Source organism: Nomascus leucogenys, chromosome 1a (assembly GCF_006542625.1).
Source record: "Nomascus leucogenys isolate Asia chromosome 1a, Asia_NLE_v1, whole genome shotgun sequence".
Lineage (NCBI taxonomy): Eukaryota > Metazoa > Chordata > Mammalia > Primates > Hylobatidae > Nomascus > Nomascus leucogenys.
Genome location: NC_044381.1, coordinates 86,409,920 through 86,518,596, shown reverse-complemented (window position 1 = coordinate 86,518,596; position 108,677 = coordinate 86,409,920). Strand labels below are relative to the sequence as shown.

The window sequence follows — 108,677 nt, the reverse complement described above, 5'->3', positions numbered from 1 at the left end:
GGCGAGCAGCGCCGACATCGAGACGGGGGCCACGTCCGCTTTGCGATGGGGTTGGAGGCACTCCTGCGGACACCTGCTCGCCTCGGGGTGGAGGAGAGGACCGAGCGAGGGCGTGGGGTCACACACTCCGGCCTGGAATTCCACCGCAGTCCCTATCGCTCCGTGAACTGCGGCGGTCGGGCTTTTCTCCCCAGTGAAGTGGCGATGCCTGATGCCCCGGGCAGGCGGGTGGCCAGGTGGGACTTCAGGAAGTGCCCAAAGTGCCCGCACGGGGAGGGGCTCCATCAAGGTTGGGTGCCCCGCAACCCTTTCCCCCTCAGGTGGGTTTCGCTGTGCTCCGCCGCCGCCTCGCCCGCATCGGATCGGATTTCTCTTCCTGGAACTTGACCGTGTCTGTGTCGGCATTTGGCACTCAACGCCAGTCTGGAGCTATCCGTGCAGTGTGTGTCCGTGATTTATCTGCGCGCCTGGCCCGCGCTCCCTGGGACCAGCTGTTCCATCCCCTTCCGCTCCTTTCGGAGTTGGCGTTTGGGGTGACCGGCTCATTTTCAGGCCAGGGAGACACCGGCCGGGCCCCAGGGGACCGCCTCCTCCCGGCAGGTGGAAATGCTAGGCTGGCACAGCTGCCTGCCCCGCGCCACCTGCCAGGCGTGGAGACCGCGCAGTGAGCGGCCGCCCGCCAGACCACGCCGCAGTCGCGCTTTTCCAGGAGGAGGAGCCAAGGCCGCCTCTGGAAGTCGGATTGCAACAGGAGTTTGCAAACGGCTAGCCCGAGAGCCAGATCCACATTGCTTTATGAATTTGCCCCAAGTTTTAAAATTGAGGTATACTTCATGGTAAAATGCACAGATCTAAGTTATTTCTTTGATGAAGGTATATAAGATGTAACCCCACCCAAAGCAACAGACAGAACATTTCCATCACCTGCAGAAAGTTTCTTCATGCCCCTTTATAGTCAGTCAGCCCCCCAACAACAACCACTTGTATCATTCTTATCACTTCTGCACAGTAGACTTAAGGTTTTGAATGTAATGCCTAAAGGTGCATCCCCACAGGCCCCATCATCCCCTATTGTCTGACCTGCCTGGCCCCTCTCTGCAGGCATTTGGATGTGTGACGCCCACTAGACGTCTCTCTCCAGTTGAGCTCCCTGGCACTAGACTAGATGGGCTCTGTTCTCATCAGCAGGGCCAGCCTCTCGCTAGGCTTCTAACCCACCCCACCCTCTCACTGCCCAGTAATCACTCACATCCACTGTTGCCAAAGCAGAAGCATTTTGGGGAGTGGCTGGAAAACCATGCCGCCCTGTCAGCCTGCCAGCTACTCCACAGCACCAACATTAGCTCTTGGTACCCACCGGCATCGCTGTGGGCAGCACACTCAGCAGACACACTGAAGGTATTCAGTGCTCCCTCTTGTGGGTGATGCATGAATTAGAACATACATTAATTTGGCTTCTAAGAGCAAGTATATTTTGGGAACGGTAAGAGGCAGATATGTTGAGTCTGGCCAATAAGCCCATAGCCATTTATTGCTATGATCTCACATTCTCCCAGAACATCTAAGGGAAAGCCAAGGTGCTGGCCCCTCATCTAGAACAGAATTAGCAATTCATTGGACTAGGTGCCAGAGGCTGGTCACCAGCGTTAGCTCCATCCTTACTCAGTGAGAAGACTTTGGGCAAGTTACTTTAAAACACTCTTGTCTTCATATATCAAAAGGGAGCTAACCAGGAACAGTGGCTCACACCTATAATCCCAGAGCTTTGGGAGGCTGAGGTGGGAGGATCAACTGAGCCCAGGAACTCGAGGTCACATTGAGCTCTGATTACACCACCACACTCCAGCCTGGATGACAGAATGAGATCTCCTATCTCTTTTTAAAAAAAGAACAGGGTGGCCAGGACATCTAACTCTCTGCATCATACTTTCTTGGAATTTTTTTTCCAGGTTCAATAGCATATGCTTTTCTGGCTTTGTTACTAAACTGAATTTGCGTCCGCACACCCGGCGGAGCAAAGCCAAACATGGCCATGGGGATTGCAGTCAGAGAAAGTGAGGTATTTATTGCAGGGTGCCAAGGAAGGAGAATCTGGCAGCTCATACTTCAGACCAGACCTCCCAGACGCCTTACAGGCAAGACTTTCTAAAGGCAGAGGTTACAAGCAAAGTCATAAACCATAAATTAATACATGGAGGCTATACGTTGGTTTGACTTAAAAAGGCGGACATCTCAAGGCAGGTGGGGCACAGGTCACAGGTGAATTCACAAAGATTTTCTGATTTGCATTTGGTAAAGGAGGCAAAACTTTGTCTAAAAATTTGGAGTTAGCAGAAAAGAATGTTAGCTCTGGCCCATGGTCATGAACGGGTAGTCAGAATTCAGTCCTCATTTCCTCCTATCGGAGGTCTATGTGCCAGCAGATCATTTGGTGGGGGTCTGGGTTTCTGGAAAGCAACTCAGGAAAATATGGTAAGATATCTTTAATTTCTAAAGGGAACCAAACTTTCTGAGACTCTAACTTCCTTGGTTATTGTTTTAGGCTACTTTTGCCTTCTTGCTTATGACGTTGCTCACCCACTTCTCAGGGCTAGGTAGGTGCCTGGAATTTCCCTTGAAGGAACTCAGACTTTTCTTTATTTCCATGCTGAGTGGGTGGGGAGGGTGCCTGGCAGGCTCCTAAGAGGAGTCCCTGCTCCTCTCAGTTTGTGAAGTACTGAGCAGGGCGAAGGCAGGGACAGATGAAAATACAATATAGGTTCTACTGCTGTTCCCACCCTCTGCCCCTAGCCCAGCAAACACCCAATTCAGATGGGGGCTGGAGGGCTGGAAGGCTGGAAGGAAACAAGAGGTCAGGAGTGGAAGCTTTGGTGAGACAGTAGTTGAAGTATCTGAAGATGGTTATCACATTCTGCCCTCAAGAGCATTCCAGACATAAGCAAGAAATCCAGGTCCTTCTAGCTTCCTCGAAGGCCCCAATCTCCCTCTTGATCCCCTTCTCCACTGGGCTCCCTCCTCTGATGGCTCCTGAATTTGTCAGGATTCCTCAGTTCTTGTGCAACCAGAGTGGGACACAAACTTTTACTCACATTCCTATACAAAAATTACAAAATTGGGCAATGGCTAACATCGTAACAAAAATCAGTGGCTGAGCCAGGACATGGGTTTTCTGATTCCTAAATTAGTCATACAGCACCTTGCTGTGGTTGGTCAGTACTGAGTTAGTAACCTGGACCCAGTTAATTTCCCACCTGTACACTCAGTTCCATGCCCTTTCTGATACTGCTAACTCCCAAGCAGCCCTCACCAAGCGTGAGGCAGAGGTGGAGCTTCACACACGCAGGGTCAGCAGCTGGTCCTGCCAGGGATCATGGCTGCAGCTGAGGTGGGAGGAGGGAGGGCTGGTGGGAGGGTGGGGTAGGGATACGTTCTGAGAAACATGCCCTTAGGCAATTTTGTCCTTGTTTGGACACCGTAGAGCAGTGGTCCCCAACTTTTTTGGCACCAGGAACCAGTTTCGTGGAAGACAATTTTTTCACGCACAGGAATTCAGGGGGGAGATGGTTTCAGGATGATTTACATGCAATACATTCATGGTGCACTTTATTTCTATTATTTCATTGTAATATATAATGAAATAATTATACAACTCACCATAATGTAGAATCAGTGGGAGCCCTGAGCTTGTTTTCCTGCAACTAAATGGTCCCATCTGGGGATGATGGGAGACAGTGACAGATCATCAGGCATTAGATTCTCATAAGGAGCACGCAACCTAGATCCCTGTGTGTGCAGTTCACAGTAGGGTTTATGCTCCTAAGAGAATCTAATGCTGCCACTGATCTGACTGGAGGCAGAACTCAGGTGGTAATTCTTCTTCCCTGCCACTCATCTCCTGCTGTGTGGCCCGGTTCCTAACAGGCCAAGGACCAGCACTGGTCTGTGGCCCGGGGTTGGGGACCCCTGCCATAGAGTGCGCTTACACAAACCTAGATGGCATAGCCTACCACACACCTAGGCTGTATGGTACAGCCTATTGCTCCTAGGCTACAAACCTGTGCAGCACGTTACTGTACTGAACACTGTAGCCAGTTGCAATGCAGTGGTAAGTATTTGTGTGTCTAACCATAGAAAAAGGTGGAGTAAATATACACTATTATAATCTTAGAGGACCATCATTATAAATGTGGTCCATCATTGACTGAGACATTGCTCTGTGGTGCATGGCTGCTTTACAAAGCACATTACACGGTGATTAACGTTACAGAAAAAGAAATAGAGCAGCATACGGAACATGGGGGCGGGGACAGATTACAGTTTTAACTCATGTGGTCCCGGTAAGCCCAATGGCAGGAGACATTGCATCCAGAGTTGAAGGAGTGGGAACAGCATTCCGGACACAAGGACAAAGACTCAAGGTTGCTTACTTCTTACATTATAAACAGTATACTGGAGGATGCAGCTGTAGCTTAGAAGAATTAAAAACAGACATACATTCATGCGTAGGCAGGTGGGTGTTTGATTCCCTGGGTTGCTGCTTGAAGGGCTGTGGTGTTGGGTGTCCCGCCTGTGTGTGATTCTCTCTCTGGTTGTGGGTGAGTGACCATTGCTGTGTGTGGTGATTGTTGTGACAGTGTGTGGTGTTTGGTTCTGACTCAGCGCGGGTGGTTGAATGTGTGGCTGGGACCATTTAGAAGTGGCTACACACTCGTGTGTGACTGTGTAAAAGTGTGTGAAACATTTTCTCACCATTTCCGTGAAGCAGCCGTTTTACCAGAAGGTTTGGAAGCCTAAGGGTTTATCTGGTAATTAATTTTAAACATTATATCTATGGTAAAATCAATGTGGATTATGAAGGAGAAGACAAAGTCGGCAAAAGTGAGATGTCAAGGAGCTTTCTGTGTATGGGTTGACATCTCTCAGCCAAATACTAGACTACCATGCGTGGCGGTTCATTCTCTTTTGCTGTTAGGCACCTTTGGCATGGGAAAGTGTGGGGAGCCCCGGACTTGACACATCTTGAGGCAGCGTGATTCTGAATGACTGGACTCCGAGGTCCTGGGTGCTGGCCAGTCCCTGCAATGCCCAGTCCTGAATGAGAAAACCGTCCCCATTCAAGGTAGTACAGTTTGTCCTTGAGCCAGGTCTAGACTCCAGAGCTACTCTCTCTTGGTTTGATCCAGTTTCTCTCAGACCTTGTGACCTCTATAGTGTAGTTAAGAGTGTGGACTCAGGAGCCAGAATGCCTGAGCTCCAGCTTCAGAGATGTGCCTTGGTTTCCACATTTGAAAGTGGGGATGAGCCAGGCATGGTGGCTCATGTCTGTAACCCCAGCTCTTTGGGAGGCCAAGATGGGAGGATCCTTTGAGCTCAGGAGTTTGAGATCAGCCTAGGCGACATAGGGAGATCCCATCTCTACAAAAATAAAAATTTAAAAATTAGTCGGGAGTGGTGGTGTGTGCCTGTGGTCCCAGCTATTCGGGAGGCTGAGGTGGGAAGATTGCTTGAGCCCGGAGTAGAGGCTGCAGTGAGCCATGATCGCACCACTGCACTCCCAGCCTGGGCAACAGAGCAAGACCCTGTCTCAAAAAAAAAAAAAAAAATGGCCAGGTGTGGTGGCTCACGCCTGTAATCCCAGCACTTTGGGAGGCCGAGGCAGGCAGATCACGAGGTCAGGAGATCGAGACCATCCTGGCTAAAATGGTGAAACCCTGTCTCTACTAAAAATACAAAAAATTAGCCAGGCATGGTGGTGGGCACCTGTAGTCCCAGCTACTCGGGAGGCTGAAGTAGGAGAATGGCATGAACCCGGGAGGCAGAGCTTGCAGTGAGCCGAGATCGCGGAGCTTGCAGTGAGCCAAGATCGCGCCACTGCACTCCAGCCTGGGCGACAGAGTGAGACTCTGTCTCAAAGAAAAAAAAAAAAAAGACAAGAAAGAAGAAAGAGAGAGAATTATAGCACACAGCTCATTGAGTTACTGGGGAGGACTAAATGTAAAATAATGCCATTACTGCTGCTTCTGATAAGGATGATCATGTGCAAGAAGTTAATGCTTTCTTTCTTCAAAGATGCTTTTTCCAGGAAGTAAACCACATTGCCTCTTTCTTTATACATTCTTCAGGAGAGGGCAGAGGCAGCATTTCCCTTGTAGACACAGTGATGTGGTGGAATTGCACACACTTTAAAGTCAGACAGACGTGGATTCAAATACCAACTCAGCCATTTACTAGTTTCTTTTTTGTTTTCTTTTTTGAGACAGAGACTTGCTCTGTCACCCAGGCTGGAGTGCAGTGGCACAATCTCAGCTCACCACAACTTCTGCCTCCCGGGTTCAAGCAATTCTCATGCCTCAGTCTCCTGAGTAGCTAGGACTGCAGGCGTGCACCACTACGCCTGGCTAATTTTTGTAGTTTTAGTAGAGATGGGGTTTCACCATGTTGCCCAGGTTGGTCTTGAACTCCTGACCTCTAGTGATCTGCCCGCCTTGGCCTCCCAAAGTGCTGAGATTACAGGCGTGAGCCACCGTGCCTGGCCATTTACTAGTTTCTTAACGCCTGTCTTAGTTTTCTTTGTTCATAAAAAAAAGAATGTTAATACTGGGCTTGCAGCTTGGTGTTGAGGATCAAATGAAAAACTGTAATTAAAGCAAACCTCAGACCTTAGTTACTGATTACTGATATTAAGAGACAACTTGGCAGGGTGCGGTGGCTCACACCTGTAATCCCAGCACTTTGGGAGGCCTAGGCGGGTGGATCACCTGAGGTCAGGAGTTCGAGATCAGCCTGGCCAACATGATGAAACCCCGTCTCTACTAAAAATACAAAAATTAGCCAGGTGTGGAGGTGGGTGCCTGTAATCCCAGCTACTAGCGGGGGTTGAGGCAGGAGGATGCTTGAACCTGAGAGGCAGAGGTTGCAGTGAGCCGAGATCATGCCACTGTGCTCCAGCCTGGGCAACAGAGCGAGACTCCGTCTCAAAAAAAAAAAAAAAAAAAAAAAAAAGAGACAACTTAAGGCTGGGAGTAGTGGTTCACACCAGTCATCTCAGCACTTTGGGAGGGTGAGGTGGGAGGATTGCTTGAGGCCAATAATTCTATGTTGCCTAGGCAACAGAGTGAGACCCCTGTCTACACAAAAAAATTAAAAAATTATCCAGGCATGCTGGCGTGCACCTGTGGTCCCAGCTACTCAGAAGTCTCAGGCAGGAGGATCACCGGAGCCCAAGAGTTCGAGGCTGCAGTGAGCAATGATCTTGCCACTTCACTCCTGCCTGGGCAATAGAGCGAGAGAGACCCTGTCTCCTAAAAAAAAAAGAGAAACAACTTGAGCAAGAATGGTTGAATTTTAAGCTTGTGAGCCTATAGTTCAAGGAGACAGTTGTAAATGTACCCAACCTGACATTATTCATAGTCAGGACAGTGTTGTGAGTTCAAGAACAGAGAGTAGCTGCCAAAAATAATGATCTTTTCTGTGTTCTCTGATCCTGGGAAGGTGAGTGCCTCTAGTTTCCCTCTAACATCCTCCTCTCTCTCTGTGTGTGTGTGTCTGTGTACACGTGTGAGTGTTTGCTTATGCAAGAAAGGAAGGAAGAGGACTGAGCTGGTGCAAAGCCAGCCTTCTCTCAGGGTATCTTTCTTCCATACCATCTCTACTTCCTCAGAATCCTTGATCTGCCAAAGAGAAATTTGGAAAATGATGAAATGGCCATTTCACTTCTATGTGTTTTGAATGCAAATATGCACATTTTGAATGTAAAATAAAATTTCTCTTCCGAAGTTGAAAAATTCCATTTAACAAATGACTTTAAAAAAAACCCCCTAATTCTACAGAAAAAAGTGGTGATTGTCGGGTGGGACACAATGGCTCATGCCTGTAATCCCAGCACTTTGGGAAGCCGAGGCAGGAGGATGGCTTGAGGTCAGGAGTTTGAGACCAACCTGGGCAGCATAGTGAGACTCCATTTCTACAAAAAGTTAAAAACTTAGCCAGGCATGGTGGCATGCAACTGTAGTCCTGGCTACTCAGGAGGATGAGGTGGGAGGATCGCTTGAGCTCAGGAGTTTGAGGCTGCAGTGAGCTATGGGCTTATGATTGCACCACTGCCCCTCCAGCATGGGTGACAAAGCAAGACCCAGAAAGAAAAGAAAGAAAAGAAAAGAAAAGAAAAGAAAAGAAAGAAAGAAAGAAAGAAAGAAAGAAAGAAAGAAAGAAAGAAAGAAAGAGAGAGAGAGAGAGAGAGAGAGAGAAAGAGAAAGAAAGAAGGAAAGAGAACGAAGGAAAGAAAGAAAGGAAGGAAGGAAAAGAAAAGAGAGAGAAAGAAAGAAAGAAGGAAATATATGGTGATTGTTGACAATTGTGAAAGCACTTATAATAAAAAGAATAAATCAAACATTATTCACAATCCCACAATCCAGAGATAATTACAGTTGAAATTTGAGGGTATAATTTTCTGAACTAGTGGTATTTATTTATCTCTGCCCTTCTTTTTCACTATCCTCATATTACAATTTTCGAAAGGAGTATCTGCCACATGCAGTCTGGTAAACTGCTTTTCATACCTGAAATTAACCATGAACATATTTGTAATTACATTTTTGATCACATAGTATTCCATTGTATTGCTTTTCCATAATTTAACCAATCTGTTATTGTTTAACTCAGGGCTCTGAACACTGGATAAAACCATGGTCCTATCCATGAACTATCTCCCTTGTCTTAACTAACTCCACAAGTCCTCCCAAAACGTGTGAATGCCTGACCTCTTCGTGAATAACTGTGCTTATTTCTTGGCCTATTGACATTCAAGAATGTGGCCTTTCTTTCTCTAAGGAGTGGGGTTGATCGAAACCAGCACAGAAGGCTGTGTATCAAGATGAGGTATTGGAGAACTACAGGAATTTGGCTCACTGGATAGACATCGTTCCACCATGGTTGAAGACGTAACTCCTGTTCAGAAATGATTTATTAGTGGTGAAATTCCAAGGAGCTTCTGAGGTGCCTCCTGTTCACAGATAGTTGAGATTTGAGGGCTGATAATAAGCAGCTCTACTGACCCTCACCTGAAACTCCATCTCCCCCCAATCCCCACCTTTTTTTGAGACAGGGTCTGGCTCTGTCACCCAGGCTGGAGTGCAGTGGCACAGTCTTAGCTCACTGCAAACTCTGCCTCATGGGCTGAAGCTATCTTCCCAACTCAGCCTCCTGAGTAGCTGGGACTATAGGCATGTGCCACCATGCCTGGCTTTATTTATTTATTTATTTATTCATTTATAGAGACAGGGTCTCACTATGTTGCTCAGGCAGGTCTCCACCTCCTAGCCTCAAGTGATCTTCTTGCCTCAGCCTCCCAAAATGCTGGGATTACAGGCATGAGCCACCACATGGGGCCTTATCTTCCCCTTTCACCAGATTGACTATCCCACCTACATTTCTGGCTATGCAGTGATTGCTCTTAATGACTAAGGGACAGGGTCTGAACCCTTAAACCAAGTCTCTTATTTCCTCCTGGAGGAGTTGTATTTCTCTAATTTATGAGTAATATGTTGGTATATAAGAAACAGCCCTGGATGATAGGAAGTGAAGTGACATTTTGGTGCTGGGGGATAGAACCATGTTAGGAGGAGGCTTTGCATGGGACATTCTGCTTTCCCTGAGGAGTGACTGCTTTGCTCTCAAAGAGGGTAATTAACAATGTCCAGGGGCCAGAAAGTTAGAGGAGAATGACAACCTAGAAAAGACCTTTTGAGTTGGAAACAGGAATCTTAAGTTTCAGTAGAGTGGGATGAACTCAGTTTAATGACGGCTTAAGTAGAAAGATTTCCTTCTCTGAGATATGAAAAAATTTTATTAATAAAAAATATGGGACGCGGCAGCATGGCTCATGCCTGTAATCCCAACACTTTTGGAGGCCAGAGCAGAACTTCTTGAGCCAAGGGGTTCGAGACTAGCCGAGGCAACATAGTGAGACCTCATCTCTGCATACGAAAAATAAAATTAAAAAATTAGCTGAGTGTGGTGGTGTGTGCCTGTAGTTCTAACTACAGGCTAAGGCTGAGGCAAGGGAGGGTTGCTTGAGCCCAGGAGTTCAAGGTTACAGTGAGCTGTGATCCTACCACTGCACCCCAGCCTGGGGGACCCTGTCTCTAAAAAAAAAAAAGAAAAAATTTACAAAGCGGCATAATCACAAATACGTGCCATTTAGTAACAAGAAAATAAGTTACTAATAACTGAAAGTCCTTGTCACTCAATTTATGTATTTTTACTAGACTATATTAACACAGGTAAATATTTCTAACTATAAACAAAATTTTGTTCCAGCTTTCAGTCACATAAGATTACATCATATATTTTCCTCCGCTGGCATAATCTCAATGAGATATATTATTGTATATTTAGCCTAATTCCAATTTTATGCTATTAAAAATACATTTCCCATAAACATTTCTAGGCAAATACATATTTTTGTAATTGCTTATAATAAATTCCAAAGGTGGAAGGCCTGGGATAAAAAGCATAAATATATTCAAACTCTTGATATGCTCTTTAGAACTGTAGTATCACTTTACACTGGCTTCCATTTTCTCCATTTTTTTAACATTTCACTACTTTGTCCAGCTACCATTTACTGCATGTATGGTATAAACCTAGCATTTAATCTGATTGTTTTTCTTAAAATTTCCCAACATATACCATTGTGTTTTTCTATGCTGTGGCTTTTTCTTTTTTCCTTAAGTCATCTTTGGCCATATTTTAGATTCCTAAATATTCTGCTTCTTACTGCTGGGCTCTTTCATTCCACTATCTCTGTGTCAGTGCTTACATTGAGACTTTGTCAGTTTAATTAGGCCCTCCACGTGTCTTTTTTTTTTTTTTTTTTTTTTGAGACAGAGTCTTGCTCTGTTGCCCAGGCTGGAGTGCAGTGGCACAATCTCGGCTCACTGCAAGCTCCGCCTCCCAGGTTCACGCCATTCTCCTGCCTCAGCCTCCCAAGTAGCTGGGACTACAGGTGCCTGCCACCACGCCCAGCTGATTTTTTGTATTTTTAGTAGAGACGGGGTTTCACCGTGTTAGCCAGGATGGTCTCGATCTCCTGACCTCGTGATCCACCCACCTCGGCCGCCCAAAGTGCTGGGATTACAGGCGTGAGCCACTGCACCCGGCCCTTCCTTTTCAACTATTCTTTCCTCACTCCATTCCAGCTGCACTTGTCTTTTTGCTTCTTCTTGAACAAGCCAAGTAAGCTCTAATGTTAGGACCTGCGCTCTGGCTATTCGCTGTGCCTGGGATATTCTCCTCCCAGGTATCTGCTTGGCTCAGGTACTCACTTCTTTCAAGTCTTGGTTCAGGTTTCACTTTTTTTTTTTTTTTTTTTTTTCAGACAGAGTCTTGTTCTGTCGCCCAGGCTAGAGTGCAGTGGTGCAATCTCAGCTCGCCGCAACCTCTGCCTCCCAGGATCAAGCAATTCTTATGCCTCAGCCACCCAAATAGCTGGGATTACAGGCATGCACCACCAAGCCTGGCTAATTTTTGTATTTTTAGCAGAGAGAGAGTTTTGCCATGTTGGCCAAGCTGGTCTTGAACTCCTGGCCTCAAGTGATCCACCCACCTCAGCCTCCCAAAGTACTGGGATTACAGGCATGAGCCACCACTCCTGGCCAGGTTTCACCTTTAAATGTCCAGCTCTGACCATCTGTGTCGTAAAGAATTAGGCGGCCTTTGTCTTTGGTTTCTGGGAAGTAACCGTTAATCCTTTGGAATTTCCTGAGTAACAGAAGTATTCATTATTCATGGTGGACCCCTGGGATCCCACTTGATCGTTTCTGCTAACACAGTGACTCATGGAAGACCCCTGGATAGTTTATGTTTGCAAGATGACTCAGGCTGGGAGCTGGCCACCTGGAAAAGCCAACCATGTGGTTAGAGTTGGGGCTTTGAGTCATGTGATACCAGTCCAACCTCCAGGAAGGAAAAGGGGGCTAGAGATGGAGTTCAACCACATAGCCAATGATTCAATCATGCCTAAATAACGAGGCCTCAATAAAAACTCTGGATACCAAAGCTCAGGAGAATGTCCCTGGTCAGAGTATTGTCATGCTTCAATGCTGGGAGGGCAATGTGTCCCTGAGAATGAGGGAAGCTTCACATTTGGAACTCTCTCAGACTTTGCCCCAGGCACCTCTTCTTCTGTTTCTGGTCTGTCCTTTTTGCTATAATAGAACTGCAATCAAAACATAGTTTTTTCTGGAGTTCTGTGAGTTGTCCTAGCAAATTACTGACCAGAGAGTGGCTGTGGGAAACCCCAAATTTGCAGCCAGCTAGTCAGAAGTAAGGATGGCCTGGGAATCCCTGAACTTGCTGCTGGTGTCTGGAGGGCAGTTTTGTGGAGGAATGTGCCCTTAACGTTGAGTTCCCATTTTTTAAGTGTACAATTCAATAGCTTTTGGTAGGTTCACAGAATTGTGCAGCTGTCATCCCCAACATGTTTTTTGAACTTTCAAATTTCTGATCTGGTTCAATCAAAAAGGAACCTCCAATCCAGGTTAATCACTGGATTTGATTATTTCATCTCTTTAGACTCTCTTTAGAACAGAATTTTTTTTTTTTTTTTTTAGTGACTTTTTTTTTGAGACAGAGTCTTGCTCTGTTGCCCAGGTTGGAGTGCAGTGGCATGATCACAATTCACTGCAGCCTCGACCTCCTGGGGTCAAGCAATCCTCCCACCTCAGCTTCCCAAGTAGCTGGGACCACAGGTGCATGTCACTACATCCAGCTGATTTTTTTTTTTTTTTTTTTGAGACAGAGTCTCGCTCTGTCACCCAGGATGGAGTGCAGTGGCGTGATCTCGGTTCACTGCAAACTCCGCCTCCCGGGTTCATGCCATTCTCCTGCCTTGGCCTCCCGAGTAGCTGGGACTACAGGCGCCCGCCACCATGCCCAGCTAATTTTTTGTATTTTTAGTAGAGACGGGGTTTCACCATGTTAGCCAGGATGGTCTCAATCTCCTGACCTCACGACCCGCCCACCTCGGCCTCCCAAAGTGCTGGGATTACAGGTCTGAGCCACCATGCCTGGCCCCAGCTAATTTTTTAAAAAAAAATTTTTTGTAGAGATGGGGGTCTCACTATGTTGCCCAGGCTGGTCTCAAACTCCTCGGGTCAAGCAATCCTCCCACCTCAGCCACTCAAAGCGGCTGAGATTACAGACGTGAACCATCACACCTGGTGACACTGACTTTTAAAGACTTTTTATTGAGCTATGACATAAGGTAAAAAGCACAAATCATGTGTACTGCTTTTTCACCTGCTATAATCCTGTAACCAGCACCCAGATTAAAAAACAGATCAGGCCAGGCACGGTGGCTCACGCCTGTAATCCCAGCACTTTGGGAGGCTGAGGAGGGCAGATCATGAGGTCAGGAGATCGAGACCATCCTGGCCAACATAGTGAAACCCTGTCTCTACTAAAAATACAAAAAATTAGCTGGGCGTGGTGGCGGGTGCCTGTAGTCCTAGCTACTCGGGAGGCTGAGACAAGAGAATGGCACGAACCTGGGAGGCGGAGCTTGCAGTGAGCCGAGATCACGCCACTGCACTCCAGCCTGGGCTACAGAGCGAGACTCTATCTCAAAAAAAAAGAAAACAAACAAACAAAAAAACAGATCATGTGAGCAGGAAAAAAATAAAATAAAAATGACACCAAACAGAAAAGGACTGGTGGCTCCTTTGGCTAAGCCCAGGTGTGTGTGTGTTTTGATCTCAGGGAAGCCTCCCGAGTAGCTGGGATTTACAGGTACCCCCTACCACACCCAGCTAATTTTTGTATTTTCAGTAGAGATGGGGTTTCACCATGTTGGCCAGGGTGGGCTCTAACTCCTGACCTCAGGTGATCCATCCACTTCGGCCTCCCAAAGTGCTGGGATTACAAGCGTGAGCCACCATGCCCACCCTGAGCACAATCTTTGTAACTAGCTATACATGTAACTATACATATAGAAAACCAGCACAAAGTAGGCCAGTAGTATTTACTGAAATCTAATGACTAACCATAAGTCCACAGAGGGAGAAAAACATTTATCAAATCCACAAGTCACGATTCTCATCAAATTAATTTCCAGGGTCAGTTGTTCATAGCATCTATCTACTCATATAACAACTCTGCCCTTTGAAATGAATCCACTGTGGTTTGGATCTGTTGCCTCTTTCTCTTTTCTGAGAGTAGAGAGAGCTACCTTCATAAATAATATTTGCTAACAATAGCAAGGCAAAAAAAATTATCAATGCATTTGTGTCTTTCAGGGCAGATTGGTCTATCAAGTCCTTAATTTCCCCTCTCTCCTTTCTCCCTCCCTTCCCTAAAGGATGTGCCTGTGGTAGGTACATCTTTCTACCATCCATCACAACTTCTCATTCTCTTTTCTGATGTTCAAATACAGGTCAATTCTGGTCATCAAACAAACTGCCAAAAGGATAAGTAATGAGCCACTCAGATTAAGTTATGCACTAATAAAAATTTAATATCAGAAAACAGCATTTTTTTAACCATTCACAATTAAAGTGGAAAGAGACAAAATTATAAGGCAGCCATCCATGGAATGATTTCATGTTTACAAGGGATCCAGAAAAAGGGACATTTAAAATCACTGTTCCAGCTACTGAACCAGGGGAACTGCAGTCTTATCCCATGAGACTTCTAACTTGCTGGAAGATGCCACAAGAAAAAAAGATCAAAGCCAGTCTCCTTGTGTTAAGCCACTGGGTTAGGCTGAGTACATCTAGAGAATTCCTAAATGGTTGTCTAGTTCTTTCCCACAAGTTACACATCTCCTTCAGGTCTCCTGAGGTGAATCTAGATGTCTCAGGTACAAAGAGGTTTTAATTTCACAGCATCTCCAACAGCGCGCTTTGGGTGATGTGGACCATTCTGTATTGAGCAGAAATTTTCTAATGGAAGGAAGGTTCCTCTGCAGAACAACTACAGAGGATTTTCACTTAACACTGCAGCAGTTCTGGATGAATCTGGTCATGATTCTCAGTCTCCCAAGGGGCTCAGGGGCCCACAAGGCAGGAACGTCCTTTGGGGGTTTGTGCTGCTGTCATACAGTTCCTGTGTTCAGTCCCTAGCTACCATGTATTTCAGGGGCTTAATACACTCCGATGCTGGTGTGTCCTCTTAGTTCTAATCCTTGAAAAAGAGAAAAACCAGGCAGTGACACTTAGAAGTAGGCTGGTAAAAAAAAAAATCACATTTTCTCCTTTCTGCAAAGAAAGGACAACTCAAAACAGCCACTCCCTTTCTTTTCTCTAATGATTCAAAATACCAGAACAGGGCTCACTTGGCTGTTTTGAATTGGGAAAGAAAGAGGTGAAAGGGGGGAGAAAGAGAAAACACATAACCTCTAGGTAGGTAGTACTGTTTCCAACTATCTACGTTCCAGTGCAGAATCTTTGCTAAAAAAAAAAAATTTGGCAACAGTGTGCACAGGAAAACGGAATCAAACCTGGAACATCACTGCTTTCATGAAATGAGAACTCACAAGCAATTAGCTGGAGAGTAAGTGAGGGGAATGGAGCAGTAGTATTCTTTAACTTAATTTGCCATTTAAGAGAGCACTTGGAATCTGAAGAAAGTCTATCCCTACCAAGGAAACAGAGTCAAATTGCAATTAAGATTAACTTTGGTTATATGGAAGGAAGAATCATGCTTTTCATCATCAATTGCATCTCTTTGGTAGCCAATAATTCCATCTGTAATCATGGCAGCAACTTAAGTATTGCCAATGTTTTCAAACGTGTTACAGCATTAAGGCATCCACATCTAAAGAGGCAGTTTTAAACAAGAGGAAAACGGAACTGAAATGTGCCAAGAAGTGAACACGGACACGGCCTCTCCTGGAACACTGCCCACCACGCCAGCAAGCTCTTCCTCCAGTCAAGAAGGCCTGTGCCACGCTGCTTGGTTCCCTGCTGCCTGAAGATGCATTTGAGCCCTATGAGATTAGTATGGCTGTTTCTGCCTGCTGACCAGGAGAGAAATGAGTAGTTCTCGAGGCAGCAGCTTTAAAATCTGGGAAAGCCCATACATAGCTTCTGAGAGCTAAGAGGGCCCTGAAAGGTTTGCTTGTTAATAGTGAGGTCCAGAGGGGAAGGCAAATTTGGAAGTCAGATGGTTCAATCCTTGCCAGAGTTCAAGGCTCCATCCAGCAAGATATACTAGCCAAACTTTTAAGCATGATGGCAAGGCACTGCTGAAAGAGGCTTTGGCCAGTAGAACAAATTACCATTGCACACAACAACATGATAGAAAGCACTACTGTCCAAACCAAACCAGACACTACAATCTGCTATTTATTTGACAAAGTCAGTTTCCAGAGAGAATCTAGGCAACCATATAGTTTGGAAGGACCAGATGAAACCTCAAGTCTCACACAAGTCAGCTGTTAACATCCAATCAAGGAAGTCATTTGGACTTTCCATACCATACCTTCTCTTGGTGGTAAAATTGTATGCAATTGTTGCCAGTGACTACTTAACAACTGTATCCTATTTGTGCTACTTTCCTCACTGTGGCCAGCAGAGGGCTCACAAGCTTTATTTCCACAGCTGCTGATCCAGTGACAAATTCATGAAGGAAATAAATCACAGGCATGCTGGCTTATGCGTCATAAAAAACGTTTTTACAAACTACTACGTCCACTGTCCTGAAGAAACTAGTCTTGGTTCCCCCTTAGTGTAATGTGTTTTGAAATGGTATAGAAAGTAAAAATAAATTAATAATACAATATTATACACTTATTTGACAAGACAGGGTTTACAAAAATTTTGGCAAATATGAAAAAAAAATTATCCTAGTTTGTTAAACACTTTTCCTATCTCAATTGTTTAAATTACCAGAATATTAGTGATTGTGTCAATTTACACATGAGGAGGTGGTATTTTAAGGGCTCAACAAAGCGGCATTTGACACAAAGGTAATTTCTTTGAAGGGGGATAAAGAATAAAGATATTATTATCTTCATTATCACAGTTCGAGAAGTGGTTGTCCTGATAAGAACTCATCTCACACAAATATTAACACCAGCAGTAAGCAGCAAATTGTGGGGAGGAGAGGCTAGAGGGAAAAGTTAGGAGAAAAGCAAAGAAAAGACGAAGAGACAAGAGACATGATTCCAATAAGCTTTAAATCAATAGGCAAACACTTCTCATTTATGATCCATCTTGCTACAGGTGGTTATGTGAGAAGACACAGTGTCCCCTACGCTGACCTAGTATTTAGGTCCCTAGAGGGATTGCTGATCTGCTAAGAGAAATACTTAGAAAAAAAAAAAAAAAAAGAAAAAAAACAACAAAAAACGGACAACCATACATTTTGGTAGTCTTTTACGAAAGGCTACTACAAAGATATCAATAACCATCCAAAAATCACTTAAAATTTAATATCCCTTAATTTCCAAAGATACTTGTGATCTGACTGTTTTTGAAGGATAGCCTAGAACTGAAGCTACTAGAACTTGGCTCCTCTCTAGGAATGTGGAGACAGGTATTCCGCAATGGAGAACTTGACAAGGAATGCTACAAAATACCAGTCACCTCTTTAGAAGCTCCTCCCACCTCTCCTGCTCCATTTGATGGAATGGCAGGCTGGATTCAGAGAGGCACGTGCCAAAGGAGCTGTTTAAGTCCCTCTAGACATCCCCTTTCAATGGATATCTCTTTTGAGTATAAAGTGAGCTTTCAATGTGTCTTGCTGTCATTTTCCTGACCCTAATCCCAAATTAACTAGAATCACCTTTAGCATCTAAGTGAGTGGGTGCTATGACCTTCCATCAAGGCATGTGGCATAGATGCTAAAGCACCAGTCTTACATGGTGGGAACCATGTTAAAAATCAATGGATAAAGTGGTAGAGCGTCTAAACTAAGAAGAAAGAGACATAGCTTAATTACAGAACACTGTATTTTCATAATCACTATTTCATTTTGAGTATGAAGTTCTCCTCTTTTCCTTAAAATGAAATTCCATCTTCCCTGAGAATAGGGTTAAGAGAAACATTAAAACTCAAAATGTCAAGGGCCTTTTAAAAGATAACACAATGGGATGTCTACAGCTAACTGCAATGTAAATGTGTTTCTACTCTAAAAGCTTTTCCATTACTCAGGTTTTAACCTCACCTCCCCTCTGGACTCTAGGAATACATGTGGAGATGCGCAAGGCGAGACAAGAGACTGAGGAAGTGAGTAGCTGTCACGCGCCGGCTGTTCTCACTGGATGGCAAACGGCCCTGGACGAAGGCTGGACCTTGAACATTTAATGCTGGTGTCCTACTGACAGGATGAGGGGAATGAGGCAACCCAGAACCAGGGCTGCCACCTCCAGGCGGCTGAGGCCTCTCCCTCCCGTGGCATCGGGCTTGTGGCTGTGCCCTATTCCGCCCACCTCAGGGAGGACATGTACTGTGGCAACATAAAGAAATGTCCCAGCAGAGAAAAGCATGGCCACTCCCGTGGCGTTCACCTCTGAAAGGGCTTCTTTACTGCTCTGTGAATTAGAAGAGAGAAAGAGGAAAAACTAAGTCAAGTAAAATTCAGGGTCAGGAAGAAGTCCCAATTAAAAAACACTCACTATTCTTAACTGGTGCTGTCTAGGACACTGGGGACATCTAGAGAACACAGTAATTTTAAGTTATTCATGGGAAGCTTCCAAATAAGGGTTTAAGAATATCAGTGATGTATGCAATCGATTTTTAAAAAAATTTATTGTAAATCAACAAATTATAATTATATATATTTATAGGGTATAAAGTGACATGATTCATGAATAAAATGTGGAATAATGAAATAAAACTAACATCTGTTATCTCAAATATTTACCATATTCTGTAGTGAGAACATCTGAAATTTACTCTTAGCAATTTTGAAATGTACCACACACTATTATTAACTATATTCACCACAGTTCCACCATTCTGTCCATCCATTCATCGACTGTATCTGTCTTTAGAGATGAGGTCTCGCTACGTCGCCCAGGCTGGAGTTGAGTGGCTATTCACAGGCACAATCATAACACACTACAGCCTGGAACTCCTGGGCTCAAGCAATCCTCCTGTCTCAGCTTCCCAAGTAGCTGGGACTACAGGTGTGCGCCACTGCTCCTGGCTCACAATTGCTTTTTAAAACGAACTTTAAGTGCTGGTTCAATAGGTTTGGCTTGTATTATTCTTGAGATAGAATCAACAACATATTATTGCAGATATTAAATTTCAGACATGAATTTATTTATCCTACTAATATTTAACAAGCATCCTCTATGCACCAGGCTCTGGGCCAGGTGCTTGAGACACAGTGGTAATCAAGATGCAGTAGTTGCCCTCATAGAGCTTAGAAATATCTCTTAAGCGGCCAGGCGTGGTGGCTCATGCCTATAATCCCAGCACTTTGGGAGGCCGGGGTGGGCAGAGCACGAGGTCAGGAGTTCGAGACCAGCCTGGCCAACATGGTGAAACCCTGTCTCTACTAAAAATACAAAAATTAGCCGGGCATGGTGGCGGGCACCTGTAATCCCAGCTACTCGGGAAGCTGGGGCAGGAGAATCGTCTGAACCCGGGAGGCAGAGGTTGCAGTGAGCCAAGATTGCACCATTGTACTCCAGCCTGGGTGACAGGCAAGATTCCATCTCAAAGGAGAAAAAAAAAATGTGTGTGTATATATGTGTATATATATATGTATCTCATAAGCTAATCTTTATAAAACTAATTTCAACCTTTTCTGTTAAAAAAGTGGACCTATGGACTAGGACAATTAATTAAAATTTTAAGAAAAGGACATGCCATAGATGCAGCAAGTAACTCCATGTCTCCAGAATTATCAGTACCTTCCTGTCAAAAGGTTAAAAAACTGACATTGATTACTGAAGTAATAGAGTAATCTGTTAAAGGGAACAGCATACTGCTCACTGAAAGAAGAGAAGGCTCTTCAGGTAAATGCAAAGGGTTTTTATAACACACTCTCAGCAACTAAGATCAACAAACCTTGCTTAACAGGAACTTAGCCATTCTCTATCACATTTTTCACATGTTCCTATTAATATGGGTTTTACTGCCAAATACTGAATTGACTGATGCTCAGAAGAATCAATGGCCTTTAGAGAGGGTGTTGGTGAAAGCAGTTCCCATCAACTAGCCCTGAGTCAGTTTGCTTCTAAGATTTTCCTCCAGTTGCCTGCCAGTTGACATTTGGGTAAAATGCGGAGGGTTGTTGCTAAGAGCTATAGACAGGATTATAAGGCATGGGAAGGTCCAGCTTGGAGACAGAAGAGCACATGTTACCTCAGGTCTGAAGCTATGTTCAGTACAAAGTATTCAATAGAAAGAACTGTACAGTTACTATCTGGGGACATGAGAGCTGGGAGAAGAGGAGGAACATGTGAAAAATGAGACCAAGAATGGCTAAGTTCCTGTTAAGCAAGGGTTTGTTGATCTTAGTTGCTAACAGTGTGTTATAAAAACCCTTTGCATTTACCTGAAAAGCCTTCTCTCCTTTCAGTGAGCAGTATGCTGTTCCCTTTAACAGATTACTCTATTACTTCAGTAATCAATGTCAGTTTTTTAAACTCTTGACAGCAATCTCTGCCCAGCTGCTGCTCTTCTCAAAGCAGCTATGTGGCTTGTTACTCACGCTTCATGTGTCTACCTCACATTAAATATGGACGGATTTGACTTATTAGATATCTGTCAAATGAAACTAGCATGGCTGGTTAAGTTATACTATTTTAAATATTGAAGGGCTATCATATTTATGCAAATATTCTTGGAACTGATTGATAGGGAAGAAGTTTTCAATTAAATGAATAAGAAAATGCTAATACGAAGAGGACAAATTGGAATTAAGATATTTACCCTGTACAGTTTTTACTCCTAATTTTATCTTTAGTTTGAGAGAGTAATGTATTGGAAAAATTCAATCTAAGAGACCGTATAAGTTCTAAGAGATCACAAGACACTGGTTTAGATAGCTGGGAATAGATTAGCTTACCTTACTCAGTCCTAAGTATGTCACCATGGACATAACTGGTGCTGCCAGTGCAAAGACCAGCAAGTGCTTTCTGATTCGATTCCGCTCTAAGCCAGCATGCATCAAGAAGGAAACCAGTCCAAAAGCAGCTGGTGCCTGGAAATAAAAAATCACCTCTTATTATCATTCTAGAAGTATGGACTGCTTCTACATCAAGAAGTACATGCCATTTGACTATGATTTCTCATACAAAGAAAAACTCACAAAAGGCCAGGCACAGTGGCTCACGCCTGTAATCCTAGCACTTTGGGAGGTCGAGGTGGGTGGATAACCTAAGGTCAGGAGTTCGAGACCAGCCTGGCCAACATGGCGAAACCCCGTCTCTACTAAAAATACAAAAATGTGTCGTGGTGGGCCCCTGTAATCCCAGCTACTTGGGAGGCTGAGACAGGAGAATCGCTTGAACCCAGGAGGCGGAGGTTGCAGTGAGCCGAGATCACACCATTGCACTCCAGCCTGGGTGACAAGAGCAAATTCCATCTCAAAAACAAACAAACAAAAAAACCCACAAGAAAAACAAAACAAAACAAAACCAGGCAGAGTACCAATGCTGAGCTATGCCTCTTAGGAATTAATGTTCTAAGCCAAGAAAAGATCCTATTTGTGTGTTTCTTGGATAGTAAAAAAGAGAAACAGTCAAGAAAAATACTTTTGAACAGAAATTATTACTATGAAATATAAAAATCTGACGAGAATTTGACAATTTGTGTATATGTCTACACAAAAAAATTGAAACCCCTCAAGGAAAAGCTTAAGAAAAGGGAACAAGAAGCTATGAACAGATTTATTCGATTTTCCAAAATGAATAGCAATTATGAAACGAAGAAAATGTTCCTATTCCAGAAAAAACATTAAGGACCATGAGAAATTTTAATTATGAATACACTCAATACCAAACCTTACACCAAAATGTTGCTTACCTTATGTAGCATGATTGCCACAAACACAATTAACTGGACACTAGTCTGTGAAGTAGACGCTGCTGCTCCCAAGGCAACACCATCAGCTATATTTGGAAACAAGGAAACATAAAATACTATAAACAACAACAACAACAGTGTAGTGGTTGAGTGTATGAGCTTTACAGCCAGGTCCAGCTGGATCTAGTAAGGTTACTTAACCTTTCTACATGCCAGCCTTATCTTTAAAATGTGTTCAATAAAGTATGTATTTCTTAGAGTTTTCGTGAGGATTAAATGAGATAATGTAAAGAACATAGCATCTGGCCCAGAGTATTCAATGTTAGTTATTTTGGTTGCTGTTGTTGTTATTGGAAAACTGACATTCAATTTTCCAACTAATCAAAAATCCATTGATTAGTTAATCAAATTGTAACAAGGGAAATACCAAGGAAGAATTTCAAAAGAAGCATCTCTTAATCTTATAGGCAAAGAAACAAAATAGTCCCAGCTACTCGGGAGGCTGACGCAGGAGGATTGCTTAAACCCGAGAGGTGGAGCTTGCAGTGAGCCGAGATTGCGCCACTGCACTCCAGCCTGGGCGACAGAGTGAGACTCCGTCTCAAAAAAAGAAAAAAAGAAATAAATAAAATAAAGATACTAGAACTCTATATAGATGATTACTACTTAATGAGTAAACACTGGTTGAATGAATGAAATTTGTTAGAAAAGCATATTATACTTAGAAAGGGCACGGTAACAGTGTACCACCTTTCACATGCCTTTCTTTGCCACTGATAGAATTCTATTACTAGGACTAGGTTTGGGTTATGATTCTACAGTGTACCCTGCCAGCAATGCTGAGACCTCTGCATTCCACTGCATACCACTTCTGCTTAAACTGGTGCTTTGCATATAAACTGGTAACAGAGCTGTTCAGGACAAAAGTGCCAAGGCTCTTTTCCAGATGACATTCTAGAGCCAAGAATGAAAAGAGCAAACTTCTTCTTAAGAGCTAGACAGTAAATATTTCAGGCTTTGCAGTTATTTGGTCTCTTGCAACTGTTCAATTCTGCCACTGTTGCACAAAAACAAAAGAGATGGATCATTGTCATTGTCTATCTCTTCCTCAGCCTCCTGCAACTTTATCTTCATTCTAACATCAGTCACATTTGCCTTTCTCCATTTTTTATTGCCATCGCCCTAACCTAAATTTTCATCACTCAAACAAACCTAAATCAGCAATAGGTTCCCTACTCTCATTTTTCCCTAATCAAATTCACTGTCACAAACAATACATAAATACATGGGCAAGGCTGTGTTCCAATAAAACTTCCTTAATTTGAATTATATAATTCTCATGTGCTACAGTATGTTCCTCTCTCTCTCTCTCTTTTTAACCATTAAAAAGTATAGAAACCATTCTTAGCTTGCAAACCCCTGACACTGAGCACACCAGGCTTGTGCTTGTGTTGGAGGACTTCATTAAGAAACCTTTTCCTCAAAGGCCAGTCCAAGAGCATTCATTGAGGACAGTCCCTGAAATATAAACACTAAGGTCTCCCCTGTGTGACAGAAAACAAAGAAGTTCCACTGCAATCCAACCTTACCTGCAGCATGGACGACCAGACCCAGCGTGGTGGTGATTTTGGAATTGCTAGACCTTGCTGCTTCTGGATCTAAAGTGAAAATGAGAAAGACAGCGTTAAGCTATGTGAGACAGAAACTGTTCAAACGTTGGTCTGGAGGTGAAAGAATTTCGCTAATGTTGGCCAGGCTGGTCTCAAACTCCTGACCTCCAATGATCCACCCGCCTCACCCTCCCAAAGTGTTGAGATTATAGGTGTGAGCCACCGCACCCAGCCACTATCTTTTTTCTTTCTGCTTCGAACCCTTAGAAGATTTCCCTGTCCTGAAGAGGTGGCTAAGAGAGAACTCTTCATTTGACTCGGCCTTACCTTAACAGAAAAATCACTGAAATGTGTAACCCCCAATGGCCCCAACTTCCTCCTATTCCTTAATCCTCTTCCTCTACTGTTCCAAGGAAAGTGCTCTATGGCCTCTGATCATTTCTTTCCAGACCAATCTAACTGTCATTGTCTATCTCTTCCTTAGCATCCTGCAACTTTATCTTCATTCTAACATCTGTCACATTTTTATTGCCATCACCCTAACCTAAATTTTCATCACTCAAACCTAAATTAGCATCAGGTTCCCTACTCTCGTTTTTCCCTAATATAATTCATCTTACACATCCGTGTCAAATTCATCTTTTGAAACCACCACCATTGGCCGGGCACAGTGGCTCACACCTGTAATTCCAGCACTTTGGGAGGCCGAGGCAGGTGGATCATCTGAGGTCAGGAGTTCGAGACCAGCCTGACCAACATGGTGAAACCCTGTTTCTACTAAAAAATACAAAAATTAGCTGAGTGTGGTGGCGGGCGCCTGTAATCTCAGCTACTTGGGAGCTGAGGCAGGAGAATTGCTTGAACCCAGGAGGCAGAGGTTGCAATGAGCCGAGATTGTGCCATTGCCCTCCAGCCTGGGCAACAACAGTGAAACTCCGTCTCAAAAACAAACAAACAAAAAAACCCACCACCCTTCTGATGTGTCAGTTACCATTTAAGAATCTGCTGCTTTTCAAATTCAGGGCAAACTGCTATATTAGGTAGGTTCTTAAGCCCTTCATCAACTAGTTCCAACTTATTTCTCAATGTCCAGCCTAGTTAAACCAGTTTGCTTAACAACATCAAACAAAACCTTCTTATTCTCCTTTCCCCAAGTCTCCTCACCTGTAATTCTTGGCACATACTGAACTTCTCAGCTTGTTAACCCAAAACTTGGACATCAATCAAAGTCTAACTACAGAACCACTTCCCTCAAGAAAGAATAAAAAATTGAAGACTAAGCATGGTGGCTCATGCCTGTAACCTCAGCAGTCTGTGAGGTCGAGGGGGAAGGATCACTTGAGGCCAGGAGTTTGAGACCAGCCTGGGCAACATCACAAGATCCTATCTCTACAAAATTTTTAAAATTTAGCCCAGTGTGGTGGTGCATGCCTGTAGTCCCAGATATCTAAGAGGTTAAGGTGGAAGGATCACTTGTGCCTAGGAGTTTAAGGCTGCAACAAGTTATGCTCATGCCACTGGACTCCAGCTCGGGTGACAGAGCAAGACCTTGTCTCAAGAAAAATTAAAAATAAAAAAAAAAATTTAAAAAATTGATTCCAGCTCAAAGCAACTCTCCCCTTGCCTAGACCTAGTGATCTATATGGCCAGTCTTCAAAGGTTCCTCTATACACCACCTCAGATATACACAGCCATTTTCACTTGAATGTTTTCTATCCCCAGATGGACTGTAAATGCTAAAGCATTAAATTTTCTACCTCTCTTTTCCTTTAACATGTCTGACAGAATGTAGCACAGCACTAGGCACCCAATAGTTACTTAATAAATCCTTGCTGAAGAGTAAAAAAAGCGTTTATGTGTATTAAATAAAGATGTTACTGCTATTGTAGGAAACATACAAGTAAATAAAGTTAAAAGATAGGGACATCAGAATGCCAGGTAAAATGACAGATGAACATCAGTCAAGTAAGTTACAGGGGATTTAATCTTCTTAGGAGTCCAGCATACAAAAGGAAGGGGTTTACAATGGAAAAAGTATACAAGTAAAGTAAGATATTACCTCTTATTAATAAATGATATTTTCCTATTAAAACACTGCAAAGAAGGGAAGCTAATGACCCTAATCACTCTGAGCCAGCAAATAGCTCAACGCTACCCTGAACTGGAAGGAACAGTCAAATTACACTATGTGCAAGCTGGCTCTAGCTTTTTTTTATACAAAGCCTTATCATCCAGTTATACTTAAACAATTAGAGCAAAATTAGAAAGTTTTGGAGCAAATCAATAGAAAGCTCCTCCACTCCACCCCACGAACAGAAACGGTGATTTCTGCATTTTCATCTCACTAGGATGCTAACAGTGGGTGCAGGACAGTCGGTGAGCGCACTGTGCGCGAGCCGAAGCAGGGCGAGCATTACTCAACGCAAGGTCAGGATTCCTTTCCTAGTCAAAGAAACGGGAAGCAGACGGCACCTGGAATATCGGGTCAGTCCCACCCTAACTGCGCTTTTCCAACGGGCCTGGAAAACGGCACACTAGGAGATTGTGTCCCGCACCTGGCTTGGAGGGTCCTATGCCCACGGAGTCTCGCTAATTGCTAGCACAGCAGTCTGAGATCAAGCTGCGAGGCGGCAGCGAGGCTGGGGGAGGGGCGCCCGCCATTGCCCAGGCTTGCTTAGGTAAACAAAGCAGCCAGGAAGCTCGAACTGGGTGGAGCCCACCACAGCTCAAGGAGGCCTGCCTGCCTCTGTAGGCTCCACCTCTGGGGGCAGGGCACAGACAAACAAAAACTCTGCAAGAACTTCCACAGACTTAAATGTCCCTGTCTGACTGACAGCTTTGAAGAGAGTAGTGGTTCTCCCAGCACGCAGCTGGAGATCTGAGAACAGTCAGACTGCCTCCTAAAGTGGGTCCCTCACCCCTGAGCAGCCTAACTGGGAGGCACCCCCCCAGTAGGGACAGACTGACACCTCATTCAACCCGGTACTTCTCTGAGACAAAACTTTCAGAGGAACTATCAGACAGCTGAATTTGTGGTCTCACGAAAATCCGCTGTTCTGCAGCCACCGCTGCTGACACCCAGCCAAACAGGGTCTGGAGTGGACCTCTAGTAAACTCCAACAGACCTGCAGCTGAGGGTCCTGTCTGGTAGAAGGAAAACTAACAAACAGAAAGGACATCCACACCAAAAACCCATCTGTACATCACCATCATCAAAGACAAAAAGTAGATAAAACCACAGAGATGGGGAAAAAACAGACCAAAAAAACTGGAAACTCTAAAAAACAGAGCACCTCTCCTCCTCCAAAGGAACGCAGTTCCTCACCAGCAACGGAACAAAGCTGGATGGAGGATGACTTTGATGAGTTGAGAGAAGAAGGCTTCAGACGATCAAACTACTCTGAGCTACGAGAGGAAATTCAAAACAACAGCAAAGAAGTTAAAAACTTTGAAAAAAAATTAGAAGAATGGATAACTAGAATAACCAATGGAGAGAAGGGCTTCAAGGAGCCGATGGAGCTGAAAGCCAAGTTTCGAGAACTACGCGAAGATTGCAGAAGCCTCAGTAGCAGATGCGATCAACTGGAAGAAAGGGTATCGCTGATGGAAGATGAAATGAATGAAATGAAAAGAGAAAGGAAGTTTAGAGAAAAAAGGATAAAAAGAAATGAACAAAGCCTCCAAGAAATTTGGGACTATGTGAAAAGACCAAACCTACGTCTGATTGGTGTACCTGAAAATGATGGGGAGAATGGAACCAAGTTGGAAAACACTCTGCAAGATATTATCCAGGAGAACTTCCCCAATCTAGCAAGGCAGGCCAGCATTCAGATTCAGGAAATACAGAGAACGCCACAAAGATACTCCTCGAGAAGGGCAACTCCAAGACACATTATTGTCAGATTCACCAAAGTTGAAATGAAAGAAAAAATGTTAAGGGCAGCCAGAGAGAAAGGTCGGGTTACCCACAAAGGGAAGCCCATCAGACTAACAGCTGATCTCTCAGCAGAAACTCTACAAGCCAGAAGAGAGTGGGGGCCGATATTCAACATTCTTAAAGAAAAGAATTTTCAACCCAGAATCTCCTATCCCGCCAAACTAAGCTTCATAAGTGAAGGAGAAATAAAACACTTTACAGACAAGCAAACGCTGAGTGATTTTGTCACCACCAGGCCTGCCCTAAAAGAGCTCCTGAAGGAAGCACTAAACATGGAAAGGAACAACCGGTACCAGCCACTGCAAAAACATGCCAAATTGTAAAGACCATCGAGACTAGGAAGAAACTATAGCAACTAACGAACAAAATAACCAACTAACATCATAATGACAGGATCAGATTCACACATAACAATATTAACGTTAAATGTAAATGGGCTAAATGCTCCAATCAAAAGACACAGACTGGCAAACTGGATAAGGAGTCAGGACCCATCAGTGTGCTGTATTCAGGAAACCCATCTCACGTGCAGAGACACACATAGACTCAAAATAAAGGGATGGAGGAAGATCTATCAAGCAACTGGAAAACAAAAAAAGGCAGGGGTTGCAATCCTAGTCTCTGATAAAATAGACTTTAAACCAACAAAGATCAAAAGAGACAAAGAAGGCCATTACATAATGGTAAAGGGATCAATTCATCAAGAAGAGCTAACTATCCTAAATATATATGCACCCAACACAGGAGCACCCAGATTCATAAAGCAAGTCCTGAGTGACCTACTAAGGGACTTAAACTCCCACACAATAATAATGGGAGATTTTAACACCCCACTGTCAGCATTAGACAGATCAACGAGACAGAAAGTTAACAAGGATATCCAGGAATTGAACTCAGCTCTACATAAAGTGGACCTAATAGACATCTACAGAACTCTCCACCCCAAGTCAACAAAATATACATTTTCTTCAGCACCACACCACACCTATTCCAAAATTGACCACATAGTTGGAAGTAAAGCTCTCCTCAGCAAATGTAAAAGAACAGAAATTATAACAAACTGTCTCTCAGACCACAGTGCAATCAAACTAGAACTCAGGATTAAGAAACTCACTCAAAACCGCTCTACTACATGGAAACTGAACAACCTGCTCCTGAATGACTATTGGGTACATAATGAAATGAAGGCAGAAATAAAGATGTTCTTTGAAACCAACGAGAACAAAGACACAACATACCAGAATCTCTGGGACACATTCAAAGCAGTGTGTAGAGGGAAATTTATAGCACTAAATGCCCACAAGAGAAAGCAGGAAAGATCCAAAATTGACTCCCTAACATCACAATTAAAAGAACTAGAAAAGCAAGAGCAAACACATTCAAAAGCTAGCAGAAGGCTAGAAATAACTAAAATCAGAGCAGAACTGAAGGAAATAGAGACACAAAAAACCCTTCAAAAAATTAATGAATCCAGGAGCTGGTTTTTTGAAAAGATCAACAAAATTGATGGACCGCTAGCAAGACTAATAAAGAAGAAAAGAGAGAAGAATCAAATAGATGCAATAAAAAACGAAAAAGGGGATATCACCACCGATCCCACAGAAATACAATCTACCATCAGAGAATACTACAAACACCTCTATGCAAATAAACTAGAAAATCTAGAAGAAATGGATAAATTCCTTGACAAATACACCCTCCCAAGACTAAACCAGGAAGAAGTTGAATCTCTGAATAGACCAATAACAGGTTCTGAAATTGTGGCAATAATCAATAGCTTACCAACCAAAAAGAGTCCAGGACCTGATGGATTCACAGCCGAATTCTACCAGAGGTACAAGGAGGAACTGGTACCATTCCTTCTGAAACTATTCCAATCGATAGAAAAAGAGGGAATCCTCCCTAACACATTTTATGAAGCCAGCATCGTCCTGATACCAAAACCTGGCAGAGACATAACCAAAAAAGAGAATTTCAGACCAATATCCTTGATGAACATTGATGCAAAAATCCTCAATAAAATACTGGCAAACCGAATCCAGCAGCACATCAAAAAGCTTATCCACCATGATCAAGTGGGCTTCATCCCTGGGATGCAAGGCTGGTTCAACATACGCAAATCAATAAATGTAATCCAACATATAAACAGAACCAAAGACAAAAACCACATGATTATCTCAATAGATGCAGAAAAGGCCTTTGACAAAATTCAACAACCCTTCATGCTAAAAACTCTCAATAAATTAGGTATTGATGGGACGTATCTCAAAATAATAAGAGCTATCTACGACAAACCCACAGCCAATATCATACTGAATGGGCAAAAACTGGAAGCATTCCCTCTGAAAACTGGCACAAGACAGGGATGCCCTCTCTCACCGCTCCTGTTCAACATAGTGCTGGAAGTTCTGGCCAGAGCAATCAGGCAGGAGAAGGAAATAAAAGGTATTCAATTAGGAAAAGAGGAAGTCAAATTGTCCCTGTTTGCAGATGACATGATTGTATATCTAGAAAACCCCATTGTCTCAGCCCAAAATCTCCTTAAGCTGATTAGCAACTTCAGTGAAGTCTCAGGATACAAAATTAATGTACAAAAATCACAAGCATTCTTGTACACCAATAACAGACAATCAGAGAGCCAAATCATGAGTGAACTCCCATTCACAATTGCTTCAAAGAGAATAAAATACCTAGGAATCCAACTTACAAGGGATGTGAAGGACCTCTTCAAGGAGAACTACAAACCACTGCTCAATGAAATAAAAGAGGATACAAACAAATGGAAGAACATTCCATGCTCATGGGTTGGAAGAATCAATATCGTGAAAATGGCCATACTGCCCAAGGTAATTTATAGATTCAATGCCATCCCCATCAAGCTACCAATGACTTTCTTCACAGAATTGGAAAAAACTACTTTAAAGTTCATATGGAACCAAAAAAGAGCCCGCATCGCCAAGTCAATCCTAAGCCAAAAGAACAAAGCTGGAGGCATCACGCTACCTGACTTTAAACTATACTACAAGGCTACAGTCACCAAAACAGCATGGTACTGGTACCACAACAGAGACATAGATCAATGGAACAGAACAGAGCCCCCAGAAATGATGCCGCATAGCTACAACTATCTGATCTTTGACAAACCTGACAAAAACAAGAAATGGGGAAAGGATTCCCTATTTAATAAATGGTGCTGGGAAAACTGGCTAGCCATATGTAGAAAGCTGCAACTGGATCCCTTCCTTACACCTTATACAAAAATTAATTCAAGATGGATTAAAGACTTATATGTTAGACCTAAAACCATTAAAATCCTACAAGAAAACCTAGGCAATACCATTCAGGACATAGGCGTGGGCAAGGACTTCATGTCTAAAACACCAAAAGCAATGGCAACAAAAGCCAAAATCGACAAATGGGATCTCATTAAAATAAAGAGCTTCTGCACAGCAAAAGAAACTATCATCAGAATGAACAGGCAACCTACAGAATGGGAGAAAATTTTTGCAACCTACTCATCTGACAAAGGGCTAATATCCAGAATCTATAATGAACTCAAACAAATTTACAAGAAAAAAACAAACAACCCCATCAAAAAGTGGGCAGAGGACATGAACAGACACTTCTCAAAAGAAGACATTTATGCAGCCAGAAAACACATGAAGAAATGCTCATCATCACTGGCCATCAGAGAAATGCAAATCAAAACCACAGTGAGATACCATCTCACACCAGTTAGAATGGCCATCATTAAAAAATCAGGAAACAACAGGTGCTGGAGAGGATGTGGAGAAATAGGAACACTTTTACACTGTTGGTGGGACTGTAAACTAGTTCAACCATTGTGGAAGTCAGTGTGGCGATTCCTCAGGGATCTCGAACTAGAAATACCATTTGACCCAGCCATCCCATTACTGGGTATATACCCAAAGGACTATAAATCATGCTGCTATAAAGACACATGCACACGTATGTTTATTGCGGCACTATTCACAATAGCAAAGAGTTGGAACCAACCCAAATGTCCAACAACGATAGACTGGATTAAGAAATGTGGCACATATACACCATGGAATACTATGCAGCCATAAAAATGATGAGTTCGTGTCTTTGTAGGACATGATGAAACTGGAAAACATCATTCTCAGTAAACTATCGCAAGGACAAAAAACCAAACACCGCATGTTCTCACTCATAGGGGAATTGAACAATGAAACTCATGACACAGGAAGGGAACATCACACTCCGGGGACTGTTGTGGGTGGGGGAGGGGGAGGACAGCATTAGGAGATACACCTAATGTTAAATGACGAGTTAATGGTGCAGAAATCAACATGGCACATGGATACATATGTAACAAACCTGCACATTGTGCACATGTACCCTAAAACCCTAAAGTATAATAAAAAAAAAATAAAAAAAAAATAAAAAAAAATTAGAAAGTTTTTATAAACCTATAAAGACTGCAGTTTAGCATAAATATAATAAATACACTTTTATTGATATTTTATAATACATAAAACTCTGTAGAAAATAGGTAAAATCAGGTCATCACACATGAAAGCCAGCAAAAACAATGACTTCAGAGATAAAACAGGAATAATAATAAAGGAACACAAGTTACATTTAATTCTCTGTATAGGATTACAGGGCACTACTGCGCCCACACATTTTATTTTTATTTTTTTACAGACAGAGTCTTGCTCTGTTGCCCAGGCTGGAGTGAAGTGGTGCGATCACAGCTCACTGCAGCCTCGAACTGAAGTGATTCTCCCTCCCATCTCAGCCACCTGAGTAGCTGTGACTACAGGCAAGTGCCACTATGCCTGGCTAATTTTTAAAGTACTTTTTTGTAGAGATGGGTCTTGCTGTGTTGTCCAGGCTAGTCTCAAACTCCTGACCTCAAGCCATCTTCCCACTTTGGCCTCCCAAAGTGCTGGGATTACAGGTATGCACCATTGTGCCTGGCCTGACAATCACCATATATATCTTTAGAATCAGGTTTTTTTAAAAAAATCATTTGTTAAATGGAAATTTCTTTCAACTTACTGAGGAGGAAAAATTTTATTTCACATATTTAACATGTTTACATTTACATACATGTTTCAAAACACATAGAAGTGAAGTGGCCATTTCATCATTTTCCAAATTTCTCTTTGGCAGATCAAGGATTCTGAGAAAGTAGAATGGTATGGAAGAAGGATACCCTGAGAGAAGGCTGGCTTTGCCCCAGCTCGGTCCTCTTTCTTCCTTTCTTCCTTTTTTTTTTTTTATGTTGAGATGGAATCTTGTATGGTTGCCCGGGCTGGAGTGCAGTGACGCGATCTCGGCTCACTGAAACCTCTGTCTCCCAGGTTCAAGTGATTCTCGTTGCCTCAGCCTACCAAGTAGCTGGGATTACAGGTGCCCGTCACCGCGCCTCGCTAATTTTTTTGTATTTTTAGTAAAGACGGGGTTTCACTATGTTGGCCAGGCTGGTCTCGAACCCCTGACCTCATGATCCACCCACCTCGGCCTCCCAAAGTGCTGGGATTACAGGTGTGAGCCACCGCGCGCAGGCCCCTTCCTTTCTTGCATAAAACACTCACACATGTGTACACACACACACACACACACACACACACACACAGAGCAGGATGTCAGAGGGAAACTAGAGCCACTTGCCCCTTCCCAGGATCAGAGAACACACAAAAGGTCATTACTTTCTGCAGCTACTCTCTGTTCTTGAACTCACAACACTGTCCTGACCATGAATAAAGTCAGGTAGGAGAAACTTACAACTCCCTGAACTATAGGTTCACAAGTGTGAAATTCGACCATCCTTGTTTCTTTTTCTCTCCCTTTTTTTAAGACACAGGGTCTTCCTCTGTCACTCAGGCTGAAGTACAGTAGCACAATCATAGCTTACTGCAGTCTCGAATTCCTGGGCTCATGCAATCCTCCCATCTCAGCCTCCCAAGTAACTGGGATTACAAGCACATGCCACCACGCCCAGCTAATTTTTAAGATTTTTGTAGAGACAGGGTCTCGCTTTGTTGCCCAGGCTGGTCTCAAACTCCTGGGCTGAAGCAATCTTCCCGTCTTGGCCTCCCAAATCGCTTGGGATTACAGGCATGAGTCACCATGCCCAGCCTACTTTAAACTGAAACTGACAAGAATCACAAGAAAAATGTCTTGGATCCCAGTGTGGCCAACTATGTAATACAGCCAGAGTCTGATACCACCCAACAGTGCTTCTCATTTGCTGTTTGGAATAAGGCACATGAATAAAACTATTTATTCTTACACCAACTTTCCAAGATAAGATTTTATTAAAAAAGATAACTCTATGGTAAAAAATTTAACACATAGTAAATACAAGGAGATTAAAAACTGTTCTAGACCAAAATTATTTTGTTTTGTTTTAAGCTTACTCCCATAATTTTTTTAAACTCTAATTTGGAAATAATTTTAAACCTTCAGTAAAGTTGCAAGAATAGTTAAAAAAAATTCATACATCCTTTTCTCAGATGGACCAATATATTGACTAACATTTTGCCCCATTTGCTTCATCATTTATACTCATGCTCTCTATACACACACACATTCTTTTTCTCTAACATTTAAAAGTAAGTTGCACACACACATCAATAACCCTTTATCCCCAGATACTTCAATGTGTATTTTCTAAGAGAAAAGATATTTTCTTACAGTACAGTAATCAACATTGACAGTTTTTCTAATTTTCTTGCATATTGTAATTTTGTCAACTGCTTAATAAAGTACTTACTTCAGGGCATGTTTCCTTTCCAGAAAGGATCCAGTCTAGAATCACACATTTCACTTAGTTGTAACTCTTTAGTCTCCTTTAATCTAGAACATTTCCTCTCGCTTTGACTTTTATGACATTGCCATTTTTGGATAATATATTCTCCTTCTTTCTTGTTTTTTTAGTAATAAAAAACTTTTGTGTGTATGTCCTTAGACTATGGGTGCTTGGATGAAATGTTATAAAGGTGATGATGCTTCTCTGGGTATCACATCTAGAGGTGCAGGATGTGCATCTGCTGCTCACTGGTGATGTTTATTTTGAATTATATCCTGGACATTGCCAACATTATCTCATGGATAGTCAGATTTTGTTATATTCCTCCAAAGAGTGATTTTTTTGTTTGTTTTGCTTTAAGCAGCTTGGTTGGATTAAAACTGCAAAATGTCTTTTGGGTTGCTGCTCAATTTTCAGTTTAATTTTTTTTTTGTGCTTTTTTTTTTTTTTTTTTTTTTTTGAGACGGAGTCTCACTTTGTCGCCCAGGCTGGAGTGCAGTGGCGTGACCTCAGCTCACTGCAAGCTCTGCCTCCCATGTTCACGCCATTCTCCTGCCTCAGCCTCCCCAGTAGCTGGGACTACAGGCGCCGGCCACCACGCCCGGCTAATTTTTTTGTATTTTTAGTAGAGACATGGTTTCACCGTGTTAGCCAGGATGGTCTCGATCTCCTGGCCTTGTGATCCACCTGCCTTGGCCTCCCGAAGTGCTGCGATTACCGGGCATCAGCCACTGTGCCCCACCCTTTTTTTTTTTTTGAGACAGGGCCTCCCTCTGTTGCCCAGGCTGGAATACAGTGGCACAATACTGGCTCACTGTAACCTCCCTGTCCTGGGCTCAAGCTACCCTCCCACCTCAGTCTCCTAAGTAGCTGGGACTACAAGCACAGGTCACCACAACCAGCTAATTTTTGTATTTTTTTGTAGAAAAAAGGTTTTGACATGTTGCCCAGGCTGGTCTCAAACTCCTGGGCTCAAGCCATCCACCCACCTTGGCCTCCCAAAGTCCTGGGATTACAGGCATGAGCCACTGCATCCAGCCCAGTTTAGTTCATAATTATCTTCAGTTGAGCTACTTGGAGTCTGCCAAGCATGGTTCAGGGTCAGCTGGAGACCGAGGCAGTTCATATACAGAATTTGGGGCTGAGTTTCTCTTCTTTCTAGGATTCTCCCTTATTTTCAGTGCTGTAACCACTGAAACTCCTGAACTCTGTCCTCTGGTTCTTCAGTCCAGAAAGACTGAGTTTTCTATCAGAGTTTTAGCTGTCCCACAGGGGACTGACTACTAAAAGCAGTAAAAATAGGAAATGCACCCTGTTCCAAGTGTTGACTCCCTTCCAGAATTTGCTTGCTTTGGGTCACTCTCCACTGGTTTTTTGAATTCTGTCCAGCATTTTTAGTTACCTGTAAGGAGGCTGATCTGAGAGCTTACTTGGTCATATCAAAAGCAGAATGCTTGTGACCTTAATTTTGACTATCTGATCAAGGTATCATCTGATTTCTTCATTTAGTTACTTCTTTCCCCTTGAAGCCAATAAGGAAATAAAAATTTGCCCCCTACATTTAACATTCATTGATGATGCATGCCTGAGTCAACCTTTACGGAGGGTTGCAAAAATGAGTATTTTTCCAACTCCAGCACTCTTTCTACATTTAACAATTGGAGCATTCTACTATAAGCAAGTGCTCGCGCTCTCTCTCTCTCTCTCTCTCTCTCTCTCTATATATATATATATATATATCTCTCTCTCTCTCTCTCTCTCACAGATGGGCCCATGGATTCCCATTTTTTTTTTTTTTTTTTTTGAGACAGAGTTTAGTTCTTGTCTCCCAGGCTGGAGTGCAATGGCACAATCTTGGCTCACTGCAACCTCTGCCTCCTGGGTTCAAGCAATTCTCCCGTCTCAGCTTCCCCGGTAGCTGGGATTACAGGCGTGTGCCACCATACCCAGCTAATTTTTGTATTGGATGGGGTTTCACCATGTTGGCCAGGCTGGTCTTGAACTCCTGACCTCAGGTGATCCACCCACCTTGGCCTCCCAAAGTGCTGAGATTACAGGTGTGAGCCACCGCGCCCAGCCGGATTCCCATTTTTTGAATGGTTTATGCTTTATTTCTGTTCTTAATTATGTCGGTGCTCAACTTATCCCAGATGTGGCCAGTGGGAACCCTTTTAAGAGGGTTCCTATATCCTATGACATGCTCCCATCTTCTTCCTTCTGTTTTTTTCAGTACTAGATGTTCCAAGCTCACTTGTACTTACCCTGCCCCTGTCCTGGAATCAGCCCTGAGTCTTCTCTGAAGGGCTGTGGCATGCTCATGCTAGTGGGATGTCTTTGTATCTAGGCCCTATCTCCAGACAGAGCTAGGACATATATATGTATATACAAATATATATACAAAAAGAAATACATTTAGAAATCCCGAGTCCAATACTTCCAATTCCAATACGTCCCTATAGGGGTTCTTTCTTGCCTTCCTCCACTCCATACTTGTGTGTTCCTTCTTCCACACTTAGAACCCTAACTCCACCAACATCAACATGACCCATTTACTCAATCCTGTAAAACATCTAAAGCAGCTTCAGAACGGTTTTGCCCATTCCATTACAAAACAACAACAACAACAACGAGTTCAGTATTTGTTTATGGTTTTCTCCCAACTCTACCCAAGACTAAACATATATAGTCAAATACTACATTCATAATTTACTTGAATTAGTTTTTGTTAAATCCCTTCAGTGTGATTGTATTATTCACTTGAAATACAATTCATCTGTTTCAGTTAGTGCTCCCACCCATATTGGTTTCATTCTATTTTCTGAATATGTAGAATATTAACATGTTTCCAAAAGTCAGAATTATACCAAAAAGGCATGCTCAGGGGACTATCATGTGCTCCCAAAACCCTTCTGCCCTCTCAACTCCTTCACCTCACCCCATGCAGTTAATAAATGTCTTTTGTTTTCTAGCCAGTTCTTCTTCTGTTTCTTTTTTGTAAAGGTTAAGTAGATACAGTTGACCACTGCACTGAACAATGTGGAGGTTGGAGTGTTGACCCCCTACACAGTCAAAAATCCACATATAACTTTTCACTCCCCAAAAACTTAACCACTAATAGCCTACTGTTGATCAGAAGTCTTAATGATAACAAAGTCGATTAACACGTATTTTATTTGTTATATGTATTAATACTGTATTTTTACAAAAAAGTAAGCTAGGTAAAAGAAACTGTTATTTAAAAATCATAAGAAAGGGAAAATATATTTACTATTAAGTGGAAGTGGATCATCATAAAGGTTTTCATCCTCATCATCTTCACACTGAGTAGGCTGAGGAGGACAAGGACGAAGAGGAGGGGTCGGTCTTGCTGTCTCAGGAGTGGCAGAGGTAGAAGAGGTGAAGGAGGTGGAAGGGGAGGCAGGAGAGGCAGCCACACTCAGTGTAACTTTTATTGAAAGAAAATCCAGGTATAAATGGACTCACACAGTTCAAACCCATATTGTTCAAGGGCGAACTGTATGTTTTTCTTATTACCCCTTCTTTCTTACGTAAAACATAGTATATGTTAGATGATCATTACATTTTTTGCTTTTTTTTTCCATTTAACAATACCTCCTGGAAATCTCTCCCTATCAGTTCACAGATACCTGAATCTTTATTATTTTATTTTTTCTTTTTTAGAGTGACAGGGTATCACGTTGTCACCCAGGCTGGAGTGCAGTTATGCGGATCATAGCTCACTGCAGCCTTGAACTCCAATTTCAAGTAATCATCCTACCTCAGCCTCTCGAAATGCTGGGATTAAAGGGGTGAGCCACTGCGCTCTGCCTGAATCTTTATTCTTTTCTACAGCTACGTGGTACTCCATTACATGTATATACCATAGTTCATTCAGCCAATCTCCATGACTGAACATTTAAGTATTTTCCAATGACAAATAATGCTGCACTGAATAATCTTGTGCACATGTATCTTCATATTGGAGCTGTATTTGAGTAAATCCCTAGAAGTGTGATTTTTGGTCAAAGGGTAAATATATATGTAGTTTTGTAAGATATTGCCAAATTCTTCTCCATGGGCATTGTACCATTGTGCATTGCCACCCCAATAGATGAGTGCCTATTCTATCACAGCTTTGCCAATCAGGTATATTGTTAAGCTTCTGAATTTTTGCCTGACAGGTAAGAAATGGTATCTCAGCATAGCTTTGACTTGTATTCAAGTGAAATTGAACATCTTTTCATATGTTTAAGGGCCATTTTAATATCTTATTGTGATTATCTGTTCATGTCTTTTGCCTGCTTTTCTGCAGATTTTTCTGTCGACCAAAGATTCTTAGCCTGGGGTCTATAGAGGTGAGTACAGGTAGAATTCAGGGGATGTCTGTGACTTTAACTTGAAAAAAATACGTTTTTATTTTTACTAACCTCTGAAATTTAGCATTTCCTTTATTTTTTTTGAGATGGGATCTTGTTCTCTTGCTCAGGCTGAACTGGAGTGCAGTGGTGTGATCGTGGCTCAATGTAGCCTCAACCTCCTGGGCTCAAGTGATCTTACCACCTAAGCCTCCTGAGTAGCTGTGACTACAGGCATGCCCCATCATGCCTGGGTAATTTATTTTTTTTTGTAGAGATGGGGTCTCACCATGTCTCCCAGGCTGATCTTGAACTCCTGGTCTCAAGTGATCCTTCCCCCTCAGCCTCTCAAAGTGCTGGGATTAGAGGCATAAGCCACTATGCCTGGCCACATTTCCTTTATTTTTATTATCATTATTATTTTTGAGACAGAGTCTCACTTTGTCACCCAGGCTGGAGTACAGTGGCATGATCTCAGCTCACTGCAGCCTCAACCTCCTGGGCTCAAGCGTTCCTCCCACCTCAGTCCCCCTAGTAACAGGGACTACAGGTGCGCACCACCATGCTCAGCTAATTATTGTATTTTTTGTAGAGACGGGGTTTTGCCATGGTGCCCAGGCTGGTCTTAAACTCCTGAACTCAAAAGGATCCGCCCGTCTTGGCCTCCCAAAGTGCTAGGATTACAGGTGAGTCACTGCGACTGCCCCCTCATTTCCTTTAATTATGAATGCAGACAATAAACCACAAGTAATATCAGCACTATCTTTACCGCCAGTAGAAATCAGACTAATCAGGTGATTTTACGGTTGTAGATTATCTTTAAATTATCATTTTCACTCATCAGTACTTTAAATTAAGGACTTAGAGAACTGCTGCCATACTGCATGATTACAGCTTTCCTGCCTGCAGATGCTCATGTGATGGAGCAGGGCAACTATCAAGTAGCTCTGCATCTAACAGTCACTTAGCCACCAAACAGTGATAGTCACAAGGCTCTCCCATTGGGGACCAAGATATTTATGCTGCTTTCCAATATTTCCTATCTGCAAAATTCCCTGCTGACATAACTGAAAAAAATATGTCTACACATCAATCCCTGGAGAAGTTTTATAACTCTCAAATTTATTTCTATCACCATGGGATCAAAGTTCATCACGTATCAGAATCCTTTTTTATTAATATAAATCGTATGAAAAATGTTAACCTAGCCAAAGATAAATTCATTGATCTTAAAACAAAACAGTTACTATGACTGGAGTTAAATTTGAAAAGTCTTGGAGAATTCTAGTTGTCCTAGAGAGAAGCTTATGATTCCTTAAAAAGCAAGCTACAAATGTGTTTAGGTACATTTGTAAGGAAATACCTTTGTAAATCAAGATTTTCTACACCAATAACCATCAAAACAAAAACCCAAAATCAAATAGATGTTTAACTTGACATACATGTTGCCTTGTTACAGACTACCTCATAATTTAATGTTCTTAAGCCAAGCATATTATTATGTAATAGCTAGCATACTAATGTCCTAGAAAATAAAATTCAACTCTAACTTGTTTAGGATTTAAATGTATTATCTCAATATTTAATGCACTGATAGAGACATACATTACTATATCACAAATTTGTTCTGATGTTTTAGTAACTGTATTTCAACACAGATGGTTTTCTCTTTGATCCTATGTACCATGTTTTATACATTTAAAAACAATATTCCAATAAAAGGTCCACAGTCTTTAGACTGCCTAAGGGCTCCATAGCAAAAAACTAAGTTAAGAACTTCTGCCCTAGACTCTCAACCAAATGCGACAGCTTTAAGACAAGCAAAGTAATAAATCAATATAACACTTCTTTGCACCACATGCCACAACTCACCAGCTCTCCCCACTTAGTTTAATGTTCACTAGAACCCAAGGAAGACAACAGTTTTAGCACTAAATATGGCCACTGATACAGACTGAAATATTTGATCGTTTGTAACTTTCTCAACTGCAAATGTATTGCACTGCCCAGAAAGCCTTGGAGCCACTCACCGTCAGCAGAATGCACATGGGAGTTACCAATCTGGTCCACCAGCAACATGAAAACGAAGCCCAGTACGAGGGAAACACCAATATAGGCATGCAGCTGTGTGTGGTCGTGGCTGTGCTCATGTTCATGGACAACTGATTTTTCTGCTGCTTTGTCTGATGCAATCACATTATGTGTTTCACTCGCTTGGTGGTGTTTTCCTAGAGCAGAATAAACCATAAAGAGAAAATATGTTTTTCCCCTAAAAACATTTTCATGTAGGAGTTTCCATTCTTTGTATTTCAAGCTCTACTTACTTTACTGTAAAGACATCCACTTTTTATATTGTAATCCAGCCAATCATTAATTCCTTCAACTTAAAGTTCATGATGAAAAAATTCCCAAATGTCTTCTGCCTTTGGCATGCAGGCCTTCTGACTGCCTATTATTCTCAAAACCTGGGAAGTGGAAGCAAATCACCATGCAAGAAAGCAATCATATTCCCAAAGGGACACCATCCCCAAATATTCCTCTGTCGGAGAAATTCATGCCAATCTCACCAGAAAATACACTGTTTTATTCTGATGAAAATAGGCAAGTGAAGAGCAGTAACAATGAAAATAATTGCAATCAAATTCATCTAGTTTATACCTAGGTTGAGATAAAAATGTCAAATAAGGAACAAATTGAGTAGAAAATTTTTAGCTTTATAAAATATCAGCAGACAATTGCCAGCAAGAAACCAAAAGGGCAGAGCAGTTTAAGAGGCACATCCTCCAGTCTAAATTCAGTTCTAGAAATATGGAGGTTAGGAGACTCTGAACTGCAGTAAATGATACCTGGCCAGTTGATAATCCCAGTTTACAGTAACATATTTGTCATTTAAAACATAAATGCTTCAAGGCCAAAATGCTTATCTTTGCTATATTTCATGAAAAGAGAATAACATACTAGACATTTATAATTTATAATCAGATTAAGCAGTTTAAGCCTTCTTTAAAAAATTGAGACAAGGTCTCATCTTTCACCCAGGCTGGAGTACAGCAGTGGTGCAATTATGGCTCACTGCACCCTTGACCTCCCGGGCTCAAGCAATCCTCCTACCCCAGCCTCCCAAATAACTGGGAAACTACAGGCAAGTACCACCATAACCAGCTAACTTGAAAATTTTTTTTATAGAAATGGGGCCTCCCTATGTTGCCTAGGCTGATCTTGAAATCTGGGCCTCAGGTGATCCTCCCACCTCGACCTACCAAAGTGGTGGATTACAAGTATGAGCCACCGTGTCCAGCCTAGAGATCCTGTCTCTTAAAAACAATCAAAACAGGCCAGGTGCAATGGCTCATGCCTGTAATCGTAGCACTTTGGGAGGCCAAGGCGGGCGGATCACGAGGCCAGGAGATCAAGGCCAACATGGTAAATCCCCGTCTCTACTAAAAACACAAAAATTAGCTGGGTATGGTGGCGCGTGCCTGTAATCCCAGCTACTCAGGAGGCTGAGGCAGGAGAATCGCTTGAACCAGGGAGTCGGAGGTTGCAGTGAGCCGAGATTGCGCCACTGCCTTCCAGCCTGGCAACAGAGCAAGACTCTGTCTCAAAAACACAAAACAAAACAAAACAAAACAAAACAGTTTCACAAAATAATATCCAACCTTACAATAGTTACAATGCACTCTTCTGTTTCTTTCTCTGTCTCTCTCTCTTTCTTTCTTTTTGAGACAGGGTATGGCCCTTTCACCCAGACTAGACTACAGTGGTACAATCTCAGCTCACAGTAACCTACATTTCCTGGACTGAAGTCATCCTCCTACCTCAGTCTCCCGAGAAGCTGGACTACAGATGTGAGCTACCAAGTCCTGCTAATTTTTATACTGTTTTTGTGGAGATGGAGTTTTGCCATGTTGCCCAGGCTGGTCTCAAACTCCTGAGCTCAAGTGATCCGCCCACCTTGACCTCCCAAAGTGCTGGGATTACAGGCTTGAGCCACTGTGCCTGACACTATTCTTATCTTCTTGAGACAGAGTCTCGCTCTGTACCCAGGTTGGAGTGCAGTGGCATGATATCGGCTCACTGCAACCCTGTGCCTCCAGGGTTCAAGTGGTTCTCATGCTTCAGCCTCCCGAGTAGCTGGGTTTACAGGTGCGCTACGTGGTGAGTTCTTGCAAGATCTGTTGGTTTTTAAGGGGCCCTTCCCCTCTTCACTCAGCACTTCTCCTTCCCGCGGCCTTGTGAAGAAGGTGCCTTGCTTCCCCTTCGCTTTCTGCCACGACTGTAAGTATCCTGAGGCCTCCCCAGCCATGCTGAACTGAGTCAATTAAACCTCTTTAATTGATCTTTATAAATTACCCAGGCTTCAGGGCCTTTTGTGGTTGCATATGAATTTTAGGATCGTTCTATTAAGGTTTATTTGGCTTACAGTTCTGCAAGCTGTCCAAGAAGCATGAATCTGAGGATCTCAGGAAGCTTCCAATCATTGCAGAAGGGGAAGAGAAGTCAGCATTTCACAAGACGAGAGAAGGGAGGGGTGCCATGCTTTTTTAAACAACCAGTTCTCTTGTTAAATTATAGAGGGAGAACTCACTCATTAGCAAGGGGATAGCACCAATATGTGCACGAGGGATCCACCCTCCTGACCCAAACACCTCCCACCAGGCCTCGCCTCCAACACTGGGATCAAGTTTCAACACTAGATGTGGAAAGGACAAATATCCAACCTAGCAAATGCCACTGGAATTATGATAGGGATTGTATTAAATCTGTAGATCACTTTGGGTAGTATGGATATTTTAACAATATTAATTCTTCCAATCCATGAACACAGAATACCTTACTTATATCTTCTCCAATTTCTTTAATCAATGTTTTATAGTTTTCAGCATATGGATCTTTTACCTCCTTGGTTAAATTTATGCTGAAGTATTTTATTTTATTTTCTGATGCTATTATTTTTTTAAAAATTATACTTGTAAGTTCTAGGGTACATGTGCACAATGTGCAGATTTGTTACATATGTATACATGTGCCATGTTGGTGTGCTGCTCCCCTTAACTCGTCATATCTCCTAATGCTTTCCCTTCCCCTCTGATGCTATTATAAATGAAATTTTCATAGTTTCTTTTTCAAATAGTTCATTGTTAGTGTATAAAATGCAACTGATATTTGTATGCTGATTTTGTATCCTGCAACTTCACCGCATTTGTTTATTAGTTCTAATTTTTTTTTGGTGGAATCCTTAGATATTTCTATGTATAAGATCATCTCATCTGAAAACAGAGATAACTTTACTTCTTCCTTTCCAATCTGAATGCCTTCTATCTTTTTTGTCTGCCTGACTGTTCTGGCTAGGGCCCCCTACATTTTATTTAAATGTAGAGTAAAGTGACAGAAAAAGCCAAAGATAATCATACCTCTATAAAGAATCTGATACATGGCATCCTACAGAACTGATAAAAGTGAGTGGGATAATCTATATTGAGCCATGCCTGACAATAGCAGTTTTGACAATACATCACATTTATATTTTCATCTTTGACCCAATAGTCTACCTTTCTAAACATACCAATTCTAACAGTCCAAAGAATTTTGAGATGTCTTCAAATTTTGGCTCCACAGTAAAGTGCTGCATTACCCAACAATCTTTGAAGTTCTTAAAACTTGTTTCTATAGACCGTTTTTTTCATGTGAAAGCTGATAATCATCTAATTCCAGTGATTTTAGAGCTATAATTACAGAAGAGTAAGAGGTTCCTTTTTACATTAATTAGTATTTAATAATGCTTATTAAAGCATCAGAGCACTTAGTTAACATGATATACTGAGTTCTGAAAACAACGTATTATCATAATTATAAGGTCCGCAGAAGAACGAAACCATAGGCTGTAGTAACATGTACACAAACGTCTTTCTTGAAGTATGAAGAAAAGTTGGTTTGGTCTACAATAAAGAAAGAGGGGGGTCAGGTGCGGTGGCTCATGCCTGTAATCCCAGCACTTTGGGCCGCCAAGGCAGGTGGATCACCTAAGGTCAGGTGTTCAAGACCCGCCTGGCCAACATGGTGAAACCCCGTCTCTGCTAAAAATACAAAAATTAGCTATGCCTGGTGGCAGGTGCCTGTAATCCCAGCTACTACGTAGGCTGAGGCAAGAGAATCACTTCAACCCAGGAGGCAGAGGTTGCAGTCAGCTGAGATCGTGTCACTGCACTCCAGGATGGGTGACAAGAGCAAAACTCTGTCTCAAAAAAAAAAAAGAAAAAAGAAAAAAAAAAGGGTAAGGGAAGAGGGTAAGAAAAGAGAGAGTAAAGCAGCAAAAACAAAATTACAATGATCTGTCTCAACTCATCAGTATGAAGAAAGATGTAAAAAATCTGGAGACAGCTTAGCTGAAAGGTAATATCACGGTTAAGTTACTTACAAAAATTAGCTGGGCATGATGGCAGGCACCTATAATCCCAGTTACTCGGGAGACTGAGGCAGAGAACTGCTTGAACCCGGGAGGTGGAGGGTGCAGTAAGCTGAGATCGTGCCACTGCACTCCAGCCTGGGCGACAGAGTGAGACTCCGTCTCAAAAAAACAACAAAAAAAACTTCTTTAACAGGGGTATTAACGTTTTACATTTTAAAAGGAATGTTGGAGACATCTGATGCTGGCCATGTTAGAGTAAGTGCATTTTGACGTCAATCACCCACTGATTACAACAAAAACTGGACAAAACACACCAAAAAACAACTACTTCAGGACTACAAAAAGTAAACAATAGCAAGTGAAGGGAGGGCAGCAAAAACTTCTAGAAAAACCCTGTCCTTCTGGCCAGAGGACCAGGAAAAGAGGCACTAAGAGATAGTGAAGTATAGGAAAGTCCCTCCTTTTTTTCTTTACCTCCTCTTTTTTCTTTCCTGGTCCTGCCTTTAAGGCAGCCCCAGTTGCAGAACTGCATGGTGGCAACAAAGGCAGTTAAAACCCCATCTTTCTGGCCAGAGCAAATAGAAAAAGGGATCCCAGGCCGGGTGCGGTGGCTCACACCTGTAATCCCAGCACTTTGGGAGGCCGAGGCAGGCAGATCACGAGGTCAGGAATCAAGACCATCCTGGCTAACACGGTGAAACCCCGTCTCTACTAAAAATACAAAAAATTAGCCGGGTGTGGTGGCAGGCACCTGCAGTCCCAGCTACTCGGGAGGCTGAGGCAGGAGAATGGCATGAACCCGGGAGGCAGAGCTTGCAGTGAGCCGAGATCGCACAGAGCGAGACTCCGTCTCAAAAAAAAAAAAAAGAAAAGAAAAAGGGATCCCAGTGGTCTGAAGTGTATAGGGGGAAACCTGGTTATGCTGTTCTGCCTTTTCTGCCATTACTTTCCTTTGATAGAAGCCCAAGTCACATGGAACTATGTGGTGGCAACACATGCAGTGTTGCATGCAGTCACACATGCAACACATGCAGCCAAAACTCTAGAGAAACCTTGTCTTTTTTGACAGAGGAACAGGAAAATGGGGTCTGTTTGCAAAAGAATGTGAAAGGAACACTGGAGAGGAAAGAGCTGAGGGAGGGGTTCTTTAATCCTATATATAAACGGCGCAAGTCCCAGGCTCACCCCTGAACTCAGTATACACAGGACATAGCCAAAGCAGCATTGCAAAGGCTTTGAAAACTCAGCTAAAATGAGAACCATCATCCAAAAAAAAAAAAAAAAAAAAAACAAAACAGACCTTTTAGGCTGAATCTAAATCTAAATAGGTTAACTTCCTGCTAAAACAAAAGAAATAAACATTCTTCAGAGATTCTGACAGGACTCTGATTCTCAAGTTATCATATTCAAAATGTCTAGCATACAACCAAAAATTATTTGACATACAAAGAAACAGGAAATTTTGACAAATTACCAAGGGAAAAGACAATCAACCCAACCCACAGATCACTCAGATACTGGAACATTCAAAGACTTATTTAGAGCAGCTACTCTAACTATGTTCTCTAAGCTAAAGATAACATACTTTTTGAAAAGTAATTTTTAAAAAATAGAGACAAGGTCTTGCTATGTTGCCCAGGCTGGTCTGGAACTCCTAGACTCAAGTGATCCTCCCACCTGGGCTTCCCAAAATGCTGGGATTACAGGCGTGAGCCACCGCACCTGGCCTAAAGGTAAAAATTCCTCAAATAAATGAACATCCTCAGCAGAGAAACAGACACTATAAGAAGAAACCAACTGGAAATTTTAGAACTGAAAAATATAATATCTAAAGGAGTAAATTCGCTGGATGGGATCAATAATAGACTGGAAATGGCCGGGCGCAGTGGCTCACGCCTATAATCCCAGCACTTTTGGAGGCCAAGGCAGGTGGATCACCTGAGGTCAGGAGTTCCAGACCAGCCTGGGCAACATGGTGAAATCCCGTCTTTACTAAAAATGCAAAAAATTAGCCAGGCGTGGTGGCACATCCCTGTAATCTCAGCTACTTGGGAGGCTGAGGCAGGAGAATTGCTTGAACCCGGGAGGCAGAGGTTGCAGCGAACTCAGATCGTGCCACTGCATTCCAGCCTGGTCAAAAGAGCAAGACCCTGTCTCAAAAAAAAAACAAAAAAAAAAAAAAAAAAAGAAAGAAAAAAAAAAGAAAATAGTAGACTGGAAAGGACAGAGGAAAGAATCAGGGAATCTGGCCACAATGGCAGAGGTAAGAAGTACAAATTAAGATCACGTGGCTCACAAAGCCTAAAATATTTACTATCTGATGATTTACAGAAAAAGTTTGCTAATCCCTGGTCTAAACACATCAATTAGAAGACAGAAGTTGTCAAACTAGAGTTTAAAAAAAATGATACAACTATATGCCATCTGTAAGATGTCCACTTTAAATGAATGGCACTGGCTAAAAATAAAAGGATAGAAGGGAAAGATATAACCATGGAAACACTGATCAAGAGAAAACTGAATGGTTATATTAAAATTAGATGAAGTAGACTTGAGAACAAGAAATATTACCAGGAATAAAAAGGGATATTACACAATGATTAAAAAGGTCAGTTCACCATGGCATAGCACTCCTAAACATGTAGGTACCTAACCAAAGAGCTTCAACATACATAAAGCAAAAGCTAATAGAAATGAAGAGAAACAGATAAATCCACAATCATATTTGAAGACTTCAATACTCCTGTCTAGTAATAGATAGAAGCAGAAATCAGCAAAGATATAGAAGACACAATATTATCAAACAACTTGACCTGAAATTTACAGAACAAGAGAATGTACATTATTTTCAAGTGTACATGGAACATTCCACAAGATAAACCACTAAAAAAGCATTTACAAATCTGTATGTTTTCAAATCATACTAAGTATATTCTCTTACCATAATAAAGTTAAACTAGAAATCAGTAACAGAAAGAATCGGGGGCAAAACCAAGCAACAAACCAAATTTAAAAAATCACCACTCAAAAATTTGGAAATTAAATCACACAATTCTAAGTAACGCATAGGTAAAAGAGGAAGTTGCATGATAAATTAGAAAATATTTTGAACTAAATAAAGATAAAAATATAGCACACTAAAATTCTGAGATGCAAATAAAGCAGTGCTTAGACAGAAATTTATAGTATTAAATTCTTTTTTCTTTTTTCAGAGAGGGTCTTGTTCTTTCACCCAGCCTAGAGTGCAGTGGCATAATCATGGTTCACTGCAGCCTCAACCTCCTGGTGTGTGTGTCATTGCGCCCACCCAATTTTTTTGTAGTCACTGCGCCCACCTAATTTAAAAAATTTTTTTTTGTAAATACAGGATCTTGATATGTAGCTCACGTTAATCTCAAACTCCTGGGGTCTGAAGTTATCCAGCTGCCTTAGCTTCCCAAAGTACTGGGATTACAGGCATGAGCCACCACGCCTAGCCTAAATTCTTAGAAAAGAATAGGCCAGGTGTGGTGGCTCACACCTGTAATCCCAGTACTCCGGGAGGCTGAGGAGGGTGGATCACCTGAGGTCAGGAGTTCAAGACCAGCCTGACCAATATGGTGAAACCCTGTCTCCACTAAAAATACAAAAATTAGCCGGATGCAGTGGTGGGCGCCTGTAATCCCAGCTACTTGGGAGGCTGACACAGGAGAATTGCTTGAACCCGGAAGATGGAGGTTGCAGTGTGCCAAGATCATGCTACTGCACTCCAGTCTGGGCAACACAGCAAGACTCCGTCGCAAAAAAAAAAAAAAAAAAAAAAAGAAAAGAAAATAATTACATGCCTGTAATCTCAGCACTTTGGGAGGCCGAGGTGGGAGGATTACTTGAGGCCAGGAGCTTGAGAGCAGCCTGGCCAACATGGTGAAACCCTGTCTCTACTAAAAATACAAAAATTAACTAGGCGTGGTGGCACATGCTTGTAGTTTCAGCTACTTGGGAGGCTGAGGCATTAGAATCACTTGAACCTGGGAGGTGGAGGTTGCAGTGAGCTGAGACTGTGCCACTGCACCCAGCCAGGGCGACAGAGCGAGACCCTGCCTCAAAGAAAAGAAGAAAAGAAAGAAAAGAGAAGAGAAGACAAGAGAAGAGAAGAGAAACCTCAAATCAATGAGCTTCATCTAAAGAAACTTTAAAAAGTAGGAGGAAATAAATCAATTACTTGAAAGACACAACTTCCAAAGCATACTCAAGAAGAAATAGGTAACTTGAACAGTCCTATATCTATCTATTTAAAACACTGAATTCGTAGTTAATAACCTTCCATCATAGAAAACTCCAGGCCAAGATGGCAAATTCACCAGTAAATTCTAACAAATATTTATGGAAGGAATATTACTGATTTTATATATTCTCTTCTAGGATATAAAAGAGAAGGGAACACTTCCCAAATCTAAGAGGCCAGCATTACCCTGATAAAACCATACATAGATGTTGTTAGAAAGGAAAACCACAGGCCAATATTCTTCATGAACAGAAACACAAAAACCCTTAATAAAATATTAGTAAATTGAATCCAGCAGCATATAAAAAGAATTATATATAATAACCAGGAGATGGGTATATGCAAGTCTAGTTCAACATTTGAAAATCAATCACTGCAATTCACTCCATTAACAGACTGAAAAAAGCATCTGATGAAATTCAACAACCATTCAAGATAAACACTCTCAGCACACTAGGAACAGAATGGAACTACCTTATATCATTAAAGTGGCCATACTGCCCAGAGCAATCTATAGATTCAATGTTATTCCTATCAAACTACCAACATCATTTTTTACAGAACTAAAAAAACTGTTCTAAAATTCATATGGAACCAGAAAACAGAACAAATAGCCAAAGCAATCCTAAGCAAAAAGGACAAAGCCAGAGGCAACACATAACCTGATTTCAAACTACACCTTAAGACTATAGTAACCAAAACAGTGTGGTCCTGGTAGAAAAACAGACACATATACCAATGGAACAGAACAGAGAACCCAGAAATAAAGCCATATACTGACAGCCATCTGATCTTCAACAAAGTCACCATGGAGGACTCTCTAGTAAATAAATGGTGCTGGGATAGTTGGCTAACCATATCCAGGGGAATGAAACTGGACCCCTACCTTTTACCAAATACAAAAACTAACTCAAGGTGGATTAAAGATTTAAATGTAAGACCTCAAACTATAAGAATCCTAGAAGAAAAAGCTAGGAAACCACTCTGGACATCAGCCTTGGGAAAGAATTTATGACTAAGTCTTCAAAAGCAATTGCAACAAAAACAAAAACTGACAAGTAGGACCTAATAAAACTAAACAGCTTCTGCACAGTAAACTATCAAGAGGATAAACAGACAACCTATAGAATAGGAGAAATTATTCACAAACTACGCATCTGACAAAGGTTTAGTATCCACAATCTATAAGGAACTTAAGGCCGGGCACGGTGGCTCACGCTTGTAATCCCAGCACTTTGGGAGGCCGAGGCGGGTGGATCACGAGGTCAGGATATCGAGACCATGGTGAAACCCTGTCTCTCCTAAAAATACAAAAAATTAGTCGGGCGTGATAGCGCCTGTAGTCCCAGCTACTCGGAGAGGCTGAGGCAGGAGAATGGCGTGAACCCGGGAGGCGGAGCTTGCAGTGAGCTGAGATCGCGCCACTGCACTCCAGCCTGGGTGACAGAGCGAGACTCTGTCTCCAAAAAAAAAAAAAAAAAAGGAACTTAAAAAACGGAACAAGTAAAAGACAACCACATTAAAAAATGGGCAAAAGACATAAACAGACCCTTCTCAAAAAGACATATAAGCTGCCAACAAACATGAAAAACCACTCCAAATCACTATTCAGCAGAGAAATGCAAATCAAAACCAAAATAAGATATCATCTTACACCAATCAGAATGGATATTATTAAAAAGTCAAAAAACAACATGCTGGCAAGGCTAGGGAGAAAAGGGAACACTTATACACTGTTAGTGGGAATGTAAATTAGTTCAGTCACTGTGGAAAGCAGTTTTGGAGATTTCTCGAAGAATTTAAAACAGAGCTAACATTCAACCCTGCAATCCCATTACTGCATATCTATCCAAAAGAAAACAAATCACTGTACCAAAAAGACACCATGCACTCTTATGTTCATCACAGCACTGTTCTCGATAGCAAGGACATGGAATCAACCTAGTTGCCCATCAACGGTGGACTGGATAAAGAAAATGTGGTACATATACGCCATGGAATACCATTCAGCCATATAAAGAATGAAATCATGTTCTTTGCAGCAAGGTGGATGAAGCTGGACGCTATTATCCTAAGTAAATTAATGCAGGAACAGAAAACCAAATACCACATGTTCTCACTTACAAGTGGGAATTAAACATCAGGTACTCATAGATATAAAGATGGCAATAATAGAAACTGGGGACTACTAGAAGGGGAGGAAAGGAAGACGGTAAAAGGTGAAAAACCATTGGTATGCTCAGTGCCTGGGTGATGGGATCATTTGTACCCTAAACCTCAGCATCATGAAATAGACCCAGGTAACAAACCTGTACATGTACCCCCTGAATCTAAAATAAAAGTTGAAAAAAAAAAAAAAAGAGAAACAGGGAATCCATAAAAAACCTATATCTAACCTCGTATTTAATGGTGAAAGACTTAATGAAAGTAAGGCAAGAATGCTCATTTTCATCCCTAATCAATCTCATAATGGATAGTCTAGTCAATGCAATAAGGAAGGTAAAAAAAAAAAAAGCAGATAGGAAAGGAAAAGGTTAAGCTGTCCCTATTCACAGATGACATGATTATTTATGTAGCAAATCCCAAGGAATCTACAAAAAAGTGCCTGTATGTAATGAAATTTCTTATACTAGAACTTTTTATATACTAGGATACTAGAAATTGAAAACATTATAAAAGTATTATTTACAATTACTAAAAACATGAAATATTTAGGCATAAATCAATAAACTATCTGCAGATCTGTATGCTAAAATTACAACACTGATGAAATAAATCAAAGAAGATCTAAATAAATGGAGAGATACACTGGGCTCATGGATTGGAAAATACAATATTCTTAAGATGTCTATTCTCCCCCAAATTTATAGATTAAAGTTAATCTCGGTTAGAATCCCAGCATGATTTATTCCACAGATATTTGACAAGCTGATTTTAAAATGTTTATGGAAAGGCAAAGAAGTTTATGGAAAGCCAAAACAATTTTCAAAAATAAGAACAAAGTGGGCTGGGTGGGGTGGCTCACGCCTATAACCCCAGCCAAGGTAGGAGGGTCACTTGAGGCCAGGAGTTCAAGACCAGCCTGGGCAACAGAGTGAGGCTGTCTCTATAAACAGTTTAAATAATTAGCCAGACATGGTGGCATGAACCTGTAGTCCTAGCTGCTGGAGAGGCTGAAGTGGGAGTATTGTTTGAGCACAGGAGTTCAAGGTCACGGTGAGCTATGATCATGCCACTGCACACTCCAGCCTGGGTGACAGAGTGAGACCCTGTCTCAAGAAAAAAAGAAAGAAAGAAAGAAAGAAAAATAAGAACAAAGAAGGACTCCACTACTTGATTTCAAGATCTGCTATAAAGCTACATCAAGACAACGTAGTGCTGGTAAAAGGTAAACATACAGATCAATAAAACAGAACAGAGAATCCAGAAATAGACCAACACAAATACAGTTAATTGATTTTTGACAAAAGTGCAAAGATAATTCAATAGAGAAGGGATTTTTTTTCAACAAATGGTGTTAGAACTACTGAACATCCATCCATATGCCAAAAAATGAACTTTCACCTGCATTCAAAATTGTATCAAAATAGATCATAGAATTAAATGTAGAACTGAAAATCAAAAAAGTTCTAGAAGAAAACAAAAGAGAATATCTTCGTGAATTTGGGCTCAGCAAGGGGTTTTAGATATGACATCAAATGCAAAATCTCAAAAGAAGTAACTGATAAATTGGACTTCATCAGAATTAAAAACTGCTCTCTAAAAGATACTGTTAAGAGAATGAAAAGATAAGCCATGAACTAGGAGAAAATATTTGCAGAACATGTATCTGATAAAGGACTTGTATCTAGAATATATAAAGGACTCTCAAAACTTAGTAATAAGAAAACTCAATTTTTAAAATGAACGAAATGTTTGCTATCACCACAGAAGCTATAACGATGGCAATTAAGCATATGAAAAGATGTTCAGCATCATCACAGGGAAATGCAAATTAAAACCACACTGAGATATCACCATGCTGCTATTAGAATGGCTAAAATAAAAAACTAAAACAAAACAGATAACACTAAGTGTTGACAAGGAAGGGGAGAACTGGAACTCTCATCTATTATTGATGAGAATGCAAAATATTACAGCCACTTTAGGAAGAGTTTGTCAGTTTTTTTATGAAATTAAACATATATTTGTCATGTGACCCAGCAATCCTACTTGTAAGTATTCTTTTGTCTTGCTCTGATGCCAAGGCTGGAGTGCAGTGGCACAATCTCAGCTCACTGCAACCTCTGCCTCCCAGGCTCAAGCAATCCTCCCACCTTAGTCTCCCGAGTAACTGGGACTACAGGTATGTGGCACCATGCATGGCTAATTTTTTGTTAAGGACAGGGTTTCGCTATGTTGCCCAGGCTGGCACTTGTAAGTATGCAAGAAAAATAAAAACTCATGTTCATACAAAAACCGGTACATTAATAGTGACTATTCATAGTCATCCAAACCAGGAACCATCGACATATACATCTTCCAACCGGTGAAGGAATAGCCAAACGTGGTTCATGCAAACAATAAAATACTACTCAGAAAAAAAAAGGTACAAACTATTGATACACAGAACAATATAAGGGGACTTCAAAAAGCTTGTGGAAAAATGGAATTAAAGGATTAAAAAATTTAAAAATATAAACATTATTACTGAACATAAGCTCTATCAAGTGTGAGACACTTTTGTAAATGATGATACCAGCTATTTAGTTCACCCCTAAATAACTGAGGGTCCTGGAAATTTAACCATGTCAATGCAGTCTTTTTTACATTATTAACTGAAGAAAAATGAGTACCCTTTATAGATTTTAAGATTAGGAAATAAAAAGAAGTTGGAAGGAGCCAAATCAGGACTATAAAGCTGATGTCCAAAACTTTCCTATTGAAAATCTCGCAAAATTGCCCTTGTCTGATGAGAGCAATGAGCAGGAACATTGCTGTGGTGGAGGACTCTCTGATCAAGCCTGGGCATTCTTCTGCTAACGCTTTGGCTAACTTTTTAAAAACCATAATACACATCTCATAATACGCAGATGTTATGGTTCATTGGCACTCAGAAAATCAACAAGTAAAATGCCTTGCACATCCCCAAATACTGTTGCCAGTGACCTTTGCTCTTAACCGACCCACTTTTGCTTTGACTGACCACTTCTACTTCTCAGTAGCCACTGCTTTGAATGTGGTTTGCCTTCAGGATCGTACTGGTAAAGCCATGTTTCATCTTCTGTTACAATTCTTTGAAAAAAACCTCCAGGATCTTGATCCCACTTGGGTCCCATTTCCATTCAAAGCTCTGCTCTTGTCTGCAGCTGATCTGGGCACAACCGTTTTGGCATCTATTGAGTGGAAAGTTTGTTCAATGTAAAATTTTCAGTCAGAATTGTGTAAGCTGAACCAATTTAGAGGGCTATGGGGTTGGCTATTTTTTGTGTTGTTAATTGTTGGTCTTTAGTTAGGGGAAGAACAAAATTAATTTTTTCTTTGAAAATAGGTGTGGATGGTCTGCTGCTGCAGGCTTCATTTTCAACATCATCTCGTCCCTTCTTAAAACAAGTTAGCCATTTGTAAACTGCTGAATTCTTTGGGGCACTGTCCCCATAAACTTTTTTTTTTTTGAGACAGAGTCTCGCTTTGTCGCCAGGATGGAGTGCAGTGGCACAATCTCGGCTCACTGCAAGCTCCGTCTCCCGGGTTCAAGCGATTCTCCTGCCTCAGCCTCCCAGTAGCTGGGATTGCAGACATGCGCCAGCACGCCTAGCTAATTTTTGTATTTTTAGTAGACATGGGGTTTCACCATATTGGCCAGGATGGTCTCGATCTCTTGACCTTGTGGTCCACCTGCCTTGACTCCCAAAGTGCCGGGATTACAGGCGTGAGCCACCGCGCCTGGCCCCCATAAACTTTTTGTAAACCATCAATGATTTTACCATTCTTACACCCAACCTTCCCCATAAATTTGATGTTTATTCTCGTTTCAATCTTAGCAGAATTTATGTTGCTCCGATATGGGCTCTTTTCAAACTGCTGTCTTAACCTTCTTAGTGCCTCTAAGTAGATCCTGTTCAGACATGTTATAACAAGTTAGCGCAGGCTCATTTTAGTGCAAAAAAGTTTTTTGAAATCCATGCATAGTTTTTCCATAATATACATTTTCCCTTCATATACTGACCCTCAAATGCATTATGCTAAGTAAGAAGCCAGACCCGAAGGTTACATGATTCCATTTATGACTTTCTGAAAAGGCAAAACTATATAGACAGAGATCAGTGGTTGCCAGGGGTTGAGAGTGGAGAAAACATTTTATTACAAATGGACAGCACAAGCATATTTTTTAGGGTGACAAAACTATTCTGTATTTTGATTGCAGTGGTGATAACATCACTCTCTATGCATTTGTCAAAACTTGTAGATGTGTACACCAAAAGTGTGAACGAATAATATATAAATGAAAATATTTTTTAAAATATTTAAATGACTTAGGGCTGGAAACTAATCTATGATGAAAGGTTAAAGAGACCAGAATGCTTATTTTCAGAAAAGACTTATAAAGCACTTTGTAATCTGTTTTCAAATGACACCACAAAATTACTCTGGCTGGGTACAGTGGCTCACACCTGTAATCCCAGCACTTTGGAAGGCTGAGGTGGACAGATCCCTTGAGCCCAGGAGTTCGAGACCAGCCTGGGCAACATGGTGAAATCCTGTCTCCATAAAAAAATCTGAAAATTAGCTGCATGTGGTGTCAGGAGCCTGTAGTCCCAGCTACTTGGGAGGCTGAGTTAGGAGGGTCACCTGAACCTGGGGAAGTCAAGGCTGCAGTGATCACACCACTGCACTCCAGCGTGGGAGACAGAGTGAGTCCCTGTCTGAAAAAAAAAAAAAAAAAAATCATTTCGGGTCAAAAATCAGGAAAACTAAAAATAAGGGAATGCAACCTGTGGTGTTATTTTATGTGTGTGTGTGTACGTGTGCACATATGTGTATATATGTAAACACACGTATACATAGTATATACACTATACACTTATATACATACACACACACACACAAACGTATGTGTATATATTGGTTTTTGTCCACAGTTCCTGGTTCATAACTTACATAGCCTTTATTGCAGTCTTTTGTTATACTGTTGGGTGTGTTAGGCCTCAAGAGCAGGCTTCTGACCTTCTCCTGCCCTCTTTTCACCTGCCCCAAGGCAGGACTTGGGGTCTTACGCTCCCATGAGCGGGTACGATCCTAAACCGTGGGGGGAGGAATGCTAACATCTTGAAGCTTCCATAAAAACTCAAGAGGACAGGGTTCGGGGAACTTCTGGCTAGCTGAACACATATGAAGGCTGACAGAAAGGTGAAGAACTCATCCATGTGCCAGGACGGTGGCGCACCCCAACTCCACAGGGTCAGAAGCTCCAGCACCCAGGACCCTTCCATACCTTAGTCTTTGTATTTCTTCATCTGGCTGTTTGGCTGTTTAACTGTATCCTTTAAAATATCATTCTTAGTAAACTGGTAAATGTGTTTCTCTGAGTTCTGTGACCCACTCTCGCAAATTAACTGAACCCAAAGAGGGGGTTGTGGGAACCCCAACTTGAAGCCAGTTGGTCAGAAGTTCCAGAGGCCCAGGCTTGCAACTGGTGATGGGTGAAGGAGGGAGCAGTCTTGGGGACTGAGCCCTCGATCTGTAGGATCTGATACTGCCTCCAGGTAGACAGCGTCAGAACTAAATTGGAGGACACCTGGCTGGTGTCCGCTGCTTGGTAGTGGGGAGATATCTCCACGCATCTGGTCACAGAAGTTTTCTTCTGTGTTTATGGTTGTAGTGGTGTGAGAGCACAGGAAAAACACGGTTAGAGAGAATTTTTCTCTACACACAACCTAACACATGGTAGATAATTTTAGTCTTAAACTACACCTTGGCTGGGTGAGGTGGCTCACACCTGTAATCCCAGCACTTTGGGAGGCCAACTTGGGAGGATGGCTTTGAGTCCCGGAATTGGCGACCAGCCTAGGCAACAGAGGGAGACTCTATCTCTACAAAAAAAAAATTAAACATTAGCCAGGCATAGCAGTGTGCATCTATAGTCCCAGCTACTCAGGAGGCTGAGGTGGGAGGATTGCTTAAACCCAAGAGATTTGAGCTGTGATCGCAAAACTGGACGATAGCCTGGGCAATAGAGTGAGACTGTGTCTCAAAATAAACAAATTTAAAAAAAACCAAAAACCCCCAACTACACCTGAAACATGGTATGTAAATTATATCTCAAATTGATATTAAAAATAACACAAAGAAACTATACTTGAAGCACTTCTTTCCTCTACTCCAGTGTTTCTGAAACTTGTTTCATAAGAATCGCAGACAACTTGTTAAAAATAGATATTCCTGGGATCCTTCCTGGAGATTAAGGAATCTAGGCTAGAGGTCAGGAAATCATACTTTTAAAATGTACCTCTTCCTCAAGGAATTTTCATTATCCAGACAACTTTAGAAAACAACTGCCACCCATAAAAGGACAAATGTTAGGATAGTGATTTCTATAGTGGAATCACATCCCAGAAAAATTCAAGATGACCCACTGGAATATGAAAGAAAATACTGTTCTATGTATATTTAAATCTCAGGCCTCAAAAATGTTCCTATTTTAGGAATGTATTTTATAATGTACACATTAAATCAGTGCAATAGTGCATGTAAATCATTCCTCCCTCCCTCTGTAGAATGTGTGACCATAAAAAAAGTAGAGACCACTGCTTTAAGACTCCTGATTTATTATTGTTCCCCAATACAGCTGACCACTCCTCAGCCCCTGTCCTATCTTGCAACACTTCTGCAATCCTCGTTTATATCTGCCAAAACTCTTTGTCTATCAAACCCCAGGCCTAAGAGCATCATCATTCCGGATAGAGGACACAGTTCTTTTCCTCTACCAAGATCTGAAAAAGTATTTATTATATTGTATCTAGTAAGAAATTGGGAAGTGCCTACCTCTTTATACTATTCTTAACATCCGGTAGACTTGGTACTTGAGGATTCAGCTCATGGATTTAACAGCTGTGGTGTCAATCCTTCACAGGTAACTGTGAAGTTTCATGACATGTAGTGATCGGATTTTTTTTTTTTTTTTTTTTTTTGAGACGGAGTCTCGCTCTGTCGCCCAGGCTGGAGTGCAGTGGCGCAATCTCGGCTCACTGCAAGCTCTGCCTCCCGGGTTCACGCCATTCTCCTGCCTCAGCCTCTCCAAGTAGCTGGGACTACAGGCGCCCGCCAGCACGCCCGGCTAATTTTTTTGTATTTTTTTAGTAGAGACGGGGTTTCACCGTGGTCTCGATCTCCTGACCTAGTGATCCGCCCGCCTCGGCCTCCCAAAGTGCTGGGATTACAAGCGTGAGCCACCGCGCCCGGCCAGTAATCGGATTTTGCTAAGTCACGAATGTGAATCAAGTATGCTTTTCAGCTGTGTGAAGGACCAAATTACTTTACTGGTGAGTAAACCAAGCTGACCACCAAGCATTTACTCTCACACAGCTATACTGTTCCCTCTGTTTGTTGCTATTAGGGTCAGGAAAGGCCTCTTTAATTTTTTCAGTTATCCTTTACTGCATGGGTCCTCACCAATTATCTATAAAGTTTACTGTAAAGGGTCCTTAAATTTAAATATTTATATCTATATATTTTTAAACAAAAAAATGCAGCCACTATCATGTGGGATTTGGGAAGTGTTTGAGTAAGCATTAAAAAAGAACTGTCATAACTTAAAATGACTCATATTCATGCACTATGGCAAATAAACATTAAGTGGTATTCATGAATTGGGACATTCAGTTCACAAACTGCTAAGGATGTGTCAATATCAAAGATACCAAGATATCTCTCAGCAATTCTTCTCAGGGTAGGATTCTACGGTAAACATGAACTGTGCTCAGAAAACATACCACTAAGCTTCATCCTGCTAACCCTCCAAGAAAATAACATATCTCAAATAAGGCTCTTCCCTTTCTCACCCTCAAGAATATCTTCATAAAGGGCATGTACTCCTTCAGGCACGATGACCGCCAGAGCAGTTCCACAGAGAAGGCCAGCACCCAAAACAGTCACCAGCTTCAGTCGTTCCTGGGGAGAAAACAAAAGAAATCATTGCAAACTTTGATTAATGAATGGGAAAAAGTTTCTGAAGTATCTGTAATCAAGACTGTGAGCTGCTCATTTGTGAGACCAACATCTACAATAGACAGTGAAGATGAAAAATGATCAATTTCATGAGTAATGCCAATTAAAACAGAGATGAATTTTTTTTTTTTTTTTTTTTTTTTTTGAGACAGAGTCTTGCTCTGTTGCCCAGGCTTGAGGCAGTGGCCCGGTCTCGGCTCACTGCAGCCTTCACCTCCCAGGTTCCAGCAATTATCCTGCCTTAGCCTCCCGGGTAGCTGGGATTACAGGCGTGCACCACCACATCTGGCTAATTTTTGTATTTTCAGTAAGAGACGGGGTTTCACCATGTTGCCCAGGCTGGTCTCCAATTCCTGACCTCAGGTGATCCACCCGCTTTGGTCTCCCAGAGTGCTGAGATTACAAGCGTGAGCCACTGAGCCCGACTGAGATGAAATTTTTTAAATGACCAGATTAACAATGATTTGGGAAAATGTCTACTATCCATGATAGGGAGAATGAGTACACTTTAATACTGGAAGGAATGTGAATTGCTACAACCTCTGGAGACCACAATTTGGCATTTAGATTTAAAGCCTCAAAAATGTGAACTCTTTGATACAGAAATTTACTTCTAGAAATTCATCCTAAGAAAGAATTGTGCAAAAATGACCACTGTGCTTATTACTAATGCAAGCCTGAAAATAAATGTCCAATAAAGGAGACTGGCTAAATAAACTATAAATTTCATCAGAGTACCACACCACTCAGCCATTAAAAATTAAGAAATAAATATGTTAATGGATATAGGAAGTCACGATATGCTGCTATGAGGAAAAAGCTGATGGCAATCAATATGTACTGATAATCTCATATTTATAAAAAATATTTATATATATAAGTACAACAAGTTATATTAAACATTAACAATTTTTTACTTAAAATTTATAAATAATTTGCAATAAATATATAACTTATAAAACATTTATAATTTACCTACAATAAATATGTATTACTCATACGATGAAAAAAATGTATTTAGACATTAATGCTAAAAGTCTTCTGTGGTTTTAATCCAACTTAATCCTAATTGTCTTCTTTTTACCCAAGTTTGAGGGACTCCCTCTTGCCATACAAAAAGATTAGGTTTCAAAGTTTCTTGAAGCAGCAGTATACCCTAATATAACTTACTGGGATCTTAGAAGTATGAAAAATGATCTTAAAAACTACAACTATGTGGGTGGATCACCTGAGGTCAGGAGTTCCAGACCAGCCCAGCCAACATGGTGAAACCCCGTCTCTACAAAAATACAAAAATTAGCTGGGCATGGTGGCGTGTGCCTGTAATCCCAGCTACTTGGGAGTCTGAGACAGGAGAATCACTTGAACCCGGCAGGTGAAGGTCGCAGTAAGCAGAGATTGCACCACTGCACTCCAGCTTGGGTGACAGAGCAAGACTCCATCTCAAAACAAAACAAAAAAACCTGCAAGGAGAGCCAGGCACAGTGGTATGCACCTGTAGTCTCAGCTGCTCAGGTGGTGGGAGCACAGGATCATTTAAACCCAGGAGTTCAAGGCTATAGTGTGCTATAATCACATCTGCTATAATCACTGCACTCCCACCTGGGCAACATAGTAAGAGCTGTCTTTAAAAAAATAAAAAATAATAAAAAAAACCGGGCATGGTAGTATGCACCTGTTGTCCCAGATATGGGGAGGCTGAGGCTGTAGTGAGCTATGATGTCGCTGAATCATACTCAAGCCTGAGCAACATAAAGAGACCCCATTTTTGAAAATAAACAAAACCACAAGGTAATAATTATGTATGTTGTTTATGAAAAAGTTTCAATAATTTAATGGTACATCATGCACTTCATCTGTTTGTTTCTTTTAAGAGGTTAGTTAGTAAGCAAGCGGTCCATTCCGAGATGGCCGAACAGGAACAACTCCGGTCTGCAGCTCCCAGCGTGATCGACGCAGAAGACGGGTGATTTCTGCATTTCCAACTGAGGTACCTGGTTCATCTCACTGGGACGGGTTGGACAGTGGGTGCAGCCCAGGGAGGGTGAGCTGAAGCAGGGAGGGGCATCACCTCACCTGGGAAGCACAAGGGGTCAGGGGATTTCCCTTTCCTAGCCAAGGGAAGCTATGACAGACTGTACCTGGAAAATCGGGACATTGCCACCCAAATACTGCGCTTTTCCAACAGTCTTAACAAACGGCACACCAGGAGATTATATCCCACTCCTGGCTTAGCAAGTCCCACACCCATGGAGCCTTATTCACTGCTAGCGCAGCAGTCCAAGATCCAACTTCAAGGAGGCAGCCTGACTGGGGGAGGGGCGTCTACCATTGCTGAGGCTGGAGTAGGTAAACAAAATGGCCAGGAAGCTCGAACTGGGTAGAGCCCACCGCAGCTCAAGGAGGCCTGCCTGCCTCCGTAGACTCCACCTCTGGTGGGGGCATAGCTGAACAAAAGGCAGCAGAAACTTCTGCAGTCTTAAACGTTCATGTCTGACAGCTCTGAAGAGAGCAGTGGTTTTCCAAGCATGGTGTCTGAGCTCTGAGAACGGACAGACTGCCTCCTCAAGTGGGTCTCTGACTCCTGTGTAGCCTAACTGGGAGATACCTCCCAGTAGGTGCTGACTGACAACTCATACAGCCAGGTGCCCCTCTGAGATGAAGCTTCCAGAGGAAGGATCAGGCAGCAATATTTGCTGTTCTGCAGCCTCTGCTGGCGATACCCAGGCAAATAGGGTCTGGAATGGACCTCCAGCAAACTCCAACAGACCTGCAGCTGAGGGACCTGACTGTTAGAAGGGAAACTGTTAACAAACAGAAAGGAATAGCATCAACATTAACAAAAAGGACATCCACACCAAAACCCCATCTGTAGGTGACCATCATCAAAGACCAAAGGTAGATAAAACCACAAATATTGGGAGAAACCAGAGCAGAAAAACTGAAAATTCTAAAAACCAGAGTACCTCTTCTCCTCCAAAGGATTGCAGCTCCTTGCCAGCAATGGAACAAGGCTGGATGGAAATGACTTTGACAAGTTGACAGAAGTAGGCTTCAGAAGGTCAGTAATAACAAACTTCTCCGAGCTAAAGGAGGATGTTCGAATCCACCACAAGGAAGCTTAAAACCTTGAAAAAAGATTAGATGCATGGCTAACGAGAATAAACAATGTAGAGAAGACCTTACATGACCTGATGGAGCTGAAAACCATGGCATGAGAACTACGTGACACATGCACAAGCTTCAGTAGCTGATTCAATCAAGTGGAAGAAAGTATCAGTGATTGAAGATCAAATGAATGAAATGAAGTGAGAAGAGAAGTTTAGAGAAAAAAGAGTAAAAAGAAACGAACAAAGCCTCCAAGAAATATGGGACTATGTGAAAAGACCAAATCTATGTTTGATTGGTGTACCTGAAAGTGATGGGGAGAATGGAACCAAGCTGGAAGACACTTTTCAGGATATTATCTAGGAGAACTTCCCCAACCTAGCAAGGCAGGCCAACATTCAAATTCAGGAAATACAAAGAATACCACAAAGATACTCCTCGAGAAGAGCAACCCCAAGAAACATAATTGTCAGATTCACCAAGGTTGAAATGAAAGAAAAAATGTTAAGGGCAGCCAGAGAGAAAGGTCAGGTTACCCACAAAAGGAAGCCCATCAGACTAACAGCATATCTCTCGGCAGAAACTCTACAAGCCAGAAGAGAGTGGGGGCCAATATTCAACATTCTCAAAGAAAAGAATTTTCAACCCAGAATTTAGTATCCAGCCAAACTAAGCTTCATAAGTGAAGGAGAAATAAAATCCTTTACAGACAAGCAAATGCTGAGAGATTTTGTCACCACCAGGCTTGCCTTACAAGAGCTCCTGAAGGAAGCACTAAACATGGAAAGGAACAACCGGTCCCAGCCACTGCAGAAACATAACAAATTGTAAAGACCATTGATGCTAGGAAGAAACTGCATCAACTAACAGGCAAAACAATCAGCTAACATCATAGTGACAGGATCAAATCCACACATAACAATATTAATCTTAAATGTAAATGGGCTAAATGCCCCAATTAAAAGACACAGACTGGCAAATTGGATAAAGAGTTAAGACCCATCAATGTGCTGTATTCAGGAGACCCATCTCTCATGCAGAGACACACATAGGCTCAAAATAAAGGGATGGAGGAAGACCTACCAAGCAAATGGAAAGCAAAAAAAAGCAGGGGTTGCAATCCTAGTCTCTGATAAAACAAACTTTAAACCAACAAACATCCAAAGAGACAAGGCCATTACATAATGGTAAAGGGATCAATTCAACAAGAAGAGCTAACTATCCTAAACATATATGCACCCAATACGGGAGCACCCAGATTCATAAAGCAAGTCCTTAGAGAACTACAAAGAGACTGAGACTTCCACACAATAATAATGGGAGGTTTTAACACCCCACTGTCAACATTAGACAGATCAACAAGACAGAAGGTTAACAAGGATATCCAGGATTTGAACTCAACTCTGCACAAAGCCAACCTAATAGACATCTATAGAACTCTCCACCCCAAATCAACAGAATATACATTGTTCTCAGCACCACATCACACTTATCCCAAAATTGACCACACAGTTGGAAGTAAAGCACTCCTCAGCAAATGTAAAAGAACAGAAATCACAACAAACTGTCTCTCAGATCACAGTGCAATCAAACTAGAACTCAGGATTAAGAAACTTACTCAAAACTGCACAACTACATGGAAACTGGACAACCTGCTCCTGAATGACTACTGGGTAAACAACGAAATGAAGGCAGAAGTAAAGATGTTCTTTGAAACCAATGAGAACAAAGACACAATGTACCAGAATCTCTGGGACACATTTAAAGCAGTGTGTAGAGGGAAATTTATAGCACTAAATGCCCACAAGAGAAAGCAGGAAAGATCTAAAATCGACACCCTAACCTCACAAAAGAACTAGAGAAGCAAGAGCAAACACATTCAAAAGCTAGCAGAAGGCAAGAAATAACTAAGATCAGAGCAGAACTGAAGGTCACAGAGATGCAAAAAACCCTTCAAAAAAAAATCAATGAATCCAGGAGCTGGTTTTTTGAAAAGATCAACAAAATCGATAGACCACTAGCAAGACTAATAAACAAGAAAAGAGAGATGAGTCAAATAGACACAATAAAAAATGATAAAGGGGATATCACCACTGATCCCACAGAAATACAAACTACCATCAGAGAATACTATAAACACCTCTACGCAAGTAAACTAGAAAATCTAGAAGACATGGATAAATTCCTGGACACATACACCCTCCCAAGACTAAACCAGGAAAGAAGTTGAATCCCTGAATAGACAAATAACAGGCTCTGAAATTGAGGCAATAATTAACAGCCTACCAACCAAAAAACGTCCAGGACCAGACAGATTCACAGCCGAATTCTACCAGAGGTACAGATTCACAGGTGAATTCTACCAGAGCTACAAAGAGGAGCTGGTACCATTCCTTCTGAAACCCTATTCCAATCAATAGAAAAAGAGGGAATCCTCTCTAACTCATTTTATGAGGCCAGCATCATCCTGATACCAAAGCCTGGCAGAGACACAACAACAACAAAAAAGAGAATTTTAGACCAATATCCCTGATGAACATCGATGCAAAAATCCTCAGTAAAATACTGGCAAACCGAATGCAGCAGCACATCAAAAAGTTTATCCACCAAGATCAAGTTGGCTTCATCCCTGAGATGCAAGGCTGGTTCAACATACGCAAATCAATAAACACAATCCATCACATAAACAGAACCAAAGACAAAAACCACATGATTATCTCAATAGATGCAGAAAAGGCCTTTGACAAAATTCAACAGCCCTTCATGCTAAAAACTCTCAATAAACTAGGTACTGATGGGACGTATCTCAAAATAATAAGAGCTATTTATGACAAACCCACAGCCAATATCACACTGAATGGGCAAAAACTGGAAGCATTCCCTTTGAAAACTGGCACAACACAGGGATGCCCTCTCTCACCACTCCCATTCAACATAGTGTTGGAAGTTCTGGCCAGGACCATCAGGCAAGAGAAAGAAATAAAGAGTATTCAATTAGGAAAAGAAGAAGTCAAATTGTCCTCTGTGCAGATGACATGATTGTATATTTAGAAAAACCCATCGTCTCAGCCCAAAATCTCCTTAAGCTGATAAGCAACTTCAGCAAAGTCTCAGGATACAAAATCAATGTGCAAAAATCACAAGCATTCCTATACACAAATAACAAGCAGAGAGCCTAATCATGAGTGAACTTTCATTCACAATTGCTACAAAGAGAATAAAATACCTAGGAATCCAAATTACAAGGGGTGTGAAGGACCTCTTCAAGGAGAACTACAAACCACTGCTCAATGAAATAAAAGAGAACACAAACAAATGGAAGAACATCCCATGCTCATGGATAGGAAGAATCAATATGGTGAAAATGGCCATACTGCCCAAGGTAATTTACAGATTCACTGCCATCCCCATCAAGCTACCAATGACTTTCTTCACAGAATTGGATAAAACTACTTTAAAGTTCATATGGAACCAAAAAACAGCCCACATTGCCAAGACAATCCTAAGCAAAAAGAACAAAGCTGGAGGCATCACGCTACCTGATTTCAAACTATACTACAAGGCTACAGTAACCAAAACAGCATGGCATTGGTACCAAAACAGAAAGATAGACCAATAGAACAGAACAGAGGTCTCAGAAATAACACCACACATCTACAACCATCTGATCTTTGACAAGCCTGACAAAAACAAGAAATGGGGATTCACTATTTAATAAATGGTGCTGGGAAAACTGGCTAGCCATATGTAGAAAGCTGAAACTGGATCCCTTCCTTACACCTTATACAAACATTAATTCAAGATGGATTAAAGACTTAAATGTTAGACCTAAAACCATAAAAACCCTAGAAGAAAACCTAGGCAGTACCATTCAGAACATAGGCATGGGCAAGGACTTCATAACTAAAACACCAAAAGCAATGGCAACAAAAGTCAAAATAGACAAATGGGATCTAATTAAACTAAAGAGTTTCTGCACGGCAAAAGAAACTACCATCAGAGTGAACAGGCAACCTACAGAAGGGGAGAAAATTTTCGCAACCTACTCATCTGACAAAGGGCTAATATCCACAGTCTACAAAGAACTTAAACAAATTTACAAGAAAAAATGAAACAACCCCATCAAAAAGTGGGCAAAGGATATGAACAGACACTTCTCAAAAGAAGGCATTTATGTAGCCAACAGACACATGAAAAAATGCTCATCATCACTGGTCATCAGAGAAATGCAAATCAAAACCACAATGAGATACCATCTCACACCAGTTAGAATGGTGATCAATAAAAAGTCAGGAAACAACAGAGGATTTGGAGATATAGGAATGCTTTTACACTGTTGGTGGGAGTGTAAACTAGTTCAACCATTGTGAGAAGACAGTGTGGTGATTCCTCAAGGATCTAGAACTAGAAATACCATTTGACCCAGCAATCCCATTACTGGGTATATACCCAAAGGATTATTAATCATGCTACTATAAAGACACATGCACACGTATGTTTATTGCGGCACTATTCACAATAGCAGACTTGGAACCAGCCCAAATGTCCATCAACGATAGACTGGATTAAGAAAATGTGGCACATATACACCATGGAATACTATGCAGCCATAAAAAAGGATGAGTTCATGTCCTTTGTAGGGACATGGATGAAGCTGGAAACCATCATTCTGAGCAAACTATCGGAAGGACAGAAAACCAAACACCGCATGTTCTCACTCATAGGTGGGAATTGAACAATGAGAACACTTGGACACAGGGTGGGGAACATCACACACCAGGGCCTGTCGTGGGGTAGGGGCTGGGGGAGGGATAGCATTAGGAGAAATACCTAATGTAAATGGCGAGTTAATGGGTGCAGCAAACCAACATGGCACATGTATACATATGTAACAAACCTGCACGTTGTGCCCATGTACCCTATAACTTAAAGTATAATAATAATTATAAAAACGAGGTTAGTTAGCAAAAACAGTAGCTCTATTATCTCTGATGTATTACTGAACTTCTGACTAAGAGGCTGGGAGCCTAACTAGCTTTTGTAAATATTATCTCCATGGGAAAATAGGTTTTTTTAGCTGAAAGGCTGGTTGAAACATTACTCCCTCCTTGTTTGGAGGGGAAGAAAGGGATCTATGTATCTATTGAAAAAGGGGAAACTAAAGCTGCAACGTCAACACCAACTAACACTTGCCATATAGCAAGAGGAGAATCCCCCCTAATCCCCAGCACACAGCCAGGTCAACCCTTATACATTCAGAATGGCTATTAGGTACTTGTAAACTGAGAGTATTCCAGTGGTTGGGGTACTGGCTTGGGAGGCAGAACAGACTCCATGACACTGACAAAGGATTTGTATTTGAAGTAGAAAGAACTTCTACAACTCAATAATAAAAGACAAACAACCAATTAAAAAATGGGTAAAACACTGCACAGACACTTCACAAAAGATGTATGAATGGCTAATAAGCCCATGAAAAGGTGCTCAACATCATTTAGTCATCAGAAAAATGTAAATCAAAACTATGCAAGATACCTTTTCATACCCATTAAAATGGCCAAAATTGAAAAGACTGACAACTTTAAATAATTACAAGATATAAAGCAACTGGAAAACTCATACACTGCTGGTGGCAGCATAAAATGGTACAACCACTTTGGAAAATTAGCAGTCTCTTATAAAGTTAAACTAGCATTCCCCTTTTGAGTATTTACACAAAAGAAATGAAAACATATGTCCACAAAAAATTTGTACAAGAATATTCATAGAAGCTACATCAAGAGTAGCCACAATCTGGATCAGATGTCCATCGACAGGAGAATGGATAAACAAATTGTGGTATATTTAAACAATGGAATACCACTTGGTAATAAAAAGGAATAAACTGCAGGTACATATAGCACATAAATGAATAAATCTCATAAACATTTTCCTGATGTTTGAGTGAAAGAAGCCTTACACAAAAGAGTATGTACTGTATGAATAAATGTATATGAAGTTTAAAAACAGGCCAAACTAATCTATAATGATTGAAATCAAAACAGTGACTGCCTCTGGTGACCAGGGATGAGGGGGTAGCCACACAGTGGGGATTCACCGGAAAGTGGCATTAGGTTACTTTCTAGAATAATAGATATGTTCTAAATCTTGATTGGGATGTGAGTTACATTTGTAAACATTTGCTAAAATTCATCAAACTATATTAAGATCTGTACCTTTCATTCTATCAAATTATCTATTTATAAAAAAATTAACTGGGTAGTAATTTACTCAGCCAGGATTTCTGAAAGGATTCATTTTAGATTATTCAGTTTTAACAAGGCTTCTTTCTTCATGGCAGTTCTCTGAAATCAAGGTCAGAGATCTAATCGAATACTAAAAGGCACTTCCAAAAATTTTCCTTGAACAATCTCATCTGCCGTTCAGATTTTTTTTTTTTTTTTTTTTTTTTTTTTTGAGACACAGTCTGGCTCTTTCACCCAGGCTGGAGTGCAGTGGCGCGATCTCGGCTCACTGCAGGCTCCGCCCCCCGGGGTTCACGCCATTCTCCTGCCTCAGCCTCCTGCGTAGCTGGGACTACAGGTGCCCGCCATCTCGCCCAGCTAATTTTTTGTATTTTTAGTGGAGACGGGGTTTCACCGTGTTAGCCAGGATGGTCTCGATCTCCTGACCTCGTGATCCGCCCGCCTCGGCCTCCCAAAGTGCTGGGATTACAGGCGTGAGCCACCGCGCCCGGCCCAGATATTTCTTAAAAATAATTCATCACAATTTTATGACAATAACATCATGGGGAAACCAGTGGTGTTCACAATTCTGGATCAACCCACAATTCACTAGGCACTTACCAAGTGCTTCATAATACTCTACTCTGGGGTCACATGAAAAACTACATTGAGATACATTTTAAAAGTAGGAAAAGAGTTCAAGACCAGCCTGGCCAGCATGGCGAAACCCTGTCTCTACTAAAAATACAAAAATTAGCCGAGTATGATGGTGCACAACTGTAGTCCCAGCTACTCAGGAGGCTGAGAGAGGAGAATTACTTGAACCCAGGAGGTGGAGGCTGCAGTGAGCTGAGACTGTGCCACTGCACTCCAGCCTGGGTGACAGAACGATACTCAAAAAAAAAAAAAAAAAAAAGAATATGAAATAATGAAATATAAACAGGAGTTTGGTGCAAATTTTTAGAAAGCCACAGTAAGGGTTTTTATTAATCTTCAGACCCATGTTTTAAAAACAGGGATATTTGCTACCAAAGTTATCAATTCAAATTAAAGAACTGGGAGAAAATATAAAAAATGATTTTCTCTCAGTATATAGATGGAAAATCGAAGGCCAAAGATGAGAAGTGATTTGCCCAAGATCACATGACTAAGCTAGTTAGTGGTTACAGGGATGATTAGATTCGGCACTGCACTCCATGACAATGCTCATTGCATAGCATAATACATACAATGCATTATAAAAAAATTTATCTCCAAAAAAGATGATATACATGCAACCTTTCAAAATAGTATGAATCAGCAAAATCCCTCAGCAACACAGAGAGAAAAAACGAAATCATAAATAGTTATAATTCTTCTCTATTGACAGTTTCTAATGGTCCATGACAAAATAAAATAAGGACAATACAGGGAGCACATCATAAAGCTTTATTTCTTCAATGTAAAGAACTACTTTTTATTCTGAGATTATATCCTACCTAATTTTGGTTAAAACATCCTTTCTTTTAAGAAATGATGGTGACAACAGTTTTTGTTTTTATTTTTAGTGTCCTTACACAGCAAAATTAAAAGGAGGTAATCCTGTATCGATTCTTTGAAAAAAAAAATTTTTTTTTTTTGAGAAGGAGTCTCGCTCTGTTGCCCAGGCTAGAGTGCAGTGGCGTGATCTTGGCTCACTGCAAGCTCCACCTCCCAGGTTCACACCATTCTCCTGCCTCAGCCTCCTATGTAGTTGGGACTACAGGTGCCCGCCACCACGCCCGGCTTATTTTTTGTATCTTTAGTAGAGACAGGGTTTCACCATGTTAGCCAGGATGGTCTCGATTTCCTGACCTCGTGATCTGCCCGCCTCAGCCTCCCAAAGTGCTGGGATTACAGGCGTGAGCCACTGCCCCTGGCCTGCAAATACATTTAATAAAGGGCTATAGGCCGGGCGCGGTGGCTCATGCCTGTAATCCCAGCACTATGGGAGGTTGAGGCAGGCGGATCATGAGGTCAAGAGATCGAGATCATCCTAGCCAACATGGTGAAACCCCATCTCTACCAAAAACATAAAAATGAGCTGGGCATGGTGGCGTTTGTCTGTAGTCCCGGCTACTCAGGAGGCTGAGGCAGGAGAAGCGCTTGAACCCAGGAGACAGAGGTTGCAGTGAGCTGAGATCGTGCCACTGCACCCCAGCCTGGTGACAGAGCAAGACTCCATCTCAAAACTACAATACAACACATACAATAAAAGGCCATAACAGAATTTCATATAAATACATTTAATTAAGAACCATAACAGAATTTCATCATAATCAATGTGACGCAATGCTATCATTCGTCTTATGAGTGCAAACATCTTCTATGACATCTGTTTTTCCCAAGGAGCTCAAAAATCCTTAGGAAAGGAGTTTTGTTAGTTATTTATTTATCTTTTTTTTTTTTGAGACGAAGTCTTGCCCTGGCCCAGGCTGGATGCAGAGGCACAACTCGGCTTACTGCAGCTACCACCTCCAGGTTCAAGCAATTCTCCTGCCTCAGCCTCCTGAGTAGCTGAGATTACAGGTACATGCCACCACGTCTGGCTAATTTTTTTTTTTTTTTTTTTGAGACAGAGTCTTGCTCTGTCGCCCAGGCTGGAGTGCAGTGGTGCGATCTCGGCTCACTGCAAGCTCCGCCTCCCGGGTTCACGCCATTCTCTTGCCTCAGCCTCTCCGAGTAGCTGGGACTACAGGTGCCCGCCACCACGCCCGGCTAATTTTTTGTATTTTTAGTAGAGACGGGGTTTCACCGTGGTCTCGATCTCCTGACCTCGTGATCCGCCCGCCTCGGCCTCCCAAAGTGCTGGGATTACAAGCGTGAGCCACCGCGCCCGGCCTACGTCTGGCTAATTTTTTTGCATTTTTAGTAGAGACAGGCTGGTCTTGAACTCCTGACCTTAGGTGATCCGCCTGCCTTGGCCTACCAAAATACTGGGATTATAGGCATGAGACACTGCACCCAGCCTGTTTTTTTTTTTTTTTTTTCTTTTGAGACAGCTCTGTCACCCAATCTGGAGTGCAGTGGCACCATCACAGCTCACTGCAGCCTCAAACTCCTGGGCTCAAGTGATCCTCCCACTCTAGCTTCCTGAGAAGCTAAAGCCACTAGTGTGCACCACCATGCCCAGCTAATTTTTAAATTTTTTTTGTAGACATGGGGTCTCCCTGTGTTGCTCAGGCTGGTCTCAAATTCCTGGACTCAAGTGATCCTCCCAGCTCAGCCTCCCAAAGTGCTGGGATTACAGGCCACTGTGCCCAGCCTCAGTCCTTGTTTCAATCTTCAGCAAAGCAAAGACTGTCCTACAAAATTTTTATCAGCTTGATAAATGTCTATGAGCCTTTTCATGGCAATCAATATTACAGAAACAACACTTTTGATGAAAAGAACCAGCAGTCCAAAAAAATAAGCATTACTGCCAATTGCAATTTCTATTTTAATTTGAAAAAAAATTATTTACCTGATCATTTTAGACTCAATCTGATTTATTTTAAGGGCTAGAATTGTGGCTTCATGAATTTGTATGGCTGTATTCTTTCACACAACTTGGGATTCAGTCGCAAGTTGTGTTTATATTAAAGTCAACAAAATGCTGACAGGTTCTCTCTTTTGCTTATGGTAAATCACTAAAAAGTTTATTTAAATGGAGAACTACAAATTCCAAGTGTCATTCAAGATGAAAAGAGAGTTCCCAAAGCAACAGTTTCTGTCAGTGAAATGAAGTATTTGCTCAGGAGAGGCATGAACTGTGCAATGCCATTGGTTTTATGTTATCTCATTTTAGAAGTTCACAGTTGCAGTCTGACTGAACCAAAGGATCTGCCAGATATATTAATTAAAACAACAGCTTGCACTCACAACAACTTGCTGTGCCATTAACTCACAGCTTGCACTCACAACAACTTGCTGTGCCATTAACCATCAGCACAAGCTTTGAAGTCAGTTTAATTTCTTGGCAGACACCAAGGTAGTTAAATGGTCTTTCTTTCCCTGCTCACAGAAACGGTCAACAAATTGGTTCACCTAAAGACAAGCAAACAATTTTTAAAGCTTTTTTTTTTTTTTTTTTTTTTGAGATGGAATCTCACTGTGGCCCAGGCTGGAGTGCAGTGGTGCTAACCTGGCTTACTGCAACCTCCACCTCCCAGGTTCAAGCAGTTCTCCTGCCTCAGCCTCCTGAGTAGCTGGGATTACAGGCATGTGCCACCATGCCCAGCTCATTTTTGTATTTTTAGTAGAGACAGGGTTTCACCATGTTGACCAGGCAGGTCTCGAACTCCTGACCTCAAGTGATCCACCAGCCTTGGCCTCCCAAAGTGTTGGGATTACAGGCATGAGCCACTGCATCCAGCCTTTAAAAGCTTTTGATACAGAAAATATTTTATCTCAATCTTCCTTGTGCCATGCCCATCTTAGTAGTTAAAGCGTCAACTACAGCTTCCTTAAAAAAAAAAAAAAAAAATCAAAGGTACATCTCTTATCATAAGATTGATCCCTTCAAAGTTCTAGGCACTGAAGAGATAAAATATCACAGGCTATGAAGTAACTCTTGTTCAGGCAACAAAGTTTTTCCCCATATTCTTACAAACAAACCTGCTTCAAGAAAGTGATATTTCTTAACGTCAATTTAGCCACTATATTATCTGCTGCTAAGTGTTAGTAACAGATAATAAAGAAAACTCAGATCTAATTTGGTTCTTCAAGTCCTTACAGCTCAAACAAGATGCCCAAAAGCTTCCTGGCTCTAAGTAGCAGCTGTGTGAAACAGGACAAGTCTTTAACCTTCCTGGGCTTCATGGCCTCCTCTGTAAGAAAGGGCTACTGCTACTAGTATTATTGTGTAGGAGCTGGATATAAGTGCACTTAGCAGAGTAGGTGTTGTCATTACTTGTCTTCAACATCATCAGTAGCATGCAAAAAACAGCTTCTAAGCACCTCCACTGCAAGAATAACAAAAGTTCCAGTGAACAAAGCTACAATTCTGCCACGTTGCCAGAGGCATATAAGCTTCCTATTTCCTAACTCATTTGACATCAAGGTTACTTAACACCTTCTAAGGCAGTAATAACAAGCAAGTACTTTATTAATGCCATTTCCTCCAATCTTGTAAAGTAAGATTAATTTATTTTTCTTTTTGTATAAAATTCCTTTCTAAACATAAAAGAACTAAATATAAATCCCATAAGATTGTTTGATGTAACTACAAAGCCAAAACAAACAAAAATCCATCGAAAAAGAACCTGGAAAAGCATTGCCAATAAATGTATCATTGATACATAAGAAGTTCAACTGAACTGAGCAGACTAAAATAGTAAACATACCTTTTCCTCTATGAAATTAGTACAGTTTTAAAAATGAATAATGTTTGTGAGAATATAGTGTTATCTGCATTTGTTGGAAACATGCATTTTTAAAAACTGGTAATACAGATTGAGAACCTTCTGAAGAACATTCATGCCCTTTAGCCCTATCACTGTATCCCTGAAAAAAATAATCTGAAATATGGTCAATGCTTGAGACAAGAAAATATTCATGCAACACTATTATCATGACAAAAATGTAAAAACACATTAAATGCATATTAAGAATTTCTGTACATAAGGCTAGGTGCGGTGGCTCACACCTGTAATCCCAGCACTTTCGGAGGCTGAGGCAGGTGGACCATGAGGTCAGGAGTTCAAGACCAGCCTGGCCAACATGGTGAAACCCTGTCTCTACTAAAAATACAAAAATTAGCTGGGCGTGGTGGCACACGCCTGTAATCCCAGCTACTCGAGAGGCTGAGGCAGAGAATTGCTTGAACCCGGGAGGCGGAGGTTGCGGTGAGCTGAGATCATGCCACTGCACTCCAGTCTGGGCAAGAAGAGCAAAACTCTGCCTCAAAAAAAAAAAAAAAAAAAAAAGAATTTCTGTACATAATTGAATGTAATAAGGACATTTTAAAAAATGCCCAAGGCTGGGCACAGTGCCCACTACCTGCAATCCCAGCACTTTGGGAGGCCAAGGCAAGAGGATTGATTACTTGAGCCCAGGAGTTCAAGACCAGCCTGGGCAACATAGTGAGACTATGCCTCTACAAAAAATACAAAAATTAGCTGGGCTTGGTGGCACATGCCTGAGTCCTAGCTACTAGGGAGGCTGAGGTAGAAGGATCGCTTGAGCCCAGGGGACGGAGGCTGCAGTGTGCCAAAACAAACATGCCACTGCACTCTAGCCTGGGTGACAAAGTGAGACCTTGCCTTAACAACAACAACAAAAAATGCCTAGAACAAGTTTTTTAAGAATAAAGGAAAATGCTTATGATATACTACCAGGTTATAAAAGGGAGAATGTAAATTGTACGTATCAACCATAATTAACTATGTTAAAAATGTAAACAAATAGAAAAAAAAGAAACAAAAATGTTATTAGTGATTCTAATTGAACAGCAGGATAATAGATGCTTACATTTTCCTTTTATACATTACCATATTTTCCAAATTTTCCACAGTGTCTTTTAAAAAATTGTTAATTTAATTAAACGCAATGTAAATAGGGGCTTTATACTTAGTAAATTTGAGGCCCAGTCCCCTTATCTACAAGCAGGACAAGAATTCTTCCCTTTCAAGGTTACTGTTAAAATCAACGTAGAACCTGACATTATCAGTTGACATGTAGTCATTAATTATTATACTATAGTCAAATTAGAGAATATAGTGTCTTTAATGTGAACATAGAGATGTTTTCCCCTCTACTACGTGGTTCTAAACAACTGCACTTTGATGTTGTATAATAATTCAAAATGTTTTTCAGTCTCTCCCACCCTCACTGCCATGCTGTAACTTATTTCCTCTACTTGCTTGCCCACCCCTTCTATATGCAGAGGACTTAGAAATCAGGCAGTCCAGAGGCTTGTCGACTCACAAACATGGGTTGTTTGGCCCATACACTGACAAAATATTTGAATAAGTAGCCAAAGGGTAAAATTCAGGAGACTTCATATAAAAATCCAGATTTCTAGCTTTGGAAAAATAGGAAGATTTGGTGTCATCAAATGACATGTGCCCTTTAGATGCCCACAGTTCTCACTTCTCCCTAATGACTCCCAGGCACTGACACTGAAGATCAGCTGCCATATATCACAACACTGGGGCTGTCTTATTTTACTCCAGGCTTAATTCTCTGTTCAGCCTTATTTGATTTTACGATCCATTACCTATCTGTATCAGTCAGGGTCCTTTCACAAAACAGAAAGCATAAAGTAATTTGAAGAGAGAAAGTTTAACATAAAGAATACCTACAAAAGGGGGCTGGGCGTGGTGGCTCATACCTGTAATCCCAGCACTTCTGGAGGCCAAGGCGGGAGGATCAACTGAGGTCAGGAGTTTTGAGACCAGCCTGGCCAACATGGCGAAACCCTGTCTCTACTAAAAATACAAATATTAGCCGGGCATGTTGGTAGGCAGCCATAATCTCAGCTACTTGGGAGGCTGAGGCAGGAGAATTGCTTGAACCCGGAGAGAGAGGTTGTGGTGAGCCAAGATTGTACCACTGCAATCCAGCCTGGGCGACAGAGCAAGACTCCATCTCAAAAAAGAAAAAAAAAAAAGAATACCTATAAAAGCATAAAAGGGGACTACAATGATGAGGAACTGACTAAGAGAGAACCGTAAAGAATATAATAGCAGGGCTGGGCTCGGTGGCTCATGCCTGTAATCCCAGCACTTTGGGAGGCCAAGGCGGGCAGATCACCTGAGGTCGGGAGTTCAAGACTAGCCTGACCAACACGGAAAAACCCTGTCTCTACTAAAAATACAAAATTATCCAGGCGTGGTGGCAGGCGCCTGTAATCCCAGCTACTTCGGAGGCTTAGGCAGGAGAATCACTTGAACCTGGGAGGCGAAAGTTGCGGTGAGCCGAGATCGCACCATTGCACTTCAGCCTGGGCAACAAGAGCAAAACTCCATCTCCAGAAAAAAAAAAAAGAATATAATAACAGATATAAGGCACAGCTACTATCCTAGAACTAAGATAAGAGTGCTCAAAGGAAGAGGCCCCACAAAGGCTGAGATCCAAATCCTGTTGAAGAGGGGATGGCTGGGGCTTGGCAAATGTCAGAGAAGTTTCTATAGTGCCAAGCTGGTGGAACTCGCTGGAAATCTGTACTCTAGGTTTTGGGGAAAGTGGCTCACTGGCAAGACTATAAAACCACCCAAGGGGAGTGCCAGGGGCAACTACTGACTGCTGGGTGCGTGAGCAACTGTGTGTGCAGCAGGAGGCTAGGGCTAGAGAAGCCATTGGTGGTGCAGGAGCTGGGTCTCAGGGAAGCCTGGCTAGAGGCTGGAAAAGCCACAGCCACATGTGCTGCAGGAACCTGTGCTGAAGAAGCTGGGTGCATTGCAGGAACTGGACACCGGGGAGGCTGCCTGTGCTACAGAAATTGGTGCCGGGCAAGCATGCCAGAACCAAGAAGGAAAACCGCTTCCACTGACAATTTCTCTCCAGTACCCCTTGCACACAAAGCATAACATTGTGCCAGCTGGTAGAGGAAAAAATACGGGGCTCAGATGCGTTTTTGCAGAGTAGTCAATGAAGAGTGAATTTAAAGCTGAGAGGGAATAAATTGATAACTGGCTCACTAGCCTACCAGAATTACATAAAAAAGATACACAGGAGCCAAATGAGAACCAGGAACAGTAGAGCGCAAACAAAACGCTTGCTCTTCAGGCTATTTGGCTAATAAGAGACTTTGCTGGTCCTTTAGATTAATGTGGCTTCTGGATGGCCAAGTTCTACACAAGGGAGGTGCTACTAAAATTCTTCTCCTTCATCATAACTGTAATAACATTTATTAAGTACTTATTATGCCAGGCATGTTCTATTACAGTCACTTTACATATATTAGCTCATTCATCCTCAAAACAATCTTATGAGGTAGGTACTTCTATTATCTCCACCTTAGAGACAAGGAAACAGAGACATAGAAAGTTCAATTTGCCCAGGTTTACATAGCCAGTAACGGCAGAGCCATGATCTGAACCTATATGTAGTCTAGCTCCAGAATATATAATCTTTTTTTTTCTTTTTTTGTTTTTTGAGACAGAGTCTTGCTCCGTCGCCCAGACTGGAGTGCAGTGGCGCAATCTCGGCTCGCTGCAACCTCCGCCTCCTGGGTTCAAGTGATTCTCCTTCTCCTGCCTCAGCCTCCTGAGTAGCTGGGACTACAGGTGTGCACCACCACACCCAGCTAATTTTTGTATTTTTAGTAGAGACGGGGTTTCACCATGTTAGCCAGGATGGTCTTGATCTCCTGACCTCGTGATCCACCCATCTCAGTCTCCTAAAGTGCTGGGATTACAGGCGTGAGCCACCGCCCCTGGCCCAGAATATATAATCTTAAACACTATGCTAAACTACTTCTCTACAAGACATATTTAATTGTTCAGTTTCTGGCTTTTAGAATCTGTCTTCTTTCCCCAATTTGTCTCTGTCAAATGCATAAAGAATTAATGAAAGGAGTATACAACAAGGTTTAGGAGCTAGGGTACAATGTTTTGGTTAATAGAAAATTAACCTCAGCCTGGGCACAGTGGCTCACATCTGTAATCCCAGCACTTTGGGAGGCCGAGGCGGGTGGATCACGTGAGGTCAGGAGTTTGAGACCAGCCTGACCAATATGGTGAAACCCTGTCTCTACTAAAAACACAAAAATTAGCTGGGTGTGGTAGCAGGTACCACCCAGCTACTTGGGTGGCTGAGGCAGGAGAATTTCTTGAACCTGAGAGGAGGAGGTTGCAGTGAGCCGAGATCGTGCCATTGTACTCCAGCCTGGGCAACAAGAGCGAAATTCTGTCTCAAAATAAAAATAAAAATAAAAATAAAAAAAAGAAAAAGAAAATTGGCCAGGCGCAGTGGCTCACGCCTGTAATCCCAGCACTTTGGGAGGCCAAGGCGGGCAGACCACCTGAGGTAAGGAGTTTGAGACCAGCTTGACCAACATGGAGAAACCATGTTTTGTATTTGTAAAAACACAAAATTAGTGGGGTGTGGCGGTGCATGCCTGTATTCCCAGCTACTCAGGAGGCTGAGGCAGGAGAATCACTTGAACCTGGGAGGCGGAGGTTACAGTGAGTCAAGATCATGCCATTGCACTCCAGCCTGGGCAACAAGAGCGAAACTCTGTCGGAACGAAGGAAGGGAGGGAGGGAGGGAGGAAGGAAGGAAATTAACTTCAGATAAATACAGGGTTTGCAATAGATAGTTTGATGTAATTATCTATTAGTTACCCTCAAGACCTTTTCATTTAAAAATGAATTTCCATATAAGAATTTCCAGGGCTGGGCACGGTGGCTCATGCCTGTAATCCCAGAACTTTGGGAGGCCGAGGTAGGAGGATCTCAAGGCCAGGAGATCCAGATCATCCTGGCTAACACGGTGAAACCTCGTCTCTCCTAAAAATACAAAAAATTAGCCGGTTATGGTGGTGTGCACCTGTAATCCCAGCTACTGGGGAGGCTGAGGCAGAATTGCTTGAACCTGGGAGGGGGAGGTTGCAGTGAGCTGAGATCGTGCCACTGCACTCCAGCCTGGGCGACAGAGCAAGACTCCATCTCAAAAAAAAAAATAAAAAATTTCCAGTCCAACTAATACTTATTTCCATTTTATTTCAATAAAGTTAAAAACTGAATATTAGTATTCAAGGAAGATTGAGATTTCTATAATTTTATTGTAGGTTTTAAGAAATAACAGTACTCATACTTAGTACTACTACTTTTTTTTTTTTTTTTAGACAGAGTCTCGCTCTGTTGCCCAGGCTGGAGTGCCATGGTACGATCTCAGCTCACTGCAATCTCCGCCTCCAAGGTTCAAGCAATTCTCCTACCTCAGCCTCCCGAGTAGCTAGGATTACAGGCATAAGCCACTGCGTTCAGCCCAGTCTGGAATTCCAGACTGAGCTGAAGGGGATCTTGTCATTCAACAAAAGTCTCATCACTAAATTCTTTAATTAGAGGAGAGGTTAAGACTATCACATACAGAAACATTCTGAATCCATTTCACATCATCTTCTCTTGAAAAGGACGTCACTTCTTGAACAGCACAATTTACAACTAACCTGTGAAGATGTCAAGTGTGAAATTCATCTTGGATAGTTCACAATGGGAACTACTTCAGACTCCAAATTGGCAGGTGTTAATTTAAAGGGCATCTAAGACATATTAACTTATTTCTTACAGGTTTCAATGCTATTTGGAGATTGCTTACCTCTGGAGTTTCAAGTTCTACTCCACTGACTAGGCAGAAGGCATGAGATATAGTGTGGAAGGTGTGAAAGATGTTCCTAATTTGGGGAGCTAAAGGCATCAATTTAGATAGATCCTATTTTCATTCCTTCTTTACACAGTGTTCATTAGAAAAGGCAACATTTAGTAGTCAAGTGATTGATTTGGCAATAGGAATCAAAATGACTTAGTTTCAAATCCCACCTCTACCACAGTCTACGACCTCTCCAAGCCTGAGTTTGCTCATTTGTAAAGTGAGGTTTAACAGTATCTCATAGTCTTGTCCTGAGGATTAATAAGATAGTGCATATCATTGCCTGGTACACAGAAAGAACTCAATAAACATTATTAATTTTATTATGCAGTTAAGTCTTAATTATGTTTATCAATATAGTATCCTGGAGAAAACAAAGTTTTTCAAGAAAATAATATTGAATCATATTGCAACCAGATTTTATTTGATCCAAACTTAGTTTTATCAAAGATCCTTATGAAGCAACAATCTGTAGTTCAATCTGAGAAAAGACAAACTGATGATTTCTTTCCAGATATGGATAGATTTACTGAGACTGCAAAGTTTAAAATTTTATAATTTATGTTCATTCACCTGAGACAGGGTCTCACTTGTTGCCCAGGTTGGTCTCAAACTCCTGGCCTCAAGCAATCTTCCAGCTTCAGCCTCTTAAAGCACTGGGATTACAGGTATAAGCCACCATGCCCGGCCCAAATCTTAGAATTTACAAATGAAATTCCAAACAGGTATAAAATCTCTTGTATTACCATAAGAGGGTAAGAGCAATGTACCAGACAATACAAAAGTCCTTAAAAATGTAACTGTTAAATCTACTTCAAAGAGAACCTATTGTAGAGGCAGAAGCATACTGAATAAATTTGTTCTTCAGATACAATAAACCTTTGATTTGCGGGTAACTCAAACCCCTAAAGATACTTACTATGAATGAGTCAGTTATTATAATCAGACACTGATATGGTTTGGTTGTGTTCCCACCCAAATCTCGTCTTGAGTTGTAGTTCCCATGCGAGGGACCTGGTGGGAGGTCATGCTGTTCTTGTGATAGTGAGTTCTCATGAGATCTGATGGTTTTATAAGGGACTTTCCCCCTTTTGCTCAGCACTTCTCCATCCTGCCGCCCCATGAAGAAGGATGTGTTTGCCTCCTCTTCTGCCATGATCGTTAAGTTTCCTTAGGCCTCCCCAGCTATGCTGAATTGTGAGTCAATTAGACCTCTTCCCTTTATAAATTACCCAGTCTCAGGCATGTCTTTATTAGCAGTGTGAGAATGGACTAATACAGACACAAAACTTTAAAACATGAAAGAACAAAACAAAGCTTAAAATGAGAGTAAGTATAATGAAGAAAAGAAAGTTAAATACTAAGAAAAATACTATAAAGCAGGGAGGGTAGAGGAAAAGCCCTGGCCTCTCCAAATATTATGGTAAATAGTAATGCAAACCAAACCCCAAAACAAGACCTTTGGATTCTAAACAAATTGCCGAGAAGTTTCCATGACTGGGAAGGGGAGGAGGGGGAGGAGCTTTCCATTATTAAGTCTGTTTCCAAATAAAAGGTTTAACAATTATAAATTAGAACAAAATTATAAAAATGAAAATCTTTAAAAGTTTTTCTAATCAGTATTGAGAATCTGCCTCAACATTTTTGAAAGTTTTTATTATGTTCTAGACATAGCGTTAAGCCTGTGCTTATATTATTTCAACCTCACAACAATCCTAGAAAGTCATTTAACAGAAGAGACTTGGATTTTAATAGCTTATTCAAGTAGTAACACTGATTTTGAATGATACTGTCTCAGACAGTCCCTTTTGAAATTAGTGCATTATTAATCATATTCAACTTTAAAATCATCCTAAGAATAGCACTACTTTCATCTGCCAACTTACAGATTTATGCTATTGGTTATTTTAGGGAGTAGGTCTCCTTATGTTGCCAGTGGCTATTCACAGGCACACTCATAGCTCACTGCAACCCTGAACTCCTGGGCTCAAGTGATCCTCCCACATCAGCATTTGGAGTAGCTGGGACTAACCGGTGTGTGCCACTACACCCAATTTTGCTGTTTGTGTTTGTTTGTTTTTTGTTTTTTTGAGAGGGAGTTTCGCTCTTGCTGCCCAGGCTGGAGTGCAATGGCGCAATGTTGGTTCACTGCAACCTCTGCCTCCCAGGTTCAAGCGATTCTCCTGCCTCAGCCTCCCAAGTAGCCGGGATTACAGGCATGCGCCACCACGCCCAAATTATTTTGTATTTTTAGTAGAGACAGGGTTTCCCCGTGTTGGTCAGGCTGGTCTCGAACTCCCGACCTCAGATGATTCACCTGCCTCGGCCTCCCAAAGTGCTGGGATTACAGGCGTGAGCCACCACGCCTGGCCTGCTTTGCTGTTTTAATACATGAAAAATGTGGCATTATAACTCAAATTGGTCTGCAATAAGAAAAGTATGGAAACTGAGATAAAGCCTTCAGAAATTTTTAGAGCAATATGGTTATTACAATTATAGTAGTAATTTTTTATCTGTTGAATATAACAACAATACATTTGGGCTTGTATTTTCTATGTCTGTTTTTTTCACTTCATTTTCCTACTACATTTTTGTAAGTGTATTGGTATGGATGGAAATAAAAAAAAGAAAAACTGATCCTTTACCAGGCAGTTGGAGGAATACTGCTGTCGAGCTGAGCCAAAAACAGCTTGCTCTCTGTTACCAGCTCTGTGACAAAGACGACACATACTCAGGTGAGTAACAACCCTCGGACAATCAATCTGAAATCCCACTTGGGCCATCTGTTTTTGTATCATAGCTCCATTTATCAACTGCAGCAGTACTGAGTTTATACTAGGTAATATAGGCTCTCAACCTACTTATGTAACACTGTTATTTAGAGCCAAAGAAAACTACTCATTAGCAATTCAATCGAAAAAACATAAGATAGTGTTAACTATAAACCAATGGGTCTCACTCCCTTACCAAACAGGACTTCATTTGTGTAAAGCATGCTTTGGCCTCCTTTATTTATTTATTTATTTATTTTATTTATTTATTTATTTTATTTGTTTATTTTTTTTTCCTGAGACAAAGTTTCGCTCTTGTTCCCCAGGCTGGAGTGCAATGGTGGGACTCAGCTCACTGCAACCTCTGCCTCTCAGGTTCAAGCAATTCTCCTGTCTCAGCCTCCTGAGTAGCTGGGATTACAGGCGTGTGCCACCACGACCAGCTAATTTTTGTATTTTTAGTAGAGATGGGGTTTCAGCATGTTGGCCAGGCTGGTCTCGAACTCCTGACCTCAGGTGATCCGCCCACCTCAGCCTCCCAAAGTGCTGGGATTACAGGCGTGAGCCACAACACCTGGCTGGCCTCCTTTAAAAGTTAAAAGTGTTTCTCTTTCCTGTATACTGAAAAAATTAACATCCTGATTATCATAGTTACTTATAATTGCATTTGAGAATCAGATTTTTTTCCTTTGTTTTATAAATTTTTAAGGCATGAAGGTACAGTTGCCAGGTCAAAGGGCAAGGAAGAAGGCCACAAAAGTATCAAGAAAGGTAGTTTTGGGGTGAGGAGAAACTGACAGAGAAATCAATGTCACATAAACCTCTTGGTGGTCACATCTGGCAGGTAGACCCCACTACTACTGCAATTTCAGATGAACTACCTAATTTTAACTCGTTTTTAAATACTAATCTTGCCATAATTGATCATCTGACTTTTATTCCTGTTCTGAGAAATTTTTAGAAAAAGTATTGAATGAGAAAGCAGCAGCAAGATTAAAAACATGAATAAAAAGCATATCTTTTTTTTTTTTTTTGAGACGGAGTCTCGCTCTGTCCCCCATGCTGGAGTGCAGTGGCGCAATCTCGGCTCACTGCAAGCTCCGCCTCCCGGGTTCACGCCATTCTCCTGCCTCAGCCTCTCCGAGTAGCTGGGACTACAGGCGCCCGCCACCACGCCCGGCTAATTTTTTGTATTTTTAGTAGAGACGGGGTTTCACTGTGGTCTGGATCTCCTGACCTCGTGATCCGCCCGCCTCGGCCTCCCAAAGTGCTGGGATTACAAGCGTGAGCCACCACGCCCGGCCAAAAGCATATCTTTTCATGTAAATCAAGCTTATCCAAGTCATGGCTCATGGGCCGCATGCAACCCAGGAGCACTTTGAATGAAGCCTTACACAAATTCATGAAGTTTCTTAAAACATTATGAGTTTTTTTGCATTTTTTTTTTTTTTTTAGCTCATCAGCTATCTTAGTGTATTTTATATGTGGCTTGAGATAATTCTTCTGATGTGGCCCAGGGAAGCCAAAAGATTGGACACCACTGATGTGAATGAAAGTGAACTGTAAAATAATAACACTAGTCTCTAAGAAAGCCAGACTTCCTTAAAAAGGCAAGTCATTTATCCAGTGTAGGAGTTTGAGGAATTATTTTCTAAGGAAAGAAATGGTGCTTTGCAGTCCCCCATGAATGAAATTTATTTTTACAAATTTACCATCTCACTAGTTTCATTATAACATTGGTCCATAATAATGGCATAATTTACCTAGAAAATACGTTTAGTTCCTAGGAGATAGAAATCCTAGTTGAATTCTAGGATGTCTTTAAGTTATATATAACTTTCATTTTTTATTCTAATAGCTCAAAATGCATTGCATCTACTCTAATAATAAACAGATATTATGAATGCTGATTTTAGCATTTTAAGACCTACAGCTGGAAAAGACCACTTGACCGTCAATTTAAGAAAGCCACAAATGACATGACATACGAATTATCTGTATTAATGGCCCAGTTATTAACACCACTCCTGTAAACATTTCCTTCCAGTGAAAAAGGAAATAGTATATATCTGCATATTGCAATAATCATTCAAGGTAGTTTGAAAAAATACTGAAATTGGTAAAGTTAAAAGCATTTTATAAAAATAAAAAGTTTTACTGGTTGCTTATCAGAATTAATTATAATTATTCATAAATGTTACTTCAATATGTTTAAAAATATACAAACCAACCCAAATCTCACACATGTCAGCCCTACTAATGTCAATTCAATTCTAATATCGTTATAAGAAAATATGGTTATGTCAAAGGAAACACAGCAGGTTCACAAAGTACTGGGCAGGCAGGTAACCCAAATAAGTGAAACAGGCTTCAAGGGCAAGGAGGACTGTGTCTAACAGCTGCTACTCAGCCTGACCCAACCTTTGCCTTGAGAAAATACTGGTAAACAACAACAATAATAAACTTCTGCTAATGGAACAGTCTGCAGGCTGGATTTGGCACACAGGCTACCATGTATATGTACCATGTACCTTTGCCGAAATGCTTAGTGGCTACGAACTGGTCTGAGTCAGAAAAGCTAGACTGAAAAAATATCTCTCTTCTGATTCTAACAAACTTCATGAACCTATCCAGTCTCCGTTTCCTCATCTATATGTCACTGATTTTTCTTTTCTTTTTTTTTTTTTTTTTTTTTAAGAGAAAGAGTCTCAATGTTGCCCAGGCTAACTCCTGGGTTCAAGCAATCCTCCCACCTTATCCTCTTGAGTAGCTAGGACTACAGGCGCGCCCCACCGCACCCAGCTTGAGTTTTTTAAGTGAAGTTAGGTAATGCACGTAATTTTTAAAAATGCTATCATTAGATGCTGAGGGGTACAGATTAAAAAGGAAACAGAAAAAGAGCAGCAACAATTTAAGCATCTGTTCCATCTGGCTATGGGCTTTACTTTTCCTCAAACTGACAACACCTTGTCCCACCTTCATTCCCACCCACAGGCTATTTTCACCTGTAATGTCTCCTCTTCCTCAGGTTTCTTCAAGGTGTACTTAATATTTCATTTATACCTTTCCTTTCTACTTCAGGCCTCCTTTGAAAGTACTTTCAGGAATGGCATTGAAACTAGGGCCTATTTTACTGCTGAACTCTAGGACAAACTCATGAAATCCTGTTCCCTCTGAATGTAGTAGTTTTTCCCCCCTAAATCTTTGAACGCTGTGCAATTCGTGAATTTTTTATGCCTACCTAAAGGACCTATCGGCATGTTCACCGAACAGTGCTTTCGTCTATCCCTCTTCCCGGGACCCTTGCTTAACGTCTGTTCAAGGTGCCAATCAAATTAACGAAAATGTCAAAACGTATTAACCAAAAATTCATTGCTAAGCAAATAGATTTGAAACAACTTCAGAATATCAATTCCAAGGCTCCCCTTCTTTAAAAAGAAATATGAGTTAAGAACAATCTATTTTAGTTTTTTCTTACATTCATTCTAGTACAGGCATCCAGAAAACAAAACAGCTTTCCTCAGAAAGGTGTGTTTGACTTTCTCAGAAAGAAGTTATCATATTGATTTCAGTTCATGTGGAAAAATAACATTCTCCATTTCTTTTTTTTTCTTTTTTGGAGACAGGATCTCACTCTGCTGTCCAGGCTGGAGTGCAGTGGCCCAAACACGGCTCACTGCAGCCTCAACCACCCGGGGTCAAGCGATCCTCCTACCTCAGCCTCATTTGTAGGGACAAGGTCTCGCCACGTTGCCCAGGCTGGTCTAGAATTCCTGGGCCCAAGCGATCCTCTTACCTCAGCCTCATTTGTAGGGAGAAGGTCTCGCCACATTGCCCAGGCTGGTCTAGAACCCCTGGGCCCAAGCAATCCTTCCACCTCAGCCTCCCAAAGTGCTGAGATTACAGGCGTGAGCCACCGCGCCCAGCCCTCCATTTATTTTCTTGATAACAATCTGGAACCTTGATTCCATGAAATCTCTGAGAATCAAAAGAAATGTTATGGTGCCTCTCTCCAGGTAAATGCACAGAACCTCAAATTTTTGTGAGCAATTCTAGGGGATTCAGAATACTCTAGGATCTTCCGTGGAATATCTATCCACCCCGGGTTAAGAATTCCACTGCTGAATATGAGGTTTGTTTCTATTATTAAGTGTTATGTATCTTTTAAAAAAGATAGTCTTTCTTAATGAGACTTCAGCTTTGAGATTTAACTAGGGAAGCAGCTTCCCTTTGCAACTAAAACTACTATCTCACAGCCATCCTGACAGCTGACAGAAAATTGAGAATTTCTTACCTCTGAGAAATTAACAGCCAAGGGAATGATTCCGGCCACGTAACATCCCACCAACATAGCCAGAGACAGCAGGCTAATGGAGATGAAATCATCCATTCTGCCCTCCTTTATTCACCCACAACCACTAGACAACAAATTTCCAGTGGCTTTAAATGGCGCTTAGGTTCTTTAAACAGGTGTAGTGGTTCCAAGAGAGTGGGCTTTCCAGTTCTTTAGGCCTCCCCACCAGCAGATGTGTTCACGAGGCACCTTCCTCTTGAACGTACTCGGAAACAGACCCTTTTTGCTGATATTAGCACCAGAGAAAGCTTACAGCAATCTAAGGTCCCAAGCTCTGGGTTCTCAGATGCCAGTCATTAGATTCTCGTGGGTTAACAGAGATGGGAAAAGTCAATGGGGAAAATGTGCAAATGATCGATTTCTTCGATTGTCGGATTGAGGGTGGCACAATGTCTTAGGCGGCGGCGGGTAAGTGACTCAAGCGAACCTGTTCGTTCCCTAGGCGCCCCTGTCTCCAAGAGGCGGCCCCAAAGGTGATCCGCCCCCCAGAGCAGGAAACCAGCCCACCAGTCCCAGCAAACTCTCCTCCGAGCCCGGGATGAGGAAAGGAGTCCTGCAGGTCTCTAACGATGGGTCCTAGGGGTTCAGCAGCAAAGTTGACACAAAGCTGTCTCTGCCCTATACCCGGTGCTGCCCATGGTACTGCACTCGACCGGGCCTTGACCCGGAGTCGCCGATACTACAGCTGCCATGGCCGCCAAGTGGCACCTCTTCATTCCATCCACTTCCGGATAGTCTAACCACCCCCTCCTTTACAAAGGCACTTCCGGGTTACAACCGACCTCGGGCCCAGGATACTTATGTTGCCGCCATTTTTGAGTAGGGCTAATTAAAGATGTCTGATGTCACTGTCTATACCGGTGATCACTTGAGCCGTATATTTAATAACGAAAGTACGGAAGACAGCGTCTTGAAAAAAAAAAAAAAAATTCTTCCTAAAGCTTGGAAACTTTCCCTTACTTACCTTTTTGCCTTTATCGAAGATGGCTGAAACAGAGTCAGTAGCTGCTCTAGCTGCCGGAAGTGACTGTGCCTCTATGATCCAAAAGGCTCTTTTGCGTTGCACTTTCGACGACTTCCGGCGGCTCCTCTCGCGAGGGTTGGCTGTTAGCGGCGTTGTGGCTAAGCTCGTGTAACGGTGGCGGTGTCGGCAGCTGCTGCAGCGAAGAGAGTTTGGCGCGATGGTGAGAAAGGCCTCAGCGGCTACCCGAGTCCGAGTCCCTGGCCTCCAGAGCGACCCCAGCCCCATACATTTTCCCCTCCCCACGAGCCCCATGCAGCGCGGCGTGATGCACCCCGCCACTCCAGTCAGTGGATTGATACTTCTTCCCGCCGCAGGGACGCCAGGCCTGACTCTAGGCCTCGGAGCCCCGGTCCGCCCTGCGGTTGCGCGCCCGCCTGCTCGCTCGGGTCAGGCGTGCCTTGGGCCTGAGGATGAGCTCTCTCCCGATTGTTACTCGGTAGATGGAGGCGTGGGGGTGGTGTTTTGTTTGTTTTTTGAGATAGTCTCACTCTATCGCCCAGGCTGGAGTGCAGTGGCGCGATCTCAGACCCCTGCAACCTCCGCCTCCTGGGTTCAAGCAATTCTCCTGTCTCAGCCTCCCTAGTAGCTGGGATTACAGGCGCCCGCCACCTCGCCCGGCTAATTTTTGTGTTTTAGTAGAGACGGCGTTTCACCACGTTGGCCAGGCTGGTCTCGAACTCCTGACCTAAGGTGATCTGCCCGCCTTGGCATCTCAAAGTGCTGGAATTACAGGCGTGAGCCACTGGGCCCCGCCAGATATGGTATTTTTCCCTCCAAATGCTCTAGCCTGCTGTAGGAACAATGGGCCAGGGTTGTCTAACCTATTCTCAAAGCTGACAGATTCTGCTATACCCAGCATGTGGGCCAGGAGAGGACGTATTTGCTTTGCAGTGTGTTTTCTCAGCTTTCGTTTTCCTGTGCTCTGCCTTTTTTTTTTTTTTTTTTCTGTTTTTGAGACCTCTAGGTATTGCATGTGGCACGTCCCTCAGCCCTCGATCCTGTACTTATCTGTATTTATATCCTCTTGGGGCTGGAGGCTGAAAAGTAGGCTCAGCTCAGAGACCAGCTCTATTAGAACCCAGCCGGGATGATCAGTAAGCTCCAATTCGAAGAAAGTGACCAAAACTGGCTTGAGAGGTGGCATAATCTGTAAAGAATTTGAGCAGGAAAGCAATGCCATTTAAAAATGATAATCACTTGACCACAGTTTTAAAAATGTATCATGTTATGTTCTTAGTGATTTTTAATCCTTGTCTTTGGGCAGTAAGTATTGAAAATAGTAAACTTTGCCCAGTGTTCATTTTAAGACTAGATATAAAAAGCAACATGCTGTATAGCTTTTTCCATTCTTACCCTTTCAAATTAGTCCTTTAATTTGCATTAGAATTGGAATACAATTATTATAGTAGCAGTTGAGATAGTTAGTGTATAGGGCAAGCTCTGCTGCAAGAATGCACGTAGTTTCTACAAAATTATTTTTTCTTAAATGACTCATTGAAACTTTTTGAGTAGCTAGCTTACAAAGACTTCTGTATAACAAATAATCTAATATAATGTTTTCTGTGGTTTTTAAATCGATTTAACAAAGGCTTTGACTGCTCAGGTTATTACAGGTGAGAGTTAATCCTTCGTCTCTTGTCACCAAGTTCCATTTTTATGTCAAACCCTCTCAAACTTATAGTCAAAGTAATTTAGTTGTTGATGGGGAGAGAAGAGTATGATGACCCTTTGTTTTGTGTGTCATGTTAAATGTACTATTTTTCCATTGTTTATTCAGAAAGTCTGGGCTTCAGCTATTTCAGTTCCAATTTGATGGTTAAAAATTCTGATCATTTTGGCCAGGCGCGGTGGCTCACGCCTGTAATCCCAGCACTTTGGGAGGCCGAGGCGGGCAGATCACCTGAGGTCGGGAGTTCAAGACCAGCCTGACCAACATGGAGAAACCCCATCTCTACTAAAAAGACAAAATTAGCCGAGTGTGGTAGTGCATGCCTGTAATCCCAGCTACTTGGGAGGCTGAAGCAGAAGATTCGCTTGAACCCAGGAAGCAGAGGTTGCAGTGAGCTGAGGTCGCGCCTTTGCACTCCAGCCTGGGCAACAAGAACAAAACTCTGTCTCCAAAAAAAAAAAAAAAAAAAAAAAAAAATTCCAAAACATTTTAGGGTTCCTGTTGTTAGGAAATTTTTGTTTTCTGGTTTTTGGCTGAAAAATACTAGTACAGCAGAAGAGAAGGAAAGAAGTGAATAGTTTGATTTGGGACTGGGTTTACAGTGGAGTTGCATCATACTTGCATTTAATTAACCTTACACATGTAGCAAAAAATTGGATGGGTCGTATTTTCAACAGACCAGTGAATTCTCAGCTGGATGAGATTTTTTGTTCCCCAAGGGATATTTGTAACAAAGAATCAGCCAACCCAAAATGTAATAGAGCCCAGGTTGAGAAACACTGAGATTGATTTGTTAGTGACTGATCACTAACAAAAACATGTTTCCCAGTGAGCAGGAAGTGGAAGACAAGTCTGTCTGCTATTTTTTGGGCATATATCACATTTCTCATAATGTGATGACCTAACTTTCTGTGTGATTCTAATACGTGATTTTGGTATGAGAAAGCCCAGTAAGGCACGTCATCTACTAGGTGAATAGTTTAATGGATTTTTAAGGGTAATTCTTACAATATGTTTATATTGCTAATTTATCTACTGCTTTAGTGTTAAGTCTAACCCCTGGATAAAATGTGACTTCGCTCTTATGCTAAGGTTGGAAAAAAAGCTTAAGCTGAAACCATGCTTGTGATTATTATACTATTTCCCCTTTTGTTTCCTTTCATCAGCCTATCTGAGTTTTTATTAGTGACTTAAGAGCATTAAAGATGGAAAGTGACCACTGGAGACAGAAAACCTAAGCAGGTTTATAATTTAGTTGGGAAGAAAAGATACAAAAGAAAAAGGAGGGCAAGGTAGCTTATACTGATTACTTGCAGGCAGTAAGTACAGTAGGACTGGGAGACTTAGGGAGACCGTACAGCAGAGTTGTGAATCCAGCTAGATACAACACTTAGACTAAGACATAAATATTTTTGTGGAAAAAGTATCCTAACTTTTTTTTTTCTTTTAAGAGATAGGGCCTCACTCTTCGATGCAATGGTGTGATCATGGTGCACTGTAGTCTCAGCCTCCTGGGCTCAAGGAATCCTCCTGCCTTAGACTTCCAAAGTGCTGGGACTACAGGCATGCACCCGGCAAATTTTATTTTTTTGTAGAGATAGGGTCTTGCTATGTTGCCCAGGTTGGTCTCAAGCTTCTGGCCTCAAGTGATTTTCCCCCTTTCAGCCTCCCAGAGGACGAGGATTATAGGCATGGGATGCCATGCCTGGCCTCTCTAATTACATTTTAATAACTAGCAATCATTATTGCATTACAAATGGGGATTTTTTTATCATACTATGAATTTCTCAAATAGAAACTTAACATTGAAATCATGTTTTCCCCCTGCAGTCTCACACCATTTTGCTGGTACAGCCTACCAAGAGGCCAGAAGGCAGAACTTATGCTGACTACGAATCTGTGAATGAATGCATGGAAGGTGAGTTTAACACTAATCAGGGGGTAGAAAAATGTCTCATTTAGGAACTGGGTTTTCCCCCTCTAAATTTCTTTTTTTTTTTAATAGTCCATCCACCCCAGGCCCTGCCTGTATCAATTCCAACCCTCCGAATTTCTTGACTTGCTAATTTTAGGAGGGAAAGCAGATATTTAGGATGGACCATAATTATTGAACATTTTATTTATTTGTTTGTTTGTTTATTTATTATTTGAGACAGAGTCTCGCTCTGTCACCCAGACTGGAGTGCAGTAATGCGATCTCGGCTCACGCAACCTCTGCCCCCCAGGTTCAAGTGATTCTTGTGCCTCAGCCTCCCAAGTAGCTGGGACTACAGGCATGGGCCACCACACCCAGCTAATTTTTTGTGTATTTAGTAGAGATGGCGTTTCACCATGTTGGCCAGGCTGGTCTCGAACTCCTGACCTCAAGTGATCCGCCTTGGCCTGTTGAACATTTTAAACATTAATTATGTATATAGTGTCCTCCTTGCTACAAGTATTACGTGTTTTTTTTTTTTAACTAATGTATATAATGAGTGACTTTCCAGAGCTGCTGCTTGTTTTATAAATATTCTCTTATTATTTGTCACATGTTATCTTGTTACAGTATGGAAATATTTTACAGGTATCCCTTATATATTCTGGTTAAACTCAAGCACTATGGACTTGTGTGTCTTTGTTTTTAATAGGTTGTTTTAATAGATTTAAGGGATACAAGTGTAGTCTTCTTATATAGATATATTGCACAGTAGTAAAGTCTGGGCCTTTTTTTTTTTTTCCTTAAGAGACGGGGTCTTGCTCTGTCACCCAGGGTGGGGTGCAGTGGTGGTCACGGCTTATTGCAGTCTCAGTTTCCTGGGCTCAAGCAGTCCTCCTGCCTCAGCCTCCCAAATAGCTGGGACTAGAGGCACCTGCCACCACACCTGGCTAATTTTTTGTTTTTTTTATAGAGATGGGGTCACTGTGTTGCACATGTTGGTCTCAGACTTCCAGCCTCAGGCAGTTCTCCTGCCTTAGCCTCCCAAAGTTCTGGCATTATAAGCATGAGCCACTGCGCCCAACCAAGTCTGGGCTTTTAGTGTAGCCATCACCTGGTGTACATTGTACACAGTAGTGATTTTTCATCCCTCACCATTCTCCCACCTTTTGTAGTCTCCAGTGTCAGTTATTCCACTCTGTCTGTCCATGTGCACACATTATTTAGCCTCCACTAATAAGTGAGCACATTAGATGTTTGACTGTCTGAGTTACTTCACTTGAGATAATGACCTCCAATTCCATCCATGTTGCTGCAAAGACAGGGTTTTATTCTTTTTTTAATAGCTGAGTAGTATTCCATGGTATGTGTGTGCATGCATACTCATACACCACATTTCCTTTGTCTAGTCATCCATTGATGGACACTTAGTTGATTCCATAACTTTGCTGTTGTGTATAGTACTGCCATAAACGTATGAGTGCAGGTGTCTTTGTTCCTTTTTGTTTTTTGAGACAGAGTCTCACTGTGTCGCCCAGGCTGGAGTCCAGTGGTGCGTCTCAGCTCACTGCAACGTCTGCCTCCTGGGTTCAAATGATTCTCCTTCCTCAGCCTCCTGAGTAACTGGGACTACAGGTGTGTGCCACCACGCCCAGCTAATTTTTGTATTTTTAGTAAACACAGGATTTTGCCACGTTGGCCGGGCTGGTCCCAAACTCCTGACCTCAAGTGATCCACCCACCTCGGCTTCCCAAAGTGTTGGGATTACAGACGTGAGCCACCACTCCTGGCCATCTACTCTAATTCTTAAAGAAGAACATGGCATTTTTTTCTTCATCTCTTTACAGATCCATTTCTCTGCTGACATTTCTGCCTGCTATTGATGTAGATTTTGTATGCAAGCTCTCTTAGCAAATTGTTACCTAACCTATATTATCGTGTTTGATCTTTGATTCTGCAATACTGTTATTTCTCAGGGCAGTTTCAGGGTTGTAGAAAAATTGAACAGAAACTACAGTTTTCCCATATTACTCTCTTTCTTCACCCCTACACAATTTCCCCTATTATTAATGAATTTCACTGGTGTGGTACATTTGTAACAGTGGTGAACCAGTATTCATTACTGATACATTATCGTTAAGTAAAGTTCATAGTTTATAGTAGGTTTCATTCTTATGTCCTACATTACTTGGATTTTCCCAAATGCGCAGCGTCATGTGTCCGCCATTACAGCATCACACAGAATGGTTTCACTGCCCTGCCTTAAACATTTCTTGTGCTCTACCTATTCATCCCCTCCTACCCCACCCTCAACCTCTGGGAACCATTGGTCTTTTTACTGTCTCCATAGTTTTGCCTTTTCCAGAATGTCATATAGTTGGAATCATTATCGTGTGTGGCTTTTTCTTAACTGGCTTTTTTTACTTAGCAGTGTGCATTTATTATGTTTCTTCCATGTCTTTTCATGACTTGGTAGCTCTTTTTCTAAAAATTCAAAATGGTGATGTATTTCCCATTTAAAAAACTAAAACAAAAAAATGTTAAAATAGTAAGTTCTCACATGATGTGGTTGCCAAATGGTAATTTTATTATTCTATTTTTTTCTTGTAGTAAATATTCCCCTGTAGATCAGAGCATTTTTCTCCTCCCCCCTCACTTTTTTTTAAGAGCAGTTAAAGACTTTATTTAAGACCATGTTTTTAGAGCAGTTTTAGGCTTATGGGAAAATAGATTATTATTAAATAAAGTTCACAGTTTATGTTAGGGTTTACTGTATGTGTTAAACATTCTGTGGGTTTTGACATGTATAATTACATGTATCTACCTTTACTGTATCATACAGAGTAGTTTCACTACCAGAAATCCCCATTGCTCCACCTATACCTCCTTCCCTGCCACCACCCCCAAACCCCTGATCTTTTTACCATCTCTGTAGTTTTGCCTTTTCTGGACTGTAATGTTGGAGTTATGGAGTATGAAGCCTTTTCAGACTGGCTGCTTTAACCTAGCAATATGCTTTTTTTTTTTTTTTTTTTTTTTTTTTTGGTGTGTGAGACAGAGTCTTTCTCTGTCACCCAGGCTGGAGTGCTGTGACGCAATCTCAGCTCACTGCAACCTCTGCCTCCTGCTTCAAGCGATTCTCCTGCCTCAGCCACCCAAATAGCTGGGATTACAGGCCTGCGCCACCATGCCTGGCTACCTTTTTTTGTATTTTTAGTAGAGACGGGTTTTACTGTGTAGGCCAGGCTGGTCTCAAACTCCTGACCTCAAGTGATCTGTCCACCTCAGCCTCCCAAAGTCTGGGGATCACAGGCATGAGCCCCCATTCCTGGCCAACCTAGCAGTATGCTTTTATGGTTCTTACTTTTTGTGTGTGTGGCTGCATAGCTCATTTCTTTTTATTGCTGAATAATATTCCCTTGAATGAATGAACCATGGTTTGGTTATCCATTCACTTATTGAAGAGCATCTTGGTTGCTTCTATTTTTTGGCAATTATGAATAAAGCTGCTATAAACATTTCTGTGTAGGTTTTTGTGCGGACCTAAGTTTTCAGCTCATTTGGGTAAATATGTAGGAGAGTGATTGCTAAATTATGTGGTACAAGTATGTTTAGCTTTGTAAGAAACTGCCAAACTGTCTTCAGATGTGGCAGGACCATTTTGCATTCCCACCAGCAGTGAATGAGTTTCTGTTCCACATCCTTACCAGCATTTGGTGTTGTCACTGATTTAGATTTTAGCCATTCTAAGGTATCTTATTGTTTTAATTTGCAATTCCCTAATGACATATAATGTCATCTTTTCATATGCTTATTTGCCATGTATATCTTTATTGAGGTATCCAGATCTTCTGCCCATTTTTCATTGAGTGATTATGGTTAAGTTTTAGGAGTTCTTTGTATATTTTTGGACATTAGTCCTTTATCAGATAGATGTTTTATAAAGGTTTTCTCCCAGTTTGTGATGTCTTCTCACTTTCTTAATAGTGTCTTTTGGAGCACAAAAGTTTTTTATTTTTATAAACTTTAACTTGCATATTTTCCTTTTTGTTGTGTTTTTGGTGTCATATCTAAGAAACCATTGGTTTATCCAAGGTCACAAATATTAATGCCTTTATTTTTTTCTATGGGTCTTATAGTTTGGGCTCCTACTTTTAAGTCTCTGGTCTGTTGTAGGGATATGTCCAACTTCATTCTTTCACATGTGACTGTCCTCTTGTCCTAGCATCATTTGTTGAAAATACTGTCCTTCGTTGAATTGTTTTGGCATGCTTGTCAAAAAGCAATTGACCATAAATGTGAGGGTTTGTTTCTGGACTCTCGTTTCTGTTCCATTGATCTAGATACCTATCCTCATGCCAATACCATATTGTCTTGATTGCAGTAGTTTCATAGTAAGTTTTGAAATCAGGAAGTTTGAATCCTCCAGTGTTCTTTTTCAAGATTATTTTGGCTGTCTTGGATCTCCTGCATTTCTGTGTCAAATTTAGGATTAGCTTGTTGGTTTCTGCAAAAGCAGCTTGGATTTTTATAGGAATTGCGTTGAATCCGTAGATCATCTGGGGGAGTATTGGCATCAGGTCTTCCAACTCATGAACATGGGATGTCTTTCCATTTATTAAGCATGGTGTGGTGGCTTTACTTTCCAGCATGGTGTGGTGGCTCACACCTGTCATCCCAGGACTTTGGGAGGCCAAGGTGAGCGGATTGCTTGAGCCCAGGACTTTGAGACTAGCCTGGACAACATGATGAAACCCCTGCTCTCCAAAAAAGTACAAAAATTAGCTGGGCATGGTGGCACATACCTATAGTCACAGATCCTTGGGAGGATCACTTGAACTTAAGAGGTCAAGGCTGCAGTGAGCTGTAATTGGGCCACTGCACTCCAGCCTGGGCAACAGAATGAGACTGTGTCTCAAGGGAAAGAAAAGAGTCTTTCCATGACATTTTATGGTGTAGAGTGTACACGTTTTGTACTTCTTGTGTTTCGTTTATTTCTAAGGATTTTATTCTTTTTTATGCTGTTATAAATGGAGTTTTCTTAATTTTATTTTCAGACTTGTTGCTAAGGCATAGAAATAAAATTTATTTTCATATACTGATCCTATATCCTGCAACCTTGCTGTACTCATTTATTAGTTCTAATAGATTTTTATTGTTTCCTTAGGATTTTCTATCTGTAAGATAATGTCATCTGCAAATAATGATGGCTGTACTTCTTCCTTTCCAATCTGAAGGCCTGTTGTCTCTCTTTCTTGCCTAATTGCCCTGGCTAGAACTTCTAGTACAATGTTGGATACAAGTAGCAACAATAAATATTCTGATATTCTTCCTAATCTTAACAGAAAAGCATCCCGTCTTTAACCATTAAGTATAATGGAGGCTGGGCATGGTGGCTTATGCCTGTAATCCCAGCACTTTGGGAGGCCGACGCGGATGGATCACCTGAGCTCAGGAGTTTGAGACCAGCCTGGCCAGCATGGTGAAACCCTGTCTGTACTAAAAATACAAAAATTAGCCGGGCGTGGTGGCACACACCTGTAATCCCAGCTACTCGGGAGGCTGAGGCTGAGGCAAGAGAATCGCTTGAATCCGGGAGGTGGAGGTTGCAGTGAGCTGAGATTGTGCCATTGCACTCCGGCCTGGGCAACAAGAGCAAAAACTCCATCTCAAAGAAAAAAAAAAGTATAACTGTGGGTCAATGCCCTTTTAACATACAGGAATTTATTTTCCTAGTTTTTATTTTCTTTCCATTCATTAACTCATGGGTGATATTCTGTGATCACAATGTAGTATGCCAGTAGCAATAAAAAACCTAAAATAGTTGTTTAATAGTTCTGTGATTGAATAGTATTTTTATTAGGAAATTTGTAAAGTTAATTTGGAGCTAATAAAAGGCTTATGTATACAGTATAGGACATGTTTTTTCTAGATAACTAGCATTTATGTCACTTATCCATTCATCATAGTAGTCTTAAAATAGTTGACAGTAGGAATAGACTGAAAAGGTGTATTCTCCTTTTGTGGGAATAAGGAGAGTATCAGGCCGGCTCACGCCTGTAATCCCAGCCCTTTGGGAGGCTGAGGTGGGCTGATCACCTGAGGTCAGGAGTTCAAGATCAGCCTGGCCAACATGGTAAAACCCCATCTCTACTAAAAATACAAAAAGTTAGCTGGGTGTGGTGGCGGGTGCCTGTAATCCCAGCTACTTGGGGGGCCGAGGCAGAGGCAGGAGAATCGCTTGAACCTAGGAGGCGGAGGTTGCAGTGAGCCAAGATTGCATCATTGCACTCCAGCCTGGGCAACAAGAGCAAAACTCCGTCTCAAAGAAAAAAAAAGGAGAGTATTATTGAATAAAAACTAAATAGATAATGTACTCTATAGCTAATTATAATTAGTAATGTGGGCTTGCTATTAAAGATTTTGCTCATTATCTTTTTTATTATATTTAAGTACTTGTATCCTTGTTCATGTGCTAATGCTTTATATGTATTATTTCAAATAAACCTCACAATTCTGTGAAGAGGCACTCTTAACTCTGTTTGACAGGTGTGGTTCAGGGAATGGCGTCGTTTGTCCTCGGTTTGACAGGGGCAGAGCTGGAACTCAAGTCTGTCTGAATCCATAGTCTAGGATTTTTTTTTTTTTTTAGACAAGAGTCTTGCTCTTGTCGCCCGGGCTGGAGTGCAGTGGCCAATCTCGGCTCACTGCAATCTCCACCTCCCAGGTTCATGCCATTCTCCTGCTTCAGCCTCCCGAATAGCTGGGGCTACAGGCGCCTGCCACCATGCCTGGCTAATTTTTTGTGTTTTTTAGTAGAGACGGAATTTCACCGTGTTGGTCAGGATGGTCTCGATCTCCTGACCTCGTGATCTGCTCGCCTCGGCCTCCCAAAGTGCTGGATCCCAGCAGGTGTGAGCCACTGTGCCCGGCCTAGTCTAGGATCTTAAATACACATTAGGATAATCTCTTTCTTTGTTGCCAGTTTTTAATGTGACTTTTTTTTTTTTTTTTTTTTTTTTTGCTCTGTGGCTTTAGGAAGAATTACTGAAAAACCTGTTAAGACCCACAATGTTACTTGTTTGAGCCATCAGATGGCAAGTCTTTGAAGTCCCTTAGCTCCGGTGGTTTGAAGTAATCATTTTATTATTAAGACACAAAATAGTTACACCAACATTGTGGTGAATTTCTCAGCTGCCCAGACTGGAGTGCAGTGATGTAATCATGGCTCACTGCAGCCAAGTGATTCTCCCACCTCAGCTTCCCAGATAGCTGGGACCACAAGCACACGCCATCACGCCTGGCTAATTTTTAAATTTTTGTAGAGATGAGGTCTCCCTGTGTTGCCCAGGCAGGCTGGTCTTAAACTGTGGGGCTCAAGTGATGCTCCTGCCTCAGCCTCCCAAAGAGCTGGGATTACAGGCGTAAGCCACTAACCTGACCTGGTGAATTTATAAAATAAAGTATTTGCTAGTGGCAATAATCAAAAGCTATCAATCTATCATCTTTTCCCCAGCCCAACTTTATTAAATATGATATCAACATATAGCACTGCTCATAAGCACAGCTCATATCTAGAAGTGTATGTGATTGTAAGATTTTGCTTTTTTTCCTATCCTTTCTTAGGCGTTTGTAAAATGTATGAAGAACATCTGAAAAGAATGAATCCCAACAGTCCCTCTATCACATATGACATCAGTCAGTTGTTTGATTTCATCGATGATCTGGCAGACCTCAGCTGCCTGGTGTAAGTATTAGCCAACATGTCTTTTATCTTGTATTTTCTATTGTTTTTCTGTCTGTTTGAGGTGATTTATGGTATTGGGAGCTAATTATGTGCCTGACACTGATCTTTGCATTTGCATAGTGTATAGTAATTAATATTTCTCTTACAGAAATAAGAGATTGGCAACATAAAGCCAAAGGCACAGAAAAAAATAACTTTGCTAATTGATATAGTTAGTATCCAGAAAGGATCCTAATTAAGAAGTTCCATGTCCCTGTTCTTTGTTCCTTATACCTAATTTTTTTTTTTTTTCGTTTACAGTCTTTGTCCTAAAGCCGTTGGTTTTGGATTAAAACTAAGATTATCTTTTTTTCATGACATTTCAAAAACTTAAATATGTGTATAGCTGAAGTTTAATTTAATTTCAATCCTACCGTGTGTAAGTATGTATATTTTGGTATGTTAGAGTGAGATTTTTTAACGTATTTGTTATAGTTTGTATTGATAATCTGCTTCTGACAACTACTAACAAGGAGCATAAAGTGTTACTATAGACCTACCTAATCTTTTTTACATTAGCAAACAGAAGTTGAGTGTAAATACAGCTCATTTAACCGAGGAAAATGGAAGCACCTTATGATACGATACTCAATCATCAGATACTTGAATATTTATTACATGCCAGGTGCTGTGCTAGAAGTTGAAAGAGCAGTGATGAGAAATATACAAGTCTTACTCATAGGCACTTCCTGGATCACCACTGGAGCCAATCCTGGAATGTGGCTACACCATGCTGTCTCCCCAAAATTTCCAAAACATGCATTTCCTTGGGATGTTTGAGTTTTGTTTTCTGTACCTCTTCATTGTGTTCCAGTTGTAGCCATTTCACTTTGGTCACTCAGAACATTCAAATGAATGTTGCATGGTACTTTAAGCCACTCAGACATCTATAGGAAAAACATACCAGACAGAGGGGATGAAGGCCAGCTAGTGTAGAAGTCCTGAAGTAGGAGTGCCTGGCATGTTTGAAGTCATTAAGGAAGCCTTTGAGGCTGCAGAGGAATGAGTGAAGGAGAGAGTCTTAGGAGATTGGAGGGGCAGGGAGCAATGATATGCTGGAAGCCAAATGCAGAAGTGTGTCATATCATTGATAGGGCAGATAAGTGAGGACTGAGAATTTAATTGACCCCTGGATTTGACACCGTGGAAGTCTTTGGTGACTTCCAAAACAGTTGTGGTAGAGTGCCAAGGGTAAAATGCTTACAGATTTCAGTGTATGGAAAGGAATGAAAAGAGAGGATTTATAGATGGCCATTACAGGCTTACTTTTTTTTTTTTTTCCTTTATTTTAAGAATTTTGCTTGAAAGAACAGAAAAATGGGGTTGTAGCTGGAGAAGGAAATTGCTTTTTTTAAAGTGGGGAAAGTAATGGTAAGTTTGCAGGCTGATGGGATGATGTACTAGAGAAGGAGAAACTGATAGCTAAAATTGTCCCTTGGACAGTTCAATCATAAAAAAGGGAAGACAGGCAAATTTGGGAGGTGGGGGGAATTATCTTCTGTGTGCTTCAGTTATCTCAGAAAGATAAGGAGCAAGGACATAATTTGAAACAGGTGTTACAGGTTTGTGGAAAAGTAAGAAATAAGCTAGGAAGGTGAAAGAATTAGGGAACTGCAATTAATTCAGGGATGTATTAAGTGTCCTCCAAAGTACCTATCTGATAGTGATTTAAAGTGAAATCAGTCATTGTGATCATGGGATTTTTTTTCCTAGTCTCTCTCACCTGGATGGTTACAGGTGAGGAGTAGGTAGAGAGTAAAGATTTTGCTAAAGGTTGAGGGCATATATGAGGATAACAGCAACGACTGAATGACCATGAGCTTTAATTGGGGGTGTAGGAGGAGGTGCTGGAAACAGAGGTAGGTCAGTTCATTGTAGGTCCCACTGGATCAAGGATAGCTCACCTTAGAGTGTTAGGAAGTGGTGATCAGAGAATGACATGCTTGAAATTAGGAAATTGAAGTTGTTGGAAATGACAGGGTCTAGGGATCTGGCCAAGAGAGGGTAGGAGATGAGATCATTAGAGGAAAAGACTTCATGGAATTGGGAGGCCTAACTGTGGACATAATCATCCACTGGATATGAAATTACCAATAATGTGTATATTAATTGATAGAATTTAAGAACAAGTTGCTTTGTTTTTGTTCACTGCTGCATCTCTGGTACATAATTAGTGCTGAGTAAATATTAGTTATATAAATGCACGTCACTTGTGTTGTTATTTGAGACATAGCTTTCTAAAATTATTGATAATTTTCTATTCCCCTTACTTATATTACAGAGCTATGTTCTGCATTGATTAAAAATTAACGGTTGTCTTTATGGTTTTATAAAAGAACCTTAGTGAAACATTCAGGATCTAATCCTGACACTTTTGGGATGTTGTACTTACTCCCAGTAAGTGGGAAGTAAACTTGAAGCAAAGGATCATGTTGTACTCATCTTGGGAGGCTGTGGTTAAGAGCTAGTTGGAGTGGCAGAATTAGACATAGCTGGGTTTGAATCCTGGCTCTACCATTTGCTAGCTCCCTTTGACAAGGCGGCTTTGTATTGCTAAACTTTAGTTTGCTCATTTGTAAAATTCAGACAAATCTAGTTCACAAGACGCCTTGTGAGGATCAAGTGCTTGCTGAGCTCAGCACTATTAGATATGCAGCAACTCCCTTTTCAACTAGATTGAAGCAGTCAGGATAGAGTTTTATTTTTAATTACAAGCATGTTCTTAAATTTGCCAGGATTAGAATGATATTAATTTTAATGTCTACATGTGAGATAAATTATAAATTTCAAGGGAAATTTAAAAGGTGTTCAGGTTTTTTCAACAATATGAAAATTAAACAGAGTAAAACAGTTACAAGTGACATGTTAATGACATTACAAGTATGTCATTAATGACAGAACATAACTTTTCTAACTTTGTACTAGACTTTATAAAAAAAAATTTTAGAGACAGAGTCTTGCTATATTACCCAGGCTGGTCTCAAACTCCTGGGCTCAGGTGATCCTCCTCCCTCAGCCTCCCCAAGGGGTGATGTTACAGGCTTGAGCAACTGTGCCCGGCTGCATTAGACTTAAAATGTAAACTAGAAACTATATCTAGCATACTAAACTGATTTTTAATACAATATTTGCTATCTTAAAGCAAAATAGGAGGAAAGCTTTAATTATTACCTAGATAATTCTTCCACCTACAGTAGTTCCAGAAATATGGAAGAGAGGTTAATGATAATGTATGGTTTTTTAGTAGTTTCAGAGTGTTAAAAACCATAAATTATCATAGCTTGAAAACCTGTAACTATTTATGTTTGTTTCTAATGTTGAAAATTTTTTGCCCTCTGAAAAACTTTCAGAATCAAATTTAGGACTTAAAACTATTTTTCCCAGGTGACTTTGGTTATGTCCTTTTTGTTCTTTGAATATTCAGGAGAAATCAGGTATTGTTTCCAAAGACCTACTGCCACAGCACATCCTGTGATTTGGGCTGTTACTCCTCAGACCAGAGACTGGGTCCATTTTTGGTTTGTAGTTGGTTGTGTGCTTATAGCTTCTATTAAATTTACATGGCAGTGACCTAGGACTTTTTTTAATTAATTCTTTTTAAACAGTGTAGGTGGAAATGGAATAAATAAGATTCTACTTTTTAACATGACTAAACCCAGAGCAAACTGACCATGCCTATAATAAAATGTAGGCATGAAAATTTGTATTTCATATACTTAAAGTCAGAGTCAGATTTTTCCAGTTTTCTGATCTGTACGTTTTTTAAATAAGCTTTTTGTAAGATGAAAATAATACCCTTTTGATTATGCAGTATTTTCTTGTTTGCTTAGAGACATAAAGAACATTTTCACCGTCGGTTATTATAATGACGAGGGGTATTCCTGATCAGTAAGAGAAGTTATCACTGAAGACACTTCTGATTTCACTGCCCAGACCCACAGCTTCTGTTCTTATATATATTCTTATATATATATATATATATATATATATATACATATATATACACACACACACACATACATTCATTGACCATAACAGTAGGTTAAAAGATTCATCTGTGCCAATGACTAGACATTTTATTAAAGTATTTAACATTTAATTGTCTCATTTTCAAGTGCCAGTTAACAGCCATCGACACACAGCTTTCCATAAAGAAGGCATTATTGCTTTTTTTTTTTTTTTTGGAGATAGAGTCTTGCACTGTCGCCAGGGTTCAAGCGATTCTCCTGCCTCAGCCTCCCAAGTAGCTGGGACTACAGGTGCGCGCCACCACACCCAGCTAATTTTTGTATTTTTTTTTAGTAGAGACGGGGTTTCACAATGTTGGCCAGGATGGTCTTGATCTCTTGACATTGTGACCCGCCTGCCTCAGCCTCCCAAAGTGCTGGGATTACAGGCGTGAGCCACAGGCACCTGGCCTACTATTTGATGAGTTGGAAAATTGCATGCAAGTTGATGGATTCCTAAATGTTCACAAACCAGAGTGATTTTTTTGGGGTTAATGGTATAAACAAAGCCTGTCCCACCCAGATATGATAATTGTGAGAAATTTTGTTCCTTTTTAAGTTATTTTCCAGTGTTAATATAAATGTTATAGTCTCTTCTGCTACATTTTGCAGTAGACTAGCTTAGAGCTTATTTAATTAGGAAACATGGACAAATAGTTTTCAGAAAAAATTACATTTTAGAATTTTTAAATTTGGTTAAGCATTTTTAAAAATGGGAATCTTGTACATTTTTAATAAATCAGATTGTGACCTTACTGTTCAGAGGAAGAATATGATGTTAGTTGTATAAAGCATTCCTACTTTGGAATTTATTTCCCTTGCCAAAAATTTTAGTTTAGGTTTCTAACTTAGTGATTAACAGTGAGGACTCTGGAGTCAGGAGTATTTAAAATCTTATCTCCAGTCCAGCATTACCTAGCTAATAACTTGCTTCACTTTTTAAAGCCTTGGTTTCTCATTTATGAAAAAGGAGGCCAGGTGCGGTGGTTCATGCCTGTAATCCCAGCACTTTGGGCGGCCAAGGCGGCTGGATCACTTGAGGGTCAGGAGTTCAAGACCAACTTGGCCAACATAGTGAAAACTCGTCTCTACTAAAAATACAAAAAATTAGCTGGACGTGGTGGCACATGCCTATAGTCTTACCTACTCAGGAGGCTGAGGCAGGAGAATCATGTGAACCCAGGTGGCAGAGGTTGCAGTGAGCCAAGATGGCACCATCGCACTCCAGACTGCGTGACAGAGTGAGATTCTGTCTCAAAAAAAAGCAGGGGTCGGTGCGGGGGGCAGTGAGGATAATTGTACTTACTTACAGGGTTGTAAAAATGAGTTAATTCCAATAAGAATTTAAAGCGACACCTAGTACTCTGTGACATCTTACTAGATACTACTCACAGTCCCATTGGAGTTTTACGGCTAATGCTAGTCTGTGTACTCCTTACCCTTCTGATTAGAGATATTTTGGAGCTTACTATGTCTTCTGATAATTCTTCTCCATAGGCCTCTAGCATTATTTATTTTAAAAAGCAAATCCTAAAATACAGTTTTAAGATTTCCTTAATACTTTACAGGGGGAGGGAAATCAGCAAGAAATCTTTGTTGCCAGTACATGTTTTTTAGTTAATTCAGAATAAACATTGCAAATCTAAAGTTTGTTCTAGTATTGTTGTTTTTGTTTTTGTTTTTGTTTTTTTTGAGATGGAGTCTGACTCACAGGAGTGCAGTGGCACGATCTCGGCTCACTGTATCCTCCACTGGTTGAAGCAATTCTCCTGCCTCAACCTCCAGAGTAGCCAGGACTACAGGTGTGCGCCACCATGCCCAGCTAATTTTTGTATTTTAGTAGAGACAAGGTTTCACCACGTTGGCCAGGCTAGTCTTGAACTCCTGACCTCAAGTGATCCACCCGCCTCAGCCTCCCAAAGTGCTGGGATTACAGGCATGAGCCACTGCACCCAGCCAATTTTTTTTGTAGTTGTTTTTTAATCTCTAAAGGAACCATAAAAATAGAAACTATGTAGGAGGAAGAACACATGGTTTCTGGTCATACTCTGTGAAGAAGTAGATATGTAACATATTGGGCATTTAACTTAAAAGTTCTAAGTCACGTTTTCTTTTTCCACTGTAAGATTGTACTAGGTGATATAAAGTTCATGTCACTTAAAATTCAACGACTGTGTAAGTAGCTCTTTCAACTTTTCATTAAGTTCATTTTTGGAAATGTGCACATCTGTGCCATCATTGGGCAGTTATAATTTGGGGATTTAAACACCTGGCAGTGATTGACCACTGTGACTTTGCTTTATTCCCTTTCTCTCCTCAGTTACCGAGCTGATACCCAGACATACCAGCCTTATAACAAAGACTGGATTAAAGAGAAGATCTACGTGCTCCTTCGTCGGCAGGCCCAACAGGCTGGGAAATAATTGTGTTGGAAGCATTTTGGGGGTTGGGGTGGGCTTGGAACACAGGTGTGTACAGCGTGCTGTAGTGGAAGTTTTGTATCATAGTAATCCTGTTTCCACTTTGTTATACTCTAGCCAAGATTGACTGTATTAGATGAAATGTGAGGATCTTGTTCAATCGGAAACCCCTGTTACCTCCTCTTTTTTTTTCTTTCTTTTTTTTTTTTTTACTTAAACATTTTTATGATGATTTAGATGGAAGTTGTTCTTCGTCACTTAATGTTGGTTCCAGTCCTTCAACTGTTCATATCTACTTTATAACATTCACATACTAATCCTTCTTCAAGATGGGGTCGGGGGTGAAAAGGAAGTTTAGCCATGTCCTCAAGATAAAGTCTTGGTAAAAATAAATAAATATCCTTTAGTTATATTTTCTCCCTGAGTGCTTTTTTATTTTTTTGTCTTTGAAGATTGAATTTTCTTGCAAAGCATTTTTTCATTGTAAGTTTAAAAACCAATAGCTGCTACACAAAGAATTTGGAGAAAGTTTAAGTAGTGCGCAACACATTTTGCTGTGATTTATGTGAAGCTAATAACACTTTTACCTCACTTTTCCAGCATAATTAAAGGAATCTTAATTATAGCTCCAAGGTTTGTACCTACTATTGACGCAAACGTTATAAATGACTTTCTGGTGATACAGCTTGTCCGTGGCAGCAGCAGACAGATGAACTTCTTAGTGTTGATCAAATCAAGTACTCTTTCTAGGAGGTCTTTGTGCCCTTTTCAGAGCCTTCAGTTGGATACTAGTTACCCACTACTGTAGGGAGGCTATAAGGGCAAGGGAAAAAACACAAAAAAGTATAAAATAGTCTTGTCTCTTTTTTGTTGTTGTTTTTTTGAGACAGTCTCACTCTGTACCCAGGCTGGAGTGTACTTCCAATCATGTCAATCAAGTACTTTCAGTCAGCAAGTACATGAGCACTCTCTGATTCTGCTATTAGCACTTTACCAACAGCCAGTGATATCTTGACACAGCATAAGATTGAAAGTTTTTTGGAAGGCTCATGATTGGTCTAATATCCCCCTGTTCCTGCCTCTACTTGCACATTAGGGCCTTAACTATCTTTTTTTGTTGTTATTTTATGCAAGACAAAATTTTACCTAGAACATACTCATGTGTGTTCAGTTTTTCTATAGAATAATCTAGTTAATGAAATGTTATCACGTACCAAGAGATTATTAGAATTTTAGGGTACCTGACAAAATTAAGTAGAGTTGTAGTTAATGTTTCACTGTGAAATTTTAAACCAAATTTTAAAGCTAAAATAGGCCAGGCACGGTGGCTCACGCCTATAATCCCAGCACTTTGGGAGGTTGAGGTGGACAGATTACTTGAGGTCGGGAGTTCAAGACCAGCCTGACCAGCATGGTGAAACCCTGTCTCCACTAAAAATACAAAAATTAGCCGGGCATGGTGGCACACGCTTGTCCTATCCCAGCTACTTAGGAGGCTGAGGCAGGAGGATCCCTTGAACCAGGGAGACAGAGGTTGCGATGAGTGAGCCGAGATTGCACCACTGCACTCCAGCTTGGGTGGCAGAGACTCTGTCTCAAAAAAAAATAAATAAAGCTAAAATAATCTCACAGAAAAAGAAATAGATCCAAAAGTAATCTGATTGTCCTGTTTTTCATTTGTCCTGTCCTGCTAAAATAGTTTTATTTCTTTAACAAATAGAGGATCTTTGGCTTCATTTATTTATTTATTTATTTTTTAAATACTCTAGAGCAGATCTGAAGGGAATGAGATCCCTTGATTCTCAGATACAGTACCATTTCTGGTGTTGGGCTTACAGAGGAAAATATGAGAAAGGAATGTGAGAAAGTATCTGGGTCCTAGATGTTGAGTGATGAGAACAAAAAGAAGGGGAGCAGTGTTTGGAATCATTAAAAGCTTAAGGAAGAATAGAACTGGAATAAATACAGAGAAATAAACATTTGTCTATGTCCCATAATACACAGAAAAAGAGCCTAAAGTAGCCTTTTCGTGAAGGTGAAATGTGCAATGAAAGTTTCTGTGGTTTGGCCTACGTACAACCACTGTCCTTGTGTTAGAGATTTAGAGTGTTGATTGATTGGCCTTTCCCCAACCGCAAGTAAAACAGGTTTGATTTCCGCTTATTAAGTGATATTTTATACTGCTACATAAAGGTGAAACCTACCAGGCAGATTATAAAATTCCCGATTCTCTAATCCAAATTTATAATCTAAATTTATATACCTGAGAATTTCTAAAATATTTCTTGATAGTAGCCATTTCTGTCCTGTAGTGCTTGATTTAAGAGGTCCTAGGAGTATTAAAGGGAGAGTTCAACGATCTCACTTCCCTTCCTGTTCTCTGGCTTAATATATTTCCAGCAACTCACTAAATGCTCAAACAGGTCATGTGTCTTAACTCCCATTGTTGGGACAGAAGTAGTAGTGAACTGTTTTACTTTCAGCAAGAGAAGGACTTAAGGGATGAGCAAATAATTT

At 41.3% G+C, this 108,677-nt stretch overlaps 2 protein-coding genes across 5 annotated transcripts; one reads left to right on the top strand and one right to left on the bottom strand.

Moving 5' to 3' along the window:
• Positions 1-14,486: 14,486 nt before the first annotated feature.
• On the bottom strand, positions 14,487-88,739 carry SLC39A9 (solute carrier family 39 member 9). Of its 4 annotated transcripts, XM_004087172.3 has the most exons (8): positions 88,304-88,739; positions 59,404-59,512; positions 41,015-41,155; positions 40,721-40,918; positions 23,573-23,641; positions 21,984-22,069; positions 21,025-21,159; positions 14,487-18,532 (listed from the first exon to the last, which is right to left on the bottom strand). In XM_004087172.3, exons 4-8 carry the CDS (start codon positions 40,767-40,769, stop codon positions 18,302-18,304), a joined length of 570 nt encoding a protein of 189 aa, XP_004087220.1. In that variant the 5' UTR covers positions 40,770-40,918; positions 41,015-41,155; positions 59,404-59,512; positions 88,304-88,739; the 3' UTR covers positions 14,487-18,301. The 4 variants fall into 4 exon arrangements, with proteins under 4 accessions (XP_004087220.1, XP_003263672.1, XP_012359854.1 ...); XM_003263624.3 differs by lacking the exons at positions 41,015-41,155; positions 88,304-88,739 and adding an exon at positions 87,280-88,071; XM_012504400.2 differs by lacking the exons at positions 40,721-40,918; positions 41,015-41,155; positions 88,304-88,739 and adding an exon at positions 87,280-88,071.
• ERH (ERH mRNA splicing and mitosis factor) lies at positions 88,400-106,577 on the top strand. The gene is made up of 4 exons (XM_003263625.3): positions 88,400-88,523; positions 91,863-91,950; positions 99,574-99,694; positions 106,061-106,577. Exons 1-4 carry the CDS (start codon positions 88,521-88,523, stop codon positions 106,161-106,163), a joined length of 315 nt encoding a protein of 104 aa, XP_003263673.1. The 5' UTR covers positions 88,400-88,520; the 3' UTR covers positions 106,164-106,577.
• The last annotated feature ends 2,100 nt before the right edge of the window (positions 106,578-108,677 follow it).

Excerpts from the sequence above, each read along its gene's own strand:
- SLC39A9 (XM_003263624.3), bottom strand. The coding sequence starts at position 87,375 with ATGGATGATTTCATCTCCATTAGCCTGCTGTCTCTGGCTATGTTGGTG. Across the intron at positions 22,070-23,572 it reads TCTGGTCGTCCATGCTGCAG|CTGATGGTGTTGCCTTGGGA; the intron begins GTAAGGTTGGAT and ends TTCCAAATATAG. Across the intron at positions 18,533-21,024 it reads CATACTTAGGACTGAGTAAG|AGCAGTAAAGAAGCCCTTTC; the intron begins GTAAGCTAATCT and ends TCTAATTCACAG.
- ERH (XM_003263625.3), top strand. Across the intron at positions 91,951-99,573 it reads TGTGAATGAATGCATGGAAG|GCGTTTGTAAAATGTATGAA; the intron begins GTGAGTTTAACA and ends ATCCTTTCTTAG. Across the intron at positions 99,695-106,060 it reads GCAGACCTCAGCTGCCTGGT|TTACCGAGCTGATACCCAGA; the intron begins GTAAGTATTAGC and ends TTCTCTCCTCAG.